The sequence below is a fragment of the Sinohyriopsis cumingii genome, chromosome 11 (genome assembly GCF_028554795.1).
Source record: "Sinohyriopsis cumingii isolate HCF-2022 chromosome 11, ASM2855479v2, whole genome shotgun sequence".
In the NCBI taxonomy this organism is placed as follows: Eukaryota; Metazoa; Mollusca; class Bivalvia; order Unionida; family Unionidae; genus Sinohyriopsis; species Sinohyriopsis cumingii.
Genome location: NC_142971.1, coordinates 10,841,416 through 10,975,715, shown reverse-complemented (window position 1 = coordinate 10,975,715; position 134,300 = coordinate 10,841,416). Strand labels below are relative to the sequence as shown.

The following is a 134,300-nucleotide window of genomic DNA, read 5'->3' as shown; positions in this document are numbered from 1 at the left end:
CAGACGGCTCTTCTTTTCTTGGTCTTTTTAGCTCTGTGGGTGTGAAAGTTTCTGGAAAGCTTGTCTTCGTCGTCTCTTTCTGCTTTGTCCTTGCTGTGGCGTCAGGGAAGCAGGAATACCTGACTCGGTAGCGTCCAGGGCATTTATAGGAGTTTCTCATCGGCCCAAAATCTCTCCGACCATTTCAAGCAAGACATGTTTGCCTGCTCTCAAGAGAGCTTCTTTGAGGTTTTGTTTATCGATGATACCATTTTGGAGAAATTCTTTGCCGCGTGTCAATGCGGCATATTTCAAGGCGTGCAATCCTCGCGTCGCCATTGGTTTCAACACGGGCGCTACAGACCGAAACGCCAATTTCAACATATCTCCTAAACCATGTGCTCCTTGTCGAGAGATTCCTCGGTAAACTGGATATTTCTTACAAGGGGTTAGAGAATCGTTTTCGAAAATGGAGTTTCACCATGACTTTCCCTTTGGTGAATGCATTCTTTTGACCCAGGTCTCCTTTTATAGTAATGTTGACAGTGTCAAAATACGACATAATTCACTTTGAAAGGAATGACACGCAGTAACGGTACGGAGGTGTGTCCCACCAACATTTACTCAGCCACGTTGGAGTACACAAAAATCAAATTTAATCCTTGGTTCGAGTCTGCCGGAGAACGAAAATATTTTGGCAAAATCAAGGGTGCTGAAAATGGTTAGTATGGGTCCACCCTTGAACATTTTGACGTCCCCACCCAACATATCATAAAATTCAGGACAAAATAAAATACCTGTCATTTTGTCGTCTGGAAAATTACTCAAGGGTGACAGGTTTTTATTTGTCTAAGGCTTTGCCAAACAGTACATTGAATCTGGTAGAAATCGCGTTCACTATATGTTGACCAATAAAATAGGATCCTACACGAATATGCAATCCATAGGTGTACCATTTAAATATTTCGTTCGGTGAATCTGTCTTAGCTCCAGCTGCAGTTACAATAGATTGGTGATTGTTCAAGTAATTTTGCACTAGTTCGTCATAAACTTCGACCTGAAATTTGTTTTGATGTTCAGTGATGTTTAGGATTTGTGTAGGATGAATCATTTCCACCAAAACCACTTCCCAATGGGATTCATGATCCAATTGAATGGTCTCAGGTAATTTGTCCATATAGCAGCATAACGTGGTTTGGGAAACACCTCCATTGAACTGTCACTGGGTAACGTTAAGTAAAATAGGTTATTGTTGCAATCGTTGCAACAGTTGACCGTACCGTTGAGATTTTTCCGTTTCTGACAAATCGCTGAGATCCATCAACGATTGCAATTCGTGTTGTAACTGGGGCATATCAGTCAAATGAGGATTGGGAGGTAAATGCTGAGTCCGTTGTTTTTGCCATCGATGTTATTCTATCTATCGTTTGTAAGGCACTAAAGCCAGTTTTCGTCCTTCAATCATATTTCAATGGACACGTATGAGATCTTTTAACTCCAGATTCCTCCTTTTATCCTGATATACCTCCCAGGAGTTCCAACACGTGTTCCACCACTGCTTTTAAACGGGCAAAATCCTCCGCGCTGCACCAGCAGCTTTTTCTTATGACGGCTGGGGATTTTCTTTAGGACCATTTGGTTAATAACGTGTCGATGCTTCGCTCAACATTTTTTTCCCCTGATGTTTAGACAAAGGTATCGTGCCTTTTAAGACATCACGGTATCGATGACGCATTTGGAGGCTGTTTGAATGAGTTGTTTTTGCATGGGTGGAGAAACTTTGGACGGACGGACAACATGTCCCAGTGTTTGACTACACGAGGAGGAAATCTTTTCCTTTTTTTCCTTTGGGGCGTCAAGAAAGATGTCTTCTGAGGGTGGGGGGACATCTCGTTTGTTTCTGGTTGCGGGACACACACCAAAAATACACTGACGTCGATGACTTGGCACACGCCCTTTTATCATTTTTTTTTATTTTATCTCCGCTTCGTCAAAAAGGTGACGATTTGTTTTCCAAATCGCCAAAGAATCTTCCCCTTGGTTGCTCCTCTTTTTCTTTAGACGACTATGTCTTTTCCGGGGATGACATCATTGCTTGGCTAAGTGTTTTTGTGGATGACAAGATTGCCATTTTCCTTTTTGGACAGTTAGTTGTTGTTGTTGTTGTGGGGTTTAACGCCATTTTTCAGCACACGATAGGCTATTCATGGCGGCCAGTATTAATGGTGGAGAAAGAACCCGGGAAAACCCCAGGAAGAACCACCGACCCACGAGAAGCTACTGGCAAGCTTTCTCACATACCCACATTGGCCGAATCCTAGACTCGAACCCATGCAGACAGAGGTGAGATGGCAATGATCCGTAACGGAGAGCGCTTTAGACCACTCGGCCACTCGGGGCCCCCTTTTTGGACAGAAGAATGACGATGGTGATTTGTAACACCACGCGATCCGTTGAGGGGGACGATCGATCAAATGATGCTTATGTTAAATCAAACGTTTGACAAATTCGATTTTGCCTGAACCGCTGAGTCCGGCAATTAACATGTTAAAAAGATGGCGAAGATACAAAGCCTCCCAACTAACACGATCTATGTTTTCGTCGATGACTTTGAAAGTGGAGGAAGAGGGAGCAGAGATAGCCACAGTAGTGTAGGGAATGTAACTTTTGACATGAAGACAGATAAGACAAGAGTTTTATGCTTTTTATGGAAACGTTTAATGCAAGTTAAAATCGAACAACACGAACGACAAAACTACATGAAAGCCAAATGGTTAAGTACAGCGATAAAATTCACAATCAAACGATCAAAGTGAAATATAAACAAGTCTCTGTACAACATGTTTTTGGTAATAAAGGTGTCCTGTGGACAGCGTGTAATGTTCTTACAGTCTCTACATTTGGGTATTGTCACACAGACGTCATCACGGAATGGCCTTTCGGGAATGTTCGTGACAGTCCTGTCATGAAGGGAGTGGTTTTCCTCGGTGAGGTGTTCTTCTTCTGACACTGTCACTATCAGGTTTAAAAGTTACTTTTTCACTGGACGTTGTCCCTTTTCATACTAGCCGTAATGAAGTCTCGAGCTTGTACATCGTTCCTTTTCGATGCCTAGTTTTGGAAGTCTTCCTTTTTTTTCTCCTGGACAACGGTACTGCCTTCTCTAAGGTAACGTTATACATGTACCGTAATGTGGAAAGGCCATAGAAAGGTAAAGACAGTGCGGAGACCATCGGGTATTTTCCAGAATAGATGAATCTTTATAGATACATCGATCCAGTCGCAACTTCAGACCACAACTGAAATATTGTACTTCGTATCCCAATCCAGTCTCAGGTCCCAAGTAGATAAATCCTGCCCTAGCTAAATCATTCACAGTAGGTAATTCTTCCCTATCCATAGGCCATTTTTGAAACGTTTCCAATCGCCTGGCACAATCATAATAGTCAGGCAAGAAGACAGGAAAATGGAATGGTCTGAATTGGAGTCCTCAGTGGGTCTCTCGCTCGATTCTTGCTGTGTCGAAGCCATCCTTCTTGTTGGTGGTTATCCTCTTGGAACCATTTTTTTATACCGGCATGTCCGTAAGGTAAAGTGAAGTGATTGGGAAGCCGCACTCGCTTGTGGTACACGATGTGATAGACATTTTCCCAAAGCCGACTGACGACTTGGTATGTGGTTAAACGTACAATCTTGCGAGGTTGGTAGGTGGTCACTTTAAAATCTTGATCCTTTCCAGACGGCAAGGCTTCTTTCAGTACACCAAAGTTCACCACTTGACTGGTGCGATAATTGAGAGTCAATCTTTTCAATTTACACTCCGTGTGCACTTCTCCTTGGGGTTCCGGTATTCGTAGCCGTAATTTTTGGGGCCGCCACGAGCAAAACTTAGATTTTGTCGTTGGGGTGCTCATCCGTATATCAGATCTAACAAACAAAAATTAAGTCGACGAATGATGATAACCGTTTATACCGCAATACGAATAGCAAATTGCGGAGACACAATGACAATCACGCTAAACATGGGATCAAATAAAATAACAGCATGTTATCCAGTATTTCCATTTGAACTGACAAATAAATCTTACGTCGACGTGGCAGCAAAACATGGAGCTGCTGTTTCATGTACATCAGCTGATGCTCTTTACGTTAAGCGGACCGGAGGCACAATCCCATGGGCGTCAACGAGATAACATCAACATACGTTCCTGTTGCTGTATCAGATATTGCAAATAAACTGTACGTTGATAGTGTTATTGATGGCAGCACAAAACGAGCTCGCAGTAACGTCTGTTATTTTGCACATCTTGTTGATTCAACAGATAATCTTTGGGGATTTACAGCGACAACACAATACCCTGGAAATAATTCAAATAATGCATTCTCGTTTAACAGCGCTGTATCAAGAAGTCTCGAGTAGACAACATATGGAGAAACAAGCACTTTTTGGATGACAATGCAATCCCCAGCAGCTGTTGCAATTTGGAGGTTTCACTTACTAGGACAATTAAATGCTGGTGTCGGACGCATATACAACTCGAGATTAGTGGCATCGACAGAAAATACCACATGGACAACTCTGTACAGCGCAACTGAAGTTTATATCTCAACGAGTTAACAGTTTACTATCGCTAATGCTAACACGGTTAGCAATTATATTTACTTTCGGATATATATTGTTTATGCAGAAAGTCCTTATCCTGGTTTGACAATGTTGCAGCTGTACACGATCGACGACCTAGCATAGGTCGTTGCGATTTAGTATAGATATAATTGATAATGTCTGTTGATTCTCCGTCGATCAGAGTTGTTAAGCGTTTGTGGCGTCATATTTGATCCTGAAACAGAAATATTGGTGGTAGCTAAAATTGATCAACTAGACCCAGAGAGTGCAAATGAAGCACGAGCAACAAATACAATTGCTAAAATGAAAAATTTAACTTTAGAATCACATGGTTTAACAGATAACGAAGATAATTTTGTATAGTTGCAGGTAAAATAAAAGCTATCCGAGAATTCGATATTATCAGTAAATACTGTCATCCAAACGAATGTGAGGTTGAGCGACTAAAAGTTGAGTTGCTGTTGACAAAGACGTTGCTCGAGATTAACAAACAAAATTATATAACTATTAAGAGATTTGACTTTGTAAAAGCAAAATTTCAAGGCGGAAAAAATCCAAGAACAAGACCGAATAAAAAAAGTTTATGATGAACGTAATAAACTAGCTGAAATTTAAAAAAAAAAACAACAGATTGACAAAAAATAAGTGACAGTTTTGCTAAACGTACAATATTTCGCGAGCTAGGTATGATGGACTATCCTAATAAAATAAAAATAAAAATTAAACAAAATTATTCGAGGTAGGAGATTATCATAATAACGCTAATCCACTGGCGACGGCGTACCTGATATTGGTTGACTCGTTGACAAACAGCGATTATAAAAAAAAAAAAATATTTTGCGCAACAGACAAACGCGGCACTAATAGTAATAAAAGCAATCGAATCGGCGATTGAATCTTACAGCGATGCTGAACGAGATATATTTTATCAAACACTCGATGACATAACAAGTATCAATAATATTAAACATGTTGATGCCGGAGTAGATTTTAATCGTTATAAAAAAGATTTTACTAAAAGACTATAAAAATGAAGCTAGAAAGCTGCTGACATAAACAAAATATAACAATATAAAAGACTTGATTGTTTGGTATCTAAATCTACCGCATAAAACATCAACTTGGACACTGATAAACGTGGACTTTTGTCTTTTGCAACAGCTTATGCAGTACTTGCATGATATCTAGTGCTTAACAATATTAAAATTCATAATTTAAAATCTGTACTAAGTTACATCGAATCAACAAAAGATTTTTACCAGAACAGTATAAATGATATTACTGAAATACAAGCGAATTTTGATCCAACATTTATTGTTGAAGCTTATGTACAAATTTGTAATGATAGTTATGAGGATACATCTTCTGATGTGTACAATGTATACAAAAATGTTCTTGCCGATCTTGCTAAAAGTAATTTTCGTCTGCTAATTGATAAAGCTGTTGCTGATAAAACGTATACTTTGGATTCAATATGATATCTAAAAGATATCTGAAAATGTGTTTAGCTAAGATTAATAATGGCAAAGAAAAAATTGATTGATTTTAATCGCATATCAACCAGTCTCTCATACAAGTATATTAACAAGCTGATCAAGTATTACAGGTACTATCATAAAACAAATAATGTATCAGACACTCCAGAAAATATTACAGCAGAATCATAAGCGTGCTAAACTATATTCCTATTGCATTAACTACAGCAGGACTAGCATCAGCAGGAGGAACAGCAAATCCATTATTGCTGATAGTAACCGGAGCAGGTATTGTATTATCAGCGATCAACAGAAAAACAGAACCAACATACGAGTACAAAAACGAGTCTTGTAAGATAGCAACAGCGACTTATAACAAAATATTGAATCAATTTCATGCTTATCTCAGAGGTGAGAGGTTTATAATGCTAGATCTGATACAAGAACTTCGAGCAAAAGATGATTTACTTATCGATATGATAAAAAACAAAGCTTTGAAATATGAGAAACAATATTCAGCAAATTTTATGTGAAATATGAAATATAATGGAAGATATTACTGTGGAAGATGCCATGTTAAAGATGAAGATAATTCTCTTTCAGGACAGGCATACTTTCAGGGTAAGCATACATGACAAAGAGAAGTATAGCACGTACTTCAGAACTGGAAACAAGATAAAGTTGTATATGGTTTGCAATGATTATTCGGAATATTTTGATAAATTTGCTATGATCACAAAAGAGCTCGTTAAAACTATTGACAATCTTTATAATCCAATATCGCAAAACAAATACGCAAAAATTGCAGTAGATGATGAGCTACAAAAATGTTAAGCTCATAAGGCAATAGTTTCTCAAGGAAACTTCATCAAAATATTAGGGCCTGATTCTCTTATCGGCGGTAAAATTAATTTGTATTTGTTCTTTCATGACGATTTATTCTTTCATGACGATGAGAGTTATATTATTGCAAAAGCTGAAGCGTTAAAAATATCTCGAGAAATATCTAGTAATTTTGTGTGAAATGTATAAGTAGTCTTGTATAGGGGTGTTTCTGGATCAAATCCCCTATTTTGTTTGACGAGAGCGATTCATTGGCATGTCCAAGACGGGTAAACGATTATGAAATAGACACGGTTGTCTTAACAAAGTTTGTTTTCGTATTTGTTTAGGCTAACTTGAGGGGGCCATGGAGGTGGGAAGAATCATGTCCGATTTAAAATAGGGTTTGGTGCTAGAAACCCCTTATATAAGAATACTATCTTAACCGCCTTACAGAGACTGATTGTCAATGTTATACCTTGATAATCGATATAAAGTAAAGTAGGATCCAATCAAAGTGTGTGTGTGTGTTTATAGATTACTGCTTTTCTATCGGGAAAATATGAACGAGTTTTTCTGAGCAATATTGCACGACATTACTAGTTCAGTAATATTCAGAAGAAAAAAAGAGAACATATGTTCCCTTCCAAATGTAGTAACCGTTTTATTATATACTCATTTTGCATTTCTACCCAAAGCTAAAATCTAAAAAGAATATATTACCAGAAGCTATGCATTTGAATTTCCGTGGATTCCCAAATAAATAAACAACTGGAGTTCTACAAATACGCCTTAAAACTATTTATGGGTTATTGCAAATGTATGGGAATATATGCACGCGATTTTTCGGATTAATGCTGGACGACCTTTGGTAGCAAAATATTAATCAAAGAAAACGAGTTTATATTTCCCATACCATTGCAGTAACCGAATTATGATATACGTATTTTCTTATCTTACCTAAGACTTAATTATATAAAAAATATACTACAAGAAACAAACAAATGAATTTCTGCTGTATTCCAGAATAAACACACAACCGTAGATTCATCAATACACATTAACAATATCAATGCGCACATAGCACTGCCCAGCAACCTTTGAACTTCTTCGTCCGTTTAACCTTAGTTTCAAAAAGAATTTCGTTTTGGTTTACTTCACTTACAATTGGAATTCGTCAGCTTGTAAATGGATGTAAATTGCAGCAATTTTTCCAGTTGGTCTGGAATATATAAATTTTGTTTGTTTATTTGGTTTCCTTTTTGTGTGTTTTGTTTTGTTTTGGTCGATTCTACTACAATCTACTAGTTATGGACTGGATTTATTAGACAAGTCCACACGAAGTACATGTGATTTGAGCAGGTGGATGGGTCGACTCAGATGCATGTCTGTTTCTGTTCTGTCATTGAATGTTTGGAATCATAATGTGGGAAACTACTTCAATTTAAATTAACAACAAAAATGCTATGGAATTTCAAATTTATTTCAATTGGAGTACAATAAGGAAAATGTTACTGCAATTGAAATTGTTGTTACAGTCCGATTTCACGGTGTATACTCAAGTTTTAGAACCCATGATATAGATCATGTATTTCTGATTTGCAGAACTAGCTAAGAAAGTACATTTTCAGGAAATTCAAGATGCAAATATGCAAGTAAATGTTTTGTCACTCTTATTACCAGCTAAAGAAGACATGTTTATGCTTGTCACTTGCATGTTCTTTGTAGGAATCATAGCTATTTTATGACCTGTATAGCATCTATCGCTAGCCTAAATCCACAACATTGAATCAAAATAGTTAACAGCAGCTATTCATCGTCTTGGCTTATTGACTCTGAGGACCTTAATTTTCTACCAAAACAGTGAAGAAATACTGTAAGATTCTGACACTGTAATGTTATGGATTAAAAAAATTAGGTATAATATATATTTATTATATGTTCATTTTTTTCTCCGTTAACTATACATTGTTTTGATAGAAAAAGAGACCAAGAGCCAATAAGCCAAGACGACAGAGTTTTATTTCTGCTGGCTAGATATCACAATAGCAGTTTTCCCCTTTGAACGTTTTTGATAAATAATTTGGATTTGTAGTAGCGATAGAAGTCATACAGTTCATGAAAATGGCTGAGGTCCCTCCAACAAAGAGCATACATGTGACAGGGCATCCATATATATCGTCTTTAGCTGGTAATAAGAATGGCAATAAATATGCTTACATTTTTGCATCTTGAATTTCTTCAAAATGTACATTCTTAGTTAGGTCTGCAAATTCAAATTACAATGGGTTCCAAAATTTAATACACACAGTGACTTTGTGCTGTAATTTCGACTACATTTCCATCAGAAATCATTTTCTCCTTACTGCACTCAGCATGAATGTGTTATTCCATATCATCTTTTCTCATTTTATGATACCAAACAATCAGTGGTACAACCGAAACACGGGTGCTGTTGAATCAAGGCCAGACCCTCCACTGCTTAAATCACATATGCATCATACGTCAGCTAATAAATCCAGTCCATCACAAATAGAAAAGCAGAATTTAGTTCAATCACCAGAAAAGCAAGACACATCTATCCCAGACATTCGTCTTGTCTGTCAGCAGATTAAATACACAAAGAATGCTATGTTCACGATTTTTGAGAAAATAAATCATATTCCTGTCGATTTCATGCAGGTATATCTTCATGAAAATTCGTTCAAGTTTGCTGGGCTGGCTAGTAAGCGGCTACCCCATGCCGACACCAAATGGTGTAGGTGAATTCCAACTTTTCAATAGGGAATGGACTCTGACCATACACCCCAACATAAATGTACAAATATCAAAAATGGAGTAAAATGGGTCAGAGGAAACTCGCACTCGTAGACAATGGGATCCTCTTTCTCCGAATTATTATTTATATGTAATAAGAATCTGGGGCACATGATTTGGTTGGATCCCAACAAAAAAAAATGTATTAAGATTAAAGATACTTTACATGTATTGTCACACTGGGCGGAAAATATATATTTTGGTTCTTGATGCATCCCCTAATTATTTAAAGTTTGTTTCTATAGGCATTACAGTTTTATGTAAAGATCTCTGTATTAACAGTCACAATACTAAAACAGTATGGGTTGGTAAAAAGAACAGTACAGACAAACTGCTCTTAGAGTATTCTTTAAATTGGGAAATGGGAGTTTTGATAGGGCACACAGGCTGATGTCCAAATACCAAGGCATGTCGACTACGGGCTATTTGCTGATTAAAGCCAAGTTTACTTGTATAAGTACAGAGACTGTACACTATAAGCGACACTAAAAGCACTCAATAAACACAGCTGATACCATGTGTTAGAAGATTCCATTCAGCGTAAAAGAGACGAGAGGTAATGTCAGTACGAGCTTATGTGGAAAGAACAGAAGAGGGTTGCATTTACAACAATCAGATATAATAAACCAATTCTTGGTTGGCAGGTTTCCATATACAACAGTGAGAAAGATCAGATTTCGTTGGTACCAAGCGAATATCGGAGTAAAGAAATTCATTACGGAAAACTGGGTATATGATAGATCAACAGGTCAGGCTAGATATGGATGGAGTTAATTTAACCAGCGAGGAACACGATTAGAGAGCCGCTATAAAGTAAATAATTACAATCTTTTGTGTAGTAAATGCATTTTTTTCCCTTGTGTTGGAATATTTAAGGACTTAAAAAAATATAGCATTTTGAATTTGGCTCTTATTGTATTTGTTTTGACACAGTAGGTTTTTGCGAAGCATGGGCTATGTCGGATGAAGATATTCTTAATTTCTTTGAGGGTTATAAGGCATCTAGATACGAGTGTAAAATGAAAAGTCTTGATAGGGACTCAGGAGATGTAAACTTATTTGTCAAAACACATCTATATAGTACAGTATCAACAAAATGCAGTCATATGTAATATTAAGTTGTGTTGCATGTTTCTTTTAATTTACTGAATCATATCAAAGAGATAATAAGTATATTTGTATATATTTCACAGATGATCGCCAATTTATGACAATTTAAAAAAAAAGAAATTACTATTTGATTTATTTACTGAGAAATTAGAAAAGGTAATAACTGTGTTTACTAACAAGAAGTTGATTTGTTCCTTGCATGATAATCTAATGTTCGTATAAAAGATTTTCTTAATGTTATAGTACAGTTCAGTACAATGCAGACAAAGCAAGCAAGCATGATTACTATTCTGAAAATAATGTGAACACAGCTCACTAAACACAGCACGAGATGTGAATGCCATTATGCATTAGAATACTACACGTGTGATACAACTGAATTGCTGAATGTGGAAAAGATATATTCCTTAACCTCATCATAATCATCACTCTGTTGTACTGACAATGATATGCAGATATCACAAGCTCTGCCAATAGGCACACTTTGTACTAACAAAGTCCAGTGCTCTCTTGACCATTTCATGTTTTCAGCAAGTTTCTCAAACTGAGGAAAATACTTATTAACTGGTATTTCTTTTCATTTAAAAATGGGTACTAACTTGATAGTTCTAATAACATTAAAACCTGAACTTCTGTGATGACCAGATGGGGGAGTTCTTTCCGCTTGCCTGTTCTAATTCTTTTAATTTGAATTTCATTTTTCTTTGTTCTTTCTGCATTTCTATTTATTCTTTTCTGTTTCTGCATTTCCATTTCTCTCTCCTTCTTTTTCTGTACATCTCTTTCCTCTTTCTGATTTTGGATTTCCATAAATTTGTTCTGAAGCTCAAGTTCTTTTCAATTCTAAATCAATTTTGTTTTTTAATTCTGATTCTTTAAAATTCATTTCGGAGCCAGACAGTTATTTACTAATCAAACCCAATACACTTTTATAGAATTTTTTTCCACTAAATACTAAACCAAAATATTTTCTATTTCTTGCTTCATTAAAGAAGCCTTCACTTCAGAAAGATAAATTATGCAATATATATATATATATATATATATATATATATATATATATATATATATATATATATATATATATATATAGTCTAGCAAGCTGAAGTAATTCATCCTGTTTCAAGGGCTCTAATCACGCCTGGGTAGGATTTAACAGAGTTTTCTAATTTAGATGACATTATGAAAGAATGTTGGTTTCACTGAAGATTTCTCAAATATGTTAAATTTAAAATAAAAAGGTGAAATGATACATATACTAAGAAAAATGTATGTATCCTTAAAGAGTTGTGTTAGAACTACCACTGGTTTGATAAATTATTGTAACTGTACTCTTGGGAAAAGACAGGGCTGCATGCTAGAACTGAAATGGAAGAAAACCTCAACAAGACAAATGTTAGCTGCAGAAGCCAAAAAGTCTGTGACGTGAAAATTTTATTTTCAAAAGCAGTTCAGGCAATTTCATATCAGAGATATGTTTAAAATATTTGACTCAATGATTAAACCAATATTATGTTATAGAGTTGAAATTTGGGGATTTGAATACTCAAAGGATATTGAGGAAGTGCAGTTTCAATTTTTTAAGAGATACCTCGTTGCTTCAAATACGACAAATAACTGGGTGTCTATAGGAGAATGCAAAGTTCCCTCTCTTTACCTTGTATATGGTTAATATCTATAAATATTGGATTAAAATTATGCGATTATCAGATGACAGATATCCACATCAATGTTATAGTATGTTGGAAACGTTAGACGAAGTTGGGAGAGTCACATGGGCTGCGATGATTTATTTGCTCTATCAATATGGCTTTGGATAAGTATAGATAACACAAGATGTTGGTGACGCAAAAGTATTTATTTTGAGTTCACACAAAGGATTGGAGACTAGGCATTTCAATGTTGGTCAAAGCATATTACCAATGCCTCAAAATGTTATACTTTAGTCAGTATAAATCCTTATTACAATGTGAGAAATCTCTCATGCAATATACTTTTTAATTCAAGAAAACATTTAGTGCAACTAAGGTGTTCCAGCCATAAACTAATGATTAAAACATGAAGGGAAAAAAACTGATAGAGCATTCAGATTTTGTGAAATGTGCAGAAGAAATGTTTATATATGAATTTCATTTTGTTTGCATTTGCCCAGGATTAGAAAACAATATCTTAAAAATGTATATTATTACAGCCAGTAACTGAAAAATTTCTCACTTTTGGCTAGCAGCAATTTATTGTGATGCTGTATAATTTATCACACTTCTTGTACAGATCATTTGCTAGGAGAGAGGCTCTTTTATCTCCATCCAAATAAAATCATGTGAAAATGACACCATTTGGAAATAAATGTAGAAATAAGTGTAAAAGTAAATCAAGAATTTATATTTCACCTGTATCAAAGAAGGCATTCCAACTGCACGTATCATAAATATAATTTTGTATTATGCGCCAGAGGCGTACATTATTGAAAATAGCGTGATTTATCTTAAAATACCAGGGACTAAAATATTTCAGAAACCTACTACATTTTAAATTTCAAAAACGAATAAAGTTTTCTGAAATATTCTACAGAAATTTGTATCTAGGATGACTAACCCTAATTTTGTTACTACTCTATCCCCGCTCTTGTTGCCTAGTGGTTAGTGTCCACCTCGGGTACAGGAGGTTGTGGGTTTGATCCTCGGCCGAGTCATAACAAAGACATAAAAATGGTACTAACAGCTGCCTCGCTTGGTGCTCAGCATTAAGAGGTTAGTGTTAGGACAGGTCGGCCTGGTGTCAGGATAAGGTGACTGGGTGGGACATCATGCTAAATATCTGCTATTGTACCAATAGCTTGGAACAGTGTTGATGTGCTAGCAGTTTTAATGTATCTTAATGTATTTAATCCCAAACACCCTTGAATGAATTCATAATAATTAGAAAATAGTGATTTAGTCTGAAAATGATCAATGTGCACTTTGTAATTCCATAAAATAATTTAAATAAATAAAGTTTCTTAAATTAAATTTGAACACGTTAAAGATAGGAATGACTATTTCTGGTGTAAACAACCCCCAATATAAAAATTTAGGGCACATTACCAGAATGAGGTTATTTTATTGGAAATTTCCATCAAACTGTAAACATAATCTGTTATTTGTAAACATGTATGGCCTTCTGAATTTAGAATGTTCTAGAAAATGAACTTGTTTACAGTTTGTGCTAATTTTCCATCAATATGATCAAGTTTCTTTTAAAAAACTACTGCAACATAAAATCAAGCGAGGGTGTACACAAGGTTCTGAAGAAAAAAACCTCTTTATTCCTATCTTAATATCAGTCTTTAAGTTGTGTTCAGTTATAAGTTGGGAGGAATATTTATTTAAATTTGTTGGAATTACAAAATGCTCATTGACTGTTTGAACTGAAACATTATTTTTTGTAATTTTGCGAATTCATTCAAGGACATTTTGGATCATATCATCGAAACAGCAAGATGTTGGCATATCAGCACCTTCAAGGATATCAGTACATCAGCAAATTCAAGACCTGGAATTCATTTGGAACACATACTTTTGTACTTATGATTGAAATATACTGATAATTTTGGATTTAATTCTTAATGGTGTTAAGTTACTCTTAAATTTTCACTTTGTGTTCTAGGAGAAATAAATTATTTGCTGAATTTTACTCTTGTTAGTTTTGCAACTTTCTGTTACTTAGTTTAAGACCATAGAGATGTAGCAGGTTTCGCATTGAAAAGTATGCATGATTCAATTTACTCACCTAACTCATATTCTCATTCACATGTTACAGGGGGCCCCAAGTGGCCGAGTGGTCTAAAGCACTCTCCGTTACGGATCACTGCCATCTCACCTCTGTCTGCATGGGTTCAAGTCTCGGATTCGGCTAATGTGGGTATGTGAGAAAGCTTACCAGTAGCTTCTTGTGGGTCAGTGGTTCTTTTGGGGGTTTTCCTGGGTTCTTACTCCACCATTAATACTGGCCGCCATGTATAGCCTATCGTGTGCTGAAAAATGGCATTAAACCCTACAACAACAACAACATGTTACAGTACATTCATAACCTTCTATTGATAGCAAATAAAAATCAACAACCTATAGTCTTGATATGTTAAGTTACCACTGAATAAGCCTATTTATTCATACTTCCAGCTATGTCAGAAAGGGTCATCTAAGTATGGTAGGATGTAAATAGTTCTAGCAATGAATACTACCAAAACCACACATATTTTACCCATGTTAGTAAAGCAAAAAATATAGGTCATAGCGACTTCGTCTGGATTTATTGAAATTGTAGAAAAAGAAATGCAATAAATTATTATGTTTCACGAATGGAGCATAAACAGCACCCAATGAACTTCTAACATAAAATTTGAAGACAGTCACAGAGCATGAAATATAGATCACTAAGACTTCTTTTACCAAGAGGATATAGAATTTGTCAAGATGCATCCATTCACCTGGTGTCATGTTGTTTCGTAGGACAGTATGCAAATAACAGCCAAAAACTCAAGTGATCATGAGCTAAACAGAAAGCTTAACAAAAAGAAAGTAAAATATGAAATACAGGTCACCATGAACTCTTTTGTTATAAAAGTGTGGTAGTAAGAGAGCTATGCAAATCATCAATTTCATGATTACAACATAAGCAACACTGTGAAATGGAATATCAAACAACAAAATTTATCCCAAGACAGTGAAGCATAAAATACGATCAACATGGACCTACTTCTGAAATGAAGGTGTAATGCTCAATAAAGATGGATCTCTAAGTTTCATCATTTTGTACAAGATATACTCTGTGCATGTCAAAAATTTATATGGTTATGAGCTAAATGCAGCAACCTTACTTTATCCTGTAAAACGGAATACAGGCCACAGCTTTCTTTTATGTATAGAGGAGTTACAAAGAGTGACGTATAATTGTTCAGTTTAAGAAGTAAAGCATAAACAATAAAAATGTTAAACTGAACCAAAGTTTGTGAAATGTAAATTATAGATCTGTGATCCACATTTAAGATGACTTACCAGGTTTAATTAAGACCACAATAAACATACATTCTGAAAGAAAACGTCATAGTTCATAACTTTTATACACGTTTTTAAAGCTTATGAAATTAGATTAAAACAACAATGAGCCAAAGTCAGTTAAGCATTAAATATAGGTCACAATGACTTTTTTTAAAGTGTAGTATTTGTCAAGATGCTGTTATTCATATATGTTTGATGCCATTTTTTTCTCTCAGTACATGACATGGCAACCCACCCTGGAAAACCCCCAGTAAGAACAAATGACCCATGGGAAGCTAATGGCAAGATTTATCACATACCCACATGGGTCAAACCTGAGACTCAAACCCAGATGGAAAAAGGATATATATATATATATATATATATATATATATATATATATATATATATATATATATATAAAAGGTACTAAAATCTGTTTGGTCATGAGCTAAATGCAAAACTTAACCAAAGCCCATGAAATGAGAAACATAGGTCCCTGATTTTCTGTGGTAAGGGTATAGTACTATCAGTGATGCACAGAATCATCTAGTCTGATGATTCTAGCTTGATCAGAGCTTGACAAACAAACTTAAAACACAATTTAACTAAAGACAGTAAAGCATGAAATGTTGGTCAGTTACCATTTATGATGAGGGTATAGCTGGGATCAAGTTAGACTTGGATTTTTGAGAAGTAACTTCTCCTTTCGGTCAGAATAGGCAAAAGTGAGAGCTGAATAGGGGGACATGGAAGCAAAACAAGAAAAACACACACATATATACAGTGAGTATTTGTGAGTGCCTTCTCTTATCTGAATTAAAACCTCTATTCCCGAGTATGCATATTGTCAATGGTTTAAGCAATACTTTACTTTCAAGCAGAAAATTTTCTATTTTGTTATGTATATTATAAACACATTCTGTACTTGTATAATAATAATCACTCATACCCAGTGTATTTGTACTTGAAAGTGTATGTTTGGATGAAGAGATATGTGCAGTATATTTTGGCCATATGACTTTAACAAGGGTTTTGGAAATTTCTTACAAACTGTCAAGGAATGGCTAATTTTGTAATTGATGTGCAAAGTTGATCCACAAATAATTAAATATGCAAGGAATATTCAAATTTGATGACGTTATCAAACTTCACCCATTAACAACTCTTTTGGAAATTTCTTATAAATTGTCAAGAAATGGCTAATTTTGCAATTTATGTGCAATGTTAATGCACAACTCTGCAGATCTGAAACTCCACTGCTCTGACTGGATGCATCCAGAAACATTTTCATTAGTGACATCCAAATATTTCATATTATATACTGTAATTATATATATATATATATATATATATATATATATATATACATACACACACACACATAAAATACAAATCATGGCAAATAACAATCATTTCAATTGCACTAGATTCAGCAAGGTATCATGTGTGTCAGGGATTGATTAAAATAAATGCAATAAACTGACAATGAATAGTGCGAAACTAGTATCTGGCTTGCCCGAACGCTTTCGACTTTTTAACAAGTCTTTTTCAAAGGCAAATGACTTTTTAATGAGTCTTTTTCAAAGGCAAATATGAAACATACACAAGACAAACAAATAAAACAGAAAAACTGTTATGTTTGCAAAACTTTACATGGCTGTTTCTACAGTAATTAAACCTTTTAACTCTATTACGTGTCTACTAGTTTCTTTCATCTGGTTACTGAAACTAGAAATTATTTGTATTGATGAGCCATATTATTATTTTATGTAAATTTATGTAAGCGCAGATTATATCCCAGATATTTCATTGTCATAGTAGTCATAGGCTATCAAGCAAATTAAGAGAATTATTTAAAAGAAAATGTGTCGGTTGCAAAAGATATTTTTTTTGTACATGGTTGTCCTTTTCTAGTCGTCTTGGTTTCAATGTTCTAAGGCAGTGTATCCAGTAAGATTCCTTTTCTTTCCTGGTTTGGGGACTTCAGCTGGGGTTGTGAGCAAAAGCAATATGTGTTATATCACTGAAAGTGTGGCATGGGGTGGAGAAGTGTTCTGTGAGGGGGCTTCTGTACAGCTTCTTTGTCATCCAAGCAGATCTATGAAGGATGATCCTTTTGTGTTGCTTTTCAGTTTCTCCAACATACTGAAGGCTATAGATCTTATATGTGATGAGATAAATGATATTCCCTGTTTTGCACGTTTTGTTTGGACCATGTCTATTTAATTTTTCTCTAGTCACTGTGCTAGAAAATGTCCTGGTCTCTGTCATACGTTGACAGGTTTACACCTTTTATCACCACAGAGGCCAGATTGACTAGGGTGGTCATGATTAGTGATTTGCATTAGCTTCGCCCTGACTAGGATGTCCTTGAGGTTTTTTGGTGTTCGGTAGGTGACTACAGGTTTGTTAGGGAAGATTAACTTTAGTGCATTCGATGATTCCATGATGGGCCAGTGTTTCCCAATGATTTTACCTACTTAGGGATTGTCTGGATGGTAGGTCAGGATAAATGGTATCCTATCAGCCTTTTCCTTCTTTCCATATTTTAGTAGGTCATCGCGGTTTGTTTGTTTAGCCCTTTGGGTGCCTTCGTAATCAGGTCTTTGTCGTAGCCTTGGTAAATTAAATGTTTAGATAGCTCTTCAGACCTTTTTAGGAATGTTTCATCGGCAAAGCAAATTCTGCATATCCTCAGTGCCTGGCTATATGTGATGTTCCTAATGCAGTGTTTTGGATCACAGGTGCTTGGGAGGAGATACAGGTGTTTGTCGGTTGGTTTGGAGTAGATGTCTGTATGGAGTTTGTTTTCTACCAGTCTGGTTGTTGTTTTCTTATAATATTTATGACCATATGGTAAATATGAACATAATGGAAGGTTAGCCCTTTAAGGGAGGTAAGTACGATGTGAAGCAAATGTAACTGGATGCATGTTTAACATTACGTTTCCTGAATAAAATATTTCTGGAATGCAAATACTTATTTCAGAAAAGCAAAAATACAAACATATCCAAGAAATTTTTATAAACTTAGTTTCACACCTGAAATAAAGGAAAATAATCCAACCCAATGATGGAACATGTGACTAACAACAGATTTATAATTCAGATAAGAAAAATTTAAAAAACTCCACTGATCAACTTCTAACGTGTATATGCAATCCAATTAAAACTGAGACATTCAACATACTGGATATATTACAGACCAATATGAGGTCCTGTTCTACTGACCTTTAAATTCATCAATGAAATTACAACTTCCTCTCAAATATGAAATGCAGTATTTTATCTACTACAGTACATTACAGGAATTCCAAAGGGCATCAGAATATGAACCTTTATCAGCGCCTGTCAGATCTGCAGATTATATGTAAATCTCAACTGTAATTAGATCAACAAGTAATCTTTCTTTCACATGTCTGGATGAAATAACAAAGTAAAAAGACAATGTAAAAAAAATTCTTTAACCATTTCCTTCAGCATGAATACTGAAGCTATGTCAATGATATATATATGTGTGTGCAAAACAGTAAATGATTTCAACATCATGACTCCTAAATTCATCAGATATCATGATCCAGTCTTTTTAATATGATTAAGGAAATCCCAAAGCGTCTTTATTAAAAGGCTTTTCTCTGTGTGGATCAAGTTGAGAGACTCCTTTTCAAACCTTACACCCCATGCGTTGCCTGAATGGTCACCTGTACGGGTGAAAAGAAGAGATGATTTCTAAATAAAGAATTTCAGAAAATTAATCAATCTCTAATTATTGATTAATATTCACTAAAATGGAAAAAATTTCATGAACATATTAACATAAACAGCTCTCTGTAAGTCCTGGGACATATTCCTAAAATTTCTGAAAATTGATGACCAAATTTTGAACACTCCCGAGTCCAGGACTAGAGCCTGAAAGTTCTGGTAGCAAAGTTTTTAACTGTTGAAAACTGTACTGTATGCATCATTTAAGATCATATACAAGAATCACATACATATTTTTATAGAACAAAGTTTTAAAACAAGCTGCAATTTCTAAAGTAAAGTGCAATTAAACCTGTCTACAAGAACAGTCAAAATGCAGGCCATATGTCTTCCAGAAACTGAATGACACTAATAAAATTCAACAAGTTTCAGAATCACAGTTTCTTCCAATCGAGATGAGAACAAGTATCACTAGAGTAATGGCAGTCATCATCAAGCTCACATTCACAATGTCTTGACAACTTGGGTCTGGTGCTCATCAACAATAAATGGATAGAAAAAGGTATAAGGAAAAGACTGAAGTACATGGAAACTGGCTTATTAAGCAAGTGAAAATTATGATACAGCTAAATGCGAAATCCATTTGGATTTCAAATCAGAAACGCAAAGCATCAACTGGAATTACAATTACAAAATAATACCCACATATACCAAACACAGTCAATGCTGAAATTTCAAACAGATGTCAAATATACACTAAAAATACCAATAAGCTGAGTATCTAGTGTACAATAAATGGCTACACCAAGAAATTGTCTGTTCTGGGTCTAGCTTATAGTGAACTGTTGTGATTACCTATTATTACCAAAGGAGTCTCTTTAATACTTTCCTTACATGCATATATATATCTTCTTCATGGGGTTTCCATTATGCTTATACATATATATACGTTGTATATATATATACACACACACACACACACACAGAGTGGAATCCCCGCTATAACGCAATAATTGGGGTCCCAAAAATTGGATCGTGTTAATATCAGGGTCGCGTTAATGCGGGGTTTTACAGTATTTTCTTTTTTTTCAGAGAACAACTCATTGGCACATATATGTGTATTCATGTCTCATGTGTATGATGAATAGGATATCAACACCATTTACTATCGTGCCATCGTGGCATGCAGTTCCTCTATAAGGCATGTAATTCCATTGAAAAATTGCACACATACTTACACTATTTAATTAAACAAATTCCCAGATCATTGTGTCTGAATTCAACGTCTAATATACAGCATGAACAGAGTATCAACACCGTTTACTTGACGTCTGATATCATACCGTCGGGGCTTGCAATTAATTCATAATATATGTAATTCCATTGCCAAAATTGCATACATATTTAAACTATTCAATAATTTTGTTACACATTATTATGTGTCTGAATTAAATGGGAAAAATTAACAGCAAAATTAGGTTAAGAAAGATGAAGCATGTGTACGGTTCATTACGTTCCAGTGTCTATGAACGGTGTCTGTACAGATTTTATACTGCTAAAATTTTCTCATGCGTTTCCGTGTACATTTATCCATGGCAAATTTCCAATAATTAACGCTTGTACACCTATTCGTTTGAACGACTACAGCAAGAATAATTAACAATCAACACATGCTTTCAGCATGCATATAACTTTTACTTCAGATTTTGTGAACATCAACAACAAAAAAATGTGTGAAAACTACTATACTGATCATTGCGCAAAGTGCAGATAACAACTTGCGTTTGTGAACTTGCTTTTCCATAATGGTAAAATATTTTTATAAAAAATAGGAAATTAAAAATGAGTTCATAAACAAACACCATACCCATGTAAAACCCGAGAACTAAGTGCAGTAGGCCTGCGATAGTCATGAGTTACGTTTATAATTTTTTTAAAGCAGAATGCATGCACAATTTCATAACCTTTCAATTTCCAACTAATAAAGACGACATTATTTACTGGTCAACTGATTGCATCTAATAACACTGCCAAGCCCAGCAAACATCTTGGTGTTGTTTTTTTTTAATGTTTATTAAATTGTGAGAATCATTTATCAACCACCGCATTGTCTGATGCTTGGTTGTGTATGCAGTTAAAGAAGAAACACGTCAGCTGTTGTTTGAGCAACAATTGTATACAGAATTAATTGAAGACAATCACAAAGACGACTTACTAGCTTTACTCATGGATCAGTACTAAGTAACATTTCAGATAATAATGTTTATTTTGGCATAACACTTCAAGAACCTGGTGAAATTGTTAAATTTCAGAAGCCAAGCCACACTCATATTAGATTCAAATTTGTATGTGACCTCTTCCCCCAAATGATAATAAACATTTTGCACACTATTTCTCGTACTTCAAAAAAAGTATTTTTCCGGGTATGAGAAAAATACATGTACATGTATTTAAAATTTCAGGAAACACACCATGATCGTATTATATTCGAATTCATACACGATCTCTTCCCAAAAATGATAACAATTTTTTTGCGCAAAGTGCAGAGAACAAACTGCGTTTGTGAACTGACTTTTCCATAAAGGTAAAATATTTTTAACAAAAATAGGAAATTAATAATGAGTTCATAAGAAAACCCCATGCACATGTAAAACCCGAGAACTAAGAGCAGTATGCCTGCAATGGTCTCAAGTCACCTTTTTTTTTTTACAGTTGAACGCATGTACAATTTCATACCCTTTCAATTTCCAGCTAATAAAGCAGACATTATTTACTGGTCAACTGATTGCATCTAATAACACCGCCAAGCCCAGCAAACATCTTGGTAGCTTTTGTTTTTTTATGTTTATTAAACCGTGAGAATCTTTTATCAACCACCACATTGTCTGCTGCTTGGTTGTGTATGCAGTTAAAGAAGAAACACATGTTAGCTATTGTTGGAGCAATGATTGTAGACAGAATTAATTGATGACAATCACAAAGACGACTTACTTACTTTACTCTTGGACCAGTAATAAGTAACAATTCCAATAATGTTTATTTTGGCATAACACTTCAAGAACCTGGTGAAATTGTTAAATTTCAGAAGCTATGCCACGATCATATTATATTGAAATTCATGTGTGAACTCTTCCCCAAAATGATAATAAACGTTTTACACCCTATTTCTCATACTTAAAAAAATGTTCTTTTCCAGTACGAGAAAAATACAAATACAGGTATTTAAAATTTCAGGAACCATGACACGGTCATATTAAATTCGAATTCATACAAGATCTCTTCCCCATAACGATAATAAATATGTATACACTATTTCATGTACTTTGAAGTAAAAAAATATTTGTTCATGTGTGAATGAATATAAGAAATTTTGGGAGCCATGCCACGATCGCATTATATCTGAATTCGCATTATAGCAGGGTTGCACTGTATATATACACATACACACACACATATATACATGCATGCAATAAACTGAAAAACTAACAGTGCAAAACTAGTTTCTTGCTATCCTGAACACTTCAAAGCATAATAGAACAACCTGGACAAGATGAACAATAAACAAAACAAAAAAGCATTGTAGTTACAAACATTTACACAACTATTTATATTGGAACCAAAGCTTGAAAATGATGTTTTATGTACTGACTAGTTGGCTTCTGGTTGATTGATGATGCTGTTATCTATTTATATGGAACTACAAATTGATGAGCGATATCACCATGTTTTTTATGTAAATAGGTGAAAACACAAATTATATTCCCCAATATTTCATTGTTATAACTGTAATTTTAGGTGGTGTGACTAAGGAGCAAATTTAGAAAAAATATAAGTGGAAATGTGCATACTGTAAAAAGATGATGATTTTATTATTTATCCAACAAGATTCCTTTTGTTTCCTGGTTTCAGAATTCCAGTTATTGCAACTGCAATTAGTGTAACATTACTGAAGGTATGGCATGGGGAGAAGAAGTGTTCTGCATCTGGAGTTTTGTCCAGCTTTTTTGTCATCCAATCATATCCTTTTTGTAGCTTTTAAGTTTTCTGACATACTGAAGGTCACAGATTTAACAAATGAAGAGATAAATTGCATTCTGTATTGCACATTCTGTATGGACAATGTATGTTCAATTTTTGTTCATCGCTGTGCAAGAGAATGTGCTGGTCTATATCATATATTAACAGGTTTTGCACCTTTCATCATCACAGGGACCAGATTTGCTATATATTAAAGAATTCAAGCTTTGATTCCAGTAGAAATAGTTTCTACACAACTAACATTTGTACTAATTTTTTTTCTGGGTCTGTTACTGGGTTGAAATCTGGCCACATTCTAAATTCCAAAAGCATTCCATTTTCCCCATGTTGAGTGTAATAAATTACCATTAATCAAAATGTAATAAACTACAAATCAGAATTTTTCAAAAATGTTATGCCCTTTGCTATATACTGGCTTTGGGAGATAAATTAGTATTATTATAATGAGTGCATTAAGGGCTCTAAAGAGAACTCAAGGCTAATAATTTACCACAGTCAATGATGGAATTTTGGGTAAAATTACTTCTTTCTTAAGTCGAATGGGGATGAAAGTTGTTAAAAATGGAAAAGAAGCAGGTGCAGCAAGTTCAAAATTCGAAAGTTCCAAATTATCACTTAATCTTTTTCTGCTTCTCTACAAGGGGCCCCAAGTGGCCGAGTGGTATAAAACACTTTCCGTTACAGATCACTGCCATCTCACCTCTGTCTGCATGGGTTCGAGTCTAGGATTCGGCCAATGTGGGTATGTGAGAAAACTTGCCAGTAGCTTCCCGGGGTTTTCCCAGGTTCCTCCTCCACCATTAATACTGGCCAACATGCATAGTCTATCGTGTGCTGAAAAATGGCGTTAAACCCCACAACAACAACAACAATAAAAGCTTCTCTACAGATATTGTATAAAAATAAACGGCAACCTAAAAAGTAGGTTCCAACATTAAATCAGCAATAGTTTCCATTGTAGCAGTCCTCAAATTATGTCTAGACAATGAGATATTGGATAAAATGATTACTTTTACCAGTGATAGGCCTTTATACATCCACTAGGATATAATTTCTGACTGGGCCACAAAAATAACATTTTTCACTGATCATGGGTGAAATGATGGCAGGAATTTTAAAGAGAGCAATGTAATTTCTGGTATTTATGATCACTAAATTAGCACAAAACTGACTAAGGAGTATACCATTGTGTTTTCTAATGTTCACCTTATTCTTCAGAGGGAAAATGGATACAAAGGTCAAAATTTATTTTAATTATTAATGCACTATATTTAAAGCATATATTCAAGTAAATCATGTTTCTCAGAGAATACTTAACCAATCATATTACTGTTGGAAGAATCTTCAAAACTCCTCAAGTCCAGCAATCATGTTAAAAAGACAAAATTGTCTTTTCCCATTTTATAATTACATATAGATGATGGGAAGAAGCTCTTTGCAACCCTCCTCCTACCCTTACTAACACCAGAAGGCTTCTAACTGTTTACCAGTTTTGTTTGAGGGGAGGTGTGTGGTAGAGCTTAATAGTATTACAATCAGGTAAATATTCTCAGAGAAACATAATTTTTAAAGAATCTACTTTCTACTTCAAATACGTTCTCCAATCAATTTAATGTTAGGAATATAGGTAACAGGAACAGGCAGTCCAAAAATTCTACCTCTACTATGGTCACCCTATAGAGAATAGTAATTCTTTCCTGTTTGAAGAAAAACTTCACTTCTAATAAGAGAACTCCACCACTGAAAATCACCTACACATTGATGCCACTACCTATGCAAGAAAATGAGAAAATCAATGCCTTTTTATTTTACTGTGTAATTCACTGTGCTGATCCAGCAAAGCACTATTCTATGACTGAGATCAGATTGTGCTATTTAGATCAGTCTAGTGATGGTTTGGGCTGCAGTCACCAGACCTTTGAGATTTAGTTTTCATCTCTATTAAACTGGATCGTGCAGATAGAAGCTTGAGAAAGTTGTCTTTGTGTATCAGCCAAATGCCTCTGTCATGTCTTGGTCATCCACATGCATGGCTTGCAGAGACAGCTCTTATTTAATAAGAATGTTTCTTCAAGAATACTTAACCAATCATAATACCTTAGGAGAACTACTACTACTGTACTTCAAAAATCCCTCCCTCCCAGATACTACTGTTGGCTAAGGGAGCTAAAATATGTCTGCCAGAATAAGTGGCAGGTGAGCATAGTGATCTTCCCTTCAGTATAAGGATTGGTTGCAAAGTCTAAGAACCTATCGAGATTCTCTCCACAACTGAAGGTTTAAAACTGTCTCTCAAGGCTGCCCTAACAAGAGTCAAGTGTGCAGAAGGACACCTGTGACCATGGCTGCTTGATAAGATTTGGGTTGGCTGGAATCTACCTGGGCAGATCTTTTGCTAGAATGAGTTGACAGATGACACAGGATTTATTCCATCTGAGATGGACTATCAGAATCAACCTGCATTTTTGACCCCATAACATCTGGATTACTTTTGGTATCAGGACCATGGGAGGGTAGGCAAATGCATATAACCCCTCCCCAATGATTGACAGTGCATCCACAGCCCAAGTTTCTGGGTTCAGGACTGAAGAGACAACGGTGGGTAACTTGTGATTCCACCTTGTCACAAAAGGTCGATCACAGAACATTGCCACTGATAGTAGTGAAATCTGGCAATTGGTGAACACCCCAACCATACTGCCTGGTGTTGGTATATACCATTATTTCCATCAGGGGCTTCTTCACCAATATCCCCATGGTCAGCCAACCTGGGCTGGTTGCACCACTGTCACTGGAATGATCGCGCCTCAGGCATGATCACGACTGTTGACCAAGGGGACTTGAAAATTTGTGCATTGTGCAAGCAATGTCGTTTGTAAGGGGGCGCATAAAAAGACAGCTGAGCGGGATCAAGTCCACTGCCACAATGAATAATATGAGGAGTTGCAAGAACTCTCTCACTGAAATTGATGTTCTGTTGGAAACAGACTTGATGAGTTCAATAATCCTGATTATGCAAACACAACGAATCAAAACAGATTCACACTGGTGATAAACTCCATACCCAGATGGACAAAAAGCTGGGATGGATGGAGGTCAAACTTTTCCCAGTACACTAGAAAATCAAGAAAATTAACAAGTGAGAAAAGATCGTTCTGTCTTGGAGAAGAATAGAACTTACCATGTGTTTCTGGAGGATGTTGTCCAGGTACACTTTTACTGTAGACTGAAAAGGTAACTAAGCAATCCATAACCTGGTAAAAAACCCAAAGGCTGATGTTGAGGCCAAAGGGTAGAACAATGAACTGATAAACTATTTCATGGTAAGCAAAACGTAGATATTTCCATGATGCGAGGTAGATAGGGACATGAAAATATGCATTGGTCAGATCAAGACTGACAGTATATTTGTCCTATCAAAGGGAAAGGCATATTGATCTCACCGTCTTCATCTTTAATTTCAGTGGTGCAATGAATTGGTTGGTCTCAACCTGGTGATTGCTTCCAAATAAGAAACAGTTGTGATAAAAACCTGGTGATTGTGGCTTTGCACAATTTCCACTAGCTGCTTTTAGATGAGTGACCATATCTCCTGTTGCAGAAGGCATTCTACTCCCAATTTGATCGTACATCTGTGAACAGGGGAGAGAAGGAAAGGGAAGGGGGTTGGATCAACGAAACACAATGACCCTCTGAAATGACCTAGATCACTGAATCATTTTCTGATCAAGTGAATCCAACATTGCAGGTGTTGACCACCCACATATAGGCTGTCTGCAGGCAGTGGGGAGAGAAGGTCAATATTTATGGTTAGGAGTCTTTAAGGTGGAGAAATATGTTGTCTTTTTTATACAGCTTTTGTATGATTGCCCCCTATGCTGGTTAGACTGTAGTCTCCTGGCAATGGGTTGGAATCAATATTGGTGCATATCTGGCTGAAAAGATATCTTGTTCCAAGGCGACATAATGTCCCTTTGCACTGGCAGGGGCTGAGTGTTTTTGAACACCTGTGTGTGTTGATCAGTGAGTTGGAGGGGCAGTTCCTGAGCTGCCTGCCTCCAAACTACTCCAATTCTTCCTCCAGAAACCAAGTGATCCAAACAGGGTTATCTGTAAAGTGAGGGTATGATGAGGTTCGAGCAACATGGACTGCCAGGCATATCATGTTCAAACTAGTCTAAGTTGACTGAAGCTGTCAAGGCATTGGCCACGGTATGGTGAGCTGCCCAGTTAATGACCCTGATGATCCTGGCTGTCACCTTGCATGTGTGGCCATGGCTGGATTTCTCTGCAAGTTGGAAGATTGCTAATGGGGCAAAATCTAACACTGAAGATGAAGAGTTTTATACCAGAATGATAAGAATGGCACTGAGACTTGGATTTCTGAGAAGAAAGCTACGGAATTTCCTGGGTCAATAATTCTACCCAAAAGCTGGTCACAATCTCCTTAGTTTCAGATGACAGGGAAGGAGTCAGAAAGATGGTGTCTCTTCCTCCTCACTGAAATTTAAAGATGATTTAACTTCTGGTCTGGAGTTGCAGTAGGGGGTGGAGGTCATTTTGAAGTTCCCAACACCCTATAAATTTCCAGTACTGCGGCCTTAAAGCTAAATTCAGTTCATTCCATGGTCAGAACTGAGTATGGTTGATTTGAAGAAACTTCATCATACTACAGAAGTTGAGTCCCAATCTGGGTCCGCTTGCAGCCTTGGATAAGTCATACCTGATGGCATCAATGACTCAAGTCCATCCTCTTTGAAAATGTCACTAGGTCTCCCTTCTGGATAAACAGTGAACATCTTGAAGTCTGGCACAACCGAACTGCCAGTTGGTTTGCCTGGCATATAGTCTGTCTGGATACTGGCGGTATAGAAGATGGCCTATCATACGTACTGGCTGCTTCAAGGGCCTGGCTGAACAGATTTCTCACTGGAATCTCCAGCATAGCAAACATGTCACCAGAGAAGGTGAGATCAATAACTAACCTACTTTTAGTCCAATTCACTTTTGGTCTAAATCTAACTCGACTATCTCTTAAAACTGAATTTTATATGTGGTAGAGATATTTCCTACTAAACAGACATGATTTTGGTATTCCTCAAAAAAATGCTGAAATTTGAAAGGGGGTTTGGGAGTCCTGCTCCTGGTGCAACTTATGATCATAATATATAACAAAATAATCATTTGAAAAAACTAACAAACTTACCAAAAATTTTCAATCTGACTTGAATAATTTCACAATATTTATTGTCACATGAATTTGTTCTCCAATACTATTGCTGCTTAAGTTATTTCATGTCCATGTCAGTATTCACATCGTGATTATGTCACAATAATTTCTCAATTTTTGCTGCAAATATATTATATTATACTTCTCTCTTTTCGTAACAATCTGTAAAATAAACACCCAAGTACATCAACTGTATACAAATAATCCCATACATTCATTTCTCTTTTTCTCCAATGGACACAACCTGTTGATATTCCAGTTGAGCTCTCTCTTTGCAGCTTTGGCAAGGATTTGTTTAGCGTTCCTTTTTGACTGACTTTTTTGGCTCAATGTGCAATCATTTCTTTTCCTTCTCAATGAGAGTCTTTTTCAAGCTGGTGCTTGTATTGGTGACATGCAGTGCACATATTCTGACAGAAAGCTACATCTGTTCTCTCATACAAGAAATCTTTCTTCTTATAGTAATTAAGTGCACTTTTTCCTGATGCCTTCTGAGCTTCAATTTTTCCATATGCAGCTTCTTTTGTAGGTACAATTCCAAACTCTTCCAACCGTGATTAACGTAGAGCAGAGGTCACAAAAAGCCAGTCCACTAGCGTTCAGTTTTGTTATAAACTGACCAACTAAATTTTTGTAGACTTTTCGCTCCAACCATTCCCATTTCCATATGTTTTTTAAACCTTTATCTAAACTTCTCGTGTCATGGTTTCTCTCAACAACTCGGCATGCCATTTTTTGCAAGCATGCTTCTTCTTTCCATTGCCATTATTTTCCATTACACGAGGATTCATTGGATGAATTTAAACTTTTGACCAATCAGAATACTCTTTATGAGAGTCGTGCGCAAACTAATATATGGAACGAATACAGTACAAGGGTTGCTGCAGAATGGGACCGAACAGACCATTTTAAAAAAACTGGACTTCAACTTTAAAAAGGAGAAAAATCATGTCTGTACTAAAATAAATATGCAAGGTCTAAAATGTGACGTGTATACATTGTGGGCTTAAAAAAACAACAACAAAGAACAAACAGCTGCTCCTGCTGGAGATAACTTGACTCCAAAACAATCAGGCTAGTTGAAATGTTACAAAAACTTCAGTAGATGTGAGAATTTAAGTATGCCACAATGTACTACATTATTAGTATAATCCTTAGAATGATCAAGCTCTTACTGCCACTGGTGAAATAAATGTTTGATTTATTGCCAAATTATGAAGTTTTGTTTGTTACCTGGTGCAGGTAATTATGCAGATTGCCTAACTTTTGTCTACAGCTTGTTCTGTCAAATTGGTGTCTGTTATCGTCAACTAAAGAAAACATGGTTTAAGGCTCCACTTTTGAAACTAAAATCATGACAAATTTAAATCATACTCAACATCTTGTAAGAATATGAAGGCTTTGCAATAAATTCTTAGAACTCCTGTTTGTTTTCTTTCTCACCTGACTTTATTAGCTTGGAATTTTCATCATATTCTGAAAACAATGATGCTGGTACAGACAAAAGGCTGGAATAGTCTTCTAAAAGGTTTTTCCCATCATCTGGATCAGCTTTTCCATAGATTATGCAACGGGGAACATTATTACCTGCTAAAGTCAACAAGGCTGCATTGATCTGTAACAAGATTTATTTTCAAGAAGTTAAAGTCATGAATTTTTTTAAAATAATCCAATTCTATTCAGTACTTTTCTTCTCACAATCACTTTATGTAACAAAAAGACAACTTTATGTCAAGAAAAATTAACAAGAATTAAATTGCAGTTATGGAACATAACCCAAAAGTGTCATTAACACCATGCTTAATTAAAAGAAATCTGAAATAATAGTTAACTCCCTTTGACTAATACCTCCCACAACTCAGCCAAGATATGAATTTCTTTTATCCTCATTTTAATCTCTTTATTTTACCTCCCTTTCACAGCCACTTCCTTAGATAGCCATTTTTTCCTTCCTCTGACTGGTTTTTGAACAGAGATAACAATGTTGTATTATTATTATCATTATTATTATTATTACTATTATTACCTCATTATAATCAATAGAACCACTACAACGGAAGGCTGATATTTCATCTCGAACTGTTAGATTCTTGTGACTTTTGGTTCTTTTCTGGATGTACGCCACACCTCTTAGTAAAATTCTATATAATGGGTAATCCCACAAATTCCTTATGTTTTTTATGAGAAATGAAAGTCCTGCAGCTCTGAAAAGAAATCAAATAATAACCATAGAAACTCATTTTAGCAACCTGGCCAGACATTGAAATTTAATGTAAAGAAAAGCAATGGAAGCCTCACAAATATCTACACTTTCACATGCATCAAGATTTTTCTTAAAATACCTCCCCATCAAACCTTTTGAAAGTGATCAAGGAAATTAAATCTTTATTATCATCCAACCAAAAACAAGAGGACAATCTGGGTTCATAACTCATGTAACTCATGGCATGCAAATATCTGACTTTGAATTTTTGCAAGGTCTCATCAATATAAAGTCCCACACCAAATTCAGGTGGAATCCAATAATCTTTGTTAATGTAATGCATATAAAGCAATTAAGTATTGACTGTTTATTTTTTAAATTCAATGAGGTAGGAACTGAAAAAATGATGTGCAAACTGTATGATCCACAAAGCGGATCATAACAAAATTTGCACAGCATTGTTTCAGTTCAAACATTGTTGAATTTAAAGAAATAGTCAATACTTTATAATTAAATTCAACAGCATAAATAGTTAAACTCAAACTTGATAACATTCTTTTATTTAATCATATTTTGAATATCATTCATTCAGGAACAATAATACAAAACTGTAAATCCCATGATATATTTACAACCAATCAGAGGAATGCTGGCCAGCTGATTTCAATACACAACTTTAATCATCTGGAAGATCTTAGTTGATAATATGTTTATGCAAGTCTAATTTGCTCATAATAAACAACAATCCTTAAATGAAAGTGTATACATAAACTCTGTAAACAAATTATACTGTCCCTTATTATCTAGTAGTACAGCTGTGAAGTGACCAAAAAGATCAGTTGGTTCGTACTAATATAATGCAAAGTTTGTTGGTTCAATTCCCTGTTACAACATTATTTCGTTTTCTTTTTTTCTTCTCCTTTTATTTTATATTACTCTACAGAACAAATTTCAAATTTGCATATTGTAATGGTTTATAGATTTAATATCATACATTAATACAAACACACACTGATGGATTTTGCACGGTACCATAATGTCTTCAAATCAAAGATACATAAGTAAATGATGATTATTTATTTACTTAAAGTGTATTTTACTTGTAGCATTAGCAAAGATCCCTCATTTACTTGAAAAAAAGGCAGATGCTCTAACCACTAGGCCACCTTTTGCATCTGCAGGAGGTACAATGTGATAGAATTTGTTGGTATTCATCCTCAATTCCATGCCTGGATTTGTTCCAGATGAGATTTTCTTTGCACAATGAAATTGCAATAATTCTTCTGTTTGCAAAGATAACCTGGTAATGATCTATAAGTTAAAGTGAGGCAAGAAATTGGTAATAAGCATTCATGCTGTGCAAAACAAAGCGCCTGGAGTCTAAAGTGAGTACCATTATATGGTCTAAAATTTTGAATAAAACTCACTGACAACCAACAGGAAGTTTGTTTGGAAGTATTTTTGTTATCTTGTCATCAATGAGAATTGCATATACATATATGACATCTATATGTCTATCTATAATCTACATACTGTAAATACAATATGTCAATATACATAAAAGGGCATCACCTACCTTCCAAAGATGGAAAAACCATCAGTTTATACATGTATTGATATTTATCTTATCGCATTCTGTGTATCATGAATTGTATCATTTCACCCCTACCATCAACATCATCAAATATCTGCATTCAAACACAGAGTTGTCCATTTCAATTTCTTAACTATCTTGGACACTGTTAGAAAAAGGTACAGCACACTTTATGTATATTTGTATTGGAGAAGCACAGTGTAAAGTTTGAACAACATTAATAAAATATAGTAATCTTCAGAAGTTTTCAGTGCAAGTTACATTTCTGGACATGTATGAAGATCTTATATGGCAGTGCTGTCTAACCCGTGGCCTGCTGGCTTATTTTAAATGGCCTGCCAGAGCTTGAGCAACTATACATTTGTTACTTTTCAGTTTTCTGCTGCGGCCCCTGGCTTCACGAAAAACATTTCAGTGGCCCATGGTGTCAAAAAGGTTGGACAGCACTGATATATGGGATATGGAACTTGATGAACCATTGAAACAGAAATGAGTTTGAAAGAGATTTAAATAAAAGTTAAAACATGAGACATGTGTATTCTATTACCTTCATTTTCTTATCAATGTAAATTTTTTAAAACTTATTTATTTACTATGGCAAAGAATTATTTAAATATGTGATTGTCAAAATGGTCTGTTATGTATTTAATTTGTATTATTTGTTGCTTTTCTTAATGATTATATGTTACAAACATTTGTATTCTGTACTTAACCTCGTCCAAATCTAGTTCACTATATACCTGACCAGGGCCATTGATTTTGTAGACATAATACATAGATAATATTTCTCTGTGAGAATGTACTTAAATATTAGGATCATTATCAATGGAAGTAAACATGTTCATCTTAATCTGAGTCAGAGACATTAGTATTCCCCATGGAAATAACTGTTCTACCTGATCTTTCCCATGTTCTTTATTATAATTTTAGTAAAAGACATTGTTCTGTTGACAACTCAGAATATTCTAGAAATGAACTTCTGACACTCATCCTGGTTTTATTTTTGTCTTAGCTTTTTATATAGTCTTGTTTACTCAAGAAATTACTTATTCATGCATTAACATCTTTAGCAGAATCAATCTGTTTGTTGTGTTCAGTATTTCATTTGGACAGAAATATTTATTCAAATTATTATTCATTGGAAATACAAATTGCTCATCTGTAATATTCTTGGACTGGAACATTAACTTGGAATTAGTGATTTCAGACAAGAACAATTTTTGATTATATTACAGTAACACATCAAAAGAATGTTAGCACATCACCTCACTACAGGACATCGGCACATTAACATAATCTAGGGGAATAAAATAATTGTTGAATTTTACAAAACTTGATGGTTTTTGCTCTGTTATGTTAATTATTATAAGACCATAGAGTCGTAACAGGCCTGAGAGGCTATTAGACTATCACAGTACCCAAGAAATGGAGTTAAAGCCATGTTAACGAGTAACAGTTGCAACACTTGTCACATGCAAATATAATGCCAGGTTTGTAATGGATTAGACTACAATTTTTAATATGAATGGTTTAACAGTTGTTTTATTCTAATCCATTATAAACAATGATTCAGATTTGACTCAATTTTGTTCAGGCTTTACTTTTAGAGGGAAATGTTGAAATAACAAGTATTTTGATAGTTACAATTATAGAATTTGCAGTTCTACATCTTTCCTCATTAAATCTTTTATCATATTTGAATTTAATTAAATTAATAAGGTAACAGCAAGGCTCATATTGTTTTTTTTCCAATTATCACTTTTGTTGCTAATGGTACTTTGCTATCGATTGACATACAAGGAAACAATTTTATTAATACCTATAAATCTAGTCCTCATATTATAAGTCAGTAATAAAGAAACAAACATATTTTTAAAACCTGGCCTTTGAGTTTGAATTAAACTGCATACTGATGTCATTTTCTACTTGCTGCATTGTGAAACTTAACGTCACCAATCACCAGAGAATGACAATGTTTATTTACCAATTATGAACTTTCAATGGCAAATGCAACTATTTTACTCACAACTTGGAGTACTGTTCACACATCAGAATCAAATAACTATCTTGTAAATGAGGGTATTAATAGTCACATGTGGTGTAAAGTTATTACGTGATATGTAAGACACCTAGTATGGAATGACACAGAGAAGTAGAAAACTTATCAGGCTTGATGAGTGCATTGCCTATTAAGTTTCCTATTGACTCAATGTCATTCTAAACCAGTGATGTAGAAGTCTAGACCTGCCAACCCTGACGAGGCAGTCTCAGTAAGGCAGTTGATTTTTTTCCAGAAGTTTAACCAGTTTTTATTAAGGTGTAAAAAAAAAATATATAACTGCTATTGTAAAGCTGGAAAATGTAATTAAAAGTTTGGGATTCGAAACATGCAGCGAAGATAAACATTATATTCAACTATAAAGTTTGTGAAGTACGAGTACCCTTTATTTACCACTAGTACAGTAGCACCAACTTTAGTTCCAAACAACATGCAGCTCAATGGCTTGTTGCTATCTCTCAACTTGATGTAATTCTTGGAAATTCTTCATACTCAAATTGGCACATGATGTCCAATAAATGTAACTGTGTCCCTTCCAGCTTTATTCACAAGAATCTGAATATTCCTTTTTATTCTTCTGTGTTGATTATTAACACTTTTCAATAGGCTTATATTCTCTTTCGTCTTCAACATGCATTGCTTGCTGGATGGCATTTTTTAAAAAAAATTCTATAATCAACAATCTGATCATGCAGACACTTCGCATGAACAAATAGGTGCAGTATGAAGCGTCCGATGTGCTACCTTAAAGTTAGTCTGGTTCCCTGACTAATTTCACCTAATTCTAATATGAAACCCAGATCCAAATAAAACACGGATGAACAAATTCTCTGGAGTTTTGGCAACAATCATTTTTATTTAGCTTTTTTGCGTTTATACCATATCTCCATATTTTTTAGGGTAATTTCTGTAAGACTTAGGCAAAATCATAAGGGTTGGCAGGTCTGGAAATCTGTCACTATTTGTACCTTGTCTGCTTGTGACCTGATGGACTAACAAGAGCTACAGCCCTGAAGATTTCTCTGCCAGCACAACTTAACCACAAGGCAAGGTGGCAACCTGATCTCAAACCCACCAGCAAATCTATCCTGGAAATGAAGGGAAGCAACAAAGAATGGGCAAGATAAATTACAATTTAATGAAAATAGAATCACTGATACTAATATGAATTCAAATTTTTCAAGAATTCCCATTTATCATTGGTTTTATGGTTACTATAAACCATGAATTAAAGTCCAAACAATTCAATGTTTACAGCAAAAACTGGAACGCTTCCTCAATCTTTTTAAGTTCATACACCTGCATATATATGTTGAGTCCAATGGAAAACTGCAGACCCAGATATGTAGAAAATTAAATCAACCCAGCAGATCTGGGTTGATGCAGTTTATGAGTAATCAGTAGGACAAACAACACAGACCCTGATTTACCAGCAATTTATGCAACAGCAGATTTGGGTCTGTAGTTCAGTTGCCCTCAACTTACGAGTGAATATATATGGTATTTTTAATGCAAATAAACAGTCAATTTAGATCTACCCCTAGCGAGTGAGAGAGAGAGAGAAGGTAGAGTATACATTTAAGTGTACCATAAAAAAGTTTCACATATTTCTGGAAATAAAGAGTAAATTTATACATTAAAATATTATTCATGGACCTGGGATTTCATTGATGTTTGCCTTTGTTGAATTTGAATGGTTTTATTATGAGCAATCTAAGTATTTAAAATAATATGGCATATCCATATATCTATTACACTGTGTCTTATTGCCTATGCATCTATCAATATTTTCCAACTACCGTGGCATATCCATGTATTTATCACCTTGTTTTATTACCTATTCATCAATATACTCCAAATCTGTTTATCCATATATTCAAATTACCATGGCATATCCATGTATCAATCACCTTGTCTTTCTGCCAATCCAGCTATCAATATATTCAAATTACCATGGCATATCCAAGCATCACTCACCTTCTCTCTCTGCCTATTCATCTACCAGTATCTTCAAATTACCATGGCATATCCATGCATCATAGAAATGTCTTTCTGCCTATTCATCTATCAATATATTCAATATAGAAAATGTTCTTTGACCTTTTATATAACATTTAACTAAATTGTTATCCATCAATACTTTCATCCATCCATCCAGTGATTATAAACTGTAGTCTTTTCTGTCCAAACATTTTGACAAGAACTCTTTGGACCTGAACTTAGAAGTAGTAATGTTATCATGGCCCTAATGTGTTGTTGTTATTTCATGTTATCATGGTCAAAAGTTGTTATTGTTATTTTATATTACTGTGGCCATAATGTGGTATGTTATTTCATATTGTCATGGCCCTAAAGTGTTATTGTCATTTCATATTTTACTGGCCCTGTTTTTTCATCTTATGACGGTCCTAATGTGGCATTGTTATTTCATGTTATCTTCGTCCTAGTATTATAGGTTACTGCATTTGTATGGGAAAATATCAACAAGTTTTGCTGAAACTACTGCACGACCCTGTGGAGTGCAGTATTTTCAGAAAAACAAGTTCATATTTTCTCATAAAAATGCAGTAACCTTTTTATTATATGCTCATTTTATTTAACTACTTAAGGCTTAATAATAAAATACATTACAAGAGACAATGTATTTGAATTTATGCTTTATTCCAAAACAAATTCATAACTGTAGATCCTTCAATTCACAATAACTATTTGTGCTCACATAACTCCACCCAGCGACCTTTTAAATTCATAGCTTACCATGTGCTCAGTCACTCATTTGGAAAAGAAATCCCATTTTGCTCTATCTAAAATTGAAATTTAAATGTTAGCTGTGTCTGGATCAAAATCCTTGAGCTCTGGTCCATTAGCTGAAATGTTCATTATTTATTAAGTCTCTTGTTTTAGGGGTTTCCTTAAAGAAGTCTTAAGTTCATTGAACTAAATCCTAATTCACACTCATCAGTGGATGGGCTTATAACACAATTTCTAACAGTTGCATAAAAGACTGAGAGGAGGTGTAGTGTTCACTATGAGTGTTCCAAGAATTTCAACAGGTGACTGCTTGTACTCATCTTTGCTTTAAACTCTAAATACTGCTGATGAATGGTAGGATGGTCTTTCCCTTTTTTTTTAAAACTTAAGATGATTAACACAACCTGCAACTATTCCCTCCCATGTTTCACCAGAGCTACAAACTCATGAAATTTTTTCCAAACGTAATCACTGACAAATACACTGATTGAATTTCCAAATTGTGCCAGTTTGGTATGTTGTTTACAAGTAACTGCAAAAATCTTTCTTTCTAAATCAATGAATTCCAGCCAAGAATAACAATCAGCCAAAGGCAGCTAAAAAATTCTGTTAGTTATGTCACATTCAACCTTCATTTTGCTGCCACATATTCAGGCTTGTGTCTTATGTCTCTTTAGAACTCAGTTGCAGTCTTACCTTATATCCGTCCAATTTCATGTGACTTTTCCTTCTTTCAAATCTTCCTTATCAATGTTCTTGCAAAAATAATTTAGCAAACTCATTTTAACCACAAGAGTAAATATCAGTTTGCCTTACAACTACTTCTAATGTGATCATAACATACATTTTGTTTGAAATATGAAGAGTCAGCTCACTATTAAGCATAATTGTTTCACTTTAAGTGCATTATCAAATGTGAAACTTAACCCTCTGTATAATTAATTAAAAATTAAAGAATCATTACTGTCATTTAATCAGTTCATAAAGGAAACCAACCATTTTGTTGGTAAAGTTCATTTCATTAGTTTAATTACACTTGCTTGCTGGATTAAAATCAGAGTGATCCATTTAAAACGATCTGGTTTGAAAAAAAGCACAACCCAAAAATCTGCTTAAAAACACTGATAATTAATCATACTGGCCTTGTTTTCAAAGTTTTTTTAATATTTGGTCACTTAGCCCCAAAATTCAGTCAAGTGGTAATAAAATGTGCACATATAAACCAGTTATCAATGACCACCAGTAGGTGTGATACAGGATGTAAATGTATCCATGGAAAGGTGTAAAATCAAGCCTTCAGTATACCCCCAGAAAATGAATGTCCAGATAAATGTAGATAATGTGATTAAAGCATGAAAATATGGACTTGCCTGACTTCTGAAAATAGGGAAAAAGCACAGGGCCTAGTCTAGCGACAATTTTACTCGCCCAGCTTTGAAAAAGAGTAGTCTGGGACTTTGGGCAATGGAATTTTGACCAGCCCTGCAGTAGTCTAGTTATTTACCTTTCTTATGTACACTCCTTTCTTCAATGGATACTGCAGGATTGAAAAAGCTATTGTGTGGTTGCCTGGGGCAAGTTACACATATTTGCTGGACAAGCGAACTTATGTGTATACTGTCTTGAAATTCATAGTATTTATGCTGTACAAGTTTGAACATTTTTACTTTTTCAGGGTTTAGCACAACATTTATTTTTAAGCCTTGTTTTGAGACTAAATGTGCAACATGCAACAAAGAAGCACAAACTTGTGTGTTCTGTGATACCTTGGAATGCCCAAATTAGCTATAAAGTCTGCCAGGAATTGTCCTCGTTCCTCCAAAGTATGCTGAAAGATTGTTTCATCTGATGCAGAGGAACCTCGTGTGGATCCAAAACCTTAAACATCAGAAAAATATCTGATAAACTGTTAATTTGCACGATACCTAAAAGCAAAGCTACTAATCTAAGTGGCATATGAAAAATACTGTGGTATGCATATATACTATATATACTCATATACAAGTCCAACTGCAACTACACCCTGATCTGCCATTGCATAATGTGCCAGCATAACAGGATCTATCATGTTTTTTCTACTTATTACTCCTAACAAACTGCAAAGACCCAAATCTGCTGGCTGCATGAAGCAATAGGTCTGTGTAGTTTTCAGTTGGACTCTACTTTTGAGTTAAGATGTTACATTAGTTCCTGGATAATTTCTTAAAATCTATGAAGGAAAATAGTGATAATAGGCATACAACTTAAAATGGGGAAACTGTAGTTATATAATTGATGAATGTGGCCTAAATCAATGACATGTTATGCAGACTTTTCAAGGCTGTGCTAGAATTTTTGAATTAGTCACTGAATTTTCATCTTCAGTGCTTGGTGCACAAGGAAGGTTTGCATTATGATCTGTTTCTTCTGGAATACTGCCCTTGTATACCATATATACTTGCTTATAAGTTGAGTCCAACTGCAAAAGAAAACAGTGACCCTGATCAGCTGTCACACAATGCTCCACAAGAGCAGGGTCAGTGTTATTTCTAATAAACTGCATAGACTCAGATCTGCTGGAACGTTATGTGATAGTAGATCTAGGTCTGTGCCATTTGCAGCTTGACTCTACTTATAACAAAGTACATGTGGTAGTTTTAACATTCACCCATTCTCCTCATGTGCTTTCTTTTTTCATGTAACTTTTTCTATGAAATTCATTTTTTTTAAAAACCCTAATAAATGATTGATTTAATACTAAACAAGATGTATTTTGTTTCTTACTTTGTTCATTATGTGAATGTTTTCTTGGATTTTAATGGCACTTTTAACATATTGGCTATAACATGCCAAAGAAATGGAAGGGAACTGCCTTTCCCCAGGAATCACAGACAATCCTGTCTGGTCTGGGTAGGTACAGGCCTGGCCCTAGGATGTGTGGGGCCCAAGGCAGCATGCAGAGCCTAAGGCAGCAAGTGATAAACTAAAGGCTCCAAGCAAAAAAAATGCAATGCCTGAAAGTATGGGACCCAAGGCGGTTGCCTCATTTGACTTGCCCTAGCGCCAGGCCTGGCCTGGGTAGATATCAAACCTGGGACCCATGGATATGGCAACAAACAAAAAAGCCAACAACAAAAAAACCAAATACGTGTGTACCTCTAACACACTGAAATAAATTGAGTAGATAGGTAGGTGTTTTTCTTATAAAGAAAAAAGTAGGGTAACAAAAGGTGAAAAAAAAGGTTGGTCATGATGGCAAAATAATATTTTTGGGTTGGTCATAATGAGCCTGGCATTCTATCAACTGTGCTACCATGGTTCCCCATTAAGTGATTGTATTCCTACTTTTCTACATTTCTTTCCAAGATACAATATATGGTCATTGCATTTAATTCATGAATCATCATTTAAATATTGCATATACTCATGTACATAATATGTTAACAGATCAGGATCCATATTGTTTGCTCTATTGATTACTAAAAAAAACCCTGCACAGATCCAGACCTACTGGTGCATTATATGATGGCAGATCTGTGTCTGTACAGTTGACTTATAAGCAAATACATATGGTAAGAATAAGTGTTTTCAGTAGCAATGAATCACATTTGATTTATGCACCAATTGAAATCTAAAAGAGTATACTATAAATTAGTTGTCTCACAGATCCTTAAAAAAAAAAATGCAGAGATTATCACTTCTAACCCATGCAACAGATTAATCTAGATGACTTGTTACTTTTCTAATCTCAGTCATGATGACCACATGCTAGGAACTACTTTTAATATGAAGAAACCCTTGTATCTGACAGTTATAAAATCAAATAACTACAGCAACAGATATATAACAAAAAGAACTTAAACTCATACCATACAAAACATTTTGAGAGACAAGCACACACATGCACGTAAAATCAAGCTATTTGATAAAGATCATAGATGAAAGTGTATCATACAACACAAAAATGACCGCTCAGGTGGTGAGAGCATCAGTATCAGATGCGGAAAGTCATTGGTTTGATCCCCATGCTGAGTCATACCAAAGATATACAAAAATGGTACCAACAGCTGCCTCACTTGGCACTCAGCATTAAGAGATTAGTGTTAGGACTGGTCGGCCTGGTGTCAGGATAATGTGACTGGGTGGGACATGATGCTACATGTCTGCGGCATGATGCCCAAGTGCTAGACATCACTATAAACTATCACACTGCAGACATCGTAGCGATACGACTGAAAAATTGTTAAAGCTATGTCACAAATCCAAATCACACACACACAACACAAAAATGCAATTATTAAGTGCATACGTTTTCATTTGCAGTTGCAATATTATGTTTGATTCAACTGTGGTGGATTGGGTGTGTTTGACAAAGTTGAAAAACACATGTCTAACATAATGCATTTCTGGGTTTTGTAAGCTATATGGTAGCTCTTGAGCGGGTTTGGAATTTTGTAGTCAGTTATTTGTAGAGCAGAACATTGGTTTGTTAGTTTCTAGCATAAATATTTTCCCACACTTGAGTTTGAGTAATATATTTGGAAGTCAACTTGGGCAAGTTTTCACAGCCTTTAATTCCATAAAGGTATTATTCTCTCTTGCCCCAACTGGTGCCCATAAACATCCACTGCTCATTTCGCATGGGTGCATCTACATGGATTACATAGGTAAGGTAGAATGTAAGGTCAGGTCACAAAAATCACTTGGATGTTTGTTCTTATTTGCAGATACAGGACACCTATTTGGAAATATGGGGTTAGCATACATTGGGTTTTCATTGCTTGTTTCTTATGTCCTCCCATGTCATTTTCTTCTTTCTCTCATTAAACTCAGAATAATCTCAATTTAGTTCACAATCTTTTCTTAAAAAGATATCACCCGACTTAATGTTTCTGTGTCTTCAGCCCCAATCATATACCCCAAAGAGCAAAATATTTTTAAACCATAGTGTTATAAAGTTGATGGTGTTTTTTTCCCCAACAGTGAGGATTAGATCAGACGGTTTATTTGTGTTATCAGAGCAGTTCATTCATCAGTTTACATGCTGTTCCACAAGATTTCCAGTATGTAGGATATTGCTGCACTAGTAATAGCAACACTTGCCATATTTCCAGGACAGAAAATATAAATTTCTAAGAAAATCATGAATTAGAAATCTCAGTCATTACACTTTGTTAGAGCTGTGTACCCAGTATAAGTACTACTGTAGAACTTTTCCAGATTAGAACCTAAGAGAGTTTAAAGTTATCTGTATTACTTATTGTTATTTTCATGACTACTCCGGTGGCCTAAGTGGTTAGAGTGTCCGCCTTGGATGCAGGAGGTCGAAAGTTTGGATCCCGGCCGAGTTATATCAAAGACTTAGAAAAAAATGATACAAGCAGCTGCCTTGCTTGAAACTCAACATTAAAAGGTTAGTGTTAGAACAAGTCTGCCTGGTGTCAGGATAATGTGACTGGATGGGACATGATGCTACATGTCTGCGGCATGATGCCTCAGTAACTGTTTATATAAATAGTTATGAACCTACTCAAGTTGCCTGCTAAATCATTTTAAACTGTCAGAGAATGAAATACAGGTCATTAGGATAAAATATACTTTCCCCAGGTATATGTACCCTTGGATAAAAGAAAACAGTAAAATAATGTAAGGTGAACACAAAATGCATTCCATTTAATTGTTCAGTTGGTTAAGACATTGATTGATGTAGTGCAGCATTGTGGCCTAAGCTGATATTATGGAATTCTAATGAACCATTTCACTTTATGCATTATTAGTTACTAATGATATTTGTTAACTGACACTCTAAAGATTACACCAGAAATATTCAGATAGGTTATTAGAATTTAGCTTTGTACAAATAATCTTAACATAGTTACATATCCCACATGCGAGCAAATATCCATATAATTTAGAATGTTTGGGATCAGAAGTTCACATCATATAGGATGTTATTGTCCGTATAGTTGATCTGTAAGGCACATATCTGGATGCGTGCACTTAAAATATCCCCAATGTTATTTTCATCATATGATTATGTATAGTAACATATATTATTGTAGTACATTGACCAAGTGTGGTATTGTAGCTTCATCTGGAATCACATTCCAATGAATCATTTAACCTAATAATTGTTAACCAACAATCTTAAAAATACACTAAAAATGTTCAAACAGATCATTTGAATTATGTTTGCACACTTGATCTTAATAAGTACATGGTACATGTCCCACATATGCAAATGTACATCCTTGTGTAAAAGTTTTGGGAATCTGAATTTCACATGTAGTTCATGATACAAGATCTATTGGTACCTATAGCTGATTTGTGAGGCCGCATTTGGTTGCATTTTGCAATAACCCAAATTGTTATTTCCATCAGGAATAAGATTACTTTTAGTACCATCTTTTAATTTAGTACACTGTCATTAACTTTTCTGTATGGTATGAACTAATGTTTGCACCAATGATCTATCCTCAGTCCCCACATTTCCTTAAACTTTATGATACCTAGTGTACCTAATTAGTTATTTATCCTGCAAAACTTCATACATTTTTGGTGAATTTATCACTTTAATACATGCCCATTGCTTCACATTTTTGAGTGTCACTATGTCAAGTTTAACTTTTTTCCCCATGCTTGCAACCTTAATGTCAGTTTTAAATCTCCATATCTAACACATTTTAACCTCATTTTAACTACATCTTACTGTTCTCTAAGAGTAAGTGAAATGCATCTTTTCAAGTCTAGCCTTGTATCTGTAACAAGGTGGAAGAGTTGAATTGGTTAGAAGCTCTCCAGTAGTAAGGTGGTGATAGCAATGTTTCATAAGGACATATGCAATATACCTACCCTAAATGACCATGATTAGTTCAAATTACCAAATTGATACATAGCACTTCAAAGATATGGCTAAGGCTGTCATGAGAGAGATCAGCACCATTATTCAGTAAGGAAGAGCCTCCCTGGAACTGTTTTCCTATTACATTTTCACCTTTTGTGGTTATCAACATTGAAATGGATTGCATTTTTGTTATAAAACATGGTACTGGTCCCATCAAAACTTTAAATGTCAGTGTGCTATTGTTTATACTAACAACTGTCCAAGTACCTGACACAATAAATGTGGAACATAGCACCTGTCATAGTTTCTTTAGTGTAAACACCTATATGAATTTAGACAGGCATTGCAATTTGCTACAAAAATCACCTGAGCTAACTTGCTTCACTACCCATGGGGAAAATGTTATCAATTGTACAAACCCAAACTAAGATTTGTTTTAAATACCATTCACATGGTTCCTACCACAAATTTAAAAAAAGATTTAGGACCTTATCCAGACCAAAAAACAAACCTTTCCAGACCTAATAATGTGACAAGTTTATTGACCTGCACAGTGGACATGATGTTTTTTTCTTAAGTTTGGAAGGCCCTATCCAGGCTTTGAAGTCATCAGCTTCTTCTCATAAGGGTTATAAACATAAATGTCCAGGCATTCTTTAAATATCAGGTCCATGCAGGCACACAAAAAGATCAGTCAAATCAAATAAAATCCAATGAAATCAAAATGAATACTCACTAGCACAACACAAAACTTAATGAAATAAGCCATGAAACAGGGTTAATACAGATAGGAGAGTTGAAATTCAACGACTTTTCAATGACCAGTTTTCAGTGAGTACTCATGGTATCAAGCATGCTGCTTCAGTTACTAATTTAAATACAAGAAAAAATACAAAACCAATACAGAAACAAATAAATGTAATATGAAAGGGAAATGATATTTTAAAAAAAAGTCACTGTCACCTAGATGTGAACCATTGCCCCTTAGCTTCTATACATTCTTCTCCAGCTGCAACTCCAATGCTTTCACTTCAGAGATGCTGCCAGGATTTTATCTAATGGGGGGTGGGGAATACTATCTTTCTTCCAGCTACATTCTGTTAATTAAGAGTCCTAATGAAATGAAAATCTTTAAAAGATGTTACCTCTAGTTGTAATACTTGTATACGCATTAATCTGTTGATTTTTCTGAGCTTACTCTGTTCCTCACCAGCATATGAATATTATTCTATGCTGAGATGCCCCTGCTGATGGGGCATATACATAGCTAGTTAGCCAACTGGAACAAGTTTGGAATATGTTCCTTATGTTTATTATGTACATTTTTTCACTGCTCATGGGTTATGTCATTTCAATACTTTAGCTCCAAAATAAGATTTTTAACTAAAATAAGCTCTGCTTATGTTTCACTTTCTTAAATCATTTGTTCTGACAGTGGTATTTTGATCAAATAAATACCACCATGTTGGCCAATTCTGCACGTTGGGTAATTCTGCGCAATGATACATCATTTTTGTAAACACTGGATCATGTGTTGTTTTGGGTAAAAAATCTATTTTGTATCAAGAAAGAATGATTGTGCTTTAATTAAGAAAAGGATATTTATAAAGTATACAAAAATATCCCACATTTCAACTTGTAATGCACATAAAAATGTGATTTTGTAAATGTCAACATGAAGACCCACCCTGTGACCTTCTTGAACCTGTAACCTGGAAAATACAAAATTCAACGTAACAATGCCAATAAATGGCAAGAAATATTATTCTTGCCATTTACTGGCATTGTTATGTTGAATTTTGTAAAACCTAATTACTGGAATGAACTGCTGACAGAAACAGTCCAAAGTATTTCATCTCCATAGCCTGATGGATAAACAATACATCTTTTCAAAGCTGTGCACAGAACAGGCCCACATATCACGAATCATGAAAACATGGGTGTAGTATCCTGTATAGTTTTCAACAGAATATTCTGGCACAGTTGCCTCTTTTCAAATGGTAAGCGTTGCAGTATTTTATTTTCATCAATTGGTCAAATTCGGGATGTGTTTTTCTTCAATATTAGAGACGGAAACCTTATGTTTTTAGATTATTTATTAAATTTATCTGAACCTTTAAAGGCACAATAGTGCAGAGCATCTGTAATTTTATGAATTCTAAAGATCATGAAAATAATGAAATGTGTCAACTTATTAGCTGAAATAATTCACAAATACCTAGAGTTTGTGAAGATTCAATTTGATAATTGATACATAAATGAGAGAAAATGTATTTTTGTGGGGGCCCACTTTAATTGAAACTTGTAGGTCATGAACTGTTATGGAAACCCCACATGACCACAAAAACGGAAACATCATCTTCGTTCAGTAGGCGGGTTAAGAGTCATGTGGTTCTAATTTAAATATCTACTATAAACATAAATGGCGGATGCACGAGAGAGTCAACAATGTAAAGGTCGCCCGCGCTTGTAGCTTTCTGAGAAGAAACGTCGAAGAGCTGTCAGAGAAACCGAACGAGACCTTTCAAACGTATTGTATACGTTGGGGTGGAATTTTTTTAATATTTTACAACAGCATGATAATTAAAAGTCATTTGTATACATGTCCATTAGGCTACCTTCGTGAGACAAGTTCTTTAAATTCTGTTAGGGAACTTAGATACATATACAAGCATTATCAATATGTATATCCTCTCTCTCCCTCACACACACCCCCCTTGGGTTAATGTGACAAGCACAATACTTGCATAAAAAGCTTAATAACCTTATCACGTAAACGTATAGAACAAATAATACATGTTTAATGTTGATCTGTTTATAGGGTTTTCTGTAACTGAATGTAGAACTGATCGAGTACAATTTTGATCTCATGTTTACAGTAGGCTGGATGCTAAGATTTTGTTGTACATCTTTCAACTATACTAATAAATTTATTATAAAGCACTGTATTAACTACATTTACAAAAGGATCTCTAGTCATGATAGGAAAGGATGTTGTAGTGCTACCAGAATATATGGCTGGCAGATTGTTATGTTATCAGTTAAAGTTCTGCGCTGCAGTCAAGTTAGTTTATTGATGTGATTCTTTTATAGGTCTATTATTATTATGTATTTTTGCTAAAATGAAGTATTTCAGTTCTAAGTGTTTAACACAGTGCACAAATAAACTGATTTAAATAATAAATTATAATTCAAATGAATATTTAATTCATATTTTTAGTTACGAAGTTACAAATAATATAGCAAAAGATGAACCCAAGCATACAGAACCGATGGCCAGTACATCTCCATGCTTCACATCAACACCTGGCCAAGTGCTTTTGCAACATAGAGAGAATGAAGACACCTTCAGTATCATTCAGCAGTATTTGCTACTGAATCAGGAAGGTAATAATTACAAATTTCTTGCAGATTTTTTTGGGTGTGTGTCCTACAATTGTCATTCTACTGAAACAATGATGTAACAAATGCAATGCTGATAAAAGGACATTATTATAACTGTACCATCAGGTTGAATTCCCACTTCATACTTTCTTAGTTTGAGTTAGAAAAAAAAAACTTTTGTTTTCTCATAAGTGGGGTGGGGTACTTCAACTGTGCCACCTGATGCATAGAAAAAAGGCTTAATTTGAACTGTCATTGTTTTGGTTAGGCAAAAAGGTTCCAGTATACTGTGCTGGCTAACCCAATAATCACAGCTGGGTGTTTTTTCCCCCTCTCAACAATTAGAGGACCAGTGATTGTATATTGAAATTGTGTCTACATATCTCATATGCTTTCTTTATGCAGTTTCCCACATGCAGTTCTTGCTAACACCCTCTTCCCATCTATCCACTTAGCTCATGATGAATGCACATACAACATATTTAATTTAAAAACAAAATACTGAGATAACAGTTGAAGTTGTTTTTGGACACCACTGGCAGTTAATTAGAACATTATCGGTGTATCCCCTAGGGGTGCAAGACTGAGAGTCAAAAATCTCCTTAGTGTCAAAACTGGGGGTCAGACTGAGTTAAAAAACAAACTTTGGTATCAAAACTGGGGGTCAAATTAAAAATTTGGGGGTCTATGAAGCGCAAATGAGGGTAAAGGGAAACACTGATTATTCATTAAGACTGGTGATAGAACTTATTTGGGATTTAATTCACAATGCTGTAAATTCTTTGTAAATTTTTTTTTTTATTTTTGGGAATTAAATGCAAATGATTTGTTGATTTTTACAAAACTTGTTGGTTTTCACTCTTTACTGTTATAAAACATTTGGAATTGAAAAGCTGTTTCTATTTTGATGATTGCTCTTCATGCATTTTTAACTTTATTTTATCTACCTACTTTTCAGGGTTGCCAAACAAATGGATAATATGGCTTTATTAGAATGGTCCCAAGACATCATGAACCAGTTTTGGTTTTCATGCAAGACTGCTAGCAGCTATGACAATTTTTTGGTGAGTTTTCAGTCCTTTTATCTGAAACAGATATATGTAAACATTTGCTAATGTATACTTTTGTATGAAATCAAAATTACAGTGCATAATCCTTATCTTCTGATTTTTTTAAATGTATATTTAATCCATATATATATACATCACCAAATCTTCTAGGTATATACTTTATTAAAAGTAATTTACTTGAAATGTCAGAGTAACGTGGAATATTGAAGGAACAATAATCTGAGCAAAACTGCAATCCTGCTACGTTAACTATTAGCCAATTCTACAATGTAGCTTTCGTTTTATGATATAAATCAAGTTGTCTTATCAATATGGGGTGACCATGACAAAAGCGACCAGCTTTAGGTGCTAAAGGTATTGCTTGTGGCATTCTTTCAGAGTATATGGAGCAGTGTCCTACATCAGATCACCAATGCACGAGTAGATCCTCTCACATGGCCAAGGCATTAATAAACGTCAACATGTACCTTAGTTGGAGAACGAAGAGTGGACAAAACCTTGGCTTGATGAAGTTGATCCCAAGAAGGATGCCAAAGTGCTGAAAACCTTCGTAAAGGTGCTCTTGGACGAAAGGTTCCTAAACAGAGTGGAGTATGTGAAGACTACTTTAAATGTTTTTATTCTCAATGTAAGAATAATTTACTGTATATATTTACCAAAATATAAAAAGGGCCCCTACTTTCCTTGAATGGGCACCAAAGCAAAGTTTAAGTGTCTATTTACTCAGTGTGCACAATACCCAATAAACATGTGCAAGAATAAAACAGTGGTCACAAAGTTCAAGTGACAAATGACTACGTTTGTATGTGTGTACTTTTTTATGATCTGGCCCCGAGTTCTGGACCAGGATTCCATATTCCAGTTGCAGATTTTAAAAAAAAAGCTTATTTAAAATCTTGTGTATGTAAAGTATTAACTTTGGAGAAGTAGAACACGAATTCTTTTCCGCTTTGTTTGAAATGCCAGAAAGATGGGTATTAGGGGTCCACTGGTGAAAATCTGGTTAGAATTTATAAATTGATTAATGAAATTACTCAGTTCTGAGCATTTTTAAATATCCTTGAAGCTTTTTGTTTATAAAATTGAGTGGCGGGGATGTTTGGGAGTACAAATTCTACTGGGCAAGAAACTGAGTGAGTACCTGTGGGGGTTTTGCAATACTGTACAAAGCATGTTGATTTAAATTATTCTTGTACCATAAAAACTTTGAAATATATACATAAAAGTAATTCTACATACATTTCAATGTTTCGTCTCAAAATTAAAATTAGAAAGGAAAAGGATAAGGAGAAAAGAATGAAATCAGAAGATCATACTCACCGTTGTTGACATTTTGCGCGGTCTCGTAACGTGGTTGTGTTTTACGTCATCATCTTCAGTGCTTACAATGTGGCATATAATTATGCAAATTTCAGTCACCGGAATTATGTGTGTTATTTGTTTGGGATCCACCAATCACTGTCGAACAGGATTTCAATATGGAGACGACAGATTCAGTACTCTATGTACAAAGATTTCAGAGAGCTCGTATTTCATAACGAGAACCCCTACATACTTGATATTACCCCAGAATTGCCTTTTAAACAGTACTTAATCAGTTGATATACATAAATGTCCCAACACCCTCAGCTGCACTATTGTCTTTAAAAGGCTGTATGTAGCTATGCTCAAGGTATTTTGAATGGTGTATTTTTAAGAACTGTTAACTTTTTTAGATTTACCCTCATTATTACATATTTATCTTTTTATTTTCTTTTTCCACTCATAAACTTTAAAATATTATGCCAAAAGCTGATTAAAAATTGAAATCACAATTTAAATGGCATTCCTGGTATGGATTTCAAGGTAATTGTTTATTCTTTAGAATATGAGCTTATGGTGCAGTGGTCTGTGTGTGTTTCGGTGACAGTGCACAGTAAGTAATAAGACCTTGGTGACGATCCCAAAGTGAAATCGGTATTCCATTGCACAATGATTTGTTTACTGTCCACCTCTCCCAAAAATGCCCCGTGAACCTATGACAAGAAATTCACTGTGAGTTCATCTTTGAGGTATGATTTATTATAATAATGACACAAATGAAAGTTCAGTACTGAGAAACAAATGTAGAAAATATATAGTAAAATTAATTGTTCCAATTCCAAAAATGATTTCATGCTGAAAGCTTCTTGTTTTGCCATATTACAGGACCTGGTGTTTCATTTTCCAGCTGCATGCGAATACAGAGCACTCTCTCCCATTCCAGGCAAATCAGTATCCTTCTGGCATAATTTGCATTTTGCAAAGCTGTCTGACAAAGATCTCATAATCCAAAATTTATATTTTTCTTCATTGAGCCACCAAAGTTGGAATCAGCAATGAGACATTTCGAGGTGTACAAATGATTAAGAAAAACATGGCTATATCTGGGCTTAGTACAACTGGAAGTTTTAAACGTATGACTGTGCAGTGGTGAGCTGTAGAAATTTATGTTCTGGCACAAACGTAGTGGGGGGGGGGTATTTTTTCTTCTTTTTCTCCTTCTTTCTTTTTCATTTAAATTGTAAAATGAAAACTATTTCTTCTGAAGTCATTTGGGTTTCAAGAAAATCAAGGCTTTTCAAGGTACCCAGATAATATTTTCAAGGTGTTTTCAAAGACTTTACGAAAAATATCATTTTTCAGAGGTTTTCAAGGTCCTCTACAAACCCTGTACATAACTGTAATTTTATAGGACACAAATCAATCTGCAACTATTTGTGAATAAAAAAGTATTAATTTGCATCGATATTAATTAAGCAACCTAAACCCTTGAAAGGTGAAATAATAGCTGTAGGGAAATCAAATTACTGAAAGGTGAAAAACTTGCTCGAGGGAAATCAAATTACTTAAAGGTTAAAGACCAGTTACACGGAAATCAAGTTACTGAAAGGCAAAAGACCAGCTGTAGGGGAATTAAATTTGTGAATACAAAGATAAGTACCTATTTACCATAAATGTTGGGACATATAATTTAATTTCTAAGGTAATATTTTGGGCACTATCTTGGGGACAAATCTGTATTTTTGAGTCATAAGTTTTGGGACATCTTTTCAATCATAATATTGATGATTAGCTGGTAAAATGATTAATAATGTTAACAACTTTAGGATTTAAAAATTAAATCATTCTAAACTTGCATATCCAAAAACGCACTCAAACTTAAAATAAAAAAATTTAAAAAATGCTCAGCGTTTTCACATCTTTTTAACAGCAGGGATTTAAAGATCTACTAGCCCGACTCCTGAGACAAGCTCATATTTGGTTTGGACAAGCTCAGATTTGAAGGCATTAGCCTGACAGGCAAGTCCAAAAAATTGAAAGATGGATACACATACAATAAATGGTCTGGGTAAAATACAGTATTAGCACCTAATTTACCAACAAGGGGTCATGTTCAATTCCTAATGCCTTATGTTCTTAAAGACTGATACCATGCGATCTTGCCACAGCTTATATATCAGTACCTTATTTAACAGTTATATGTAGTACATTCTTCTTCTGCAAACTATATACAGTTTCTTTAATTTTTGTATCTGTCATGTCCATCATGTAGTCCAGTCCAGTCTTGCATTTTCTCACACTTATGTGATAATGTGAATATTTACTATATAATAACTTATAACTTTACTATATAATGTGGTCTAAGGTTGACATTGCCCGGGGTGGGAGTGGGAGACAAGCGCCCCAATCCTCCAAAATGCCCCATACGGCCTGCGTCTCCTACTGCCTCTGTCAACTAAAATCCAGCTCCTGGCCTTCGCGAGTGGCTTAGATTTGAAGCCCGGCAGACCATGTTTTCTACTAACAGGAGAAGGGGTGAAGGCGGCCCACTGGCGCCTTAAAACCAGTTGCTTCGGGTAGATGGGACTCGTAAACCTTGGATGGTAGCTCATCTAGGAGAAGGAAAACTCCGATTCCAAACCTCTGCTGCCTTGTGGCTATACCCACTCATGGGAAAGGCTAAGGGAGTAAACCCCGACAGAAAATCCGGAGATGGAGTCCCTAAGGCGGTATGACATTGACTTCAATGTCATTCCGGCAACTCCTGCGACGCCGTTGGTGCCAAGCTGTATCGGCATTCGTCGTTCCCTTGGGCACACCAGCTGCGTGGAGAGGGGGGATCTGCTGCATGGGCAACAGCTGATTCTCCATACCACCCTGCCCAGGCTTCATAGCTCCACTGGAGAGGACACTCCAGCGTCGTCGTACGGCGTCGGCACAACACGAGAAGTAGCAGTTTACCGGTTCTAAGTCAAAGCTCGATTGGCGTAGAGCTTGGCGCCAGGGGTTACTTCTGACGGTGGGAGAGATCATCAGGTCTCACTGGACAGCTACCGCCCGCCTCAAGCTGGGCAGCCCCCAGTCAGTAAGGTGCTGCCCGCCATGGCCTGCCTGCTTCACTGGGTGCGTGGAGCTTAGAGAACCATCTCGACAAGTGGGCCACAAAACTCTGCACCAGGAAAGACTAAAAGAAGAAATAAACAGACTCCAACTCTTCGTTTTGCAACCTGGAACATCAGGACCATGTGTCCTGGATTGACCACTGACCTACAGCAGATCGACGATGCACGGAAGACTGCCGTCATTGACAGAGAACTCTCCCGACTGAACATCGACATTGCCTGCCTCCAGGAGACCCGACTGGCTGACAGCGGCACCATCAGGGAAGCCAATTACACATTCTTTTGGCAGGGGAAGCCCTTGGATGAATCTAGGCAGCATGGTGTAGGCTTTGCCGTCAAGAACACGCTAATCGCCTTCATTGAACCTCAAATCCTTGCCCTCCGGCTGTCAACATCCTTAGGCCCGGTCAACATCTTCAGTGTGTACGCCCCAACCCTCTACTCCACCTACGAGGAGAAAGACAAGTTTTATGAGGCTCTGGATCAGGCAATATCCAGTATCCCCAACAATGAAAGCCTTTACTTACTAGGAGACTTCAATGCTAGAGTGGGAGCTGACCATGAGGCCTGGTCCACCTGTCTCGGTTTTTACGGAAGGGGCAAGATCAACGAGAATGGTCAGCGACTGCTGGAGATGTGCTGCTCCCACAGCCTATGTGTGACAAACACTTTCTTCAAATGCAAGGAGATCCACCAGGTGTCGTGGAGACACCCACGTTCACGCCACTGGCACCAGCTAGACCTCGTCATCACCAGGCGTGCAGAACTGGCCAGTGTCCTCCTTACCCACAGCTACCACAGTGCCGATTGTGACACGGACCATTCCCTGGTGGCCAGCAAGGTGCGAATATTACCCAAGAAGCTGCACCACGCCAAGAAGAAGGGTCACCCACGTATCAACACCTACTGTGCAAGCAACCCAGAGAAAACACAGCAGTTCATCAGCAAACTGAAGGAAGCCCTCACCAAAGTGACACCTGATGACACCATTGATTCCAAGTGGTCCCATATCCGTGACTCTGTGTACAAATCAGCCATTACAGCTTACGGGAAGAGGGAGCGAAAGAATGTCGACTGGTATGAGGCAAACTGGGAGAAGATGGAGCCCGTGACTGAGGCAAAGAGGAAAGCCCTTCTGGCATACAAGGCTGCACCTAGCCCCAGAACACAACAAGCCCTCAGGATTGCAAGGAATAACGCCCAGAAGACCGCCCGCCGCTGTGCCAACACCTACTGGCTGAACCTTTGCAACAGTATACAGACAGCTGCTAACACCGGGGATACAAGAGGAATGTATGAGGGTATAAGAAAAGCGACAGGCCCCCCCAGCTACAAGACCGCCCCCCTCAAGTCCAAGACGGGCGAAGTCATCACAGACCAGGGGAAACAACTGCAGCGATGGGTTGAGCACTATCTTGAGCTATATGCAACCCAAAACAATGTCACTGGAACTGCCCTGGACGCCATTCCAGACCTGCCTGTCATGGACGAGCTAGACACACAGCCCACCCTGGAAGAGCTCGGAAAAGCCATCGATTGCCTTGCCTGTGGGAAGGCTCCTGGAAGCGATGGCATTCCGCCTGAAGTCCCCAAGAGCGGAAAACCAGCACTGCTCCAGCCCCTACACACACTCCTCTGCCTTTGCTGGGAACAGGGATACATCCCACAGGACATGCGTGATGCCAACATCGTCACTTTGTACAAAAACAAAGGAGACCGTAGTGACTGCAACAACTATCGGGGCATCTCCCTCCTCAGCATCGTTGGAAAGGCCTTCGCCCGTGTTGCCTTGGCACGCTTGCAGATCCTAGCCTCCCGCGTCTACCCAGAATCCCAGTGTGGATTTCGAGCCGGCAGGTCAACTGTAGACATGATCTTCTCACTACGTCAGCTGCAGGAGAAGTGTCGCGAGCAGCGGATGCCCCTCTACATTGCCTTCATAGACCTGACGAAGGCGTTTGACATGGTTAGTCGGAGTGGACTCTTCAGACTCCTGCAGAAGATCGGCTGCCCCCCACGTCTGCTTGCTGTCATTATGTCGTTCCACGAGAACATGCACAGCACAGTGTGCTTCAATGGCGCAACATCTGAAGCATTCCCAGTCGTTAGCGGAGTCAAACAAGGCTGTGTCCTTGCACCGACGCTCTTTGCCATCTTCTTCTCCATGCTTCTCCAGTACGCATTCAAGGACTGCAGCGAGGGAGTGTACATCCATACCAGGGCTGACGGCAAGCTGTTCAACATCGCCCGTCTCCGTGCTAAGACTAAAGTCACAGAGGTACTCATCCGTGAATTGCTCTTTGCCGACGATGCAGCCTTGACATCACACACGGAAGATGGACTCCAGCAGCTGGTATGCTGCCTCTCCCATGCATGTAAGGAATTTGGACTGACCATCAGTTTGAAGAAAACAAATGTCATGGCACAGGACACAGACTCCCCTCCCTCTGTCTCCATCGATGGGTACAATTTGGAAGTTGTCGAGAACTTCACATACCTCGGGTCTAACATCTCCAGCTCACTCTCCATTGATTCTGAGGTGGGCGGCAGGATTGCCAAGGCAGCAGCAGTGATGGCCAGACTTAACCAGAGGGTCTGGAACAACCCCAACCTCACAGAGAAGACCAAACTGCGTGTCTACCAAGCGTGCGTGCTCAGCTCACTTCTCTACAGCAGTGAAACATGGACCACCTATGCAAGACACGAGAGGAAACTCAACAGCTTCCACCTGAGATGTCTGCGGCGCATTCTGCACATCCAGTGGCAGGACAAAGTACCCAACACAGAGGTTCTAGAACGCGCCAACATGAACAGCATGTTCTTCATACTCAACGAGAGGCGCCTTCGCTGGCTCGGTCATGTCAAGAGAATGGACCCAGGTCGCATTCCCAAGGACCTGTTATATGGGGAGTTAGCAGAAGGTGCACGACCAACTGGACGACCACATCTGCGCTACAAAGATGTTTGCAAGAAGGATATGAAGACAGCAAACATCAATGTCAACGACTGGGAGAGCTGTGCAAACAACCGTTCCAGCTGGCGTCTAGCTGTCAGGCAGGGAGTTCAAAACGCAGAGGAAAAGAGAAGAATAAAGCAAGCTGAAAAGAGAGCTAAAAAGAAGGATAAGCAAAAGCGTACTTTGGAGCTATGCCATCATCTCTCGTAGACGGACGGATGCCAAGATACTATATAATGCATCTTTTGACAAATAAGTAATAAATATTATATTTCAACTTATCAGTTACATTGTTACAGTAATCAAAATATTTGTAAGTATCAGGGCTTTGTGGACATCCAGTCATAAGTTAGCATTGGGCAGTTTATCAGATTGCCAACTCTAAACAATGGTTTTTCAAGGACTGTTTTCATGTATGTCATCAATTCAATGGCAAGGTGTTAAGCTGCTAAAATACAACTCATGAGATTTCTTTCACAGGTGTGTTTGGAAATAAAATGCACTTGTCTCAAACAATTAACTAGGAGGATTATTTTGTTTAAATGTTTTTTTGATGTAAGGAAAATGAAGTACCTATAAGTGGTGTTTATGATATGTTGTTTACATGATAATTACAGGAGACCTGATACATACTGCTTGGCAAACAATTAAATGGACAAAAAAAAGTGTTCTCAAATCATTCTCAAAAGTCTGATTGTCAAATATTTTGATGGATGTCACCAATTTGGAAAGTGACTACATGATAATTGTTAACTAAATGGATAAAACAAGAGTTCACAAATCCTTATATTGAGTATAAATAAATCCTTACAAACAGTTTTGCTTTAATCCTCCATCCCTCTCTCTCTCTCTCTCTCAAAAATGTATCTATTTCCAGAATCTTCTATCTTTATCTGTCTACATACCTGTACTTGTCTGCTTTTGCATTCTGCATTCTCTGCATTATCTGCATTCTCTTTCTAATCTACATACACATTTACATATAGTTTTGGTTAACTTTAATTATCAACATATGGTTTTAAGGTACCATCTGAGATACAAAGGAAACATAAGTTTCAATAACTTTAAACATGATTTCCTTAAAATGTAGTATATTTTACATTAGTTTTACTCATGCTGGGATGGGGTAAGCTAAAAATTTCCAAGGGCAAATTCAAATTTTGAGTCAGCTTGCACAATCAATGTTGTTTACCCTCAAGTTTTACTAGTAAGTATACCGCTTCCATTTACATGCAAATCCAAAAAATTTATATTTGAATGATATTTTGTTTTGCTGTACACCGCTTATCTAATCCCCAATAATTTTTCCTTACTCATCTGGTTAGAACGTCTGCCTCAGACAATGGAGGTCATGGTTTTCAACCCCTGCTGAGTCATACCAAAGACTAGCAGATGCCTCACTCGACACTCAGCATTATGAGGCTAGTGTTGGGACGGGTTGGCTGGGTGTTAGATAATGCAACTGGGTTGGACATGACACTACATGTTTGCAGCATGATGTCCCACTACTAGACAGCACTATAAACTGCCACACTGCAGACATCATAGCAATATGACTAAAATTGTTAAAACTATGTTGAAAAAAAACCCCACACACCTTAGTCTTTGACTGAGCTATGAATTTGATACTTGCACCGTGCAAGTAGTCTTATATACACTTAAGTTATCTGAGCTTCTTGTGATCATGCTGCACAAGTGATTCCTATTCATTTGCAGCCTATGATTTAATAAATTTCCCCAAATGTTTGATCACAGTGTTATTTACATAGCCTCAATTGTTCCACGGTTTCAATTTATTTTTGAACTTCCTCTGAATACCTGCAAAAAGAAACCAGGTCTGCTTCCCTAAGCTACTTTGTATATAAAAAGACCTGGCATACTTAAAAGAATCCAAAGTCAACTTCCAGGGTTGACATGATATGTAACTAAAATAACCTTTGTAATTGACAGCCCAAGTTGAAACAACAGGTTTAATCTGTCTACCAGGTGTGTTTATTTATCACCCAAACTTCTATTGTTTGCCATCTTGTTATCATAACTGATAAAAACAGCCACTTACATCTGCTGGGTATAATAGCATACACAGCATTAATTGCCTTTAAGAATACTTTTTTGCCCATTCAATCAAAAATAGTCATTTGCACACAAATGGAACGTATTTAATATTGATTTTTATTTATGAATTATTATTATATTGACAAACCTGGATATAATACACTCTTGGTTATTTTGTGCCATACACCATGTCATGCATGAATTGACAGTGGGCTGAAGCAATTGTTTTATCTCTCTTCTTTTTGGGATTCTTTTGGATCCAATTTTCAGTTTGATAAGATGTTGAAACCTTCAGGACAACCAAGCATGATTTCACTTGACATCTTCAAACCAAATCAAAAATAAGTCCTAAACACAAGCAATATAGTACACAGTGGTTGTCTATGCAACATCACTAGACCATACGATTTTGGATAGTGGATATGTTTCTTTTGCACATAAATTGCTTATGTTGAACAAAAAATAAACAATAAAACAGGACAGTACAAGGCTAGTTTCTTTCAGTGTATTATCAAATAAGCATTCCATTAACCTATTTTATTGCAACATGCACTGACATATAAAGTTTTAAAACGTTGCAGGACTAATATTCTTGAATAGGTCTTACTCACTATTAATATTCTATTTTTGATCTTTCCTAAGCAGAGGCACAAATAATTTAAAACGAATATGAATACACTGTTGGGTACATGCACAATTTTAAAATCTTACCAAAAGTCATAATAATAAGTATGTACAGTGACTATTAGTGACAAATAAAACATTTCTTAACTTTATTAGGTTTTGTATTTCTTCTTCGATTTCCTATTTGATTTTTAGCTTTAATTTGGAGAAATACAATGCATGAATGTCATTAAAATATTAATGGACAACAATCCTGACAGAAACTTTTTGAGAACAACATAGTCTCTCTAACAGACTCAGAATAAATGCAATGCCAGCTCACATTAATTATTGTAGCTTCTTTCATAAGCGGACAAACTCTAAATGCCATTTAAAATAAACAAAACTGACAATACCCAGCCATTGGTAAAAAAGCTGACATACATTTGAATGAAACTTATTTGAAAGTCTTCAAAAATGTAGTTTCTTGGAGAGTAAAACTAATTTACATTATGCAATAATTAACAAATGGCAATTGTTTAGCTTTCTTTTTTTTTGCCCAAATAAACCACTACCTGTTTGGTGTGCATACATCCTCCCTTAAAGTGAAGAACTGTCAGTATGATGCAATTCCCCATGCAACTCCCCTTGTCCTTGGTATGTTAAGTGCAAAACAAGCACAGATAGTTCATCTTTTGTATAGACAACTATTACATCAGGACATCAGAGCAAGGTTGGAGGGCACTTGACAATAGCTATGGGTAAATATTGCACAATTAAAATTAGTTTTACTCTCCCCCACCAAAAAAAAATAACTATATTTCAATAGCAGTAAAAGATTACCCATAGCCATTTGTGTAGCTGAATTTGTCAGTAAGGAGGGTTGGCTGATGCTTCATTAAACCGTGAAAAAAAAAACCAACAGAAAAAGGAAAGTACTCACCATTGGTGGACAGGTCCATGTTATGGAATAGTGGTATTCCTCTAGGCCACATGTTAAGCTGTAATGATGAGACTCCAAAAAATGTGCTTGCACTTTGTTACTATAATGAATGGAGGTTAAAGGGAGAAGGTAGTATAGCAATGCCAAAATGCTGCCTTCATGGTGTCCTCCAAGGAAGAGTGATTAAGGTAGGCTCAGGAGATACAGATGGAGAGAACCTCATGGGTTAAAGGAAAGTTCTCGCTCAGTAAGAGACTGGAACAGTCATTTGATTGTGGTGAAAATCCATCATGAAATGGTGGCAGCTGAAATGCCTGTGGAACTCTTGAGAGGAAGGAAAATGTTTCCTACCCTTTCTTTTTCTTTTTGATACATTACAATAGAAACTGAGTGCCTTCATGGGATATAAAAGTCTATCTGTATCATCCACAGCACAGATTCGACTGAGGCTGGGAATTTCTATTGATAGTAGAGTTTTGGAAGGTAACTGAGTTTTGGCTAAAAATCCTGGTTGACGAAGGAGGGAAATGAATCATAATTCCCAATGAACTGGAGACATCCAGTATCAACTGATCAGGCATGAATCTCACTTCATCGTCACACTGAGGCGAGGGCATGTAAAAGCAGTCTTTAGAGTGAGGTCATGAAAAGAAGCCTCACTCAAAGGTTCATAAGAGGTTCTGGTTGAAGACCATAAAACACTAGAAAGATTCCATCTAGGCACAAGAGAGTGCAAGACAGGTCCCATACAGCTCAAAATACTTAATAAGATCAGAAAGGTGTAAAGCCAAACCAATTACCGTGCCTTTTGAGAATTTAAGTGTGTTTGAAATGGCATCTCTTTAGTCTTTGATTCTGGATACAGAGCATTTTTTTGTTCTCAAAGAAAAACAAAAAGAAAAATCAGCCAACAGATTATATAGAAGGGCAGCAATGATCAACACTTTTCCTACTGCACCAATCGTGGAAGATTCTCCAATTGGCATCTTATAACTTGGATGTAGAAGCTCTTCTAGCCTGAATTATACAAAATGATGGACCAAGCATGAAGGTGTTGAATTTGTGGCTGTTGTGGAGGAGGGATCCTTGCTGTTGTGATAGAAGGATTTTCTGAGAGGAAGCAACCTGGGTCAAGCAATCAACAAGGATAGAAGATCGCTGAACCACAAGTGCTTAAGCCATACCGAGGCTATTAAAATAATCTGAGCAGTGGAAATTCTGACATTTTGCAGAAGCAGAACTTGAGGAATCATTTGGAAGGGTGGGAAGGTGTAAGTGAACAGCCAATCCCACTGAAGACTGAATGCATCCATTGCCCATGCTCCTTAATCTGGGACAGGAGAAACGTAAAATGGATATCTGTTGTCGAGCCTTGTTGCAAATAGATCCACTAGAGGCCAACTTAACAACAATAAATGGGACTCTGTAACTGAACGGTGAAGAATCCATTCTGTGAAGATGGCTGTGACAGTTCTGGAAAGACTGTCTGCCAAAATGTTCTACTTCCCAAACTATGTGTTATGTTCTCCAAGGTAGACCAGCACAGGAGTTTCCAGACTTCCACACAAAGAAGAGGGGCATGTGTGCCTCCTTGATGCCAAAGATAAAATACGATGGATGTGTTGTCAGAGGAAACCATGACACATTGACCCTTTACTCTGTCGATGTATACTTGCAATGCTAGGTATACAGCCTTCATTTCACGGTTGATTATGTGGAGAGATGATTCGGATAGGGTCCGAAATCCCTGTAGACTTATGCCCTCTGATTCTAAATGAGCATTCAAACCGGAATCTGGCATATTGGCTAACAGGCAGTAGTGGGGTTCAGGTGCATGCATGGGGACTCCAATCATGAATCTGTCCCAATTCATCCACTACTGCAAATGGTGATAAAATGCTGGTCCTAGAAAGAACAATGTTGATAGAGAATCTCTGTGAGGTTTCCACCTTCCGAAGAGGAGTAACTGAGGAGGTCTGATATGAAGATGTCCTAATAGAACCAAGTCGGCAATGGCATTCAAGGTTCACAGAATTGATAGTTACAGTCAAGGAGACAAAGAAAATTTTGCTTGCATCTCTAACAGATTCAGGATTCGATCTGTCCAATCCAGAGGAACTGTAAGTACTGGTTTGCGAGGAAAATCATCCCCCATAAACAAAGTCTTGTGATGGAGTAAGTTTCTCGAGGTTGGACAAAAGGCCAAATTTAGTTACCATGTACCAACAGCAGTAAAGATCTTGATGAAGGGACTGGATTTGAACATTGTGGACCAGTCAGTTGTCAAAATACTGGAGAATTGGTATTCTCAGTAACTGGAGGTATCCCATAACTCTTGTGAAAATTCTGGATGCAGAAGAAATTCCAAACAGTAGGACCAGGAACTGAAAAACTTCCCAAGTCTAAGCAAAACCAGAGATAATTGCGGTGAGGATGAAATATGTGGATGTGTAGATTGGTATGGTGAAGGTTGATGAAGACTGCTCAATTGGATGTTTGAAGCACATTCCAGATTGAGGAGGTGGTCTCCATCTTGAAAGGTTATTCTAGAAAGAGAAAAAGACCTGTTTAAAGGGGAGAGGTCAATTATAAGGTGAAACTTTCCACTTTTCTTGATGATCAGAAAGATATGGGAATTAAAGGTGGGTGAATGATCATTCAGGACCCTCTGAACTACCCCTTTCTGTAAAAGGATGTGCACTTCCTCCCTCAATTTCACCAGACTGGATTGGTGAAGAAAAATTGGGATCTGTATACAGAAGGTTGATAGTGAAACTGTAGTCAGTACCCCTCATCTACTTTTGAAAGGATCCAACCATCTTCAGTGAAGCTTGATCAGGCCTTGTAAAAGAAGCCGAGGGGAGCTATAATGGAATTGCCTGGGAGAGGCATGTGCAGGAGAAGAGGACTAAAGTCCCTAGGGCAGTCTCCTACACCCTCCTTTGAGAAAAGAAGGGGGCTGTGAAAAATGTCCCTTCCTTTCCAGGTTCATCAGGCACATCTGCCTTTTGGTTTCTGACAGCCAGACCAATAAGGAGGTCCATTTTAAGGTTGCATATTGGACTCAGGCTGTGTCTGCTTGAAGAACTGAGCAGAAGGCCCTTGAGGGTGATTCACATCAACACACTTCCTGGCCAATTGTGATGGGTCAGGAGTGGATGTGAAGGCTCTATGTTGATGATCCAATAAGTCTTGAGATGCCAAGGAAGGAATGAGGCCTCCAAACAGACTCTTGGCTTCAAGCAGACAGCTGCTCTGCCCTAAGGATGTCTTTACTGTGATCAAGTAGTACCTTTGGGGAGTCCAATGCAATGTCATGGCAGATGCAAAGATGTTCCACTGAAAGCCATAGAGACATAAAGTGCATGCCAAGATGTCTTGGACACAGCTTCCAGCAGATGATGAAGGGTGGATGGGTTCAAGGATGCTTCTCTCAGCATACACAGAAGCAGCTGAGGAGAGGTTAGCAAGCTATGATGACAACCAGTCAGACTTTCTGTTCCATAACTGCAACTTCTTTTACCAAAAGGCTCACCTAGGCCCCACTTTAAATACCCACCTTGGCTGCACCAGTATAAGTTAGGGAGGTTTCGTGGACCACTTTGTGGAATGTACCCGATAGCTGGCAAAAGAGACCAAGGGTTGCAACAATGAGGAGGGAACAGCCCACCCTCAACATCGATTAATATTTTGGCCTGTTGAAAACCTCTCAGTAACTTTCCCAGTCAGAAGAATAAGGAAGGAGGATGAGATCTGGTAGAGGTTGAGCCCCCAAGATCTTTTCCAGACTGAAAATTAACATTTTGGACTGTGTGGCAGGTTTTGGGCACAATTCAGAGGGTAAGAGGTGAGAGACTTCATGTATTGCTTTGTCAAAGACCAGACATTCTCTTCCACATCTATCAGAGATGAAGGAACAGCCATCACATGTACTTCCTCAATATCAATCTGATCCCATAGCCTATTCTGAGCCCACTGGTTAGACTCCCAATATTCATAATGAGGTGGTATCAGATAGACAGGGGAGAACTCGGTCTGAACCCTATCCCCATATCATGAGACCTTAATGTGATGATTAGAGAACACAAGATCGTCAACTGATGCATCACTAAGGAAGGTGTTGTGCTGATCCCTCCCAGTTGGAGGGTGCAACGCACTACTTCTGACAGGTTAGTGGTGACACGCTGTGCTTTTGGTTTTGGTGCATCTCCTCCTCAATGGGAGCAAGCAACATGCCACAATATGAGTGGTACATTTCCTCCACACTGGGAGGCAGTGACACACTAAGAAGTGAGCAATGCATCACCTCATTTGGAGGCAGTGACATGCTGCTACATGGTCGCTGAATCTCCTTAACAATGACATGTAGTGATGTACTGTGAGGTTTATTCTGGTCAGAAGACCATATTTTTCTGTAACAGAGAAGCCGTAAAATTCTGATGAAGAAGGAGAATAAAGTTTCCTCTTTCTCTGATAAGTGTGGCTGGAGTCTGCAAGATTCCAGCTTTCTGCAGACCATGATTTACAAAATGTACAATTATTTTTTTCTTGTACATTTGGAACATTTAATAGAGTCTGGTTGAGTGTCCCAAGAAGACATCTTGCGGCCAGATTTTCCCAGAGACTGTGTTGACATTATTCCTTAATACAGTAAATAAATACAAAATATTTCTAATGTCACGTATAACACATCTTGTTTCTTGTACTGTGTACAGATTACACCCTTATGATCTCTATAGACACAGTAAACAGTTGCATAAATTTACCAGTCTTTATTTCCATGTAAGAGAATTCTCCAAGGTTTATACAACTTTTATCAAAAAAAGGAAATATACATGCATACAATAACAATGTGAAAAAAAATACAATGTGTTGAATCAAATATCTAGTTCTGATACCATATACGACGTGGTTCCTGCAATGTCAATCTAGAATGAAGAACACACAGCATCTTGTGAGCAAGCTGTCATTATTCCTTGCATAAATGACTTACTGATACCTAGATATAAAATAATTTTGATAGCAAGTGTATCTGACCCCTGCACACAAAGTAACCCCAAGTCCCTGAAGAAACTGAAACCATAAGTAAAAGGTTATGGCATAGAGATTTGAAGAAGAACAAACAAAATGGATAATGTAACACCATTAGAAATTAATTATTGTAGAGGCCAGGCCACAACTGTGGTTAAAAAACACTGCTACAGGCAAATTTTCTCTGGTGTTTGGCACACGTTCGATCACATCAACATCCTTAAAAAAGATGATCTGTGCTTGTTTTTCACATAACATACCAAGGACAAGATGAGTTGCACATGGAGTTGTCATACTGAAAATTCTTCACTCTAAAGGAGGATGTATGCACATCAAACAGTTGGTGCATTTTTTTCTGAACAAAACAGAAAGCTAAACAATAGCTAGGTGTATGCTATTGCTGCTATTAAATGAAGTCACTAACTAAATGTACTACTTCAATCATGTTGCAATGCATCTTATGGTTCTGAAAACTCAGTTTCTGATAAGGAGCATCAGCTAGACTTTTTTAACACTTTTCCAGCCCCAAGTCTTATGTACTTCATAACTTATCTTCCCTAGCCATGGTTCTGATAACCCTATCTACACCTTGGCAGATCGAATAGATATACTGGTGATTTGTCCAAGCAACATCTACTGGATTTCATTAGTTGCCTCCCTTAGTATGTAATGCCAACTAACCAACAGCGTAATGTAATGTACATCGGAATAAAACAGTGGGGGCAATTGGCCTAAAAAGGATACTTTGTAAGTTTAACATCAAAAGTATGACTATGTACCAGAGGGAAGCCATTACAAGTGTATTTGAGTGAAAGGTTTTGTGTAAACAGGGATCGGCACTGTAAAATTGCTTACTTATCAATCCATTCAAGTTGTGTGCTCGCCTTGTCTCTGTCACATATGAATAGTGTGCAAATTCGAACAACTTAATTTTGATGGGATGCGGTGAAATTCACAGACACGAAGCACAAATGTCTGCTCATTACATCAAGGTGTAGATAAGGTTATTGGAACCTTGGCTAGCGAAAATGTTCATAGCTTTAAAAAATAAGCTGCCATGAACACCATCATCAACCAGTATTTGCCAAACAAAATCATCATCTATAGTAAAAGTCATACAGGTAATGAATGTGCATTTACTCATCTTAAATTAAATATAAATTATTGTTTCAAAATTTAATTATAATTTTATTTAACCAAAGCCTATTCAGTCCTGATTATTATATGATCTGCACCATAACTGTCATCAAGAAACTTCCAGATTAAAAACATCTATCACTATGGACTTTTACAATGGTGGCCGGGTACTAAACTGGGTATTGAAAAGAGCACATCAAGTCAAATTGTCATAATGTAGGGTAGTACGAATTTGTTTTTCAACATGCATAGCTTTCAATGTGACATCACAACATGTGACAGTCAATCCAGATTGTACGGGATCACATCTTGGTGGATCACACCTTGGTGTTAAATAAATTTAATTTAATTGTTTGTTAGTTTTCAATTTTTTTTATTTCATTGCATGCTATTGTAATGTAACATTGTATGCAGGACTTGACCTTGTCCAAAAGTGAGTTCATTTCTGCTTGATCTGATTGTCTTTTAAAAAAACAACATTATGTCAACAACCAATAACTAATACATAGGTAAATTATTCTCCATGTGTATGAGCTTAATATCAGGATTATTATTCAGGTAAACAAAAAGGAGTAAATAGGTTTATTTAGGTCACATTTTTGGAATTTCCTATGTGAATTTTACAGGTTATTGGGTTGCAAAAAAACAAGGTTCATTAGATCAATCTAAAAGGTTATGTTCCTTTAGGTAATGTTTTTTTTACAGAAAATGCTAAATGTGATCTGATGTCAAGTAGAGAACTATACAGTCTTGTGATTGTGAGGACTTGGTCAGGCGTGCTTTAAAAACTAGCACTTTAAAGTTGTATTATGTTGTGACCAGTTTGGGGTGAATTTTATTTTCTTCAAATTACTGAATTTAAGTAATTATTTTCCTGGAAATACAAATGTGCTCAGATGAAATTCTTGGAAAAAGACATTCACTGTAATTTATAATATATTCAAACCTGGAATTATATTACTGTGATTCAACAAAAGACTGTTGATGCATCGAAAGTCCACAAGCTATAACAGAAACGTCATTGCCTTCAGTTTTGGATTTCTTCAGGACTTGTACTGAGTTTTATTCAGGATTTTATATTACCAGGACTTGTGTCTGTAATTCTTGGATTATTTTGGGATTTAATTCACAATACTGTAAGCTCTTTTTTTCTCATTTTTACTTTGTTTTCTAGGAAAATGAATTATTTGTTAAATATTACAAGGCCTGTTATCTTTCACTCCTTTCTTATTTTAAGAGCAAAGACTCAATACATAGGGTTGATCTTGTCTAAAAATGTCCAGATACTTTACCACTGATTTTGCCACATGTACTTCGCAGAACATTTAAATCATGACCATCCAAAGGAATATGGATGGATGAGGATCCAAAATAAAGTAAATAACTGCCTTTTAAGGTATGTAAAATCAAATTCTAAAAATTACACCCATTACTAAAATAATCGGTGTTGAAAACCCACATGACCTGTATGACTTACTTTAAAAAAATGAACAGTGCTGGAATTCAGATATTTTGGGTTTTCTAGGTAGCCTTTATTTTAAAACACTCATATGTAAAGCTTCCTTGATGCATGGTTCAAACTATCATAGAATGCTTCAACCATGATCCAATGTGCCAATTAAACTAAGTGAAGTGAAAAAGTATGCATTCCTTAATTACGATGTCATGCGAAAGGGGCACTATATCTAATTACTTCCTGTTGAATGTGATAATGGTGGAATTGCTAGGATCAAACCATACCTCAAATCATCACACAACATAAAACAAATCAGTGGAAAGTAACATTTTCCTTCGTATTTTATTTTTAAGCAAAATTTTTCAAATTCTATGACTTTCAGTGACTTATGTGAACTATCATTTACTTTTTTCAAAGGTCTAGAATTGAGGTGTTCATTTCTCAATGACTTTCAATGAGCTTAAATGATTGTGCAGACCCTGACTAGTGTTACAGCAGGGTTCAGCACACCTATCTAGCCTACAAAGGTTTCTAAAACTCCTCTATGTGGTGTAGGAAAAGTTGTAATGCTGATCCAACTTATCAAATTCTGCCTTTCAGTATTTTAAAGAATTGGGGCAAGAGGAAAATAGCAAAACCTTTTTCAGCATGAGGAGCAACCATATAACTAGCTACAAAGTTTCAGGCAAAACCTAATAGTGGTGAAGGAGAATAAGTTATGGACAGTTGGATACAGATGGATGGACTGATGTACAAAGGGTAATATGACAAAGTTTGGTGATGACAATGCCAAGATATTAAGGAAACATTTTAGACTGTTTAAAGCTAAATGATGAATTCTTTTCCAACCATATATAACATAAATGTTTCACTTAGCAATAAATATCATTACTGAAATCAATGCAGGACTCTTCCTACCTCATGTGTGCTATGGGAGCAAGACATTTCAATCCCAGCCATGGGACAATTCAACCCCAATTCATGCATTTTTAAAACAATAATTAGCACACTGTTAATAGTTATTCCCACTAATCATGTATTCATTGATGTCTGCAATTAAAGAAGATAGACATACTGCTAAAGTCACCCCGAAAAAGATGTAAGCAGATAATTATAATGAAAGTCACTTTTATTAAATTAATGAATGCATGCTACTTTGAATAAAAGAAGTCAAAAGTACCACACTGTAAATTTATATAAAACGGCCAAAAAAATTCATTCAATACCAATTTTTATTATAAGCTTTAATAAAAGTGTCAGTCATACTTATGTGTAAAATTTGCATGAATTTATGTTATAGTTTACAGATGGAAGATGAACTGCCACATGGACTCAAAAATCATTGATCAGTGGACTTGTGATGAGCATGAAATCATTGCAGAGGACTTTGTGATAGCTGTCGAAGTGTTTATCAGCTGGGAATTTAAATGCATAAATCTGTGTAAAGCATTTCTCTATAATACTCTATGCTTTACAGTAATATATTGATTACCAATATAAAAAAAAGTGTGTCTTTATCTTTTCTATCTTAAACTCGTTTCCTTAGAAGTTGGGATTTCGTTCCTTAGATTAATAAACAGTATTTGATTACATGGGGTCTTTTATACATCTTGTATACTATAGCTAGTATGTCTATTTAACTGGGTTATATTGATTTGATTTTTTTAAAAAGTGATAGTCCCTATAGTACTAGAACTGCAAGATATTTTTCCTTTGTTTACTTATACATAATGAATGAACTTAATTGTTCTTTAACCATTAACATTACTGATGCTTAGCTCCAGTTTAAATCCTCCCAATATGCATTCAGAGACATGCATCTATTGTGTGTAAAATTTGAATGGCTAAATCAGTTCTCCGTGTGTGTGTGATTTGGATTTTTAACAATTTTTCAGTCATATCGCTACGATGCCTGCAGTGTGGCAGTTAATAGTGATGCCAAGCCATGCGGCATCATGTCGCAGACATGTAGCATGATGTCCCACCCAGTCATATTATCCTGACACCAGGCTGACCAGTCCTAACACTAACCTCTTAATAATGAGTGCCAAGCAAGGCAGCTGTTTGCACCATTTTTGTAAGTCTTTGGTATGACTCAGCCGGGGACCAAACCCACAACTTCCTGCATCCAAGGCGGACGCTCTAACCACTAGGCCACCGGAGCAGTCACTGACCCAGTTGTCTTTGTTATATTTGGTTGATCTCATTTATAAGAGAAAAGGTCACTGACCATGTTGTACTACATAAACACAATGATTTAATCTTGGGTCAAAATTGTCTTGGGGTCAAAATATCCAGGCTGACTTGACTTTGCGGTTGAAATGTCAGAGAGCCATGTTCTATTGCCGAACATTTGTGACTCAATTCCCTGCACTATGTACGTTGCTAGAAGTTATGATCTGACACTGGTTTATTATAGACCAAAGGGCTATTTAAATGTTAATTAAAACACAACAGCATTCTGAAGAATACCTATACTGTAAAAAATAGTCTAATTTTTTGCCATTGGAACAACACCAATCTTTAATGGAAAAAAGTTTGATTCATGATTCAGCTGACATTCCCTAATGAGTGATTCCTTACTACCACATGCAATCTATCATTCTTTTTATTATTATTTTATACTGTTAGATCACAAAGAACATGTCTTTACCACATCTTCCTTTGATTACCTGGAAAGTTTGGAATCACAACTCTGTAGCCTAACTTGGCAAACGGTTCGAGCACATCAATTAAGTCACCATGTGTTCCTGGGGTGTCATGAATACCCAATATTGTCGGCTGTCTAGGATTGTGATGTCCCGCCGGATGCGAGTCCAGGTAACCAACATCAAACAATACACCTTCAGGAACATCTTCCCAGAGGCCTACACTGGTCAATACTACTATATAGCGCTCCTGGAGTAAAGAAGATGAGAGATCTCCAGGTTTTAGTTTAATATGAGTTGTTGAATAACATCTTATTCCTGTGAACGACCGTATTATCTTAGGACAAACTGTCAGACTTGCATTCAAGTTTGTAACAGATCTACATTCCGTTATTAATCTGAACACACCTCTACAACTTATATATCGTGGAAAAAGTGAAGTCTGCAATATGATCATTTTGCTAACTAGTATCGTTCAGATAAATATTAATTAGATCTATCAAATGATTGAGGCTACATTATGCAAAATGTCTCATTTTGTTTGAACTGCATGCTTTCATTGTCGCACCCATAGTGTTGTTCTTGTCGATTCTGGTCCCTCTGGTACTTCGTCAGAGCACCTTATTTAATATAGTTTGAAGCTCGAGGTATAATAAGCAACTCATTTCTGGCGATCACCCTCGAACGATCAGCCTTAGCTAGATTTGTCTCGCGAGTTCTCGTATTGGCTGCGGGACCGATCATTCTAGCTTAGTAATCTGTATGGATAAGAAGCTTCTTTTGAGGTAACTAATATGTATAATGCACGGCCGAACGTACTAAGGAAACGGAAGAATAAGAAGAAGAATGCATTTGTAACAATGAGTAAAAATTTACAACTGTCCAAACATGATACAACAAGAAACAAATATTGAATTACCACTTAACATTACTTTTTTGTTGTAACTTTACATCAGTATCAGTATGTATCATGATATCACTTTTCTTTAAATTTAATTAGTAAACTAATATAATTAAATGACATTAATAATTAATATGCTGACATATCAAGAATGCTGACTTTAAAAAAGCTATATTCAAAAATCAAATTTAAAATTATTTACAATGAACTTGAAATTAAATATTTACATTCATTTAAACTTGCACAATTTTAATAATTTTAAATTGTAGACTGAAAATAAAATAAGTTGACTTACTGGTTTGCGATTTGTCTCACAAGATACCATTCAATGATAACAAAAGAGTAAGTATTAACACTGTCGCAGAATAAAAAACCGAGTGGGTCTTTGGACTAAATGAATAAGACAAACACAATGTGAGAAAGATGGAAATTTATGAATGAATTAATACAGATAAATATATGATGTAAAAATACAATGATTCTCTCACGCTCTCAACATACGATTTACTCAAATCACTCTACACAACATTCATGCATCGAAAATAAACCAAACATATTAAATCAAAATGAAGTACAGATCCAAGAAACCTCATGGACTGCACATACGCCTCAAACAGTATTTTACAAAATAAGAGATTCACATAATCTCGAACATAAATTCTATTAAGATTCAAACTAATCTTAAGAACACAACTAAGATTCAAAATAATCTTATGAACATAACGAAGATTCAAAATAATCTTATGAACATAACGAAGATTCAAAATAATCTTATGAATATAAAAAAAAAAAATGCAATGGAACAACAAGTGATCCAAACGTATGCTTCTAGACCCCTTGTACAGTCGCACGATTCCTTGGGTTGGCCCACACTCTTATCGACCGCTCGTACCCTTTATGAATCCACCACGAGTACAGTCATACGTTACACGTACAGACAGCATACAGCACCTTTTTAAATTTGCTACGTCTACGTCCGTGGCACAGACATACGTACATACATACATACGTATCGACAGCACGTAGCATTAAATGTTCTGGAAACTCCAGATAGCTCTAAGCAACTTTAGTCGGCTTCGGACAGCTTCAGACCCCTCTAGTCATATTCACAGTCACATTGACAATCACACTTCATAGACACAATCACAGCGACAGTCACAATCAGCTACAATAACAGTCAGCTACAATAACAGTCAGAATCAGCTTCAAACACAGCTACAAACACAGTCAGCTACCATAACAGTCAGCTACAATAAAACCAAATTGGACATAATAATAATTTCTGTATAATCTCTAGATATTTGATAATACTTTAAATCTGCGTTGTAATAAATACATTATTACGCGATAAGACATTACAAATCGAATAAGCTTCGCATATAAAATAAAAATGTAAATTGTAACACTTCCCCCTATGGCTGGAGAACAATGGAGAGCGTACACTCCTTGACGTGATCCAAAAACGACCAGTGTGGTTTTAGAAATTGGTCTTACTTAAATCCATAGGAGAGCGAGTACAAGTCAGGGTAGAATACCCGTGCATATCATGTTAGTCATGTTACCTCGTCAAAAGTAATCTCTATGGCTAGGTACATGTTAATACAGTCGCTTACCTGGAAAAACACATACACCCTAGATAACGTTGTACGCATGTACAACGAGAAATAGTCGAATTGTTTTAAGACAAAACCAAGTTATTTCTTTGCCTAATTCTGTGACAAACACTGCATTGCTCATTAATAAGTCCTAACACAATATTTATTATTTTGTACATGGTGAGGAAGCTGTAATTGAAAGGTTGCATGAAGAAACAACATGGGAACTTCATAAAGTGCAAACATGTAACATGTATAATTAAGGTGAGTGAAGACATTTGTATAATCTTTATTATCACTTGTTTATAAATCAAATTATCATGCTTTAAACAGGAAACAATTATTCCTCTTTTTAATCCACTTTAATTGAATTTGTTTGCCTTTGATGTCAGGACAAGTAGGATCAATTAGGAAAGGAATAATTAAAATCACTTATTATGATTAAATACCCTTAATGTATTTGTAGTATAAATTATATATTTTTAATGAAATTATGTTATTATTATTAATTAATTAATTAATTAATTAATTAATTAATTAATTAATTAATTAAAACATATGAGATTAGTTAGGATTGGATTAATTAAATGTGGAATGAATTGCCCACTGAACTTAGACACAAAGACACAGTGATCACATCCAAGAGGGCTCTCAAAACTCACTTATTTCGACTGCAAGAACAAACTTAAAGACCTAATAATGTTTCCTACCTTAAATATTCTCAGCATGTGTTTTTAATGTTTTCTAATTTCATGGTGTTTAGCAGCAGGAAGGGCGAACAGACCAATGGTCGAAAAACGTCCAAACGTCGAAAATAAGCCCCCTACAAATGATCGAAAAATAAAAAGCGTCGACACTTTACTGAGAAAATCTCTCCGGAATTTTTCTAATTAATATTACTCCATTGTCGTTGGTGATTTTTTCTAGTTTATTATGCACGCTGTTTACGCAATTACGTCTTAATTGAGGTCGCGCCGTCCCTGCTGCTGTAATTAAAAAATTGTTATATCAAATAATGGTCCATCCAGAATCTCACACAGCTAGATTAGCCTGAGAGAGACTTGAAGCAATTAAGAAATTTCTCCCTGTTAGAGACTCATTTAGAGAAAACTTACGAGCGCAGCGGGAAGCACGAACTGAATTCGCAGAAGGTGCGGAACAGTTACTTAAACCCGTCACAAAAGTTACTGAAAGAGTTGCAACAGCTACTGAAGAACTTCTTCCATCAGAAAAACAAACCGCTGCGTAGACTGAAAAAATATCAGCGAGAACTAAGAAAACAAAAAGGATTTTACGAGATCTTCCAACTGACATAGCCAGGGAAATAACTGCAGCTCAGACCCAACCACAACCACAATATGTTGATAAAGAAGAACCTAAAGGGGGAATTGCCTTTACGGAATAAAATACTGATGATGGTATACAGACAATAAAGAGATTTATATTAAAGACTAATGAGAACATGATTGATTTTGGTGTATTCGCTGCTTCAAGTTATAAACACAGACTTCGTTTTTTAAAACCTGAGCATGTTAAAAATGTTAATTATGATACATGGATCAATTGGGTTTATAAAATAAACCAGGGTATTGATCGGATATATAAAGATGATATTTATGATTCTTTTATGGAGGGAGCAACATCATATAAAAGAACTGAACAGAAAAAAACAAGAAGAGAAAAAGCAAAAACAAAAAAGGCAGGAACAACAACCTCTTCCACCTGAGCAAGATCCATATCAACTTCCTCCACCTCTACAACAAACAAAACAAACTCCACCACCGCAGCAACAGAAAAAATCATAGATTCCTCAACGATAGAGAAAAAAAAAAAACAACCTCCTCGATCACAATCTCCAGAAGAAGAATTTCATTATGCACCTAGTGCTACTGGTAGTGGTTTCGGAGGTAATATTATTTGTCCTGATAATATTCTCAATGACGTACAACGGTTAGAAGTTCTTATAGGAGGAAAACGAGCCGGAAATAATTAATGAAGCAGCTGATATTTGCCAGCGATTATTTCGCGGCGGCATCATGGATATCGGTGTTTACCGAGAACTTATCGATGAATTTGTTGATGATTAGTCACCATGATTAGATAAATTATAAATAAGATAAGATGATCATACAGAATAATTATCGTAGACCTGTAATGGTCAGAGTAGTGAACTCACGACTACCAGTCTACGGGGTAACTTACGGAGATGGGCTTGGCGATGTTATTCAGGGATTATTTAGAAGATTAGCCCCAAAAGTAGCACCTGTTGCAAAACAATTATCGATGAAAGCTATCGATGTTGTTCGTGAAAAAGCTCCTGGTGCAATTATCAATGTTGCTGGTAAGGCGTTCTCGGCGATCAAAGATAGACTAGCACGATTAATACCACGAAAACGACAACCAGTAAAATTACCAAGTACTGAAGTGATGCCCGCAGATGTCAGTAAAATAATAAATCAAGCTGCAAATCAAAAAACTAGCAGAACTAGCAGATCAGGGACTCGGTGAATCGGAAAATAATATCTCAAGTTTAATATCAGGAAGTGGAATTTCCCGAACGCGGTAATCAACGTGTTAGACGAAAATAATTACAATAAAATGTTAAAGCGCATGTCCGACACAGCATTTGACATGGAAGCACCTGTCCTTAAAGATGAGTCTGTACGTGATTATCAGTTTTATTCTTATGACGCACGATTACCAGATCAACGTGGAAGAATTGAACTACAAGTTCATGATACAAGTAGATACTTTCTACCCGCTGCGGCTTTTATTGAGGTAGAAGGTACAATTGTAAAAACGGATGATACTAATTACGGAGATGCAGTAAAAGTTGGTTGTGTCAACAATGGTATTATGGCATTATTTGATAGCGCCACATGTATGATTGATGAAAAAAATATTGAATCGATTCAGAAAGATGTCGACGTTGCTACAACAATAATAGGATTAGCAAGATATTCTGATGATTATACAAGATCAGCAGGTCCCACGATGATGTTTGTAAAAGATAATACTGGTCACCCTGAAAGCGAACCGTATAATATAAGACGACCAAGAAATTTTGCCGGAAACGCTGATGCTGATGATGCCAGTAGTTCATGGTGCTAACCCAAATTTCAACTTGGGATTTGCAACGCGTAAAAATATGTTGCTAGGAGCCAATAGAAGTTTTTCATGTACAACTCCACTATCACATATTTTTGGATTTTGTAGGAATGTTATTTTTGGAGGAAGACACACGGTTGTTTATGTAAGAAAGGGTGATGATAACGATGCTCTGTGGAGACCTGCTGGTGATGCTGGTAAAGTAGTATTAACAAAATTTTCCTTGTTGATGCCGGTAATGACTCCAACGATCGCAGAAGAAGAGCGATTACTTTCTTTCATGGACACAGGTGGTAAATCCCTGTTGTCATGGTTAACAACAAGCACGGATAGTATACAAAGTAACACTAACGGTCAGTTTACATGGCATATAGCATCACAACAAGGTGTTTCTGCACCGAGGCATATTTTTATTGCGTTTCAGAATTATGATCGTTTAAATAATCAAGAACATACTCATATGATATTTGACAAACTAGGTATCACAGATATTTCTTTACGGATAAACGGACAACAAGAACCAACAGAAAATATACAACTTAATTATGAACAAAATCATATAGGACGTGTATATCATCGTTTGATGTCATTCATGGGACGTGATCAAAATGTGGATACCGGTTTGCAAATATCACAACATGATTTTAGAACTTTGTATCCTATCTATTACTTTTCGCTGGAGCATCTTGATCTATCAAAACAACCTGTCGTTGATATACATCTTAAAGCAACATTAAATACAGGTGGTGGTGTTGTGTTGATTATAGAGTAATCGCGGTCATACTCAGCGATAAAGCCATGTTACTTGAAGGTGGTAGCGGACGAATGAGAGTCGTTGATGCACCAGTGGAAAATCTTTAATCATTATTTGGAGCGTGGTAAGTATTTATCATAAAATGTCGTACAATCATGTTAATGTCACTCTGACTCCTGGTCAGGTAAAAAAAAACTTCAATCAAAAAACGCCAACAAATGCGGAACAAAAATATCACTAAAGCGAGATCAGATTTCTAGTGGCGGTCCAAACAAATTATCGTTGACAAATAATCAGATTAAACATCTCAATAAAACCCTAGAATCAAAAACCGGAGTTCAATTTCATCTTTCTCCGAGCGCTATTAAAGATATGATTAAAACAGGTGGTATAATTCCACTTCTTGCAGCAATACCGGCGTTAATAGCTGCTGCTGCTCCAGCCGTAGCAAAAGCGGTGCTGTTGGAACCGCTGATGGAATGGCGCTGAAGAAAGCAGCAGGAAAGGGATACAAAAAAGGGACGCGGCCTAAGATTACCAGGATCTCGTTGGGGAAGAGGTCTGAGGCTTCCAGGCTCACTTCGTTAGACGTTCCAGCATCCAATTTTGATTTACTTAATGCCGCTAAACAACTAAAAATATCTGCCTTTAGAGGTGTTTTCATGCGAGATCAATTACCGAAACAACCGAACGAACTCGAAACGGGTATTAATAATCTTGACTCGAATTCAGGACTCGGTACTCATTGAGTATCATACGCAATTGATCCACGTGGAATTGTTTATTTCGATTCGTACGGATTAGCTCCACCCGTTGAATTTATCAAGTATGTCGAGCCACTTCATAAAAAAGTTTGGTATTCAACGCTACCAACACAAACAATGACAGATCCGCCAATATGCGGAATTGAAGCAATTAATGTACTTAACGCCATATCAAAATCATCCAAACCGCCACATAAAGTCGTGCATGATTATACGAGTAACCGCTTCGTTGCGCGCAAGGTGTTTTAAACAAATCAAGGATCTTATATAATGGTTAATATTTACGGAAGATCTTCCTCTACAAGTAAGAAAAGTAAGAAAAAGTCCGATGACATCGATTTGTCAAAGTACGCAACTAAAGATGAACTCGCCGATATTATGAATCTGGCTGCAGTTGACCGAGACGAAGTTGTTATTTTTCAGGACCGATACGGTGTTTTAAAAACGAGTAACATCAAATGGAATGATATAGTTCGACGAGTACTCGTTGCGGTCACGGATAACATCCCTGTGTTTACTGACAGCGGAAAAATCAGGGATTAAAGTATATCGTTTACAACCATCAGAGATGAAATTGCAAGAAGCGTTGCTAATCGTTTAAGAAACACCGGCGACACAATGACGGGAGAACTCAGCATGAACGGGAATAAGATAGTAGTGTTGAGGGATCCAACATCCGACGAAGACGCAGCAACGAAAAAATACGTTGACACCGTAGATGGTAAATTATCCACGTTGCGGGCCGAGTATGATGTTCACGTAAACGCGTTCATAAATCTCCGTAGAAATTTTAGATAAATTAACGAAACCGCAGAGGAATTTTTTGGCACTCCGCCCACCGCTGATATAAAACTCTTTGATATCAAAACTAACATCGACACGATTAAAAAAAACACTCGAAGACATCGTAGTGGGGATTCCTGAGATCGTTAACAAAATTAGTTTGATTAAAATTCCACCTGGAATAACTCCCGGGCATATTACCTACATCGTATACACGGTATCATCTGGATTTGCAGCATGGTAAACGCAGAATAAAACTATTAAATATACCAAAACAGTCACTGGCGTGTACAGGCTATCTGTGTTCAGTGCTGCAAAATTTGAGATATTTACAAAGTATCTATGGCGACATTCCACCGATAGGTTTTCCGGGGTTGTGTCTGTTGCATTAAATAAAGGAACAGAAGAAGAATTTATACTGGAAGCAGCTGATAAGACATTAAACGCAACATCTTACTGGTGGTGTTTGGAATTTGCAGCTGAAACACCTCAATTATATACTGCATAAAATATAATGAATACCTCAATCGACGTTCAGAAATGTAGGTATAATCAAGCACGTAAATGGCAAGTAAAATTAAAAGATATCATCGAACAATATACAGTAGAAAAAAAATATCGACGACGACTGGTTATCGTCGACGTGCTTGTTTATTCAGTGTCCTCTGTTGTTGCTGGAACAGGTGTTATATTATCAACAATGACAATGATGGCACCAGTAGCCGTAACAATATGTATTTCAGCCACAACAACAATTGCAGGTGTTTTTAATATCATAGCAAAAAAAATATGCACCTGCATGAATGAAAAAATATCCGATTACATAATAAAATTACACACAGCGACGGTCGCATACTCGAAGTTACCATCGTTGTTATCAGCAAGCCTCAGCGATGGAATAATTTCTGATTTTGAGTTTTCAGAGATGATTAAAATATACAACTGCGCTGGTATTAAAGGTACGAGTATTAATAATGACATCACTGACAACGTCAGTAGAGCTACTTCAACAGATCGTGACAAACACAGCTCCACCAAAACAACAATGATCTCGGTAAGCTCGACTAATCCCGAATTTAACGTTAATTTTCCAACTGCGATTCGCGCAAATGAAATCGCACTAGCACAATTACGAGTATATCATAGTTGGCCAATCATCAGATCGAAATCGTTTAATGGTACACCAGCAAATAATTCGCTTGTGTTTGCTAATAAGAACAAACCAGATGGAACACCGGATTGGGTCGTTGATGGAATTCCAACTGGTGGTTATGAGATCGAGGAAATCAATGAAGAATTTCAGCGCAGAATAAAATCAATAACAGGAAAAGAATCAAAAATATCAATTGACGTTCATGAGCCAACTTTATCAGCAAAGATTGAAATACATTCACCTGATTACGCCGTTGATATTTATCAATCATCGATCAGAAATGTGTTAGGTTGGCCTGAAATCATACCACCTGAAAAACCATTATCAACAGAACCAAAAATTCTAATTATGTTACAAATACACAATCATATCATGAAATTAATCCATCATACCGGGAACAACTACGTAATTTAAAAAGTAAATCACTGTTTAGTATATTTGTCATTATCGGTGATGAAATTGAGTCATGGACTTTTAAAAATCCCGGAGAAACAACTACTTTAGGTTTTCATCGTAGTGAAATTATTGAATATTTTCAGGAAATCAATCAAGAATGTAGAAAACAACTAAATCAACTAAATCAATATTTTCAAGAATATATCACTGATGTAACAATGTCACGCGAAAAAAATATCACGCGCGTGGAAATATTAAATCAGTTTGTATCAGACATGGAATATATTAACAAACGAATAGATCAAGCGATGGTTAATTCAAAAATTTCTGAAGGATCGTCAACAAAAAAATGGTTAGATAAATATTCGATAAAAGAAGCGGATCTACCGAATTATAAATTCCCTGGATATAAAGTGGATGAACTAAAAAAATAACTCAGCGATATCATCAACGAAAATTTTCCTAAAATACTCGATGCGTGGAGAAAAATAGCTCCACATCCGGTTATTCTCAGACATAATAACGACCCGTACGGAGGCGGTGACATATTTCACCAGGAATCGTTAATATAACATCAACGATCGCAGTCAATCTTGTTTGTGACGTAATCGATGGCAGCTATCAAATAGATCTTGGAAAGTCAAATCAGGCTCAACAAGGATATATTTTATACACGTTCACACTACAAGTTCCCCATGGGGATTTGATCGTGCAAGTACCAACCAATCTTGTTTATCTTCGGTGTCATAATAGTGTATTATCATGAAGCAATTTCAAACTCACCGACCACATCGGACGATTAATTGACCTGCGTGGGGAGAAATTAATTGTGAATCTACATGTAAGATCGTAGATCTTCATCGTAAGATTTCTGTCTTAAAGACTTTTATCGTAATGATTTTTGATCATAGATCTTTGATCAGAAATATTTTTATTTTTTTTATTTTATCAGAAATATTTTTATTTTATTTTATCAGAAATATTTTATTTTATTTTATCAGAAATACTTTTATTTTATTTTACCAAAAATATTTTATTTTATTTTTTCTGATATATTTTATTTTATTTGTTCTGAAATATTTTATTTCATTTTATCAGAAATATTTTATTTTATTTTTTTCTTAAATATTTTATTTTATTTTTTCTGAAATATTTTACTTTATTTTATCAGAAATATTTTTTATTTTTTCTGTAATATTTTATTTTTTCTGAAATTAATGAGGTAGTTGGTATTCAGAATTATGCAAAATGATCAATTTCGTAATTTTGATGGGGTAGTTGGTACTCAGAATTATGTAAAATACCAAATTTTCTGATAAAAAATATTTCTGATAAAATACAATAACATATTTCAGAAAAAATAAAAACTAAAAGTATTTCTGATAAAATAAAATAAAATATTTCTGATAAAATAAAAAATAAAAAATATTTCAGAAAAAATAAAAATATTTCTGATAAAATAAAATAAAAATATTTCATTTTGAAGCATTATTTACATCATTTTGAAGCATATTTACAGCATTGTATTTACAAGGACAACACAACATATATTTGCACCATTTGAAGCGTATTTAACCCTAACCCCAACCATCCCAACCCTAACCCTAACTCCAACCCTCCCAACCCTAACCCATTGTATTAACAGTATATATAAATCTTAATTAAGGACAGTACAAACATATATCTTAATTAAGGACGGAATACCGGGCCTTCTCTACGCTCAACATATTTTGATACCCCCACAATAATCAGCCCGTGGGTGATACAAAACATGTATCCACCACTGGTGACGTGGTGGTAGGGTATCTATTTTTTCTGTTGAGTTTCGAGGGCCTGCGGGGCCCCAATTGATTATAAAAATTGCTAATAAGCGTAACCACCGACAGTTGTCAGTCATGGATTCGATCGCCGGACCTCGAGTTCAGTAATTCTACACGCTAGCAATAAGCCACGGAATCATCTGACAAATATATGTTTCAGAAATTATTATATCGGTTTCTGAATAGATTGTTTATATTTCTGTATGGATATAATAAAACGGCGGTTTCTGAATAGATTGTGTATATTTCTGCATTAAAACAGCGGTTTCTGAATGGATTGTACATATTTCTGCATTAAAACGGCGGTTTCTGAATGGATTGTAAATATTTCTGCATTAAAACAGCGGTTTCTGCCTTGAAAGAATAGTCTTTTATCATAACAGCAAAAATATCCTAAAATTGAATAATTTTCACCAGAACTCTAATCACTGCACTAACAAATATTTTATGGTTACCTACAGATCAGTTTCTGAACACACTGTAAATATATAAATGTAACAGCGTGTTCTGCCTCGATTTCTCGTAACAGATCGTAAATATCTGCACTCAAACAGCGTGTTCTGCCTTGATAAAATATATGTGCATCTCCTACAACTGCACCATTAAACGTTTTATTACCTACAGATCGGTTTAAATATTTCTGCATTATAACAGCGGTTTCTGAACAGATTGTAAATATCTGCACTCAAACAGCGTTGTCTGCCTTGATTTCTCGTAACAGATTTAAAAATAACTCGCTATATTGTACGATCTAAAATACGTTCATTCTTCTATTTTCTAAGCTAAAATACCATAAATATCTTTCTACGAGTATAATTATTGATATTAATTACGACGTAGATGGTTAATTGACTAATTATGACCGTAATAATCAGAATTCTACGGAGAAAGCTATATTACAGAATTATCTCCCTTTCGCTCAAGTCGAAAAAAATAAGTAGTATACGAGTGGAGAATGCTGGGATCCAAAATAAAAATTAAATAAATAGTTAATAAATATAATTCTACGCAATTATTTGATAGTGATGATAGTTTATCTCATTAACAATATTGGAAAATAATATTTTGCTTATATTTTTTTTGAGAAAGCGGATTTATATATATTTTCTGCAACTCTTTGTACTGAAGGCTGGCAGATATCAAAATATTTCGCGGCTGAATTTATTGATTGAAATATAATTTCTTCGCTAGTCTCTGTATTCAAGGACTTAACTGCTCTAGGGATTTTTGAGTATTTACCCGCCTTCCTCGTGTTAAGTTCTCATTCTGTGTAATAGCTTGAAGGTTGGACAAATTATTATTTTGAGGATTCCCGTCAATATGATCGATCACAAAACCGTCTTTGATCAACCCATTGTGACATTCATACACAAATCGATGACAGAGATATTTTTTCTTCCCATCAGCAGTAAACATCAGATAACCAGCATTATTATTATAACCAACTGGTATTTTCTTCTGACAATTTCTGATAATACCATCAATATTTGATTCGTAGTTTGTTAATGTAGGATGTTTTATAAACTTGTGGTTCACATTTTGCTTCATATATGTAATATTATTTGTTTAAATCATAATTTGTCTGAAAACTTAGTTAGATAATCCTCCACGGATTTTATAGCGTTGTTATTGTTATTATTTTTTATCATAGTATCTTTTAAGTTCTCTGTATTGTTTTCCACCACAACGTGCACATAACTCTGTTTTATCTCGTACCCCAATACCACATCGCAGACACGGTATTGGCGCTAGACTTCCGCTGCGAACGGACTGCAAATGAATCCCGCAGAATTCCCTCCTGCAGGATTTATTACAGTGAGTCAATGATCTGATCATCAACCATTTGCACTTGTTCTGTTGAGACATTGTATATATAATATTTTTTACTTAAATACTTGTCTGAAATATAATATGGATGAGTTTTAGAGATTATCCAGAATCAAGCCCTGGAAAACAAGTAAATTCAACCTCGACAGGACGTCTTCTGATCTACCAATACGAGATCTGGTTGATCCGAAAAATAAAAGTTTGATCAATAAAATTCATGACGCCAAGAAAGAATTTCAAACAGATGGTGCATCTCATATATGGTCAGTGTTCAAAATTATACGTGACAAAGATATCATCGACGCTACGATGAATGACAAACGAGCGTCAGCTATTATTAAACAGCTCGATGATAGAAGTTATCTTTTCAGAATAAAGTTTGTTGTTTTTGCAGAAACAGATAATTGGATTATCCGTGACAAATACGATCCTGTCATTGGTAATAAAAAAAGTGTTGTATTAAATAGAAATTCCAAACCAGGAGCGCTGACTGGTATTGACAAACCGTATTATGAATGAGCATATCCTGTGACCGCGGTTATTTATGGAATCTATGTGATAAATGAAAAATCCAGCATTAATAAACTGACGCTGATGAAAATTTCAAAACTAAATTGTGTAGCCGAGCGAGTAACAGAACATTTTACAAACACGATGCGCGGAAACGGTCTGACAAATTTACGACGTGAAAAAATAAACAAATGGGCTAATTTAGTGAAGGATACTGGAGCTACAATAAATGATGTTGCTAAGTTGGAAAAAACACTAAAATTCCCAATAACCGTAGCGACGATAACCGTTGAGATCTTGTATGAATCGAAATATAAATCAAGAGGGGCTTCAATCGAAATTATTGATCATAACGCTCACGCGTGGACCAGCGCAGTAACAGTGTTTCCACGAGATTGAACTATTAAATTTTACCGCGGAGTCATGCTTGATTTTATTAACGAAATAAGTAAAAACGATCCTGTGTCAGTATGGCTGTTTCAGAGTTCTGAAAACGACGATCTGATTATTAGATCAGATGGAAGTATTTGTACCGAAGAAAAAAGTTCGATCAGCTTGTAAGACCGAATGTTGTTATTTATCGTACAGATCTTCTCCACGAAATAATGAAAAATCTTGCGCTGCAATATACTGATGATACTGACGAACTATTGAGCAAATGTTTTACTGTTCCGTCAGTTGCGGATCATTTTGGTAGAAAGAAAAATTCGTGGAAACCAACTCGGTCCGATTTTCTTAATGATATAATACTGAGTTGTGTCGAATACGGACACGGTGGATTGTGGAATACCAATTATAATTATAAAGATGTTATTTCGGTTGATATGGTTGCATGTTATCCGGGAAGTTTTCTTGGATACGGAGATTGTTCTGCATACTTTGAGCGATTCGGTTATCCGATGCACGAGATGACACGAGTATCGATAAATGGACCATTACCGGATTTTGACCTAACTGGATTTGTTAGTATCGAGTCATTCGAGTTTGCTATGGGTCTTCATCCAATTTTTTATGTTTGGTTTGGATAACATTTTTCAGAAAAAATGTGGGCACCAATAGTACTGTTACGGTATATGCTCGATTGTGCGATGTTAATATCGCTGATTGTAAGTGAAGCAATTATATCATACCGGAAACAAACCGAAGTTTGGTTACCACAACAAAAGAAATATTCCGATGATGAACCCCCCGATAAAACCGATTACGAGAATAAAATTACAAAAGATCTCGGTGGAAAAATAATCGGCAAGTTCACCCAAGGAGGAGCATATGATCACAGACGACATTGTACAAGATTGATTATGGATGATGCTGAGTTATATTTTATAATCGCTGATACAACGAACAGAAATACGTTTATAAGTCGAGAAATTGCTTTCTTGTCAAATAGAGCTAAATTAGGTACAGTTGTGAGCTATATGGACGGTGAGTCACCTTAGTATACTCATTTAAGATATTCAATGCTCGCGTACGTTTCGATAAATCTATTATCGATGATAAATAGAGTTTCTGTACTCGCTGTCAGAATCGCTACAGATTCGTTTTACATCAATAAAAAATATTCAGGATTACTAGAACAACTACATATCGGTACTTGTGCATCATGGGGTTCGTGGAGGATAAAAAAAGAAAATATACTCGATTATTCCGAATCAGCTGATGTTGAAGTTAAAGATATTTATTGTAAAAATCATCAAACACTACAATTATCATCTGCACCATCGGTGTACGATCCAATAACTAGAAATAAAACAGTTTATCTAAACGGACCTGGACGTTCTGGTAAAACCACTCGAGCGATGGAACTGTTTCAGAAGCCAGATATGATCGTGCTAACACCCACACACAGACTCGCGCGAGAGATGAAACAACGAGGAGTACAATCATGTACCTATCACAGCTTCTTCCGATGGAAGGATGATGTATGGACATCTTTAAGGATGGGCGAGAAATACATTCCAAGCACCATCATTTGGGATGAAATATGTACAGTACCGTTAGAAACATTAAAAACATTTCTTGATTGGTTGTTAACAAGAAATACTGCTGTGATAATGTGCGGCGATTATGGTTAACCACCACCCGTATTTGGACCATCTCCACATTATTGGCTGAAAAATTTCGTTGATTACTATGAAGAAATAACGGATGATTATAGAGCACTTGATGCAGAATTAATGGAATTAAAAAATTATTCAGACTACAACCGAATAAAATTCAGTGTGAAGTAATGTGCGAGATAATTTCAGAAACACCCATGAAAGACTTTTTGCGCGCGTGGAGACCAAGTGATTTGATAGTGGCAATTAGAAAAATAGTTCGTGATACACTTCAACGGGAATTGTTTCAGTTACATAAAGAAAAATTTCCAACATTGCCAATTCCGTTATGTTATCGACCAGCTGATACACGACGGCAAAATATTGATGTTGATATACCAGGAGAGACCGAGAAACAGAATTTAGTATTAAATGATATTATCACAGTTGATATCAACGCTGTTGAAGATGCGATAAAAATGAACAAATCCCCGTGGACACTAGGATATGCAATGACATTAAATTCATCTCAAGGATTAACTATTACCGAGACAGTTGTTTGGATTATAGATGATCGTATCGAGTGGTCATACTTAATTTGTCTCGCAGTGTCTCGAGTCAGAAGAATATCTCAGTTGCGGAGAATTGTCTTGGACGAGTCAGTGACTAGTGATGATATTGACAATGATATAATAAGAAAAAAATTAGCTGGTTATAAACAATCTGATAAAAAAAATAAACGCGATTTTGATCTTGATGTTGAATTTATCTGCACGTTGAAACAACAACAGAATAATCATTGTACAAGTTGTAATTGTGTGATGTTATGGAGGTATTCAAAAAATAATCCAAGAGTATCTTGAGCGTATTCGACGTAGAGGAGCTAGTTAAGTGATCGCGGTGGTAATTGTGTATCCTCAGGAATCATCTGCAATTGTTCACGTGTAAATCTACGTTGAGGAGCAGTTGAATCTAATCTGTAGATTGCGGGTCTACCCGAGGATCTTGTTATGTTAGATATCTTGTGTGTCGTGATGCTCCAGACAGGATCAGTCGCTCTTTTTTTTATCACCTTCGAGTTCACCGGGTTCATATAAATACCTTACAGTAACATTACCTAATACTGGTTGCGTTGAAAAATCACGTCGTTGTATTGGCATAATTTTTTTTTGTAATTGCATTAATAGGTTTCATATTGGTCGTTCGAGTTACTTCATTATTTAACGCGGCTATCACACTTGATAATCTTGCAACGCATTCACGAGATCTCTTGTCTTGAATAAATTCCTTCGCGTATTGATATCCAAATAACCGCTCAGCTAGCGTTCGATTAAATCGTTCAACAATTGCCTGATCACGATGAATTGCAGTGTGTCCTCGTCGTATTTTGACATTATATCGCTCCATCAACGTTGATACTGGACCAAGAAATTCTTTGCCAGGATCAACCTGTAGCAGCTGTGGCCATTGCAAGGGTCCACGTCGATAAATTCGTTTAAACGCAGAAGCTAATTCAGCAGCTCTCTTTGTCAATAATGGTTCTGCTTCTTTATATCTACTTGCAACATCAACGACAGTTAGCGCGTATTTGTACGTTTTACGACGTACGGTGGTAGGTAAATCCGCCATATTGCCTGTTTGGATAAACATATTTTAGCAGTAACGCGTGTAACTTTTGCTGCCTCGGCGAGTTTACTAATCGCTGCGTTACCTTTCCAGTATCCTCTTGGGGAATAATAAATCGTTTCCATTTATAATTAATTAGCAGTACCTAGCGCTAATTTACCTTTCATTGCGGATCTTACTAACCCATTAGCTAGTGATTCTCTTATATTTTTATTTTTTTATAGAATTTAACGCATGAATTAATTTCACATCTGCAATATGTCTGTCTTGTAGATTTTCACTTTTATACGCTACATCATGAACATGACACACTTTATCAATAGCGTTTATTGGATACTCACCTGGTTTTGGTTGATCCTGATTATCAAGTCTGATATCAAGTCGAGTACCAGGATCACAATAATTATATCCTGGTAGATGTTTTTCTCCTGTATATTTAGCCCAGGGAGTTCCTGGGAACTTTGACATTAATTTAGCAATATCACCACCATCTTTTATACGTAAAAAAGAAAACTTTTTTCTGTTACATACTGCACATCTTCCACTATATGCTATTCTCGCATTTTTTGTTGTAACCGTGGATAGATCATTAGTTGGGGTTTTGGTTCTACAGCGTAAACAGTATAGATTCATATGTTTATATGATATGGATATAACTGATTTCTCAGCGACTCGAAAACAAGAGCCAGTTAAACACCATCCTGCGTTGCCAAATTCGATCAGAATGATAATAATAGGACCAGCTGGATTGGGTAAGACACAATTGTTACTTAATCTTATAATGAGATGGCTAAAATGGGATAAGTTGTATTTGGTAGCACCATCAGTTGATGATCAGAGATGCTACGATGTGCTTAAAGATTTTAATGAAAACGCGCGATTACTGGATGACGATGTCGTTAAATTTATAACCGATATTGATGAAGCACCATCTGTAGATGATCTAGATGGATTTATTAATAATTTAGTTGTATACGATAATGTGATGCTGGACAAACAATCAAATCCAGCTAGAATATTTTCTCGAGGAAGACATAAAAACACTGATGTGATATATGTTATTCAGCGATACGTACAGATTCCGAAAGTAATAAGGGATAACTGTAATGTTTTTGTTGTGTTTAATGGCGTAGACACACAAACGTTGCGCATTATTCATCAAACTTGGTGTAGCGGAGATATCGATATAATTAAATTTAGAAATTTCTTTTCACGAGCGCAAGCTACTCCGCATGGATTTATAACAATAAATTTATATGATCCTAGATCCCGATATCGTGTAGGTCTCGATAAAATATTTGGATAAATTAATAGCAGCATGGAGGGCGCGACCTCAGTTAAGACGTAATTGCGTAAACAGCGTGCATAATAAACTAGAAAAAATCACCAACGACAATGGAGTAATATTAATTAGAAAAATTCCGGAGAGATTTTCTCAGTAAAGTGTCGACGCTTTTTTAAATTTTGTCGACGCTTTTTATTTTATCGATCATTTGTTGGAAGACTTATTTTCGACGTTTGGACGTTTTTCGACCTTTGGTCTGTTCGCCCTTCCTGCTTCTTGTTTGTTTTTGTGATCATATCATTATATGCTTTTTATGTGTTGTCTAATGTTGTAAAGCGCTTGAAGCTTCTAAAGATTAGGCGCTATACAAAGTCCTCATTATTATCATTATTATTATTATTATTATTATTGTTGTTGAATATAATCAGTTGGGATGATGGAGAAATTCTGCCAGTCATTAAATATTCATTTATGCAAATATGCAAATGACTTTGGTTGAAACTTTTGTTTTCATTGGACATTGTGGTTTTTAAAAAATAACGTTGACATTGAGACTTGTGCTGCTAGAAATTTAGTATTATGTTATCAGACCGGTAGTGTATATACTTTAGCCGTTACTAATAATTCATTGTACGTTTCATTTCAGCGCTGGTAACTACATTTTTATTTTGTTTACTGTTACAATTTTTAAAGTACTATTTGAAATTAGACCGCCATTGGTGGCGTTATCAATTTTCGTGGATTGGTTCAATTGCAAAGTTATTTCGCTAGTAGTTTTAGTTTTATTATTATTGTTATTATTATTATTATAACCGTATCTATGAATTCTTTGTACGTTCATATTTTTTAATAGACATGTTTTTGAATTAGAATTGAATTAAACGATACATTATACGCATCAGACCCATTTATGACCGTTATCAGTTTTCGTGGTGTAGTAATAAGATCGCATTATTTTATCTGCATGGCAGTACTCGTAGTAGTATGTATACTGACACCGTTACTAAGATATAAGTTACATTTTATTTGGGTACTGGCAATTACATTTCTTTCCGATTAATCCACTTTTAGTTGATTACTGTTATTAGTTTTTGAGGACTGGTATAAAAAAAAATCATTGAAAAACCCGCAGGGGCTCGTATCATTACTTACAATTGACCTGTCATACATGTGCTATATAGTAGTTATTATATAGTACATTAATCCGAGTTTCCTCTAACCATTGCCACCCCATTTTTGATATTTGGACAGTTATATTGGGTGTAGGGTCCCTACACCCCAACATAAATATCCATATATCAAAAATGGGGTGACAAGGGTCAGAGGAAATTCTGACTAATAGTACATGTATGACAGGTCAGTTGAAGCAGCGATACGAGCCCCTGTGGAAAAACCAATATGGTGTGGCCCAGCTTCCGACAATATTGGTTCTATGGTATCTCGATAGTTGAACTTTTCGGTAGGTATTTATTTCATCTATTGCACCACATATATATACTACATGACCATAGGTTACTAGTTCTGCATCACCAGTTTATTTTGGGAAAATGTCGGGATTGCTGACGAGTACACTATTTTATAAATAAACCCATGAATATTATTGTTTCTAAATAATATCCATAACCTATGTTTTTAGATAGAATCAAAATCTTCTTAAAATTGCTATCACTGTAACAAATTGTTTAGCCAGTTTGTTGTCTGATAATGTCCAATGATGTTATACAAGAGTTAGATCACATGATTACTGTGATGGTCAAGGACTAGGAGATCGAATCTATGGTAGCACATTAGAGTCAAAATGTGAAGTATGTTAATGTTGTTTTTTGGTGGCTTTCGCAGTTAACAGGTGTTGACTTGAAAGCTGCATTGTACATGATTTATTACTTTTCATTGGAACACCGGTTGTTGTTCAAACAGTCTTAGGTTGATATGTACTTTCATCCTCATATTGATTGTTCGTTCTCAGCAATAATCCCAGAGCAACTCCAATCATCATGGGTGGTTATTGCAAATGCATTTCTTTAATTCTTTGTTATAAGTTTATGTTGCTGTATGGCACAGGTGGCATAATGAGTGCCATAGAATTAGCACCCATTTTTAAAGTTGATTACACTTTGTGCAACACATACATTAAATTTCCAATATTAATTCAAGTATATGCCATCATCAGATTAATTTTTGTTGTTGATCTTACTACGATATCTTAGTAACTCCCCATTCATAACTAGGACTGTACATAATATCTGTTTATTGTTTGTTTCCCACAGTCATCTGATTTATAGTGGAAAATAAATTCATTTTAATACAGACAACAACAAACAGACTTAAATTATATCTTGAGGGTCATTGTTTTTATTAACTTATTTGCTGACTGCAGACTTCAAGACCTGAAATATCATAGCACTCATGTATAGTAGAGAACAGAAAATCAAAACAAAAGGAAAGAAATAATTAAAATTTTGAGTCATTTTAAATAAAAAACTGAATTGAATGATTCTCATAAATTCTGTGACATAACTACATAAGTTTTAAGACCCTTTTTGGTCTGCTTAAATGATAAATATACATTATACAGCAACACCACTCAACTGTGTGTTACCGTAGTAGTTGTAAAGACTTTGCATGGTCTATATACTGGTCCAAATCTGCCATATCCTATATGTACCAAAATCCATCCAAAAATCTCCTAAAACAAACATTTTACAACCTTGATGGTAATCGTATTGATATTTTACAGCAGCTGATCATTATCATCAGAAGTCTGTTCAGCGGATGCATTAAGTTGAATGATAACTTTGTCAGTGCTCATCCATATCTGGTGACAGTAACAATCAGTACTGTTTGAGTTTTACGAATAACATATCCATATAAATGTACATTTGCCTGAATATTATAGTATGTGTTTTAGATGCTTAACATAGCTTTAACAATTTTTAAGTCATATCGCTATGATGTCTGCAGTGGCAGTTTATAGTGATGTCTAGCACTGGTGCATCATTCCCCAGACATGTAGCATCATCTCCCACCAAGTCACATTATCCTGACACCAGGCTGACCAGTCCTAACACTAACCTCTTGATGCCGAGCACCAGGCGAGGCTGTTGTTAGTACCATTTTTTGAAGTCTTTGGTATGACTCAGTCAGGATTTGAACCCACGACCTTCCACATCCGAGGCGGAAGCTCTAACCACTAGGCCACCAGAGCGGTCACCTGTATATTATGTAATAATGTATGTACTGGTTAATCTTGTGATAATGACATGATTCTGTCGCTTTATTTTTCTGTGACACTAATAGGTCATGCATAAAGTATGTATTCATTGAGTGGAGGGGGGGGGTTTGAAAAAATTCAAAAAGCATTAGCCTGTGTATGTGGCAGTGTGACTGCTAAGTATGTTCTGCAGCGGTAGGAGTCAATATTCCTTGATAACTGTGATGTTTATGAATAGTAGTCAAGTCAGAAACATAACTAGCAGATGAGTTAGATGCAAAGTGGCTGGTATGCCATTTCAGGCAGAGCCAATATCTGCTTAAAATTATGAAGTATGATATGTTGTAGTTTTATTGCCCATGGTGCACTTTGTGGAAGACGTATTTTCCTCCTCATTTTCTGACATGACCAGTTATTTTATCCCATGATTCCGACAGATTATGCATTGCAGACCCTGGTGCCTCATGTAAATTTGTGAAGCCATACCTTGCCAGACTGGGACAGTATTGTATTTGGATAGACACATGGATTGCCTTTTTGACACCTATTGTCATTTACTTTTATAAGAGTGAGATTTAGAAGCTTGTCTTAAATGTATTACTCATCCTAGGCCAACATGAAATGTCACATGATCGCACACACCTTACAAAAATTGTCACCCGAGAAAAGAGCATATTTTTCATGATTTGGATGATATCGAAGCTGATGATAACAATTTGAGGTCCAGTCATTCCAAATGATGATAAGGCTAATAATATTCCAATTTTCCACAGTTGATATAAAAATTTGTAGTCACTGGCTGATACTTGACTATTAAAGTTAAGGTCTACTAAATATTAGCTGCTGAGCAGCAGAGAGGGCGAACAGACCCAAGAATTCCGACAAAAAAAATAAACAAAAAAATAAAATCATCTCGTAGAAAGGTCCAGATTTTTACAAATAAACGTTTCCTGGGAGGTTTTTATTTTTTGTTGAAACCAACCCCATCAATAAAACCTTAGTTCGAGAAGGTAGCTGAAAAATAAAGTACTCTACGTGTTTATTTATTTTTTGTTTAATTTCCACGGACGACCAACTTTGGCAGGCGCCCTCTCTGCTGCTATTAATTAAAAAATTGTTATATTAAAAATAATGGTACATCCAGAATCTCATACTGCAAGAATAGCACGAGAGAGACTAGAAGCAATTAAAAAATTTCTTCCCGTGCGAGACTCATTTAGAAAAAATCTACAAGCGCAGCAAGAAGCACAAGTTGAATACGAAGAGGACACTAAAAAACTGTTTAAGCCCGTCACTGCAGCTACTGAGAAAGTTACAACAGTCATCAAAGAGGATCTTCTTCCGGTATCAAAACAAACAGCAGAACAAACCGAAAAAATAGCAAGAAGAACTAAACAGACGAAGAAGATTTTACGAGATCTTCCACCTGGCATAGCCAGGGAAATAGCTGCGGCTCAGCCTCCAACTTTTGATGAGGAAATACTTGAAGAAATTGGAAAACTTCGTGATGAAGTCGCCGACGTGCAAAAAGAACATACACCTGAACCCGAACTAGTAGAAAAAAATGTGGAATTGATTGCAAAATTTAGGAAAGGGTTTGTTGAAGAAATTAGAAATATTAAAAAAGAACAATTACCCGAGGTAATATTAAATAGTATATTTAATAAATCTAGTATTTTAAAACCCCGTCATGAAAAAGTAAATGATGATAATCTTATTAAATATATATATCGCGTATATTGCAACAAAAAGCAAGCTAGAGGTCAAGAATATAAAATTATTGAAGAAGAAGTAAAAAGACTTTATAGAGAGAGAGACTGAAACAACAAGAACAACTCTCCCAGTATCAACTTCCTCCACCTTCACAACGTAAAAAAATTCCTGCGCCGGCAATGACATATTCACCGGTAGAATCACCACATGGATTTCAAAGAAGCGACTCACCGGTCACCACTGAAGTACTTTCTCCGGTAATGCAACCACCAGTATTTAAAACACCTCAAGATGAACCTAAAACAGGATCTGGTTTATGTCCTGATAACATCATTAATGATGTGTCACGGTTAGAAGTTCTCATAGGAGGAAAACGTGCCGGAAATAATTCACCAAAAATAATTAATGAAGCATCTGATATTTGTCGGCGATTATTTCAAGGTGGTATCATGGATATCGGTGTTTACCGAGAACTTATCGATGAACTTGTTGATGACTAGTTGTTAGATAAATAGCAAATTAAATAAGATGATCATACATAATAATCATCGTAAACCCGTACAGGTCAGAGCGGTAAACTCACGATTACCAATCTACAGAGCTACTTACGGAGATGGACTTGGTGATGTTATTCAGGGATTATTTACAAGGATAGCTCCAAAAGTAGCACCCGTTGCAAAACAATTATCAATGAAAGCTATTGATATTGTTCGTAATAAAGCTCCTGGAGCAATTGTCAATGTTGCTGGTAAAGCTTTCTCGGCAATCAAAGAAAGACTAGCACGATTATTGCGACGAAAACAACAACCGGTAAAATTACCAAGTACTGAGGTGATGCCAGCAAACGTAAGTAAAATAATAAATCAGGCTGCAAATAAAAAACTAGCGGAATTATCTGAAGAGGCAGAAAAAAATTTAATAGCAGATCAAAGACTCGGTGAATCAGGGAATAATATTTCAAGCATGATATCAGGAAGTGGAGTTTCCAAACCCGGTTTTCGTGTTAGACGAAAATAATTATAATAAAATGTTTAAGCGTGAATCAGACACAGCATTTGATATGGAGGCACCTGTCCTTAAAGATGAATCGGTACGTGATTATCAGTTTTACTCTTATGAAGCACGAATACCAGATCAACGTGGAAGAATTGAACTACAAGTTCATGACACAAGTAGATACTTTTTACCCGCTGAGGCTTTTCTTGAGGTAGAAGGTACAATTATAAAAACGGATGATACTGATTACACAGATGCAGTAAAAGTTGGTTTTGTCAACAACGGGATCATGGCACTGTTTGATAGCGCCACTTATATGATCGATGGAAAAAATATCGAATCGATTCAGAAAGATGTAGACGTTGCTACAACAATAATAGGATTAGCAAGATATTCTGATGATTATACAAGATCAGCAGGTCCTACAATGATGTTTGTAAAAGATAATTCCAATCACCCTGAAAGTGATCAATATGCAACAGGACGACCAAGAAATCATGCCAATAACGCTGATGCTGATGTGGAGTCGGTGGTTAAAAGTGTTAATAATAATTTCAACTTGGGATTTACAGCGCGTAGAAGTATGTTGATAGGAGACAATAGAAGATTCTCGTGTGCAATTCCACTATCGCATATTTTTGGATTTTGTAGAAATTTTAGAAAGGTTATTTTTGGAGCTAGACACACGGTAGTTCTTGTAAGAAAGGGTGATGATAACGATGCTCTGTGGAGACCTCTTGGTGATGCTGGTAAAGTAATATTATCGAAACTTTCACTATGGGTGCCGGTAATGACTCCAACGATCGCAGTAGAACAAAAATTAATTTCTTTCATGGACACTGGTGGTAAATCCTTGTTGTCATGGTTAACAACAAGCACAGACAGTATGCAAACTAACGTTAACGGTCAGTTTACATGGCATATAGCATCACAACAGGGTGTTTCTGCACCACGACATATTTTTATTGCGTTTCAGAACTATGATCGATTAAACTCACAAACTCACTCTCATATGATATTTGACAAACTAGGTATCACAGATATTTCTTTACGGATAAACGGACAACAAGAACCAACAGAGAATATACAACTAAATTATGAACAGAATCATATAGGACGTGCATATCATCGTTTAATGTCATTCATGGGACGTGATCAAAATGTTGATACTGGATTGCAAATATCGCAACATGATTTCAGAACTTTATATCCGATTTATTATTTTTCATTGGAGCATCTTGATCTATCAAAACAATCTGTCGTTGATATACATCTTAAAGCAACATTGAATACAGGTGGTGTTGATTATAGAACAATCGCGGTCATACTTAGCGATAAAGCCATGTTACTTGAAGGTGGTAGTGGTCGAATGAGAGTCGTTGATGCACCAGTGGAAAATATTTAATCGTGTTATTTAGAAAAATATATTTTATATAAAAATGTCGTGTGGTCATGTTAATGTTACTCTGACTCCTGGTCAGGTAAAAAAGCTTCAATCAAAAACCGCCAACAAATTCGGAACTAAAATATCACTAAAACGAGATCAGATTAGTGGTGGTCCAAACAAATTATCGTTGACAAATAATCAGATTAAACATTTCAATAAAGCCCTAGAATCAAAAACTGGAGTTCAATTTCATCTTTCTCCGAGCGTCATCAAAGACATGGTTAAAACGGGTGGTATATTTCCACTTCTTGTGGCTATTCCATCGTTAATAGCTGCTGCTGCTCCAGCCGTAGCAAAAGCAGTTGCGTTAGGTGCTGCTGCAGCGGCGGTAAAAAAGTTTTTGATAAAATTACTGGTGGACGATATAACAAAAAAAAGGGACGCGGTCTAAGATTACCCGGATCTCGCTGGGGAAGAGGTCTGAGGCTTCCACGTTAGATCTTCCAGCATCAAATTTTGATTTACTTGATGCTGCTAAACGATTTAAAATAAAAAAAACTTTAGAGGTGTTTTTATGCGAGATCAATTACCAAAACAACCGAATAAACTTGAAACAGGTATTATTAATCTCGACTCGAATTCAGGACCCGGTACTCATAGGGTATCATACGCGGTTGATTCACGTGGAATCGTTTATTTTGATTCGTACGGGTTAGCTCCACCCGTTGAATTTATCAAGTATGTCGCACCACATCACGCGCAAGTTTGGTATTCAACACTACCCACACAAACAATGACAGATCTGCCAATATGTGGCCGTGAAGTAATTAATGTACTTAGCGCTATATCAAAATCATCCAAACCGCCACACAAAGTCGTGCATGATTATACAAGCAACCGATACGTTGCGCGTAAAGCGTTTTAAACAACAGGTCTTATTATAATAGTTGATATTTACGGAAGAAGATCCTCACGCGTTAAGAGAAAATCCGGCGATGTTGATCTGTCGAAGTATGCGACTAAAGATGAACTTCTGATATCATGAACCTGGCTGGAGTTGACCCAGATGAGGTTATTATTTTTCAAGATCGATATGGTAAACTAAAAACGTGCAATATCAGAGGGAATGATATAGTTCGACGAGTACTCGGTGCAGTTACAGATAATATTCCTGTGTTTACTGACAGCGGCAGAACCAGGGATTCAAGTATATCATTTACAACTATCAGAGATGAAATTGCAAGAAGCGTCGCTAATCGTGTGAGAAACACCGGCGACACAATGACGGGTGAACTTAGCATGAACGGAAATAAAATAGTAGTTTTAAGACATCCAACATCCGACGAAGACGCAGCAACAAAAAAATACGTCGACAACGTAGATGGTAAATTATCCACGCTGCGGGCTGAGTATGACGTTCACGTGGGCGCTTTTGCAAGATTTCTCAGAAACCATCAAAAAACCGCTGTAGATTTTTTGGGTTCTCCGCAAACTGTTGTCATAAAACTTTCTGATATCAAAACCAATATTGACATGATCAAACAAACACAGCAAGATATCAAGACCAACATTGCCACGATCGAAAAACACAGCAAAACATCGTAGCGGGGATTCCTGAGATCGTTAACAAAACCAGTTTGATTAAAATTCCAACCGGAATAACTCCCGGACATATCACAAACATCGTATACACAGTATCATCGGGATTTGCAACATGGTCGTAGCAAAATAAAAATATCAAATATACCGTAACAGTCACTGGCGTGTACAGGCTGTCTGTGTTCAGTGCTGCAAAATTTGAAATATTTACAACGTATCTATGGCGTCATTCAACCGATAGGTTTTCCGGAGTTGTATCTGTTATATTAAATAGCGGAACCGAAGAGGAATTTATTTTGGAAGCAGCTGATAAGACATTAAACGCAACATCTTACTGGTGGTGTTTGGAATTTGTAACTGAAACACCTCAACTGGTTACTGCATAAAAATATATGGATGGTGCACAATACACATACAATCAAGCGCGTGAATGGCAGGCGGCGCTAAAAGATCAAGTCGAACAATATACAGTAAAAGTAAAAAAATATCGACGACGATTAATTATCGTTGATGTGATTGTTTATTCAGTATCCGCTGTTGTTGATGGAACCGGTTTTATATTATCAGCGGTGACAATGATGGCACCAGTAGCTGTAACTATTTGTATTTCAGCAGCAACAACTATTGCAGGTGTGTTTAATATTATAGCAAAAAAATATGTACTTGCACGAACGAAAAATTATCCGATTACATAATAAAATTAGACACAGCGACGGTAGCATACTCGAAATTATCCTCGTTGTTATCAGCGAGTCTCAGTGATGGAATTATATCTGATTTCGAGTTTTCAATGATAACTAAAATATACCATGAAAGTATCGGTATTAAAGATACAAGTATTAATAATGACAGAATTACTCCAGCAGATCGTGACTAACACAACTCCGCCAAAGATAACGATGATCTCGGTAAGTTCAACTAATCCTGAATTTAGTATTAACTTTCCTACTGCAATTCCAGTAAAAGAAATAGCATTAGCTCAATTACGGGTATATTACAGCTGGCCAAATATCTGATCAAAATCATTTAATGGTACACCAGCAAATAATTCGCTTATATTTGCTAACAAGAACAAACCAGATGGTATTCCTGACTGGATAGATGTTGGAATACCAACTGGTAGTTATGAGATTGAAGATATCAATGAGGAATTTCAACGTAGAATAAAATCAATAACCGGAAAAGAAGCAAAAATATCGATTAATGTTCATGAGCCGACGCTATCCTCGACGGTTGAGATACATTCTCCCGATTATGCCGTTGATATTTATCAATCCACGATAAGATCCGTACTAGGTTGGCCTGAAATTCCCCCGGTGTATGAAGGACCACCAGAACCAAAATTAAATGATTTTCTTACGAATGTGAGTAATTATGCAAGCGGATTAAATTATCTCGATGGAAACCGCGCTAATGATCACGCTGGTAGAATTATTTTTAATTATGAAATTTCCAATAAAATAATTACCAAAGAAGTAATTGAGTCAATAAGTAAAAAATTTAAGGATGAATATCAAGCTCGATTTAAAATTTTACAGAATTTATTTTCTAGTATTACACAATTTTACAGTGATGATGTAAAACAACAAATAATTGAGTCAATACAACATTTAAATAAAGTTATATCAGATTTTCGTGATGCTAATGCAGCAATTGTTGGTAGATCGGTCACAAGAGTTACATCTGGAGGTAAATTAACAGGTGTAAGATTAAATTATTCTTTTAATGATCTATTTACCAATCATTACAAAAAAACCGCCGAGGAATTATTAAATTTTACATTACCAGAATTTAACACAACTGAGTTAAAAAAGAAAATCTCAATGGTCTTATCAACGAAAACGTTCCTAAAATACTCGATGCATAGCAACTGTTTTGAGATATAATAATGATCCACATGGCGGCGGCAGACACGTATCTCCGGGAATCGTTAATATAACCAGCACGATCGTGGTCAATCTGGTTTGTGACGTAGTCGATGGCAGCTATCAAATAGATCTCGGAAAATCAAATCAGGCTCAACAGAGATATATTTTATATACATTTACACCACAAGTTTCCCCTGGAAGTTTAATCGTGCAAGAACCAACTAATCCTGTGTACCTGCGGTGTCACAATAATATGTTAACACGAATAAATTTTAAGCTCACAGACCACCTTAATCGCTTAATTGACATACGTGGAGAAGAGCTTGTAATAAATCTGTATGTGAAATCATAAATCTTTGATTTTAAAGATACAGTAAATATTATATAATGTACCAGCACGTGAGGGTTTTTATACATGACAAAGAAGTACTTGAAAACGCCATCAGAACAGCGTTTTCACAAAACACAGAACAATTTAGCGTTAATTTAGTTATTGATGAATACGGAAGTGAGGATTTCTTATTAACATAAGAACAGTTAGATGAGCTCCGTCAAAAACATATTATCGAGATCATTTGTAGCACAGATCAGATTCTAAATTATACGCACTCCTGTATTAAAGTCGATTAACTTAAAAAAATAATATTCCAGAATAAATAACAACGGGGGGCATCAGAAATGTTTTATTTTATTTTATCAGAAATATTTTATTTTTTTCTGAATTTCAGTGAAAAGTCAACAAATTTCGTGTTTTTGAGGGGTATTTTACCCATCTTGGGTGATTTTGTCTATTAGATCGTCGGGTAAAGTTGCCTGATTCTCTAATTGATTTTAATTGAATAAAATATCAAAACCAGTAAAAACCAGTAAATCAGTAAAAAATTACATACTTTTTGAGCTAATTTTACTGATATTTGAGCTAATTTTACTGATATTTGAGCTAATTTTACTGATATTTGAGCTAATTTTACTGATTTTTTATAATTTTTACTGGTTTTGGTATTTTATTCAATTAAAATCAATTAGAGAATCAGGCAACTTTACCCGACGATCTAATAGGTAATTCACTGAAATTTAGAAAATAAAATAAAATATTCAGAATAAATAAATCTGAGTACCAACTAACCCATCAGAGTTATAAATTCGATCATTTTACATAATTCTGAGTACCAACTAACCCATCAGAGTTATAAATTTGATTGATTTGCATGATTCTGAGTACCAACTAGCCCATCAAAATTACGAAGTTGATCATTTTACATAAATTTGTGTACCAACTAACCCATCAATTTCAGAAAAAAATAATAATTCAGAAAAAATAAATAAAATAATTCATAAAAAATAAAATAATTCAGAAAAAATAAAATAAATAATAATTCTGAGTACCAACTAACCCATCAAAATTACGAAATTGATCATTTTACATAAATGTGAGTACCAACTAACCCATCAGTTTCAGAAAAAAATAATAATTCTGAGTACCACCTAACCCATCAAAATTATGAATTTGATCGGTTTGTATGATTCTGAGTACCAACTAACCTATCAAAATTATGAATTTGATCGGTTTGTATAATTCTGAGTACCAACTAACCCATCAATTTCAGAAAAATAAATAAAATAATTCAGAATAAATAAATAATAATTCAGAATAAATAAATAATAATTCAGAATAATTCTAAGTACCAACTCACCCATCAAAATTATGAATTTGATTGGTCTGCATGATTCTTAGTACCAACTAGCCCATCAAAATTACAAATTTGATCATTTTGCATGATTGTGAGTACCAACTAACCCATCAAAATTACAAATTTGATCATTTTGCATGATTCTGAGTACCAAGTAACCCATCAGTTTCAGAAAAAATAAAATATTTCAGAATAAATATAATCTCAGAATAAATATAATCTCACAAAAAATAAAATATTTCAGAATAAATATATGATATTTTAGACAGGGTTGCTTTGGTCGTTACTTGTTGACATAATTTTTAATAAGTATCTTATGCGGGTACTGATTGTTTTTTTCGTTTCGTACTCGCTGGATAATCCCGATCTGACCTTTTCTACTGCGACAGAAAGAGGAACAAATTCATTTACTTGATCATCGTTCACCATAGCTAGTGACTGAAACATAGCTGCCTGAATCCGCTTTATGAACTTATATTGAGATGATAGAACGTACTTATTTTCGTTCTTAAGCTCTTCTAACGTTTCAAAATCAGATATTATTTTTTCAGGATTTAGTTCATCAGATATATTAATTCCGTTTTCTTCTAGTTTTTTAATAGCAGAAATAATGTCTTTGATATTTTCATGGTTCATTATATAATATATAAATCTTTAAAATAAGAAAAATTATCCCATAGCGAGTTCGTCGGGACGGCACAACACGTATTTACAGCCTCATTAAACTCGCAGATTGCCACCGCATTCTACTAAGTTTAGAGGATACACAGAACACAACATATATTTACAACCCAGAACTCGTAGATTGCCACCACATTCTATCAAGTTCAACGGGTATACGAAACACTACCGCCTGTGAGAGCCCCTAACCCGTCAACCAACGGTCTAGAGGCCCAAGAGGGTAAAGATAATCCTCATTAAACTCGTAGATTGCCACCGCATTGTACTAAGTTTAGAGGACACACAGAACATATATTTACAACCCAGAACTCGTAGCTTGCCACCGCATTCTACCAAAGTTCAACGTGCACAAGAAATCCCATAACTCCTAGTCTGCCACCGCAGCCTAGCAAGTTCAGGGATACATATAAAGACAGTACAACCTCATAACTCCTAGTCTGCCACCGCACACTGGCAAGTTTAGAGGCAAAACACAACATTAAACCTCATAACTCCTAGTCTGCCACCGCACACTAACAAGTTTAGAGGCAAAACACAGCGTATGAGGCCAGTATATATAGTGGAGAAACCTGGAAAAACCCATGATTGGGGGTTTTTCTTGGGTTTTCCCCTGCAACGGATCTACTATTACACAATGAACACGGTCAAGGGGAAGTAACTCAGTTACATGAATATGCTCAACGGAGTTATCCCCCTTCAGGTAAGTAGCAATTTCTGACCAAAAAAATAATTCAATGTGGTGATGATAATTATTGATATCGGAAGGTGATTTTCTGCTTATATTTTTTGAGAAAGCTGTTTTATATATATTTTCTGCTACTTTTTGTACTGAATACGGGTGAATATCAAAGTATTTCGCAGCAGAACATATCGAACGAAATATAATTACTTCGCCAGTTTCTGTGATTGTGGAATTTACCACCCTCTTTCCGATTGTTTTACATCTTCCAGTATTACCACATGCAGAGTTCACGCTTTGCGTGACAACACGAAGGTTGGATAAATTATTGTTTTGAGGATCCCCATCAATATGATCGACCACTAGACCATCTTTGATCACCCCGAACAAACATTCGTACGTAAATCTATGACAGAGATAATGGTTCTTTCCTCCCCCCTCATATGTGAACCTTAGATAACCAGAATTACTAACATTACCAACTGGTCTCTTCAACCTGCAGTGTCTGATGACACCATTAATATCTGATTCATAGTTTGTTATTGTGGGATGTGGGACAAATATATTTTGCTCCATTTATACAATAATATTATTTGTTTAAATCATTGTTTGTCTGAAATCTTGATATATAATCCTCCACGGATTTTATAGCGTTTTCACCATTATTATTTTTTTTGTCATAATATCTTTTAAGTTCTCTGAACCGTTTTCCACCACACTTTCCACATAATTCTGTTTTGCCTCGCACCCCAACACCACATCGCAGACACGGTATTGGTCCTAGACTCCCCCGCCGTATGCCTTGTAAGTGCATCCAACAAAATTCACCTCTACAGGATTTGTTGCATCGATTTACTGAACCGATCATCAACCATCTGCATTGAGACATTGTATATATAATATTTTTTATTTAAATATTTGTTTTAATTATATGAACGAGTTTGAGAAATTATCCCAAACTAGGCCTGTTAAATATAAATTTAATCTCGACAGATTATCTTCTGACTTACCAGTACGAGATCTGGTTGATCCGAAAAATAAAAGTTTGATCAGTAAAATTCACGACGCAAAGAAAGAGTTTTACTAGGATGGTGCATCTCATGTATGGTCAACGTTCAAGATTATTCGCAATACTGTCAAGGACGCCACAATGAATGACAAGCGAGCGGCAACTATCATTAACTACATCACTAAATACGAGGGCAATCAAAAATATTTCTTCAGAGTAAAATTTATTGTACTAACAGAAACAGGTAGTTGGATTATCCGTGACAAATATGATCCTGTCCTTGATAATAATAAAATTGCCATATTAAGTAAAAATTCCAGACCGCGTCTGTTGACGAGTATTGACAAACCGTATTATGAGCGAGCGTACCCTGTAACAGCGGTTATTTATGGAATCTATGAGATAAATAAAAAACCCAACGTTGATAAACTGGCACCCATGAAATTTTCAAGGTTAAATTGTGTAGCCGAACGAGTAATAGAACACTTTACAAACGCGATGCGTGGAAACGGATTAACTGATTTAAGACGTAAAAAAATAAACTCATGGGCTGATTCAGTTAAGGATACCGGTGCTACAATAAAAGATGTTGCTGAGTTAGGAAAAATATTAAAATTTCCAATAGCAGTATCAACAATAACGGGAGAAGTATTGTATGAATCAAAATATAAATCGAAAGGAGCTTCAATAAATATTATTGATCATAACGCGCACGCATGGACCAGCGCAGTAACAATATTTCCACGTGATCGAACTGTTAGATTTTACCCCCCAGATAATTCTGGGGCAGATATGTTTGATTTTATTACCGAAATAAGTACAAATGATCCTGTATCAGTATGGTTATTTAAAAGTAATGAGGAAGGTGGATTTGATCAGTTTGTTAGACCAAACGGTGAAATATATCGAACAGAATCTCTCCATGACGAGATGAAAAATCTCGCGGAAACGTTTTTAGAGTGCAAACACGCGGAAAATACCGATAAATTACTAACTAATTGTTTTACCGTTCCATCTGTTGCGGCTCATTTTGCCAGAGAAAAAAATTTATGGAAACCAACACGATTTGATTTACTCGAGGACGTACGCGCAAGTTGCGTCGAATACGGACATGGCGGATTGTGGAATACCAAATATAATTACAATGATGTCATTTCGGTTGATATGGTTGCATGTTATCCAGGGAGTTTTCTAGGATACGGAGATTGTTCTGTGTACTTTAAAAGATTTGGTCACCCTACAAACGAGATGACGCGAGTGGCAATTAATGGACCATTACCTGATTTTGATCTGACTGGATTCGCTTGCGTTGAATCATTCGAGTTTAACGAAAATCTTCACAAGATTTGTAATGTTTGGTTTGGCAGACATTTTTGTGAAAGACGTTGGGTGCCTATAGTTTTATTACGATATATGCTAGATTGTGCGATACTGACATCGTTGGTGGTTAGTGAGGCGATTATATCATATCACGCACAGACCGAAGTTTGGTTGCCCATGTCAGATTCTATCAGTTTTGATGAAGTTATTAAGGAATTTAAGGAAATATGCCCTGGTGTTTCCGAAGATGATATTATCAAAGAAGCTCCTAAAATTCTCGAGATTAAACTCAAAACCGCAAAAGATCTCGGTAGAAAAATTATAGGTAAATTTACTCAAGGTGGTGCATATGACCATAAAAGACATCACGCACGATTAATTCTAGATGATGCCGAGTACGATTTTATAATCGCTGATACAACAGCGAGAAATATATTTGTAAATCGAGAAGGTGTTTATTTATCCGACGGAACAAAATTGGGTACAATCGTTAGTTACATAAATGACGTCTCCCCACAATATACTCATCTAAGATCTTCTATGTTGGCTTATGTTTCTATAAATTTATTATCGATGATTAATAGATTTCCTGAGACCGCAGTCAGAGTCGCAACAGATTCGTTTTATATTTCGAGTAAATATTTAGAATCTGTTATGAAATTTACAAGTAATGATGAACGATGGGGTTCGTGGAGAATAAAAAAGGAAATATTACACAATTATACAGAATCAGCAGATGTTCCAATGAAAGATTTTTATCGTGAAGGTAATAAAATATCAGAAATGTTGAAAGCGCCATCGTTGAGTGATCCAATAACTAGATATAAGACAGTATATCTCAATGGACCTGGTGGATGAGGCAAAACGACTCGAGCAATCAATGTTTTTAGAAATTCAGATATGATCGTGCTGACACCCACACATAGACTTGCACGCGAGATGAAACAACGGTAAGTACAATCGTGCACGTATCATAGTTTCTTTCAGTGGCGCGGGGATACATGGACTCCTGAACGAATGGGAGAAAAATATATACCCAAATTAATTACGGTGTCATTGGATACATTAAAAACGTTTCTTGATTGGTTGCTGACGAAAAATACCGCTATAATAATGTGTGGCGATCATGGTCAACCGCCGCCTTTTGTTGGACCACCTCCACAAGATTGGTTAAAAAATTTCGTTGATTATTACGAAGAAATAGATGATGATCATAGAGCTCTCGATGCAAATTTAAAGGAGTTTAAAAAATTAATCAGATTACAATCAAACAAAATTCAGTGTGAAATAATACGCGGAGTAATCTCAGAGACCTCAATGAGCGATTTTTTAAATTTATGGAGACCCAGCGATCTGATAGTAGCAAGCAGAAAAATAATCAGAGACGCTTTACAACAGCAGTTATTTCAGCTACATAAAGAAAAATATTCAGAATTACCCGTACCGTTATGTTATAGACCATCAGATACACGAAAACAGAATATTAATGTTGACATTCCAGGACAGACTGAAAAACAGAATCTCGTATTAAATGATATTGTCGCCGTTGATATCAGTGTAGTCGAAGATGCATTACGCGCTGACAAATCTTCATGGGTATTGGGATACGCTATGACGATCCACTCGTCTCAGGGATTAACTATTTCTGATACACGAGTTTGGATTGTGGACGATCGTATCGAGTGGTCAAATTTAGTCTATTTAGCGGTATCGAGGGTCAGAAAAATATCTCAATTACGTAGAATTATAATTCCTGAAATCGTTGATAAATTTAACATCATCGATGATGATATAATAAGAAAACAATTAATCGGCTACAAACAATCTGATAAAAAAAATAAACGCCACTTTGATCTTGATGTTGAATTTATTATTGAGTTAAAACATCAGCAGAATAATCATTGCGCAAGTTGCAATTGTATAATGTTATGGCGGTATTCGAGTAATGATTCAAGACAATTTACCGTAGATAGAAAAGATAATAGTCGCGGTCATACACGAGAAAATACCATGTTGACCTGTCTTGAGTGTAATCGACGTCGGAGTGCTAGTTAAGTGATCGCGGTGGTAATTGTGTATCCTCGGGAATTATTTGTAATTGTTCACGTGTAAATCCACGTTGAGGAGCAGCCGAATCTAATCTGTAGATTGCAGGTCTACCTGAGGATCTTGTCACGGTGGATATTTTGTGTGTGGTAACACTCCAAATAGGATCAGTCGCTCTCGCGCTACCACCTTCAAGTTCACCCGGTTCATATAAATATCTAACTGTAACATCACCCAATATTTTTTGTTTTTCAACTTCTTTTCGTTGTGTTGGCATATTTGTTTTTTTGTAATTGCATTAATGGGTTTCATGTTGGTTGTTCGTGTAATCTCATTATTTAATGCAGCTATCACGCTTGGTAATCTTGCAACCCATTCGCGAGATCTTTTATCTTGAATAAATTCCCTCGCGTATTGATATCCAAATAACCGCTCAGCGAGTGTTCGATTAAATCGCTCAACAATTGCCTGATCGCGGTGAATTGCAGTATGACCTCGTCGTATTTTGGTATTATGTTGTTTCATCAACGATGATACTGGACCAAGAAATTCCTTACCAGGATCAACCTGTAATAATTGTGGCCATCGCAGACCACCTCGTTGATAACGTCGTTCAAACGCATCGGCTACTTCAGATGATGGTTTCGTTGATAGAGGTTCTGCTTCTTTATACCTACTTGCAACATCAACTACGGTTAACGCGTACTTGTACGTTTTTCTGCGTACAGTATCATGCGGTAAAAATAGAATATCTGCTTGATGAACTTCATTAGGAACACTGACATCGAAATAAGCGTACTGAATTCGTTTCGGTGGTGGTAGATAAATTTGCCATATTGCTTGTTTGGATAACCACGTTTTAGCAGTAGAATGTTTAACCGCTGCTGCATCAGCAAGTTTACCAATTGCTGCTCTGCCTCTCCAGTATCCTCTTGGTGAATAATAAATTAATTCCATTATATATTACCAGACTCTAATATGAGTTTACTTTTCATCGCGGATCTTACTAACCAATTAGCTAATTTTTCTTTGATATTTTTATTTTTTATTGAATCTAGCGCGTGAATTAATTTCACATCCGCAATATGTCTGTCTTGTAGATTTTCACTTTTATAAGCTACATCATGAGCGTGACAAGGTCGATCAATAGCGTTTATTGGTTCCTCGCCTGGTTTTGGTTGATCTTGATTATCAAGTCTGATATCAAGTCTGGTACCAGGACCGCAATAATTATATCCTGGTAGATGTTTTTCTCCGCTGTATTTAGCCCATGGAGTACCTGGAAACTTTGACATCAAATTAGCAATATCACCACCGCGCCTATTAGGTAAACACGAAAATTTCTTCCTACCGCACACAGAACATTTTCCACCATACGCTATTTTTTTTATTTTTTGTTGTAACCGTAGCTAAATCAGTAGTTGGAGTTTTAGATCTACAGCGTAAGCAATATAAATTCATGTTATAATATATACGGATATAATTGATTTCTCAGCGACAAGAAAACGAGAACCTGTTAAGCATCATCCTGCGCTACCTAATTCCATCAGAATGATTATCATAGGACCATCTGGATCGGGTAAGACGCAGTTATTACTTAATTTGATAATGAGATGGTTGAAATGGGATAAATTATATTTGGTAGCACCATCCGCTGATGATCAGAGGTGTTATGATGTACTTAAAGATTTCAATGAAAACGCAAGATTACTGGACGAAGGTAATGATGTTATAGAGTTTATAACCGATATTGATGAAGCACCATCCGTAGATGTTTTAGACGGATTTATTAATAATTTAGTTGTGTACGACGATGTGATGCTAGATAAACAATCAAATCCAGCCAGAATATTTTCTCGCGGCAGACATAAAAATACAGATGTGATCTATGTTACTCAACGGTATACACAAATACCAAAAGTAATCAGGGACAATTGTAATATTTTATTTGTGTTTAATGGTGTAGACACACACACACTTAGAAATATTCATCAAACTTGGTGCAGCGGTGACATGGATATAATTAAATTCAGAAATTTCTTCTCACGAGCGCAAGCTACTCCGCATGGATTTATAACAATAAATTTACATGATCCTAGAACAAGATATCGTGTGGGTCTTGACAAAATCTTTTAACGTTTCTGATTTTTTAATTAATAGCAGCAGAGAGGGCGCCTACCAATGTTGGTCGTCTAGTAAATAAACAAAAAATAAATAAACACGTAGAGTACTTTATTTTTCAGCTACCTTTTCGAACTAAGGTTTTATTGATGGGGTTGGTTTCAACAAAAAATAAAAACCTCCCAGGAAGCTTTTATTTGTAAAAATCTGGATCTTTCTACAGATGATTTTTCCATGAGGTTTTATTTCTTTTGTCGGAATTCTATGGTCTGTTCGCCCTCTCTGCTGCTTGCTGTCACTTGTTTAAAACTACATTATTAGAGATATATATTTACATTTTCCTTAGAAAAGCATTGGTTATGATTTCTGTAAAATTCAAACAATGTATCACTATTATAGTTGATGTTAATACTTTCCTACTTTCATTTTCAAAGTTTGTTTTACATGGCATTAATTTAAACCTCTGCTTATTTTTAATGACTGTACTAATAACTTCATCTTTTAAAATTCAATTGTCCCAGCTATTCTTGGAAAGGGGGTGGTGACTCAGCAATGTACATACACAAGGGTGGGATACAAAAATTTATGCTTGCAATGAGTAATGGGAAAGGGGGTAAAAAATCACCAATTGTTTGCATATGTGCTTTATGGACAACCCCTGACATCATTATCAGAATATTATTATTGCCTGCGTAACTGTTCTTGGGCAAAGTTATTGGATCGATTAAATATTTTAACAGCTGACCATGTCATTATAGTTCATTTGTGCATGAAATATCATTCTACATTATAACTATTTTCTCTTCTTTTTGTTAACTTTGTTTGCAGATTAGTGTAGATTTTGGCTGATTTTGGTAATTATATGGACTTTTACAAATGGGCCTTGTCACCTGATAGTCGAAAAGATGCTAACATGACCATTCCTCTGATAAAGGTGTGTAGATGAGTCAGCGGCTAAGGACAAGCTGAAAAATGTGATGCTGCAAAGGTGTATTTTCCATTTGATATGTCATAGATGACTCGTATCAGCATCCATACTAGAAGTATGGGTGTGACAGAAAAAGCTATCTAACGTTGTCTGCCACATCTCATAACATATATGCTATACATTAATGTGTATAAGGGGAAATATTATTTATTTTGCAATAGAGTGGGAACATTTTAATTTGTCATAAAAAATAGTACATTTTCCTTCCTTAAGCTATGGATCGGCATTTTGAATTATGTATTATTTTTAACATTAACATGAAGAATTTGCAATATTTTTGTGGTTACTCCAATACACTAAATCGTTTAACCTTCTACGAGCAACAATTATTAATTTTTCCTACAAACACTAAAGACATCACGTGCTGCATTTCTGGATTAAACACATTAATTCCATTATGTCTTAGATATTTCACTTTGAATTGTTCGCATGTAAATATAAGTTATTGCACACATATTGTATTATTATGTGCAGTATTCATTTTAATCTTTATTTGGGGGGTGGGTATTCGTAGTGATGATTTAGTATCATTTAATAATCAGCTTTACATGTTGGGTATGCAGATGAGTTTGAATGTTTATAAACCGCTGTTGCTTTTAATTACTGCTGTTCTAGTATATTGATAGCCTCTGTATCACAAGTAGAGCAAACGTTTACCTAAAGTTCGGAGTGAAAGCAATTTTTCATTGTAGGTAATAAGTACAGAGAGAGAGAGAGAGAGAGAGAGAGAGTTCACAGGCACTGGCTTTACTGAGAAAAAAAAAACTTAGTATGATGTATCCCAAAAGATTACAGTCTACCAAAGAATCTTATAATTGCCAGTCACGAAAATATATCATGTGTTAATTCTACCAGAGACAAAGAACTCTTTCGTCTGTGTCCAAAAAGCTTAGAAATAGACAGTATTGTAATAAATCCCAGATGAAATCAAAGCACAAAGTACAGTGATAAAACTTCATGTAGCAATACAGTTTTGATTCAAAAAGATGCTTTGTCACTTACTGTGTACAGCTTCTGACTTACTCTGGTGGTCTGGTTGCCCAGTGTCAGGATAACGTGACTGTGATGCTCCAATGCTTGACACCACTATAAACAGGCCCCTAGTGGCTGATTGCTTTAAGACATCACCATACAAGCTCTGGGTTTATACACTCTCATTAATATTACCAACACGTAAAGCCCATAAAGCTACAGGAACCCTAATAACTCACAGAAACCCGGGTAACTCTGTGTAATTATATTTCATCGGTATTCAATTCCTATACTTGTATCATAGGATTTATGGTAAATAAATGGTTCTGAATTATTGGAGTGAGATCCTCATCTGATTTCTTTACCTTCTCGCATATCATTCTACCATTATTGTTTCTATTCCCCACCAAACCCCAACTGGCACTTCATAGAAAGTCTTTTGACAAAATAATTTCTTGCATTCGGCATGCATGACTATAAAAAAATTCCCATGCTAAATTCACAGACAATAACTGCATTTGTTTTTTCCTTTCCAGTTCAGTAGTTACAAATGTAGAAATGGCTAAAAGAACAGCACACTCCTTTCCCAATCCCCCAATCCCCCGAGTTGAAACTTTGAAACCATAACTGTCAACTTCTCCCAAGTGCGGGTCCTGTATTGAGGAAACTACGTTGTCTATTTCAGCAGCTTCGTACAATGTATATATGCTGTCTTACTTTCATGGTGAGAACAGGAGAATGACTCAAACATGAAGGCAATCAACATGCTAACAGACTTAAGATTGAGAAAATATTATTTGTTGACTAAGTGAATGACAATGACATTAATATCAGTCAAATAGAACAAGCAATTGTGGTTATTTGTTAACTGAAAGAGGCTTGACGATTCATTCAACAAACTAAATGTTTCATAGAACTAATGCCATGTTCTTGTGTAACACTCAAGTTTGGCTTTACTTTATATATATATATATATATATATATATATATATATATATATATATATATATATATATATATATATATATATATATATCTCCTGAATTTTAAGTTCAACTCCATGTGTGTTTTGATGTAACACATCTAATGGAAAAAAAGTTGCCATAAACGTCCACATGATTCGGGGACGACAGATTCTTTAATATTTCTTATAGCGTCTGCGTAAAACATTAATATTTAACTGGGACACATGCGGCCAAAGTTCAGTCCCATCAATGTTTGCATTGACTTAAAGAAGAAGGCTTACATCTTTCCTTCAAAACACGTAATACACTTCATGGTGAGCTACCATTGTACTAATAATGACATTAGTAGTTAAGCAGAGAAGAGGTTTTGAAAAAATACATAAATCATCTTCCAATAATAAAAATCTCTTTTAATCTAAATAGAAATTTATAATAAACAAGATGACAATTAGTTCCATTAAGATCTTGTTAAATAAACACAAAAAATTACATTATACACAAAATAAGATAACAGTGTAACATGTAAAGGACACGTACAATGCAAAGCAGAAAGGTAAGTATTATACACAAGTACTGCCACTACTACTACTACTAATATAATAATAATTGAAATCCAAGTATTAGTATAGTCTGGATAAATTTATCAATGGAAAATACTATATACTGAGACAAAAATGCTTAAGAAAAAGAATACAGGTGAAAAATAGCTCAAGTCGATTCACTGCAGAAAAGGTGAGCTTTCATGAATCGTGTTGCAGTTACATTATGATTAAGTTGAAGAGGCAGACTATTCCAGAAAGTTGGGCCCTGGTAATCAAAAGGATGCTTTCCAATGTATTTTAATCTAACATTGGGAATAATGATGATATGAATACAGGAGATGAGTGCAAGTGTCTGGAAAGTGTTTATACACGACGAACTCAACAGTGTACTTAGGGTTTGACATATAAAAAATGTTGTAACAAAGAAGTCACTTTTTATTAAATCCTTGGTATAACCAGAAGCCTGTCAAGGATGCCACACATAGAAGATAAGTACTCACTGATAGGAATTCATTGACAAAATAAGGAGCATTTTGTACCTTTTTCATATTTATTTTTTTAGTATGTACTAGGGTAAAAACAGAGAGACTGGAATCGAACTAATCAAGTATAGAATTTATAATGTAAAGATGCATCTTGCGGAGACGAATCTAATGATACCTCCTTGATAAAAATCAGTTGAGGCATTTGTGCGAAAATTGTGTTCTTGTGACTTAGGGTTAGGGTTACGGTTTTCCGAACAGATAGTGCCATTTTGGATACCGTATTCACTGAAATACTTGTCTCATGGAGTCCGATAGAAAGGTATTGCGTTCATGAAAATCGGTCGAGTGGTTTATGAGAAAATTGAATTCTTGTGATTTCCCATATGTTTATATAGGTTATTGTTAGGGCTACGGTTTTCTGGTATAACGTACGAATGGACCCGGCAATTCTAATGCGCTTTTTGCTGCAGTACGTGTGTCATAGAGCCCGATAGATAGGTATTCCTTTCATGAAAATCGGTCAAGTGCTTTGGGAGAAAACTGGATTCTTGTGATTTCCCTTATGTTTATCATAGGTTAGGGTTAGTGTTGCAGTTTTATGGTAATACGTAAGAATAGACCCGGCGATTTTTATGGTCTTTGCATTGCAATACGTGTCTTATGGAGCCCAATAGATAGGTACTTGGTTCATGAAAATCGGTCGAGAGATTTTGGAGCAAAAATTAATTTTTTTGTCATGTTGTGTTAGGATTTAGGGTTACCCATGAAGTAACTATTTTCTCAAGATCTTGCGAATTTTTCATGCGGTGTGCTTTGCTTGATCTGCCTTGGGTAAACTTATGTAAAGATGGTGCGTATGTCTTTCTGAGACCTGCAGTACCCATTATAATGCGAAATGAGTGTTTGGTATTATAGTGAGCAGACGGATCATTGGAGTTTTATGATACCTGTATCCAAATACGGATCTTAAGGAGATAAATCTATTGATACTTTGTTGAGATAGAGAGCTTGATTTTTTTTGCTAAGTTATAGCCTTTCCAATAAAATTTTGACAGCGTCGTTTTTAGATGAATTTCGTCTTTTTCGGTGAATATCTTGGTAACGCCTTTGAATTGCTTGCTGACATTGGCCCTACCAGATGAGCCCGGTAAAGACGCATGCTGAGACACCTAGCCTCTGAAGGTAGCTTGAGGGCTTATGGAGTTACTTGGATTCGAGTGACAAAACAGACCCTGTACGACATAAATTTGAATAAAGCCCGTCTTCCAAACTAGCACCGTAAGACAATCTGCTTGAGGTAAAATGGCCAAGTTGCCACATCACTATTTTCTGATTATCTCGATACCGCCTTGGAATTTTGACATGAGGTTTTCTTTGCTAGATCGGCCTTGGTGAGACAAACATAAGGATTGTTCGTCCGCATGTCTGTGACCTACAATGCCCCCATAATAAAAAAATGAGTGTTGGAATTCTATGATACCTATGTCCAAAGATGCGTCTTCATGAGAGTAATCCAACAATACCTCGTTGGTGAGAACCGGTCGATGCATTCGTTAGAAAATCGGATTCTTGTGACTTAGGGTTAGGGTTTAGGGTTAGGGTAATGTGCTTCTGGTAATAACGCAAGAACAGACAATACGATTTGAATGCGCTTTTTTTTTTACAGCAATACGTGTCTCATGGAGCCCGAAAGATCAGTACTTGGTTCATGAAAATTGTTTTTAGTAGTTTGGGAGAAATTCGAATTCCTGTGATTTCCCACAGATGTAGCATAGGTTAGGGTTAGGGTTACAGTTTTCTGTTAATAGCCTATGAACGGATGGGGCGATCTGGATGCAGTTTTCACTACGACACATGTCTCATGGAACCTGATGGATAGGTTGTTACTTCATGAAAATCAGTCCTGAGGTTGGATAGGAAAATGGATTTTGTCATTTAGAGTTAGGGTTATCTGTGAAGTAACATCAATATTTCGGTACCTCATGGGATTTTGTCATGTGGTTTGCTTTGCTAGATTAGCCTTGGCGAGGCTTAATTAAAAATAGTTCGTCTGTTTGTCTGTACAGCGCCCCCTATAATGTGAAATGTATGTTTGGTGCTGTATCGGGCAGACGGATCATCGGAGTTCTACGATACATATGCCCCTTTTGTCATAAGAGGTTTCCTATGCTGGATAAAGGTAAATCTGTTATCAAAGGTTAATCATATGGAACTAAGTTTCATCCCTGGTATCAATGACACGTCAAGTACTAGCCTTGCTTGGTGGTGTTCACACCAGTTACACGTATGCAAAGTTTTTGTTTTATAAAATTTCAATTAATCTGCAGTTGATAATTCCTATTGAAAAATATGTAACATACAGTTAATGACCATTAAATGTTGTCTTCTGCTAACATCTTCAACACTCCCAGGACTCAGGAATACGATGTTGTCAAGAAAATTATTGTATCAGTTACTTTCATATATATATATATATATATATATATATATATATATATATATATATATATATATATATATATATAGTGCTTGGACATATGTGCATATATTTATGCGGATTTGTAAGGAAATTAAATTTTAAAATACATTATTGATCGGATGTTTGTTGTATCGTCATTAGTTATGAACAAATATAATTATTTTATTGAATAAATGCAAATAATTACTTACTGGAGAATTTGTAAATGATTAGTGTACAGGGGCTTAGACCTTGAGATTACCCGTCTGTTGAATTGAAAACTGTTCTTTGTGGCCATGCGGCTAGACAAGTGACCGCGGTTTATATGAGGGGGCCGGGGGGGGGGGGGCGCAGTCGCCAATGAAGGGTACGAATACAGGTTGGATGATAGTCATTTTCTGAACGTACGTGCTTGCAGTGTTTGTCTACGCACCTTATCACTTGGAAGGCGTGAACTGGTATTTACCTAGGTACAATGCAATTAGTGAAGAATTGGTGTCAACTATGTTTTTCTGGGTCATACGGATAAAGAAAAAACCAAAACCAATATGCACATACACAAGAACTAACAGGACACAGACGCTCAAAATGTAGATAACAGAAGAGCAGAGAGAGATACAGAGCGAGCGAGAGACAATGTGTGTGTGAGAGAGAGACAGCACGAGAGAGAGCGAGAGACAAAACGAACTAAAGCTTGAGACAGAGCAAGAGAGCGAGTGAAAGACAGCGAGCGTGAGACAGGTGCAGAGAACGAGCGAGCGAGACGCAGAGCACGAGAGACAGAAAGCAAGAAAACGAGAGCGTGAGAGCGAGCGAGACAACGAAAGAAAGGCAGAGAAAGCATGAGACAAAGTGACACAGGGAGAAGACGGACAGAAAGAGCAAGTGGGACAGAGCAAGAGAGACAGAGAAAGAGAGAGCAAAAGAGAAAGATATAGAGAGACATACATATGGAGACAGAGTGAGAAAAAGACATAGACTCTATGTTGGGGTTTGGACCGAGACAAGGAAATCCCAGTCAAGGGGTTACATTATTTGTCTCCCCACGAGGCTTGCCGAGGGGGAGACAATATAATGTAATCCCTTGATTGGGATGTCTTTGTCTCGGTCCATAACCCAACGTAGATTCTTTTTCTCACCCAATAATTTCCTTTAAAGTAAAAATGAACTTCTCATTTTTGCAATATAGTTTACGCGCAAATATTTACATGCGGTGCATTAATACAAACATGTTTATGAGGATGTGGCGTGACCGTGTCATCCGAAGTACACAGTAGTTATGCGTGAGCCCCCCAAAAATAATAACAACATAAAATGTTGCATAGTATTGAGGTATTATTACAATTAACATATGAATGTTATACGAAATTAACAAGAAATAGCTAATATTTATTACAAGAGAATGTTTCATTTTCATCGGATCCAATTTAGAAAATTACTGTGTAAATAATGGAACGATACTGCGCCCACACGTCTGTTGTAGTAGTGGAGGCTATTATTATAACCAAAAGTTACATGTAGCATGTGTTCATGCTTGGGTTATTCACGGGTAATTAGTGATCTGTGTCACTATGGTATTATATAACTCTTCTTTTCTTTGGAGGAGGTGAAACTGTTTGTGACATACTTGTGTTGTCCTTAATATTGATTGTAAAATTACCCCCGTGTATAAAACTTCCTCCAAATACGGACCCAAGCGGATAACCATGTGCTAAACTTTCAAGTTCATGGATTCTTTGAAAATTCATTTTTCTGTCTTGGAAATGTAGCAAGTGTTATAGTGAAATTTGCTTATGGATGTGTCGACGGATAAATGATTCCTTCTAACGGGTAAGTGCAATATTTGTCATTAAATATTGCAAATTTATTTTTGATTCACCTGGGGTACAACATATATGCTTAACAAAATTAGAATAAAGCATGTTTGACACAACACATTTCTGGCTGTTACTAAGTTTTCCGTAGTTCTTAAGAGAGCTGGGAGGCTATGAAGTGTATAGGTCTATAGTCTGTGTGCATAGATCAATGTTTTCTGTCATAGTTCATTTCACACAGCATTGAGAATTTTGTCCTATCTGTAGCACAGTAAATTTTCAGGTCAGCATCATTAATTGTTGCAAACAGTATATTGTTTCACACGAAGTATCTAAAACTTGTTAGGTAACTTTAACTACATTTAATGACGCTAACCTGAAAATGTACTGAGCAATGCCTGCATATAGGATACAATTTACTATGCTGTGTGGAACGAACTAGCATAATATCAAAAAGCTCGACATCATATGCATGTGTATCTCTGTCTCTCTCAAAATGTTTTTGTATGGCGTGTTCTCAAAGATGGTTTGACATAAGTTACTATGTTTTTTGTTATATATTTGTTGTTTGATTTTAAAACAACTACGTCAGGCACAGCAGAAGACAACACGGGTTTCTTTTTTTAAAAGTAGTTCTGAGCGCGTGGACACCTTGACTGAGATGACTGGTCTGAGATAAGAAAAGTAAGGTTAGCAAAACAACTATATTTTTCTGTTGGATGGGTGAGAAAAACAAATAATGGCCGTTTGAAACTTTTATTATGTATTCCCAGCCACAAGAATAGCATAAAAGAATTTATAAAACATTAATAATTTTCAACAATGGTAACATCAATAGAGCGGTTCAAATACAAATATTGAAAATAAAGTTTTACAAATGTTCATCTCATGAAGACGTTTGATGAGTTTCACTAAAAACTGATACAATAGACGACAGATGATAACAAGAAAAAGAAACAGTGGGTCAATATTTGAAAGGGCAAATAGCTCTGGTCAATTTCACGTGGACATCATATAACAGAGCAAAATCAAGACCCATTTATTGATGGGATTGAAATGTACATAAAAGTTTGGGGTTAACAAAAGAATTAGTATATACCATGACGAAAGGAGGGGGAAAAAATCTAATACTGTGTAGACTACCTGCAGTTTAAGGAGCCGAGCAGTGAGACCCATTAACTATGTCATCATGTCCAGTAGGAACTGACATGCAGTCACTCTAGAATTAGCACTGGAAGAAAATAATAAATAAAAGGAAAACAAACTGTCCAAAATACGAAAATATTCTGAACTGGAACAGCTATCAAATCATTACATCAAAGAAATGAAAAGATTTCCGACTCTCTATTAAGCTTTTTGTTGATTAATACCACAACTGTTGTGTCAGTTAACAATCATGACAATAAATGAAGAAAAGACATCAAGTGTATGTGTGTATGTGTTTTAGATTTTTAACGCATCATTAACAATTTTTCAGTCATATCGCTATAATATCTGCAGTGTGACATTTTGTAGTGATATCAAGCACTGGGGTATGATGCCGCGGATATGTAGCATCATGCCCCACCAGGTCACATTATCCTGTCACCAGGCCGACTAGTCCTAACACTAACCTCTTAATACTAAGCGCCAAGCTTGGTCAAATGTCATTCATTCTTACCAGCATGTACAATACCAGTGCATTGTCTATTTACTGAAATGTGTTGATTAGGGCTGAAAGCAGCCACAGGTTTTGTAGATACAAACAATGGAAGCAGACAGTGCTATTTTACACAAGAACAAATTTCACTGACTGGAGGATAGGGTTTCCCCCAAGGAATCTGCTGTTCTGAACCAGTCAATTGATTCCTTGAAACCATTTTATGTGCGACTTTGATGGCTTTTCCACAGAATGCATCTGGATGGATTGTTTTCTTATAAAGCCTGTGCAAGATGAAAAAAAGTTGAATAAAATGTTATATAAAAAAAGGTTTAAAACTAAACCTGACTATAACATGGAATATGATAAATAAAGAAATGGAACTTCAAAGATTCTTTGCTGCAGAAGTTTCTGTGGCACGATGCCAACAAAGATCAAACAATTCCAGCTTGTAATACATGGAAGAGATGGCCCATGATACCAACAATTTATTTAGATATCAGGAGCACTAATATTATAATTTAACTCATTCATTTTCTTCTTAACTTTGTAAGGGCCGTAATATCTAATCTGAAGTAAAATTTGAAGAATGAGCAAGAGAGACAGAACTCCATTATTACAAAACTTAAAGGTCTCTCTATTATAGTTCTGTCAAACCATAATTTCACTTTTGACTTGAACTGCTGAATACCAAATTCAAGCATAATCGTCTTCAAGCATAATCGTCTGGAAAGTTCCAGACCTAAAATTTGACCCTTAACCCGATTGGACAAAGTTGGGAAGGCCAAATTGAGTAAAAGACTTTATGAAAGCTTTTACTATTATTTTAGATTTTATATTCCTCAAGGGGATTGCCTCTGGAAACCTTGTTGACGCACACATAATGGTCAACAGGTACTGGTTACCTGACTTGGTCTTAGGTAAGGGACCAACGAAATCTACCATAATTCTACTAACTGGTTCGTCAAAGGCAGGATTAGGTTGTAGAAGAGCCTTGGGAATTTTCATATTTGTTTTACCTATCATTTAACAGGTATGACAAGATCAACTGTATTTACCAACATCACGTTTTGATTTTTGGCCAATAGAACTGAGTTAAGATCTTGTAATAAGTTTTATTGATCCCTAAGTGACCAGCCAATGGAGTGTCATTGGCCAGACAAAGTATTTCCTGTCGGTAAGGTTTCGGAACTACAGTTTGAAAGTTCACTGACCATTCGTCATCAGCAGGTACCTCGGGAGGTCTCAAATGACAAACAGGAACTTCAGTAGCTTCAGTTTCACTAACGGCCGTCTGAAACAAACAGGAGATCTCAGGATCTTTTTTCTGTTCAACGACAAGTGATTGTCGTTTATCACCCTGATAAGAATAAAGAGAACGAGTCGTTAAAAGAGGATCACTGTGATCAATACCTTCTGATTGATCCAAACAAGGAAAGTGACCTCATCAACATACTGACCAGTACATGTGTCAGCTAAATGAATACTTTCCTTATCAACATCATTCTCAAGAGCTTTCTTTGCCATATCTCTGGTAACTGCACAAGCTGGAAATACATCAGGGAATTCTTTTTCAATTGGATCGACTTTCTGATCCAAGCAAGGCTTGTCAGTTACAAGTTTATTAACCACAACCTTGTCTCCAGCTAGGTCGTTGCCTAGTAATAAATTAATGCCCTCAACGGTTAATACAGAGACCGTTCCGGCTGTCACGGGTCCTGAGACTAAGACTGATGACGAATTTACAGAATGGAGAGGAACATTAACAAAGCCGCACTCTACTCCCCGAATAAGAACACTCTCATCATCAGAAAACTTCTCAGAAAAAGGCAAAATACCTGACAATGCGAGACTATGAGAAGGTCATGTGTCCCTTAAAATATTAATAGGGATATGATTGGCCGAATCACCCAAGAGTGATATAGAACCCTTCGATATGAATGGTTCATAATTCTCCATCATCAAATAAGACTGGGGTTTATTAGACCCAACAAATGTATTGCTTGACCTCTTAGAAATGACAGCATTTGGAATAGGCCTGTCTTGATTCCAATATCTAGTTTTCAATGTGTATCAATCAGAAATAACGTTTCCTTTTTCTTGCAATAGGTACACGTAGGAAGATACAAGGATCTTGAATCAAGCTTCTCTGAAGTTTGATTTTCAGAAGTTGTGCCAGTTTGAGTTTTAGAAGGGCTTGTATTAGGCTGAAATACTTTTCTGCCAGAAGACTGTTGAATAGAAGTCTTATTAGAAAAGGAACTTTGTGAGTTAAAGAATACTCATCAGCAACATGAGCAGCATTTTCCAAGGTTTCAATCTAATGCTCGTCAAGATAAGACTTAATGTCACAATGGACACAGTTTTTTAAATCTTCAAGCACTTAAAGTTGTTTGAGACTTTCATGATCTAGCTCAACTTTCTTGGCTAAGCACCATCTATCAAATAACTGCTCTTCTTCTTTAGCAAATTAGATATGAGTTTGTCCAGCTTCTTTTCTACAGTTTCTGAATTTTTTGCCGATAAGCTTCAGGTCTAACTCATAATCCCTTAGTATCCAATCATTAACCACACCGTAGTTACTATTTTGGTGAATTGACAGTGAATTGTAGATATCACTAGCCTTACCAGTGACTACACATTGTAATAACTGAGTCCAATGCTCCCTTCGACATTTCAATTTTTAGCAACTTTTTCAAAACGAGTAAAATATTTGTCTACTTCCTTTTCTCTGAAAGGGGGCATTAATCTAACATTCTTTGCAAGATCAAAACTTAAATTTGGATTTGAAGTATGAATGTGCTTTTCACTTGTCAGTTCCATTTCTTTCATTCTACATTGATATTCCCTCTCTTTCTCTCTTTCTTCCGCTTGTAAATGCATATGTTGCTTTTGTAATGCATTTGTCTTTCTTTCTCTTTTTCTTCCTTATCTAACTGCATTTACGTCCGTTTTTCTTTCTCTCTTTCCTGTCTCTCTCTCTCTCTCTCTCATTGTAACTGCATCTGTTTTTCTTGTAATTGCATTTGTCTTTCTTTCTTCTGCTTGTAAATGCACTTGATTTTTCTTTTCTTTCTTCTTTCTGAAGCTCCAGCTTCCTCAACTCCAATTCCATCTTGTATTTTAATTATAATTCTTTCATTTTAATGTCAGTCTGATACAGACTTACTGATATAAACCAAAGCATTTTTTTCTACCATACACTGAACCAAAATATTTCTTATTTACTGTTTCGTTAAAGAAGCCTTTACATCAGAAAGATCTTATTTTCTGGCAAGTTGAATCAAATCATCTTTTTTGAAAAGATATAATTGTTCCTGGGTAGGATTGCAAAGAAAGATTTCTACTTTTGATGACGTGTTAGAAAAAGCTTGCCGATTTCACTAAAAATTTCAAAAACTAATGGAATTCAAATTTCAAAAAAGAAAGTTTTCTGAAATATTCTATCCAAAATTCAAAATTATACTTAGGACGAGCTCCCAATTTCTTATGTCACGTGTTTATGCTCGAATAAACAGTAGCATAAGAAAGAGTGAAAGCAACAAGCTTTGAAAAGATACAATAGTTTATTTCCCTGGAAAAATTCTGTAAAAATGAAAAAATATAAATTTACGGTTTTATAGAATCAAATCCAGAATAATCCAAGAATAATCCAAGAATAAAATTTTTGAAGCCCTAATAATAAAATGTTCTACTGATTTCAAGTTCGAATCCCGCGAAGAATCCAAGATGGAAGACGAAAACGTATGCTGAAATCTGTAGTGTTGAATTCTTCAGTTCCTGTGGAAACAAGAAGTATCACTCCGGTTTTTAATAGCTGAATACATTTTTATAAAGAAAACTGTCCTTGTTCATCAGTTTCACACGAGCACACATATTGTCCAGAAAAATAACAGAATTAATCATTTTGAATCCAAGTAATTTGAAATAATTCCAAACAGCACAAGATACAACTTCTAAGGTAAGAAAAAGCCCAGCTGCAAATGAGAATAATTTTCCAAAACAGAGGTTATATGGTGTTGTAAAACGTAAACATGGGGTAACGTGATCATCGTCTGGTAGTTTATAGAAGTTAAATTTTAGTTAAAGATCATGTCTATCCAGTGTGACCCTGACGAAAACCAATCATTTTACTCTAAGAAATAAAAAAAATTAAAATAATTGTTTACATGTTAAAGACGAAGTCCCATCATGACCTCGATAAAGCTAATCATTTTAAAATAAAATAGAACTTGTTTATGTGGATGCTACACATTTTTGAAACAAGGTCAGGATTTAGACCAACACCTGTTGTTTATAAACTAACAGTCAAGTTCAAACTATTTTCTGAAAAAAGTATCATCTCTAGAGAATAAATTTACATTACAATGGCCTGTAATAAAAAATAAAAAATTAAAACTGACAAACAATTAAATTGAAATAAATATAGATTAAATCAGATACAAGTAAATCAAATATACATAACAGTGTCCTGTGGTTGCCGAGTCACCGACTGAGTCTCCGAGTGAGTCGCAGAATCGTCGACTGTGTTGCTGTGTCGCAAAGTCGACGACTGGGTTGCAGATTTGATTGCAGACTGTGTCGATGGCTATGTCGCAGTGTCACCGACATGTTCGCCAGTTTGGTCGCAGAGTCGCCGACTGGGCCCAGAGTCGACGATTGTGTCGCTGACTTGGTCGCAGAGTTGCCGACTGGGTCAACAAGTGAGTCGCAGAGTTGTCGACTGTGTCGCAAACTTGATCGCAGAGTCGCCGACTGTGTAACTGACTGTATCGCCAACAAGGTCGTGATCCAGCGTCGTTACTCGATCAAGATCAACACACATAGAGACGAACTGTGCGAAATGATGATACAAGAGGTATAATCAATTCAAATGTGTATTGTCGCAAGATTTCCGCGTGTCTTGGACGAATCTTGTAGCGCCTGTATCCTGGTGGACGAGAGTCCTTGTCCCTACACTTTTTAAATTCACCATCCTGGCCATTTCCTGTTCGGCGAACCACGACCAAATGTGCTTGCTCCGGCGTTTGGTTATACTGCTTCACTTACAAGGGGACGTCTTTACACAACACCGCTTCATAACACACCACCATTGCAACAACGCTTGGTACGTGTATATAAGACGTTAGACGGCACTACAAACCCACTAACACTTAAAATTAGACATAAACGTTAATGAAACTAAAATTAGCTTATATGAAACGAAAATTAGTTCGTGGATCGCCTATGTCACCTCGATATAAAATGTCAAAGAAGATTAAATGTCAAAATTATTTAGGAGGGTACGTAATATCCCAACGTTACACGTAAGATATAATATCCTTACGACATATGTGATACCCAATTTCTTTTTCTAGCCGAGAAAATCTCGAAATCGGCTCTAAGAATTTTCTTTAAACTTTTCCTCATGTTGGAAACTATACCGGGTTAGATATCACTGAAGAAGCGTTGAAATTAAAATCCTTTTAGAAGGGGTTCAAATAGTAAAATTACTGAACCAATCAGTCCACATTGTGCATGTGTTTTCATATCCAATAACCATAGGAAGCCGCACATTTCACTGATTCTTGTCGACGAAATTCGCGAGGACTACCTTCGTAGGTCGCCTCTATCCAACAGAGATAACATTTTAAGGAAGGGTCCCTTTCAAAACTCTTCAAAGAGTGAATATAATGTCCCAACTGTATACGTAAAATATAATCTTCTTACGGCACGCAGTGTACCCAAATCCGTATACAACCAAACGTTTCTCGGAATCGACTCGACTAATTTTGTTTAACATTTTCCTACTGCTGGAGCACACACAAATCTAGATACAGCCGACGAAGTGTTGAAAACCAAATCATCTAAGTAGTTGTCAAAATAAAAATGATTGATCAAATCGATCCACATTGTGCGTGTTTTTCATACCCATTACCCATAGGGTACCCTTTATTTCCACGATTTTTGTAGAGGAAATTCCTCACAGCGGCCTTTGCGGATCGATTCTATCCCCTAGAGTTAAAATGTCAAAGAAGGATCAGTTTCAAACTCTTTCAAGAGGGTACGTAATATTTCAACTGTATAGGTAAGATATTCATTAAGGTATGCAGTGTACCCAAACCCCTTGATATAGTCAAAATTTTCTCGAAATCGGCTCGACGAATTTTCTTTTCCTACTGTTGGAACATATACAAATCTAGATACCGCCGATGAAGCGTTGGAATCAAAGTCCTCTAAATAGGTGTCATATTAGTATAAATATTGATCCAATTGATCCTAATTGTGTGTGTTTTTCATACCCGGTACCCACAGGGTGCTCCTTCGCGGGTCGATTCTATCCCTTGACATAAATTCTGAAAGAAAGGTACATGTCAAAACTCGTTTAAGACGGGACGTAAAAGCCATGGGTGTATGCAAGATGTAATCTCCGTACAACCTGTGTTGTACTCAGACCCCTCTATATAGGAGCGAGTTTCTCCAAATCGGCTCGACGAATTATGTTCAAAAGTCCCTATTGCTGGAATAGATCCCTAACTAGATACTTTCCAGGATGTGTTTAAATCAAAACGCTCTAAGTCTGTGTTGAATTAGTACAAATTATAATTTTTTGTTACTCAAATGGATCTATTTTATGCGTGTATTTCATACCCGGTAGCCTTAGGATGCCCCTTATTTGGATGATTCCTCTCCTTGACATTCGTCAGGACCTGCTTCCTGGGTCCAACAGAGACGAAATGTCAATGAAGGGTCCGTGTCGAAACTCTTTAAGGAGGGGAGGTAATGTCCCAACATTATGCGTAAGGTATAATCTTCTTACGGCATGTATTCGACCCTAACCTCTTTATCTAGCCGCGAATTTTTTGAAATCGGCTAGACGAATTTGTTTTGAAACTTTTCCTATTGCTAGAACAGGTCCCTCATTAGATACTGTCCAAGAGACGTCGAAATAAGTCTTTTGATCAGGAGTACAATTAGTACAAATGATTGATCTATTAACATTTTCGTATTGTTCATACCGGACACCCATAGTGAGGCCTTATTTCGCTGTTTACTCTCGACGAAATGTCAGTACGTCCTTGGTTAGTGGACTTCATACCCTAGGGTTAAAATATCAAAGAAGAGTCCATGTAAAGACTGAATAAAGAGGGGACATAATGGCTCAAATGGAAACGTAAGATATAATCTTATAGCATGTGTAGAGCTCTAATTGCTTTATCTGGCCGCGATTTTCTAGAAATAGGCTGGAAAAAGTTCATTCTAATGTTTACTTCTGTTAGAACGGATCACTACTTTCGTAATGTCCAAGAGACGTTGAAATTAAAATCCGCTAAATAGGAGTACAATTAGTACAACTTATTGATACAATATATTAAAATTTTCTTGTTTTCATACCCTGTACCCATAGCGCGCCCCATATTTCGCTGATTGCTATCGACAAAGTTCAACTGTTATTCCTTCATGGGTGAAATCTATACACTAGAGGTACAATATCAAAGAAAGTTCTATGTCAAAACTCTAGAATGGGTGGACGCATTTGCCAAAATGTAAACGTAAGGTATAATCTTCTTACGGCATGTATTAAACCAGACCTCCTTCGCCTAGCCGCTGATATTTGAAAATCTGCTCGAGGAATCTTTATGAAAGTTTTCGTATTGCTAGGATGGGTACCTATTTAGATACTGTCCAAGAGACGCTGAAATCAAAATCCTCTAGGTAGGAGTACAAATTAGCACAAGTTATTGGAAATATATATTAACATATTCGTGTTGTTCATATACGACACTCATTGGGCGCCCTTTATATCGCTGTTTCTTGTCGACGAAATTCGTCAGGACTTTCTTTTTTGTTGGACTTTATCCTCGACAGATAACATATCACTTGAACTCCTGTCTCATCCACAAAATCTCGAAATTGGCTCAAAGACTTTTCTTCAAACATTTCATACTATTAGATAGGGTCCTGATTTAGATACTGTACAAGAGACGTTCAAATCAAAATCCTCTAAATGTGAGTACAATTATAGACTATTAATACAATCATAAACTTTTGCATTTTTTCGTACCCGATTCGTAGAGCCTACTCCCCCTTATATCAATGACTCATCTCGACGAAATTAGTCAGGACTTCCTACGCAGAAGTACTATATCCCCTAGAGATAGAATATCATAGAAGGGTCCATGTCAAAACTCTAAAGGTGGGACGTAATAACCCAACTGTATTTATAATATATAAACTTCTTACGGTATGTGTTTGTCCCGACCTTCTTCATCTAGCCACGAATTTCTCGAAATGGGCTCGACGAATTTTCTTCAAATTATTCGTACTCTAAGAAAGGGCCCCTAACTAGGTAATGTCAAAGAGGTGTTGAAATCAAAATCCTAGTAGAAACTCACTTAGTACAAACTATTGATACAATATATTAAGATTTGAGATTTTTTCATGTCTAGTACCCAGAGGACGCCCCTTATTTCCTGGTTTCTTCTCGACGAAATTCGTCAGGACTTTCATCGTGGTTGGATTCTATCCCCATGAAATAACATATCGAAGAAAAGGCTCATGTCAAAGCTCTTAAGAGGGGAAGTAATAGCCCAACTGTATACGTCCGATATCATCTTCTTACGGCATGTATTGTACTCGACCCCCTTCATAGAGTCGCGAATTTCTCGAAATTGGCTTGACGAAATTTCTTCTAACTTTTACTACTTTTAGAACGGATCACTAATTAGACGCTATCCAAGAGCAGTTGAAATCAAACTCCTCTAAGTTTTTCATACCCGAGAAACATAAGGCACCATGTATTTCACTGTTTCCTCTCAACGAAATTCGTCAAGATATTCTTCGTAGGTGGACTCTATCCCCTACCGATAGAATATCACAGGAGGGTCCATGTCAAATCAGTACAAAGATGTGACGTAATGGCCCAATAATAAACGGTCCAATAGTAAACGTAGAATATAATCTTAAATCATGTGTTCTGCCTGACTTCCTTTATCAAACGGGTAATTTCTCGAAATCAACTCGACAAATTTTTTCCAAAACTTTCCAACTGTTAGAACGGATCGTTAATTTAATACTGTCCAAGAGACGATGAAATCAAAATCATCTAAGTTGGAGCACAATCAGTACAAACTAGTAATACAATCTATTAACATTTGCGTGTTTTTCATACCCGGTACTTACCGTTCGTTTCTTATTTCGTTCCTATCTCTTGACGTATTCGTCAGGACTCCCTTCGTGGAAGGACTCTATTCCCTAGAGGTAAAATATAAAATAAAGGTCCATGTCAGCAATGACGTAATAACCCAACAATATATCAATATATATATATATATATATATATATATATATATATATATATATATATATATATATATATATATATATATATTTGATTACATCTTCTGACGGCAAGCGTTGTCCTCGACTTCCCATATCTAGCCGAAAAAGTCTCAAAATCGGCTCGAAGAATTTTCTTCAAAATTTTCCTACTGTTGGAACGGGTTCCCGTTTAAATACCGACCAAGAGACGTTGAATTCAAAATCATCTAAGTTGGAGTACTCTTAGTATAAACTAGTGATACAATCTATTAACATTTGCGCGTATTTCATACACGGGACATATGGGGCACCCCTTATTGCGCTGTTACCTCGTAACGAAATACATCAGGACTTCCGTCGTTGGTGGTCGCTATCTCCTAGAAGTAAAATATCAAAGAAGGTTCCATATCAAAACTCATTGAAAAGGTTACGTAATGGCCCAAATGTAAACGCAAGATATAGGCTTCCAGCATGTGTTCTGCTCGACTTCCTTCAGCCGCTAATTTCTCGAAATTTGCTGTTCGAATTTTCTTCGAACCTTGATTACTGTTAGAACGGGTCCCAGACTAGATAATGTCTGAGTTATTTTGAAATAAATATCCTCTAAGTTGGAGAACAATCAGTACAAACTAGTGATACAAGCTATTAACATTTTTCGTGGTTTTTAAACCCGATACCCATCGGACACCCCTTATTTGGTCTTTTCCTCTTGACAAAATTCGTCAGAACCTCCATCGTGGATGGATCTATCCCCTAGAGATAAAACATCAGGGACTGATCCATGTCAAAACTCTTAAGATGGGACGTAATGGCCCAACTGATTAGGCATTATGTCATCTTCTGACGGCAAATGTTGTACTCTACCATTCTTCTCATGCTGCAAATTTCTCGAAATTGGCTCGAAGAAGTCTCTTTGCACCTTTCCTAGAGTAAGAACGGGTCCCTATTTAGATACTGTCCAAGAGACATTCAAATCAATGTCCTCTAACTTGGAGTACAATCAGTACAAACTGGTGATACAATCTATTAATATTTGCATGTTTTTCATACCCGGTACTCATAGGGCGCCCCTTTTTTCGTTGTTTCCTTTCGACGAAATTCACCAGGACATCCTTTGCGGGTGGTCTCTATCCCCGAGATATAAAATATCAAAGAAGTGTCTATGTCAAAACTCAATGAAAAGGTGACGTAGTGTTCCAGATGTAACGTAAGATATAACCTTACGGCATGTACTGTACTCGAACTCCTCTAGTCGCGAAATTTTCAAATTTAGCTCGACCAATTTGTTTTGGTATTTTCATGCTGTTAGAACGGGTACCTAGCGAGATAATGTCCAAGAGGCGTTTAAATCAAAATCCTCTAAGTGCAGGTCCCATTGGTACAAACTATTGATACAATCTATGAATATGTGAGTGTTTTTCATACCCGGTACCCGTCGAATTCCTCTTATTTCGCTCTTACCACACGACTAAATTCGTCAGGACTTTATTTGTGGACGCACTCTGTCCCTTAGAGATAAAATATTAAAGAAGGGTCCATATCAATATTCTAAATAGGGGACGTAATGGCCAAACTGTACAACGGTGATTGTTGTACTCAACCTCCTTTCTAATGCAGCGAATTTCTCGAAATCAGCTCGGCGAATTTTCTTCAAACTTTTCCTGCTGTTAGAATGGGGCCCTGTTTAGATACTTTATGAGATGCGTTGAAATCAGAACCCTCTAAGTAAGGGATCAATTAGTACAAACTATTGATACAATCTATTAACAACTGAGTGTTTTTCATACCCGGTACCCATCTGGCGTCCCTTATTTGCCTGTTTCCTCTCGACAAAATTCGTCATGACTTCTTTCGTGGATGGATTCAATCATTCTGTAGATAAAATGTCAAGAAGGGTCTGTGTCAAACTCTATAAAGAAGAGACTCAATGGCCCTTATGTATACGTAAAATACAATTTTCATACGGAATGTGTTGTAACCGACCGTCTTTATGTGGCCACGACTTTCTCGAAATCGAATCGACGTATTTATTGTAAAACAATTCTTAGCACGGGTGCTTAAATTAGGTACTGTCCAACACACGTTGAAATCAAAATCCTCTAATCAGAGGTTCAATTAGTACAAACTCTTGATTCAGTCTATTAATCTATTCGTGTTTTTCATACCCGGTACCTATCGGATGCCCCTTATATCGCTGTTTGCTATGGACGAAATTAGTCATGACTTTGTTCGAGAGTCGACTCTATCCCCTAGAGATAAAATGTCAAAGAAGATTCCATGTCAAAACTGTATAAAGATATAATGTTCTCACGGCATGTGTCTTACTCGACCTTCATCTAGCCGTAGATTTCTCGAAATCGCCTCGACGAATTAAAAAAACCCACAACTTTTCTACCGTTAGAACGTGTACCTAGTTAGATAATATGCAGGATACGCTGAAATCAAAATCCTCTTAGCAGGTGTTCAGCTAGTACAAACTATCGATACAGTCCATTAACATTTGCGTGTTGTTGTTTAAGTTTTTGTTTCGTGGTGGGGTTAATACCAGGTACCCATAGTTCGTCCCTTAATACGCTGTTTCCTCTCGACGGAATTCGTCAGGACATTTTTCGTGGATGGACATTTATCCCCTAGAGATAAAATGTCAAAGAAGGGTCTACGCTATAATCTTACGGCATGTGTCGTACGAGACCTCCGTCATCTGGCTGATTTCTCGAAATCGGCTCTTCCAAATTCCTCAGGACTTCTTTCGTGACTACACTATCCTCCAGACATAACATGTCAAGATGGGTTCTTGTCAAATCTCTTTAAAGATGATACTTAAAGACCAAACTGTATAAGCAAGATTTAATCTTCTTGCGGCACCTGCTACACCCACCCTCCACTTCCCTTTATGTAACCCCAATTTCTGTAAGTCGGTTACAAGTATGCTAAGTTCCCCAGTTCCAAGGACTTCAAGACAATATTCAAGTCAACTGAAGGCTTCTTAAACTCGTAAATACTCCATATATTTCTCCTCTACGGACATGACGACCGCGCAAAGGAAATCTCCAATTTCACACTTGTATAGTTTTTTTTGTGGTTTCCATTTTACTTGTGACATTAGTAAGCTTTTCGAACCCGAATACTAATACTTAACGCCATGCAACACAAGACACGATCATAATGCCTAATACAACTAATTAATCCTATGCTAAATTACTAAACACGTCTTGCTATCAATATTCTAAACCATTCCTACTTATAGTCCGTGATCTGTCTATATCCAGCTTTATATAGCACTCGTATTTCTCCAATCAGGTTAGAATTACACCAATGCATGCCGTAAAAAACTTTCATCTGCATTAACTAAGTGGTAACCAATTACATACTGAACTGGAAATAATGAATAAATAAAAAAAACTCGCTGTGAATAAGGAGTAATTATTCAAATGTAGGCAATGTGAAAATATTTGAATCGGGAATAAATAACTAGTTACTTATTCCTTATTGAATCGGGAATAATGAATTAGTAACCAAGGGGTCGTCCATTAATTATGTCAACAAAATGGGGGGGGGGAGGGGGTTTGAAGAAGTTTGACAATTGTTGACATGGGGGAGAGGGAGTTCAAGATAAATTGACGTCAACAACGTTATTTTTTACAATAAATTTAATAAATTAAAAAATAGGAAATTAGTCGGTGCGTTGGTATGGTACACACTCGCTCGCCCCTCAACAGCCCACCAGTTTAATCCTAAACCGGTTGAGCTCTTGCCAAGGAAGTCATAGTCTTGCATCATCATATTTTGTTTTCATTCAATGTAGATTGTAGACTGTAGACAGATTTTTTAAGGGAAGCTGTTACTAAATTCAAAGACTGCACTGAGCCATAGACATCTAAATAGTATAGCTATCCATGGACTTCTATTAAATAGCATCTATGTTATATGTATAGATGCTATACATATTGAAGTCCATGAGCTATCCCTCCAAGGATGGATAACTGAACCTAGGAAACTTGAGAGCTTGACTATTATACAGTCATCTTTAACATAATACATAAAATAAATTATGTAGCCTACACAAGCATACAACATCTTCAACCAGATGCAGTAACCTTAATGCCTTACAAATATTGTACACTTTGATAACAGACTCTTGTTCATTTCAGGCAAATGCCCCCCCCCCCCCGTAAAATTTTATTAGGGGGGGTCACTGAAAGTTTGACAGTTGTTGACAAGGGGGGGGGGGCGGAGGAGGGGGGTAAAACATTGCCTAAAAATTTTTGACATAATTAATGGACGTCCCCCACCTTGATTTCGCTGTGATTCCGACCATATCACGGCCTGACTAAGGCAATGCGAAGTATTGTTAACTTTCATTTTATTCGTAAATGTGACATTTACAATTATTTTCAATATTACATTTGTTATTGTTTTCCGGGTACGTTGAGCGGTTCGAAACTGGTTAAACTAAACACTCACAACCAAATACAGTAACGGCCTTAGCGAACGCGGGGCCTGATTTAGATCATTTTGGCGCCCCCCACCCCCACCCCCCGATTAACGCGAGGGCCCACGGATTAACTTTTAAACAAGTTTTATATGATATTGAACTTAAAATTTTCTTCTATCGCTTTAAAATTACTGTCTCTGTGTAGATATAAGTTTAAAACGTTACTAACGCGTGGGACCTCTGTGACCAGATCGAATGGGCCTATGTGCAGTGTGTTATTAAATTTTGACCTCATTGAATTCTGACCCCGCCGAATCTACTTTTAACGTTGAAAGTTGACCCAAGGTCAGTTCTTAACGTTGAATTTTGATTTTCACAGTCGTTGAAAACTGATCTCAGCGTTGAAGTTTGATCAGATTTCCGGGTCATGTTTTAACGGATATTGTCTTAAGTTCCACACACATGGGTTTATGAATCGTCAAAAGGAAATGCATAGTATGCATAAAATCAACCAGATAAATATAATACAGTACATGCGTAAATGAAATTATGGATATAGTTATCTTCATTACTTGAAATGGATATAATGTAATTTATTTTGTTTGTGCTTTGCCTGTTACATTCCATCAAGCATATCAGAAGTACGCAGTTTTCTAGGCATGACAAACTATGTTTGATGATTTATCCCAAACTGTTCAAGCAGCAGAGAGGCTGTACAGACCAAAACTTTTTGCACAATAAACCCCTCCAGGAAACTATTCCTCGATAGAGGGCTTATTTCGACGAAATAAACCCTTCTATTCAGAATACAGGACAAAAAAAAATGTCCCCCGAAAACTCGAAGAGTTTCCAGGGACAAACTCGTTGAGTTTGCACTGACAACTTGGGTTACTTCAATAAATCTGAAACAGTTTCCGTGGCGGGGGTCGTTATTGAAAAATCCATGGGTCGGGTCCATCCTCTCTGCTGCTCTGGGAAATGAGTTTCCAAGGAAAAACATTTTTATGTTGCAAATAGTGTATCAAGTCCAATACGGTATCTTGTTCTGGGATCGTGTAAATTTATTGTCACAAATCCGTGAGGTTTTCTTTGAGCATGACTGAAGAAATTTTTAAATTTATTTAAATCCATATCGCCACCACACCAGGTTTGATGAATATTTCTCAGTGTATGTGTATCAACTCCATTGAATATCGCAAGAAGATTACAATTATCCCTGATTACTTTAGGAATTTGTGTATAACGCTGAGTAACATAAATCACATCAGTGTTTTTGTGACGTCCCCGGGAAAATATTCTTGCGGGATTTTTTTGCTTGTCCAACATAACATCATCATACACTACTAGGTTGTTAATTGATTCATCAAGATCCTCGACGCTGGGGGCTTCTTCGATATCAGTGATAAATTCAACAACATCCTCACCGTCTTTACTCAGCGCGCTTGCACTCTCATTAAAATCTTTTATAACGTTATAGCATCGTTGATCATCTACAGATGGTGCTACTAAATATAATTTATCCCACTTCATCCACTTCATTATCATATTCAGTAGCAGCTGCGTTTTACCCGATCCGGATGGTCCAATGATAATCATCCGGATAGAATTTGGCAGTAGTGAATTATGTTTAACCGGTTCTTTCCTTCGCGTCGCAGAAAAGTCGGTGATTTCCATTTGTATATAACACAATAATAATTATGGATCTATATTGTGTAAAGTGTAAGACACAAACCCCCAACGATAACTTAACAACGGTTATAACAAAAAATAACAGACAAGCACTTTCTGGTAGGTGTGTGCGATGTGGCACAAAAAAATTTAGATTTAAAAAAAAAAGCCTGAAAACGGAGCTTTCCCAACCGGAGGTGA

General features: G+C 36.2%; 1 protein-coding gene across 3 annotated transcripts; it reads right to left on the bottom strand.

Moving 5' to 3' along the window:
* Positions 1 to 12,670: 12,670 nt before the first annotated feature.
* Positions 12,671 to 70,676, bottom strand: LOC149787607 (uncharacterized). 3 transcript variants are annotated; one of them, XM_089973773.1, is made up of 7 exons: positions 50,019 to 52,319; positions 48,580 to 48,713; positions 39,188 to 39,299; positions 35,639 to 35,758; positions 30,841 to 31,018; positions 30,258 to 30,429; positions 12,671 to 19,545 (listed from the first exon to the last, which is right to left on the bottom strand). In XM_089973773.1, exons 2-7 carry the CDS (start codon positions 48,638 to 48,640, stop codon positions 19,415 to 19,417), a joined length of 774 nt encoding a protein of 257 aa, XP_089829899.1. In that variant the 5' UTR covers positions 48,641 to 48,713; positions 50,019 to 52,319; the 3' UTR covers positions 12,671 to 19,414. The 3 variants fall into 3 exon arrangements, with proteins under 3 accessions (XP_089829899.1, XP_089829897.1, XP_089829898.1); XM_089973771.1 differs by lacking the exons at positions 48,580 to 48,713; positions 50,019 to 52,319 and adding an exon at positions 69,976 to 70,676; XM_089973772.1 differs by having other exon boundaries at positions 48,580 to 52,319.
* Positions 70,677 to 134,300: the final 63,624 nt, after the last annotated feature.

Excerpts from the sequence above, each read along its gene's own strand:
- LOC149787607 (XM_089973771.1), bottom strand. The coding sequence starts at position 70,408 with ATGATCATATTGCAGACTTCACTTTTTCCACGATATATAAGTTGTAGA. Across the intron at positions 30,430-30,840 it reads GTTCTATTGATTATAATGAG|ATCAATGCAGCCTTGTTGAC; the intron begins GTAATAATAGTA and ends ATCTTGTTACAG. Across the intron at positions 19,546-30,257 it reads TTCCAAGCTAATAAAGTCAG|GTGACCATTCAGGCAACGCA; the intron begins GTGAGAAAGAAA and ends TCACCCGTACAG.